The sequence below is a fragment of the Oreochromis niloticus genome, linkage group LG17 (assembly GCF_001858045.2).
Source record: "Oreochromis niloticus isolate F11D_XX linkage group LG17, O_niloticus_UMD_NMBU, whole genome shotgun sequence".
Taxonomy (NCBI): Eukaryota; Metazoa; Chordata; class Actinopteri; order Cichliformes; family Cichlidae; genus Oreochromis; species Oreochromis niloticus.
Genome location: NC_031981.2, coordinates 34349274 through 34493452, shown reverse-complemented (window position 1 = coordinate 34493452; position 144179 = coordinate 34349274). Strand labels below are relative to the sequence as shown.

The 144179-nt window shown below is 39.5% G+C and overlaps 3 protein-coding genes and 3 long non-coding RNA genes across 9 annotated transcripts in view; 4 read left to right on the top strand and 2 right to left on the bottom strand.

Moving 5' to 3' along the window:
* LOC109195000 (uncharacterized) overlaps positions 1 to 16572 on the top strand; it is a 20296-nt gene extending 3724 nt beyond the window's left edge. Inside the window, exons 2-4 of the long non-coding RNA XR_002056688.2 lie at positions 306 to 1776; positions 2520 to 2672; positions 16246 to 16572. This is a non-coding gene — a long non-coding RNA (uncharacterized LOC109195000). The remainder of the gene's footprint in view (positions 1 to 305; positions 1777 to 2519; positions 2673 to 16245) is intronic.
* Positions 16573 to 24486: 7914 nt separating this feature from the next.
* LOC102077602 (amphoterin-induced protein 2) lies at positions 24487 to 28690 on the bottom strand. The gene is made up of 2 exons (XM_005460436.4): positions 28364 to 28690; positions 24487 to 26939 (listed from the first exon to the last, which is right to left on the bottom strand). The coding sequence occupies exon 2, from the start codon at positions 26852 to 26854 to the stop codon at positions 25340 to 25342; it is 1515 nt and encodes a 504-aa protein (XP_005460493.1). The 5' UTR covers positions 26855 to 26939; positions 28364 to 28690; the 3' UTR covers positions 24487 to 25339.
* A 5961-nt stretch (positions 28691 to 34651) lies between these two features.
* On the top strand, positions 34652 to 41418 carry LOC109195076 (uncharacterized). Its single transcript, XR_002056753.2, has 3 exons — positions 34652 to 34690; positions 35578 to 35640; positions 40134 to 41418. It is a non-coding gene; the product is annotated as an uncharacterized LOC109195076 (long non-coding RNA).
* Positions 41419 to 49344: 7926 nt separating this feature from the next.
* Positions 49345 to 99537, bottom strand: LOC100700945 (anoctamin-4). Of its 3 annotated transcripts, XM_005460439.4 has the most exons (29): positions 99141 to 99536; positions 96328 to 96402; positions 84099 to 84323; positions 74403 to 74603; positions 73569 to 73717; positions 73256 to 73405; positions 72064 to 72164; positions 71281 to 71325; positions 71072 to 71203; positions 70698 to 70804; positions 69915 to 69970; positions 69626 to 69747; positions 69315 to 69449; positions 68173 to 68269; positions 67628 to 67688; positions 60403 to 60485; positions 59052 to 59192; positions 58683 to 58847; positions 58393 to 58429; positions 58137 to 58248; positions 57805 to 57862; positions 57047 to 57144; positions 55963 to 56105; positions 54816 to 54968; positions 54582 to 54729; positions 54377 to 54496; positions 53940 to 54045; positions 51848 to 52051; positions 49345 to 49940 (listed from the first exon to the last, which is right to left on the bottom strand). In XM_005460439.4, exons 1-28 carry the CDS (start codon positions 99364 to 99366, stop codon positions 51860 to 51862), a joined length of 3438 nt encoding a protein of 1145 aa, XP_005460496.2. In that variant the 5' UTR covers positions 99367 to 99536; the 3' UTR covers positions 49345 to 49940; positions 51848 to 51859. The 3 variants fall into 3 exon arrangements, with proteins under 3 accessions (XP_005460496.2, XP_025755592.1, XP_005460495.1); XM_025899807.1 differs by lacking the exon at positions 73256 to 73405 and having other exon boundaries at positions 99141 to 99537; XM_005460438.4 differs by lacking the exons at positions 84099 to 84323; positions 96328 to 96402; positions 99141 to 99536 and adding an exon at positions 81943 to 82381.
* On the top strand, positions 61809 to 67307 carry LOC100694002 (uncharacterized). The gene is made up of 4 exons (XR_002056971.2): positions 61809 to 62140; positions 65712 to 65829; positions 66386 to 66529; positions 66784 to 67307. It is a non-coding gene; the product is annotated as an uncharacterized LOC100694002 (long non-coding RNA).
* A 6799-nt stretch (positions 99538 to 106336) lies between the features above and the next one.
* LOC100701222 (NXPE family member 3) lies at positions 106337 to 132748 on the top strand. Of its 2 annotated transcripts, XR_003214569.1 has the most exons (11): positions 106337 to 106891; positions 107452 to 107625; positions 108792 to 109244; positions 110668 to 110960; positions 111236 to 111306; positions 113262 to 113468; positions 130355 to 130406; positions 130731 to 130814; positions 131199 to 131486; positions 131558 to 131739; positions 131963 to 132748. XR_003214569.1 is itself a non-coding variant. In XM_025899690.1 (7 exons), exons 2-7 carry the CDS (start codon positions 107512 to 107514, stop codon positions 114104 to 114106), a joined length of 1695 nt encoding a protein of 564 aa, XP_025755475.1. In that variant the 5' UTR covers positions 106627 to 106891; positions 107452 to 107511; the 3' UTR covers positions 114107 to 115091. The 2 variants fall into 2 exon arrangements, 1 of the variants encoding a protein (XP_025755475.1); XM_025899690.1 differs by lacking the exons at positions 130355 to 130406; positions 130731 to 130814; positions 131199 to 131486; positions 131558 to 131739; positions 131963 to 132748 and adding an exon at positions 113550 to 115091 and having other exon boundaries at positions 106627 to 106891.
* The last annotated feature ends 11431 nt before the right edge of the window (positions 132749 to 144179 follow it).

The window sequence follows — 144179 nt, the reverse complement described above, 5'->3', positions numbered from 1 at the left end:
CAAAAGACTAGAAAGAGCATCATGTCGTTTTAGTCTAAAAACGCTTAGTCTAATAATTTGTGAATTTTTAATCTATCTTGAAAGTTTGAAACTCTTCAAACGTTCTGTCCTCATCAAGCAGTTAGCATTGCCCCCTAAAATCCTTTGAGCCCTCCTGTGTGCCCCTCATGCCAGGGCGCCGATACAATACTGCAAGGCTTCGGCATAATTTCCCAATTCTTCCGCCTCTCTGCCCCATCTATTAATTTCTGAGGCTTGTTACATAAGATATTATGCAATGTGTTTGTCTGATATCTATTTTTCAGGGCTCCGCTTGCTAACAGGTCCAGGGGCACATTTTTGATGGCTGAAGCTGCTGTTTATATTCAAAAGCTCGCCCCCTGCTCCCCTTCCTGATGTGGATGTTTGGCTCCAACAAACCCAAACAGGCCAAAAACAGTTGGCTGCATCGGAGAGCCCACCGTTCACGATCCACACGTGTTTGGAGAAAACAGGGGACGTATGCAGTTTGTCAGTTATAGCGCAGCATGGGCTATCCTGTGGGTAGACTTATTTTTGTTTAGAAACTTGACAGACAAAAGAATGATTCATGAGCAATCTGGTGTGACATATTTGTAATCTGGATTAACAGTGTCTGTTTTGTCTGTCAAGATAAAGGAAAGTGAAATAATTAATTACTAATAACTTCTTGATGACACAAAGTAGGAGTATAATGGATAGATCAGCTACTTGCTGTCTATAGGCTGACAAATACAGGTGATTTTTCAGAACTTTAACACAAAAACAGAGTCAATGAGACTGAAACTATGACTGTAAAACTGAAACAATGAGCTCAAAGACGATACAAATTTAAAGGAGAGTAAATTTTTTTGTTTTTCCTCAATGACAGCATCTTCCACATGTCTCTAGTCACTCGTCTTTTCCTTTGACAACATAAAAATATTCACAAGAGCAGGTTTAAAACTGTCATATGTTCACATATTTCGCCCTGTGGTTCTGGGGTTATTTTAAGGAAATGAACTTTAGCCTCCTTTCCTAATTGGTAATACTGTGATAATGTGATACTTGTTTTATTTTTTCCCTCTCCTTTAGAGGTTGGTGCAGCTGGGAGAAAGCCTGAAAAGTAATTAGTGGACCCTGACAGGCAGAACACCTTATCCTCGTTATATACGCTGTACTCAAGTTTACCACAACTACTGATTGTAAATACTCGCCAGATTTAAAACAGAATATTTCTGATCTGGCACTGATTTGTAGTATCGAATAGCTCTCCGTTTATTTTAATTACTACATTTAAAAATGGTCATGTGCAATAATGCAAATGTTCACTATTTGTAATATAATATATGAATACAAGGAATCAAAAGGGGCCAACGGGGGACACCAAAATAGACATTAGCTATCTTTGTCCTCATGTGACTTACAAAAACAGCTTCTAGTTACCTTCACTGTTCACATGAGCAAATGCAATTGGTCCCTCAGGAGCTTTTGCCTTCCCCGAACCAATGGGAAGCCAGTATATATATTGCTCAAAGATCCTTCAGCAGAGAGGATGTTTACTAGCAGAAGTGGATCTGTCCTTCTCATTCCATTTAAATGTCGACTCTTATTATGACAGTTCAATCAGTGAAACTTTGAATATGGAAAGAACAAATGTGTGAAAGGGAAACCTTAGTGGGAGTTACCATTCAAGAGTGCTAAGGGTATAGATGTTCAGTTAGATATAACATTTCCTGTCCTTTAATAAACAACAGCCAGTGACCACGAACTACGAAGGTAAAACAGCCACTTGCTTAAAAACTTGTATTTACTTATACACAAGCAACTTTAGTATACATTTGGTTTAGTCTTTCTGATATCATTCTTTATCAGATTCATTATCTATTTTTATTCATTTATTTTGACCTGTTCTGTCTAGCCAATTTAGCAACCAGAATCATAGCCTGAATGCTTTGTTGAGCTAAACACATCTGCATTGCCACGAGGAGAGGTAGCTTTATTTGTGTTGAGTGGAGATTAGGTTCGGAGATAGTTGGGTCCATAATTTGTGGCACAGACACAATTTTCTGCAGTTCTGCCTTTGTACACCACCACAGTGGATTTTACATCAAAGAATCAAAATGCGATTGAAGTCCAGACTTTGATTCAGGGTGTATTAAACATGAGGTCCAAAGAAAGAGTGTAACAGATGTTATTACAGGGACATCATTAACAGTGGAACACAAGGACCACCACTGGTGCAGACTCTTTTGTGATCACTTTTGTGATAAAACTCGTTGGCCATTTGAAAACTCAAAATGGTGACTATTTTCGAAGATAGATGTTGAGAAAGGAAAGAAAGTTAAAGTAAACTAGGTTTGCCTTTTTGAAACCATATCATACATATTTGGTGTATGAGTGTTTTTAAAGTGCTATATAAATAAACAATGATTATGATGATGATGATGATGATATTTGTCCACAAGCTTTAAAAGTCTAAAATTAGTCAGGACGTTTTTTCTTCCTTTTCTTTCTTTCAGGATTTCTCAGAGTGCTGGCTTGAAGTTTCCCTCTAGTCTTGGTCCCCACATCCCCCTGAATTCCTCTTGTACAGTTTTAGGCATTCCAGGATCCACGTGTGAGGCATTGAGTCAAAGACCTTCTTGTAGTCAATCCAGGCGGTGCATATGTTGGTAAGTCTGGTCTTACAGTCTCGAGTGACTGCTCTGTCTACCTCTAGCTGGTGTTTAGCCCCTCTGGTGTTTCTGCCAATGCCTTTCTGGTTTCCACTCAGAATTAGCTGCTATAATGTCTGACAGGAGCTTCCATGTTGTGTTGAGGCCGATTATTGGCTGGTAGTTGGATGGGACCGCTGCCTTCTTTGGATGCTTGGGGACCAGGACAATATGACTTTTGGTTTAGCCATTTTGGGTGCGTCTTGTCCATTAGCAGCTGGTTTATTTGTACTGCCAGATGTGCATGGAGTGCAGTTTGCTGCTTCTTCTTTGCTTCATAGACATGAATCATATCAGGGTCTGGTGCTGTCCAACTATTCATGCTTGGGACTCTTTCTGGATGTCTGCCACTGTGATGGTTACTGGATTACTGTTCAGGGAGGTTTCTGTGCTCTGCTCTTAGATGCACTGGCCACTGAGCATTGTTGATATGTGTTGTGTCCCTTTCCCAACGCTCTTCTAGCATTGCTCTGTCTCAAGCCTTGGTGGGGCTGTTCCCACTGAAAGTGCACCTTGGGTGGTTCAGTGTAGAAAATCTGGTTTATTCTCTTGGCTTCTGTCTCTGGTATACCTCTTTAGGCAGCTAGCCAAGGCTGTTAGTCATTGCTTGGCAGTTTCTAAGGCCTCAGCTTGTTGTATTTCTAAGGCACCTCTTTCTTTACCACACCCTTTTGCAGTTCTGATAGTTAGTGAACTTCTCTCCGTCTAGCATGTGCGGCAAGGTTTTATTTAAGCAAGCACTTTTTTCTATACCTTTTAGTGCAATCTACAGTATTTCTGCTCTAGTCTGGCCTCTAGTCTCCTTCTCCATGGAGAGTCCTGCTCCTTGCAGGTGTTTATATTGTAGCCAAGCATCTCAAGGATCACTGTTGCTGTGGTGTATATCAGCTGGTTGGTTTCAGTGATGGTCGCAGTAGAGATTGTCTGTAATACTGTATTCACTTCTTCTAGGAGACTTTCAGAGGGTACTTCACAGAGTCTTGGTAGTCGGTCATGGCTTTAGCCCTTGTCCACTTATGTTTTCTTGTTCCAGTAGCCCACTTATTATCAAAGTATCCTGGTTCCACCTGACACCCAACGCGGACCTTCTTAATGAATTGCACAGTGAAGTTTACAGGGTTATACTCAAAACTGCAAAACTGATCCGACATTGCTTCACAGTGCACATGGATAATGACCCAAAGCATACTGCAAAAGCATCCTATGATTTTCTTAAGGTAAAGAAACAAGATATTCTTCAATGGCCAAGGCAGTCACCTGATCTCAAACCAATAGAGCATTCTTTCCAGTAATTAAATAGAAAACTAAATGGAGAGGGAGACCCACAAACATGCAGTAAAGTGTCAGCAATAAAGGCCTTCCAGATCATCTCAAGGGAGGAAACTTAGCATTTGGTGATGTCCCTGGGTTTCTAGACTTCCAAACTTCAAAGGATTTTAATCTAAATTATAAAAATATTAGCAGCAATCCTCAAATGACAATTACTTATAAAAATTAGGGACTGTATATAAAAATGGCTGCATTTCCTAAATAGTAAATACACTACTTTAGTTAAACCCCTTGACTTAAAGTTGAAAGCCAGCACTTCAGTCACATATTGATTGTATGAAATCCACTGTGGTGGTGTAGACAGGCAAAACAACAAAAACTGTGCAATTATCAGAGAAATTATGGGCGTAACTGTCAGCAGGGACTGCACAACAGGGTTTAAGGTCAGTGGAGGTAAACATGAACTTAGTGAAATAATCAAAACTTTTCTTGGCAGAAAGCTGTGTAGATCCTTTCATAATAACCTGTACTTAAGAAAAAAGGTTTTAATTTCTCAAAACACCTGGACCGAGAACACAATATTCCAGTGTCCTTCCCCGACTTGTTTTTTCTGCTGTGTCACCACTCATAATGAGAAGTCGCCCCTCATGAGAGTGTCTGCACAAACAGGGATTTGTGCGATGGAACGTCATGCGCCAGTTGTTTTTCCCAAATTGAGTTGTGCTAATTCTATACACAGAGCAGCGGCTCAGGAGGATGATGCTCCCATACAGATGATGATTAGGCGTGTGGGTGGCAGGCCAAAGACCTGTACTTTTCCATCAGACAGTTGAACAACTTGCAAAGGCCTCTGGAATTTTCTAAGCAGCCATGTCTTATCAAGAGGAATGAGTTTTTCCCCTCGTCATCCTCTCCTTGAGTTTTTGCCTGGATGGTCAGGAGAGGTTAGGAGGGGATTCAAAGAAGTCCCTGAGCGAGAATGTTATTGTTTCCGGAGCTGCAGATGACACGCTTCTTAGCGACTGAGGGAGGCTCTGCTGAGTGTGAGGCCAGTGCTTTGTTTAAATGCCTGCCACCTGCAAAATGGGGCCCGCCACCTTCCTGTCAACATGATATTTTTAGAAATGAACGTTTGGCTTTATAAACTGACCACATGTGGGGGCAAACCATTTTACTTTGCAGAGGGGAATAAAAAACGTGTCTCTGAAAACAGCATTTTTCATGATTTGCAATGATCAAATTCTAAAAATGCATCAACGTAAAGTTGGAATAATAAACATAAACCATTGTAGCTTTTAGTTTCTCTCAAGGACACATTCAGTTTACATGTTTTCTATCTGCAATGCCAAGTCTCAGCTCCACTGCGTTATACCTCTCCCCATTGAATGCTGGGAAGTCTCTCAGTGTGTGTGTATAGTGTATAGTGGGGAGTTGTCTTCCCATGCAGCGACTGTAGCGTGACGTGTGATTTGCACATTGTTTTTTCCCCCTACATAGTTTTAAGGGTGAGCACACGTGTATCAACACAGCGATAAAAGAAAACGATGCCTCGCAGGAAACGCCACACACAAGCACACACAAATCTTGACAAACAGGCTTAGACGTACAGAGAATACAGCTATGCAAACACAAAATGAAAGCGGGTATGTTAAGTAACAGTGGCAAGGCAGAACATATGTGATGTGAATACAGATTATGACCAGAACAGGTTATTCTATAAATTCATGGAGTTTGCTTCCTGGTTAGCTGCTGGAAACACTTACATGTCTAATAAAGCCTGTTTCTGCTAGGTTAACAGTTTTATGCTGTACAGAAAATTGAAGAACTGAAGCTAACTAAATGTAGTAAACACATCCTTTACAAATAAAGCAGTTAGTGGTATAACTAGAAATGAAAAAGGAAGATAGGCTTCATTTAACCAATCGTTACATAATCCCCTCACTTTTAAACTGTGGGGTTGGTCCAACTTGTGCAGCATGGAGTCCTTTGTATTGCTTAATGACTCTGAAAGAAGAATACATGCTATTATGTCATTTTAGTAATAGTTTGCCATGTTTTTTTTTTCACATAAGCACACGGCCAAGGGCTCAATTCCCCTGCACTGGCCCCTTTTCCATGGCCCTCTGTACAGTTTCAGATTGATTTTCACTTAGCTGTTTGCTTACAAATCATTCGATGGGCTAGCTCCAACCTCCCAACAAGGTCACTCGTGTCCACTGACCAGTTGGGTCTGGTTATCCCAAGATCCAGCCTGAAGCACAGGAGGGAATGGGACTTATCTCTGTGAGCTGAGAGGGCCTCAACACTGCCTGTTCTTAAATTCTGTCTAAATAACATGTTATGTCATCAAAGTTTTTGCGGTAATGTTATGTTTATACGACTAGAAACATTGTTTCTATAAATTCTTATCTTTTTAATTTTTTATTCATTTGGTGTTTTAACACTTTGATTGTATAACACAGTTTGCTTTATAAATACATTTGAGTTTATCTATATTTCTTAACATATCTTTTGTTATCCTTGGTCTAGTTTTTATATTACCTTTTTCTGCTCAAGCACTTAAAGCACTTTATACAACATGCCTCATTCACCAATTCATAGAAGCATATGCTTAAGTACCTTCTATCTAACATTCACACTCTGGTGTAAATATAGAAAAGATTCCCGCCATAGTCTGTCTGAAAAAGTTAATATCAAATAATTAAAACCTAGTTACCACTAGAATACTAGTACTTGCATCACAGAGACATAAAGACATTTATCTTGCGTTAAAACATGGCCCGACTTACTTAGGCAAGCTAATTGCAATAAAGCTAGCTAGCTAACATCCCATATATAAACGAGTAATACAAACCACTAATAAAATGGTAAACGAAACAGAAAATGTACAAACTATAGTCTTTACCTTTTTGTTAGCTTGTATAGTTTAGCCTCTTTTGCCTTTCTTTTTACTGTTTGTAAAGAACGGTTTTCAGGCTAGCTAACTTTAATTTAACAGCTGCAGCTAGCTGTTCACATTATCAGGTCTTCAAGGTACAACCAACAACTTAGAAAGATGCCTAAATTTGGGGGGATATTTTGTTTATATTTAGAGAGAAAAGGAGCAGATGAAAGTAAATTTTCACTTATATTAAACAAAACATTAACTTTTAGCATTAATGCTACAAATAATCTTTTTAATAATCTTTTTTCTTTCTTTTGGCATTTAATTTACAGTGTGACAAAGAATAACGTCCTGATTTAGAAAACAGGACTATTCAAAGATCTTATGGAATCAGAATTATATTTACACACCAGCCAGTGGATGTGATATTAATCACACTCATATGATACTGTTCCCTGCATCATAAAATCATATGCCAGTAGCTAAACCCTTTCACTTGGCAAGTTAACTGTAACAAAGCTAACTAGCTATTGTACCGAGTGACTGCAGTCACTGTTTTAAAAACACAAGTTTCACTGGGATCCATGTGATTTAGAATGAGGCAGTGCAAGAGCTCTGACTAAAATGCCAACAGTACTGATAAACCTGATAGAAATGTCCCTTTTGACATCTGTTACCACTAACACTGTTATCTGCTCATCTGTTTGTAATTTGATGAACATAAGTTATGAAAGCTTGGACAGTCAGCTCACAGGTATGTCAAGCAGATAAAGGTAGTTAGGATATGTTTAGCTAGCTGCTTACTTGAGTTATCATTAACATTTTCCTTACTACTTCACGTGTCAAGTCTTCACTACTACTAGTCTTTTTCCACTACTAACTAGTCATAATTTTGTAAATTAAGGGCCAGTGTACCTTGCGACTTAAAAGTCGACATGCGGGTGTGCATGACATAGTTGGGTTCTCAGCCAAAACCACCCCTTCCTATTTCCCAGCTCCACCCTCTCAACAAGACTAGGACAACCAAAATGGAAGACTCTCAAAAAGTAAGTCCAAAAGCTAATAGGTAGGTTATAATTTGCATATATATATATGTATATATATATATATATATATATTTATATGACCTGCTGTCACTATAGACACTATATGCATGTGTTGCTTAGTAGGCAGTAGAGAGAGGTACCTCATTTATCCACCTGAGCGCGCTGTTTCTCCACAATAATAAAACCATTTGAGTTGCTCAATGCAGATATTGTCTGCTGCAGTTAAGCAGATAGTGCCTTTAAAAAGAAAAACTTTACATTATTTAAAGCATTTGCAGAATCGCTGAAGATGTTAAATCCTTCTCCATAAAGGCAAAATTCCTTGTCAGCATATTTAAGAAAGCCGTTTCCAGCTGCTAGAATCTTTCATCTGACAGACAAAAGGATTGTTTTAAATGAGACAAAGGCCCTGTGATGAAATGTGATTTTTTTTAAGCTTTGATTGGCGGTGGACTGGAGGATCTGTTGGAGGATCAGAGCTGAGACTGTTAATCTCTGGGTATTATTTTACACAATAAAAAACAGCAAAAGCTGAAGCACATAGCTTCCCTCACAAAGAACTAAATCTGCCAAACACATAAACTAGTGCAGCAGCAGCCATGAAGATCATTTTATCCAGAGAAATGAGCAGAGCTAATGAAGGGACAAGTCATTTTTAGTTCTTCTCATCATGTTTTTGTAAACTGCTTTTGGTACACTTCATTAGCTTTAATGATAACAAGAACATTTGGTTATTTTTGCAATAATCTGGTGATGTGGATATTTTGTATTGGATCAGTAAATCACTCTTTATAAGGCACAGGATAGTCTGTGGTTCTCCGTTTGCTTATATGCTTCTGTACTTTGTATCTGATGTGTTATCCTAAATCGGAAAGTTCAGTGCCTCTAACACCTCTGAGATTTCTTTAGCAGTAATTTAACACTGGAGTGAAGATGGATTTAAAAACTTGTTTTTGCTCCTTTTTTAAATCATTGTTTATGAGCCATTCATGTCTTATGTCCCCATTTTCTTCTGGTGGGTGAGCCTTGCTTTAATGGCTTTAAAGGCACAAAACTATCTTGGTGACTTTGGGAAAAAGATCATAGTTTGAATCAAGTGCACCATTTAAAACCTTCGTTTTACAGAGCCCTTCTCATCAGAAAGCACTGAAGGCAAACTTCTCCTGCAGCTTTTTATCCATGTGCAAAAGAAAATTAACTGACGAGTTAAATAAGCCGAGGGGGTTAAAAAAAATGTTCACACATAAATGTGCAAATATTTATCGTATCTTTCTGTATTTTGAGATTACTTTCAAACCAGAAGGTGTACACCTACCTGAAGATCCAGAGGACTGACTATGGAAGACAAGAAAGCAGGTAACAGATTAGTTTAAAAAACACACACAGCAGAGAATACGTGGCCCACACTTCTGCAAGTGGGTCACATTTTTCAAAGCAGTTTATTCAGCAGGAAGACAATGACCCCAACAAGCTGAAAGGTCTAAGGCCAGTCAAGTTAGTCACTGGGCTGTGATGTAGCGCGGTTTTGTCAAGGTGTCCTTTGGCATCGGTGCGCTGATGCATCAGCCACTCCGACACTGGCCACCTCGGCATAACAGTCCCGTTTTAGAAACCTCGTCGCAGTTTTGTCAGCCAGGCAACTGCGGTTCAAAGACAGAGAGCCCCTGCAGCTGATGGAAAAAACATTTCCAAAGACGACTCTAAACACAGCAGGTCATATACTCGCAAATATTTGATGCTTCGGATGTTTTTTCGTTTATCTGTTATTCACAGCTGGTTGCCTTTGAGTTGCTGGGCATTAAAGTGACTCTTTGTAGAAAAAAGTATACAACTGTTTTTGAGATTTATAACAAAGAATGCTTCTTTTGTATAGAAGAACTGCTGAACGCTACATCTTAAATGCAAGTTAAAAAAGAAAGTTATTACATGCTTTGGCAACCCCGAGTAAATAAGGGAGCACCTGAAAGTAGCATCTCCGTATTGAACAGCCAAACATGCTTCTGGCAAACAGCAATGAAATTGGAAATGAATGTTTTGGACTTTGCTTTCACCCTGCTGTCCAGTTTCTCCCAGTACAGCTCAGTCCACAGACTGTGTGTTTCTCCAACATTTAGAGTAATGATCTTGCTGCAGAATGAACCACAGACCAACCAGCTTCTCTTCCTTTGTAAGCATCGACTCTATACAGAAGAAGGGGTTTGAAAGAAACCAACACATTAATTATTCCCCATTATTGCAGGCTGGGTTTCCAGCCTTTCATTGTTTGGACATTTGTTTTAAAACTTTTCCCATATTTCATTAAACAACTTTAACTTAACTTTAAGGTAAACTGTGATCTTCTAAAATGTTTTAGAGGTGCATAGAAAATTAATGAAGTGCCAAATAAAAGCTTAAAAACAGTCTCTGCTTTTTTGGGTGTTTTTTAAATTCCTAAAATAGCACAAATATCAAATTTCACCCCATGATATACAGTAGGTCACACAGTAAATAATAATGTGAGAGGGAGTTTTTGGTTTTAGGATCATGCGACAAATCATTTTTGATTGACCTGAAAAGGGTCAAAGGTCACATGAGAAGAAGCCAAAAGCCATGTCCAAATTCATAGGCTGCATCCTCCTGAGGACCTGGCCAACCCATGTAGACCACGAAGGCTGGAAGTGAGCGGCTGTGGAGTGGGACGGTCTAGCCTTCAGTTTTGCGTCACCAGCTGTCTTGGTGGCGTTTAATAAACTCAGCCATCTGCTCCTTGCTATGTAAAATATATCAGGACACTGGCATAAATTTTCTATCAACTCACACTTCTGTTTAATCAGTTTTCCATTTGAAGTTTGTTCAGCTGTAATCTCAGCCAAACCGATTTACTCACGAACAAATAAAACACTGCAAAAAGCCAAATAATAACATTTTTAAGTTATCTAAGTGACTTATATATCATGTATAACCTGAGTAGCGAAAGACCGTGGGGGGTTTGAAAATGATGTGCCGGGAGTTCGCTGTTCTCGCCGGCTCTAGTGAGCCTTGACCACCTGGCTAGCTATCAGGCTGGTGGGTAACAGACATCTCTGAAAACGTTGGATCACTTTTGCGTATATCTTGATAAACCGAGCAGATATTTGAAGTTTACACAGCTACGTTCTCCTCTGAAAATATCTTTATTAGTAACGCTACTTAGAGTAATATTAAAACTATTAACTATTAAAACTATTAAAACTAGGTAGCTACCGTGATTGTTGGAAACTGGAATTGGTTGGGCCGCGCTATGAATTCTGGGATATGGTGGGCCACGAATGATACACCCAACCCATCCTTCAAATCTGGGGAAAAGGAGGACGCATTTGGAGGGGTCTATGAATTTGGACAGCCTTCAATGTGTCGCTGTGATGTAATCTGCCTACAAATGCAGCCTCAGGAGGATGCACCCCCAAATACTGGCACTGCGTTGTTGTTGATCTCTGTCAGTTCGGTTTTGTTGTAATTTTAACACAAAATGACTAAATCCCATTTAAAATGTTCCTTACCACTACAGTGAAATGATTACTCCTTAGTATAAATGCTATTGGTATTACTAATACTAATAGTATTCACTGTGAGAATGTGGGCTTGGACACTCACTACAAAGCACTTTTAATGTCATGAGGGTCCTGTAAGGTGCTACATGCATTATTTAACCCACACACTACCTCACTCACAAAGAGGAGGTGGTGGTAGGCAGCTTTTGAACAGGGGAGAAATGTGTAACACCAGTGTTTTAAGTGCAAAACAGGAGAGTTTGGTGTATGAACATAGACATAACACTATAGTCACCACAGCTGAGAGCAGTAAAGTGAGTGGAAGCATGAAAACTGTCTGCATCAAGAGCTGAGTTTGAGAAAAACACGTACACGGGGAAGGAAAAAGTAGCTGCGGATGAACGGAAACATCTACCTGCAAAGAGTGTCGGTTTACAGATGGGGGCAGTTGGTTCAAAACCCCTTCCTGGTTCGCTCAACAGGCTCTCTGTTGGCACACACCTTGGCAAACAGACAACAATAGCAATAAATTAACCGTGTTATCATCGGCGATTGTTTTGTCTTTTTAAAAAAAATTAAATTGCTTGTTCTAGAGTTGCCAGTTTAGCTCACTGTGTTGAACAGGCAATCCATATGCTGCATGACTATTGCAGAGGACATTGTTCAAATCTATCCCCAAATCTTTTACTACATGGCTTCCCTCTGGTCTTCTGGTCTTTCTTCCAGTTTACGGCTTTTCTTTTCATTGTGCTATGAAAAATACAGGCTGAAAAGCTCAAAGACATGTTTAAAGACATAATGTATAAAATTTTCACCACTAGATGTCAGTTGACTGAATTCTGCTGCTTCTTTTAGTCAGCCAAGATCAGATCAGACCAGAAACATTAAATTTAGATTGCACCCCATAATGATTTGTTTCTACTACTGTTTGTGTAAAAAAGAACACTTTTGTAAACACTAACCCTTTCAGCATAATTGCATAATATCAACACCCTAAAAACAGATATGTGCCAATTCAATACCCAGCTAGCAAGGTGAGTTGTTGTGGATATCCTGAACTTGTTTGTGCCACTGTTAGCCTGAGTTAGCACGTGTTGGAAAACTTTATATGAAGTGCATATAACATTGTTGGACTCAGACACGCAATAAACTCTGATACGATGTGCGACTACAATCAAACTGCTTATCAGAGGGAAAAGTGAAAGGAGGGAAAGTCAGGACACTTTAGGACACTCAAGCCTAACATTAGCTGGCTTCGTGTTGCCAGCTAATGTTGTTGTTCTTGCTGTTAGCTGACTCTTGTGCACTGAGTTGTACAGAGAGGGGTTCCATGTTTAATCTGATCTAATCTAATCTGAGAGTAAGTTATTGCATGTTTATGCATGCTTTATTTATATTTCGTGGCTTCAGGTGAGAGGGAAGAGGATGACATTTTGTTCAGATCCCAGTCACATCTCTTTCCTTTGTGTTTCCCTTTCCCGTCTCAGATAATAAAACAAAGGTATGATGCTTCAATACCACGCATGTGTTGGGTCTCTAGCCACATACATAAAATGTGATTAGGTGGAAGAGTGATGTCCATCCTGTGTTCATGATGGTGAAGAAGTGACACACATCAAAAACATTCACAGTTTTCCCACAAAGTCTGTTTTGGCCTTTTGTAACATGCGATTAGGGTCAGAATAATGGTTAGCACCTATGATGACTGAGCGCTCACAGGGTTAGGACATAAATGTATTATAAATATCTTCCAGGCTAAATTTTTTAAACATTGGTAGTTCTTTTATTTTCATTGTATTGCTTTTATTTTAATGCATTGAAAATATTCCATTTGGTTGAGGCTTATAGTGCATTATAGTTATAATTTAATAATAATAGAGTTTCCAGCATTTACTTGGGAAACTCAAACTAATAAATATAAAAGAACACCCAGATTTCCTCTAATAGCTGAAAACAAAAGGCAACTGACTATGTATCAGATGTTTACTTCACATTCGATTAGTTTCAGCAAAGCCAATATACCTACAGTACAAAACAATATTGATAGAGAATAAAATGACACTCAGTGATTCATTTACATAACTGAAAAGCTCCTAGGAAAGGCTAGCTATGGTAGAACATTATTTCTAATTTTTAATAAAAAACAAAAGAAACATTCCTAAAAAAGGCAGCACAAAGAAACACCCTCCACTTGATTTATTTATAGACAGTGACAAAAGTGGATGCAACCACCACGATGTTGCCTTTGGTTAAAAAAAAAAAATCACCCTATTCAGAAATGTTATGAGGGGGGAAAACTGACAAACGCATCTTTAGAAGGATGCTGGAAAAAAAATTATATATGTTATAGCATATTTTATTTAGTTGTCCCCTTTAACTTGGGAGTCTAAGCAACATGTGGGTCCATCTGCTCTGGTGACCCCCTTTGGGAATAAAAAAGCAGCCGAAATACTTAGTCTGTGGGGAGTGACTCCCTTTTGGAGCCATTTTCGAGCAACTGCAGTGTTTACCCTTTCGTCATTGGTTTTGTTTTTTAGCTCCAGGGGTTGCCCCTTGGGTCTAACCTAGTGATGTCAGACATGACATCATAAATGAAAGGGGAAGCTATCCAAAACCCAAAGCAATCTTTTGCATCAGGCTGCAAATATGTTTTTTTTTCTTTTCTTTTTAAATGTGTTGTTAGTTGTCACTTTTAACCCAGGAGTCTGTGCAACATGTGGGTCCATCTGCTGTGGTGACCCTTTGGGGAATTAGAGAGCAGCTGAAAATACCTAGTCTTTGGGGATTGACTCTTTTATGGAGCCAGCCTTGAGGAGCTGCAGTTTTTAACTCCTTCATCATTGGTTTTGTTTTCCAGCTCCAGAGGGGTCTAAACCTAGTAATGTCGGACATGATGGGGGGGGGCATCTAAAATAATAGTCTAACATGGAGACACATAACAAAAGAACAAACAATGTTTAAACCTGCAACATAGTTATAACAGATACTGGGCAAGGTTACATTAGCAATGGTTAGTTAGAGTCAGTGGTATAGGGACTGAGCACAGTGACACTTTTTCCCCAACCTTGCTGTAGCTTGCATGAGATGGAAGCTCTTTATGTTGTGTTTTTGTGCATTTTTTGACCTTGCATAAGCTAAAGTGTATTCAGAGGAGGAGGAATATGGGGGGTCAGCGTGAGCTTCGTGGATTAAAATGTAAGAAACACTTGTTGATCTAAAGCTTCTGCAGGTACCGTCAACACACAGACATCTCATGGAAATGGGCTTAAGAGCAGTGTGCCCTCCACAAAATCACTGCTTCCAAATGTAGTTATATTTAGCATCAATTTTTTAGTATGACAATGCTGATGCCTTTTTGTTCCCACTGAGACTAACCAGATGGATCCTTTTTAATTTTCCAGAAACAAATCAATGGCAGTTCCATGTGTAATGTGTTGCATTTATCCTGCAAATCCCACTGAATTAGCTCACACAGCATGCAATATGCTGCATAAAATTTAGGTTTGGTTACTCTGCTTTTAAAGCTCAGTATCATACCACCCATTCGACACTTTTCTTGGCTTTGGGAAAGCTTATCCTACATATGTAGATTATCAAGTCAGTCCGCCACATTACAATTCCTCCCTATCTCACTGTGGGCTAAATACTCATCCCTTCAACGAAAGGGATGAGCTCGCATCAGTCTCTCAGCACTGAATCACACTCCCTCCTCTGTCTACCTCCTCCACTGAAAACATCCTTTCTCTCTCCAACGCTCTCAGTGTTCTGGGCTCAAGCACTTTATCACTGTAAGCTTGCAAAAACATGTTCAAGCATTTCGACTTGCACTCGTATGGAATTTCAATCTTGTTGTTGGACATTCTGGGCAGTTCTGCCTTCATGTTGCCATAATGGAAACTCATAGATACCTAAAGTGAGAATAAGAAGCTTTTATCATAATGAATAGCACGTGTGCTAATAGAATCCTATTAAATACAACAATCTTGAGAAATGATTCATGCTTACCGTAAACGTCCAGGTTGTTGAGCCTTTCATTCTGGATTCCTTTGAATCTCCTCACTGTATACATGAATCGAAAAACACACTATATAAGGCAGAAACAGACTGTGTACAATTTTAATGACCTTGAAAGTCAATATTTGGTATGACCACCTTTATGCAGGGCCAGATGGATCGTCTGCAAGGCCAGATGGATCTCTCTGATTCTCTCTCAGATCTTTTCTTCTTGTTACGAACATGGCTATCAGAATTTTTTAAAGATGCCCTGCACACCATCCTGAGCAGTACCACATTTTGTGTTGTCTTTGGCGTTTGTCATAGAAATGTGAACAGATTGTATTTTTGCAACAGATTGCTGGTAACAAATAAAGACTAAAATAGGATCTTTGCTAAAACTGGTTCATCACTTGAGTTAGGTTCTTGAATGATTCATAGGTCTGTGTCAAGTGTTTTAACAAACACAAAACATTAATCTGAAAATGGACAGATAAGACTAGATGAAAATGCAGCCAATGCCCAAAGGACCAAGCCTTGAGAGCTAGACCAGTGTAAAAATTATGAGAAAGTCTGACTCCCTGGAAACAAAATGTCATGGTCACTGTGTCTACCCGGCTGGCTCAGTGAGGCTACATGTGTTTTTGTTTTAATTCTGCTCTCGCTCTCTTTCTCTCCTGTCTCCTACCTGCCTGGGCGGAGCTTCTCGGTACCATTGTATTGACTCATGTTAGTGTAACCCTGGCTAAAGCAATCTCTTGTGTTTCTCAGTAAGTAAATAACTAGTAACTAAATCCACAGTTGTAATTATTCCATCTGTCTGTATATAGATTTCCCCAAAAACTGTTCCTGAGTTTTCCTGGATGCCTGAGCGTGAGTGTGAGCCGAGGAGTGTAACCAGTTTGCGTGGAGTGTATCGGAGTACAGGAGTGGAGCCTGTGCAGCCAAAGGATCGAGGAGCAAGTGTAGAGTTTGTTTTTTCTCCCACCTGCTCTGGATCCCTGGAGACCCGACCTTTCCCCCACTTTGTATATAGTTCACCTGCTTTGTAAATAAAGAGTGTTTTGCCTGATTTTTGAGTCTGTTTTAAAATATTTAAATGCAATTTCCTAATTCTTTGTGGAAGTAAAAAAAAAAAAAAAAATCAGACACTGGACCTGTCGCTCCAGATATCTTTTTATTTCATATAGATAACAAGATATTTGCCTTTGACAACAAAGAAATCATGTTAATCAAAGGTTACACAGGACGGTAAGTGCATGCCAAGCTGGGTAGTTTGCAGTATTTTGCTCCAGTTTTCAGTGATGGACTAAGCTGGATTGGTATTGAGTGAGGCTGGTGAGTAACAGGACTTGCAGAACATCAGCTTATATATTTTAGAGTCCAGTAACTAAGTCCACAAACAATAAACCTGAACAGAACTAGGAGCACTGGACAGCTGATAACAGCCGCTATACAAACAAATGCACTGGAAGTAGAAACTGCTGCATTCATTTTTCCCTGCTGCTCTGCTTCACTGGAACTTAGAGCAGGAAACTCTCACTTGGTACTCTAATGAGGCACAATGGTACCAAGACTCCAGGTTCAAACCCCACAGATGTCATTAATTTTTGAATGTAGACTTTTAATGACAGAATCCTTTATTACTTTTTACAGCATATCCGGCTGTTTGATTTCAGAAAGAGAGTGGACACAAAGCCGGTCTGCAGGAGGTAGGAATCACCCGGATTTTTGAAAAGACAATTCCTTGGACAGAACCGCGAGGATGTGGCAGCTCGACCACAGAGTTAAGAGGCCAATATTAATAAAATCATGTTAATTAAATAGTGGGAACAATTTGCTAAATGGCCCCATTGTCTCGATGGTGTTCACATTAATGCTCTTGTTTCAGCTACGACCCACACATCCATTAAACTCCTCTGTCGTTTGAATTATGAATGGTCAGGAAATTACTGAATTTATATTGGGCTCAGAGGAAATGAAATACCTCTGTGGTGTTGGACTATATTTGTGTGTCTTACTATTGGGTGTTTGAAGAGGCTCAGAATGTGATTTTAATCAAATTAAATGATATAAATTCCTACTACCCTACCCTTTTCTTAGTACTACTGCTACTATTTAAACATGCCTACGAATGAACAAAAACAACTAATCTCATAGACAGAACAGGATAACACTTTGCCAGAAAATGAAACACTGGCTACAAGTCACCACCAAGCAATCATAAAAAGTATCAGTCAAGAGCCAAGGGACAGGCAGTCACTTTGAGTATCATGATTCTCAGGGCAGGGTACAGTCTACCACAAATGAGATGCTAATGAGCTTGAAGATTCCAGTCATCTGCATATCAACTGGAGATCGGAAACGAGTGGGTGGACAAATGTTTTTAATGGTCTGAACACTGCTGGGTGGTCAACAAATGAAATGTACCTTAGAAACATGCCAATTAGGGATCTGGATGCACAAATGTCTGTCTGGTTAACGAGAAAAACAAAAAAACAAAAACAAAAACCTCCCTTTGAGCTCTGAAAACCAAAATGCCTTGATGGTGATTGAGCTGATGATGGCCATTTGGAGCTGATAGACTAATAATAATTCAAATAACCACTCTTTGCAACTGTGATGAGCAGGAGACTGCGCAACATGGCCAACCCTGAGGCAGGCTACAAAAGCATAACACGATCTTAACGCTCTCTCCTGTCAGCCAAGGACATGAATGTGAGGCTCGTGATGATGTTGCCCTGGTGCACAACAAGCCCTTAGCACCAATTAATCATGGTGTGGATGCCACAGTCCATCTGAATATTGTTGCTAACCACGTGCACTACTTTATGTTTGCTAAATTCTAATGGCTACTCCCAGCAAGAAAAAGTCTCCCCAGTTGGTATGGAAACTGGCAGCATGACTGCCAAATCTGCCAAATCTGCCGAAATGATGTGTTGCTGTCATGGCAGTGTGGAGCAGCGTCTAAAAGGGATTCTTCCAAAATCTTGTGGAATCCATAAACCAAGAACTGGGGCTATATTCAGAGCAAAAGGACTCATTATTAGCATGGTGTTTCTAATAAGATGTTCAGTGAGCTGTACATGATATAGATGTGTAGATGCATTTATTTATAAAAATTATAGCGCTGTATCTAGAAGAGTCAAAATCCAGTCATGCAAGATCATAACATCTTATTACAATGTTTCATTGAAGTGACCATTTATCATTTCTATCCCAACCCAAACCCCCAGTTCAACACCTGCCATTGGTATCTCATTTAAGAAATCATGAAACTGCTATAAAAGATCCTTACTTACTTTCTTACTGCATTTAAAGCTGGATGACATGAAGTGTCTTTTAAAGCAATAAAGCACAAAAGACAAAAAAAGGTTTAAAGAGGTTTTTCTGTCTTTCCTAGTAGCCACAGAAAGCGCTTGTACTGTAAGAGGATTTCTGAAAAGGCGATTTGTTGACTCACTAAGAGGTCATTGGTCATCCTTAAATCCTTCTGATGTAACACTACTTTTTATTTTTCACCCAAACTGCCTCTTTGTACTCATGACAGAGTAACAGTGAAACATGTTTCATTCACTGGAACAAGGAGAACACTTCAACTCAGTTGAGGCAAAGTTTTGTTTCAGCTAATACTGTAACTGAAGTGAGTTCCTGCTTGGACACTTAAGTTCTCATTGTCTGTAACTGAATTTATCTTTAGCAAACATTTTTCATTTCTGTGAAACCTAAAATTTTTTTATTACCCAATAATTACCCAGTATTCAAAGAAAAATAACAATGCAAAAGCCTAGCCTATACTCTAGTGCAGACACAGACACAGACACAGACACTACAGATGAGTATTTATTCCTGTAGTCGGCCATCTGGGGTGCATGTGTGGTTCATTCACTGCAATATAAATTCTCTGCAGACAAGTCCGCACGGTCACAAAAACAGACACATATATCTTTCCATTTGAATTTATCATTACTCCTACTCGAGTGGAACCTAGTGGACTCGCAGGAACACAAAATATAAATAAAATATATTCAGACTAAACTGAAATAACGCCACTTATGGATGGGTTCTATAGAAAATAGGAAAATGTGTTAGTCCAAAGCAGTGTCCCTGTCTTTGCAAAAGAATATGTTATGAACCTGAATAGATGAGTGTGTTTATTTAGACAAATATGCACCAGGTCTTGTTATCAGGATCATCTTATTGAAAAGACGAGGATGAATCTGGTAGAAAGAATTATGGCGTGTTTAAAGTCACAATTTCTAAGTTCTGCCTCAAGTCAGACTTCCAACTTGGAAAGTCAAACCAGCTGCAGTACACGTAAACATCAGTAAAATTATAAAACTTGTATTCAGTACTGCCACTGCTGTATATTTGTGACTGGCTAAATAAGCCATACACAGAGCAATGACCAGGCTCTACCCATGAATGTGCTGCAGCTGTGTCTTTATGTGCAAAAAACAAGCACTGTGCTGTACTGCTAGAGTTGCATGAATGGCTCTAGGTTGCTAAGGAGCAAAACAAATCCTGTTTTCTTTGTTATTCTGATTTTACTACTGGAACTTGATAGACTCAGAAGTGATGTCACTCCCAGCACCAATGTCTGACTTTTGGGGCAAATGGACCACTGGTACGAGGTCCTAAACTTGAGATGACTCGGCTAATGCTGGATCAGGTTTTCATACCAACTTTGCTGATTTGCTGTCTTTTTCCTCTGTCTTGCTGAATCTAGCTTTGTAAAGTATTTTTTAAGCCTGCCTGTTTTTGAATATCCATGTAATGACATTTGGACACTCAGTAAATACTACTGCAGCTGTCTAGTGATGGTTACAGGCACCCAACCACACTGAACTACATGCTGCAGGCTTCAGCAATTTGAAGCTTAGACTAACAATTAGGCAATGCACTCAGCAAAAGTCACAAATAACAATTAAACAACAGCATATTTTTAATTTTAATCACAATAAAACTGAAAAAAATAGAGAAAGTTCATATGCAGACAGCACTACACTAACTTGTGTACCTGAACAAACTTTAACCCTTTTGGCAGACTGAAAAATTTCCACATACTTATAAAAATGAAACAAACCTGGACTGTGGAATGTGGGTCACAGTAGGCTCGGGGTTGAATTGGCAAACCTCCTTCTGATGTCTGTGACAGTGATCCAAGCTGGCGTGTGCTTCTTTGCAGAGCCCAAACTCTGTTCCTGTCTGAACCAATAAGGATCAGTTCCTCAGTGAATCTGTTTAGCTGCAGGTCAGTGTAACAAGGTGGAGGCTGACCAAGTCCATTTTTTTAAAGGATGGACTGAGATCAAGTTGACAAGTGTCCAGCCTGCCAACCCAGTCACACCAGCTCTGGGTCAGTGTGTTTGGACCAGAACTCTAGTTCAGGTCCAAAATAGTTCTTCCCTTTGGGAAGTGTGTTTTGATATGGTGCTCAAATCATGGCAACATATAGTTCCTGTAGTTTTCATAACTGAAATATTACAAAAACAAAACAAAACCAACCAACCAACCAACCAACCAACCAAAACATTTTCTCTGATTCCTCTAGTCATATCTGTGTGATGGTATTTTATATAAGTGATTATCCATCTATCCATTCGCTTCAGCTTATTCTTTTTCAGGGTCATCAGGGGGCTGGAGCCTATCCCAGCTGTCTTAGGGTGAGAGGCAGGTTATAAGTAATCAATATTAAAAAACTTTTTTTGTATAAATGGTGAGAGCCCTGACACTAGCTCTTGAACGATTATTAGGCTGATTTTGCATTTCAACAGCCACATTCTAAGTTTTATAAAACTTAGTATGTGGTAGTACTACACAATACACTGGGTTTACCCAGAGTGTAAACATGCAGCTAAGTCCATAAATAGTTGTACAATGACACTTTCATTTTCTTTTCTTTTCTTTTCTTTTCTTTTCTTTTCTTTGCTTTTAGCTCTACATCCACAAAGAACATCACTACCAGAGCAAACAATTACAAAGTAACTGAAGTGCAGAATTCCAGGGTTAATTAAAGGATTTTAACATGTGCTTTATATTTGGATGCTCAAAAGTAATTGGAAAATTGACTGACAGGGAGTTGCAATGCTTATTTCATTACAAATTAAGCAGATTAAAGATTTGGAGTTGATTCCAAATGTTGAACTTGAATTTGGTAGCTGTTCACTCGAACTCTCAATCAATATATTGAGATATTGATCCAAGTGAAGGAGGCCATTATTAGGCTGAAAAATCATAATAAATCTCTTCAAGAGATAGCAAAAACATCGAAATGGCCAATCAATAATCAGGTATCTTCTTAAAAAGAAGGAATGTACTGGCCAGCTCACCAACACCAAAAGGCCTGAATGAAAGAAAGAAAAAACAACTTCATAACATCTAACCTAGTCAGGAACGTATGCAAAGATGTAGGTATATCACTGTCTATAATCAGGAGATGACTTCTTGAATGGAAACACTGAGACGTTAGAGCAAGGTGCAAACCACTGGTTACACCTAAGAACAAGATGGCCAGATTAGACTTTGCCAGAAAACATCAGTCCAAAGATTTTTTTGAGCTCTGCACTGGCTCTTGTATATAAAACCAAAAATAACCAAAGAAAAGAAAAGTAAGGAGAGTATGAAACATACCACCATCTGTTATGTTCCACCTGGTGGAGGCAGTGTTATGCCATGGGCCTGTATTGCTGTCAGTGGAGTCACTTCACTGGTGTTTATTGATGACGTGACTGCTGATAGAAGTAGCAGGAAGAATTGTGAGGTTTACATGGCTGTACTCTCTGCTCAAATTCAGGATTTGCAAATGGATAATGACGCAGAGCATACTGCAAAAGCTACACAGGAGTTTGTCAAGAAATTGGATACACTTCAGTGGTCACGTTAATCACCTGATCTCAACACAATGGAGCATGCTTTTCAGCTATTATATACAAAACGGAAGACAGAGAGACTCACAAGCAAACAGCAACTGAAGGCAGCTGCAGTAAAGGCCTGGCAGATCATCCCTTGGGAGGAAACACAACATTTGGTGATTTGGTGACTGCAAAATATTTTCATCTAAGTATTAAAATAAAGTCTTATATTTAAAACGATATTAGTTCCTCCAATTAGCTTTGAGCCTCTGTAACTAGGGGCTTGTGTATGAAAATGGCTGTTATTTCTTAATTAATAAAATGTTTTGGTAAAACTCCTTGAATTAAAGCTCAAAGTCTACACTTCAATCACATCTTCAGTGTTTCATTTAAAATCCACAGTGCTGACGTACACTCACAAGTGTAACCATTAGGTCACTGTACCAGAGTCTATATTACCCCTATGCAGCAAGTAAGTCTGCCATGTGTCAAGAATGTGTTAAACAACTCGTTTCAGTGACTTTAACTTTAAACACAAGTGACCTGTTGCCTGTTGGATCCTGAATATAAAAAATTAATTGTTTGAAAAAAAGTTTAACATATCCTGAATTGTTAGTTTTTTACCTTTTATATATATACATTTATTAAATATTCATGTTGCTATAGAATTTTTGCTAAACATAATATGGATTGCTGGACACACGATCAATAACTGCAGTAAATGTCAACCAAAAAACTACAGCTGCAAATTATAACACCAGAACAATGAGTCAAAAGACACAACAAAGCCCTGTGGATGGATCTGAGGAGACCAGCAATGCTGTCACTGTAACTCAAACTGTGTTGCTTATATGCTTTGAACTACCAAAAACTAAATCCAGCCCACATCAGATATGGAGTGAGAAATCTCAAAGACAGAGTTCTCTGAACCTTACAGGGTTAAAAAATGAGGCGAACCAAAAACTGCAGTTCCTTAAGTGGCTACTTGAGAATCAGTTCAGGCAGAGCATTTTCATTCCCGACGCGTAACACATCGACAGTTTGTCATGTCCTGAGGCGTCCCATGGGAACGCGAAAAGTAACCTTCCGCGACCCTATGACACGCGCCCGATTGTGGATGGAATGGAACAGACTGACACTCCTGGCGGTAACACATATTCCAGCCGTGTATTCCGGACCTAAACCTAACCTTAATCCTAACTCTAGCCATAACCTTATCCCTAACCTTAACCACAATCTTAATCATGTTAAATAGTGTTTTCCAAAGCGATTAATGATGAGAAAGTAAAATAAATGTACATGTGTAGATTCAGTCCAAACGGTTCTCATCGTTCCTCCTGTTTCCAAACGCGTAACATAGGAATGTGTGGGTGGCCAAAAACGTAACATACCGACGATTTGTCACATAGCGTAATATGCTATGCTTTGGGAGTGAGAACGTCTTGGTTCAGTGAGTCCGTCCCTACAGATATGTTAAAATATCAAACTTTGCCGCAGAAACAGATTAAAACCCAGTTTTTAACAGTTCTTGTCTTTATGGCTAGTTTCTGTCTTTGTTATTGTTTTAATGAACACCTAATTTAAGGCATAATTGAGAACTACACATGATACACATTGGTCCTGATCAGCATCTGTACAGTTTAACATTGGCAGTGTTTTACAAGAGAAAATTAGCATTTCATTTTAAAGTGAATTGCACATCTTCTAAATCATGCTAGCTAGCTGTTGCTAATGTTAGCACTACCCCTTTCCCCAAATTTGATTATGTTCAGTTTAAAAAGAAAAAATTTAGGATGAAATCAGTCAAAATGGCACCAACTAAAAGCTATCTCCTCAAAGTTATACTTTGTCGATATCTGTTTTACCCAATAAGATATTTATCTCATGTCTGTTTTTCAGTTTGTTTGTTTTATTGGCTTCAAAATTTCATTGCCAACCATACAAACATGTCACTAAAACCTGCTGAAAATGTTGCCATAATGCAGAGTCAGTTTGCTTTCAGTCTTCGATTGAATCGAGTCAAGTTGGAAATTATAGAATTATATGTTGGATGGGATTTTGGTTGAACCGATTTATTGCAAGTTTGTTCGGCTAATTTTGTCTCAGGATGGTGGTGAAGGACACGAGCCCTCTTGTTGGTAGAGTAGTATTCCCAGAATATTTTAATATATTCATTATTTATTGATTTTCATTCATTTAAGGAAATGTCAATATTTGGTGTCCCTATATCAATACATACACGTGACTCTGTGCCGTATTGATTTTTTTCCCCCACCCCAAAATGGCAGACCACAAATCTATGGATGACATACTTTTAGCTACATCCATCATTTATTTACAAAAGCCATGTCAATAACAACTATATATCATCATGGTGTATTTTGGAAATGTGTTCTTCTTGAAGTAAACCACCCCTGTAACAGGTCATCAAGTGTTTTTTTTCTGCAACAACAGCAACATAATGGGTTTTGTGTGTATTTTAGTCTAAGAAGAAATTTTTACAGGTTCATATAGATTTTAAAGGTGAATGGCAGACATAGTTTAATCTGCACAACATTGTTAAACAACATTAAGATAAATTCACAAGTACGACTGGCATGTTTCAAAGACAATATGCCCCACAGTACAAGACAGATGCTAAAAGAATGGTCATGATGCATTGAAAATGCATGCACAATACCCAACAGCCGCCACTGCCTCTAACAGATCATCACATCAGGTGTGAATATTTCTCTCGGCCCAATATAAAAAACCCACCCACATTTCTATCTTTGTGATCTTTGCTGTAACAATTTCCTGCGGTAACACTGAAATTTCCATATGAACTCTTAATATTAAAAAAACAGACACCACTTATTGTTGAGACATAATTGAAATTCTGCCCACAAAAGGATTGCATTTTCTGCTTTAGACCAAACACCCAAACCCCACAGTGCATAACTACTTCACAAGAATCACTGTGCAGTACTCACATCAAATGGATTTTTTCATGATGTACTGAAACAAGACAGTGGAAAAAAAAAACTTGGGTTCACGCTGTACAGAAATGTGCGAAAGGTTCTTTTTCTTGCTATGCCATGTGAGTGGCGTCTGTGAGGGGCTGTCCCACTGTCCTACTTCCATTTTTAAGAATGCCCTCGGAAGTGACATGACCCAAGTTAACTGCTGCAATTTTGGTGCAGCCAGTGTCAGAGTCTTCATTCTGAGGCTCTAAGAAAACCACCTTCTTCCCATTTGACCGCTGCTGTGTTGTCTCCACTTCTCTGGGGTCTGAACACAGGATGATGGCTCGTCCGCCGCAGCCTCTTGAGTCCCCGCCGCGGCCATCCCGACACCGACAGGGGGTGAGGTAGAGGTAGAGGAGCACCAATATGATGCTGACCACGCAAGAAGCCAGGGTGGTAAATGCAGTGTTGAAATTTTCTGCACTACTGCGATGCGCTGAACCACTGGTGGAGGTAATGCTTAAATTTCCAACTACCACTGTGACCTCCAGAGAGTGGCTGGGGTTGTAGTTATGTCCGCGGGGTATGACACACCCATATGTTCCAGAATCTTCCGTCAGCGGTTCTCGAACTTCAAGGGTGCCATTGGGAAGAACTGCGAGGCGGGCACTTAGATCGCTGTTTGAGGAATTCAGTACCGTTGTAGGGGTGACCCAAAACACCACAAGCCCCTCCTGAGCGGGCAAAGTCAACCCTGGGCATGGCACTCTTAACCACTGACCAGGCTCTACTTGGTAGATCTGTGTCTCAAGGGGCATATCTGACATTTCATGCTCCTTACAATGAACTCCTGACTCTGCTCCTTTTTTACATGGGTAGTCACCTCTGAAATCCAGTAGAGGGGGATACTGTTTCCACATCCAATACTCCAGCAAGGCAAGCAACGCACAGTCACAGACTAAAGGGTTTTCCTGCAAATAAATTCCTCTTTGGCGAGTGAGGGACAGGAGACTTTGGACAGGCACCTTAGTTAGTCTGTTATATGACAAGTCTAGAAATGTCAGATTTAGAGGTCCCTCGGGTTCTTCATAAATGACTAGGGGGAAGATTGACAGCCTGTTTATAGAGAGGTAGAGCCTCTGTAGGTTGCGGAGGTCCCTGAAGGCGCCTGGATCGATCTGAATAATCTGGTTGTCAAACAGCAGCAACTCCTTCAGTTCTTTCAACCCAGTGAAGATGGATGAGTTCAGCACTGTCAGCTGGTTGGATGAGAGGTCCAAGTGGAGGAGACGTGGTGTCACATTGAAGGCGTTCACGTCAATGCTTCTTATGAAATTTTTGCCGAGAATCAGCGTAACGAGCCGTTGCAGCGGTTGGGAAATCCAGCCCACACGCAGGGCAGTGAGTCTGTTGTGGCTAAGGTCCAACCGTGTGGCATAACCTGGTAGATCAAAGGGCACCACAGACAGATTGCATCCGCTGCAGGAAATTATATCACTGGCACAAAGGCAGGAAGGTGGGCAAGCGGCCATAGAGGGAGGGAAGCCAAGACACAGCAGGAGCAGCACTCCTGCAGCAGAGGGATTACAGCAACCCCTGACATCGGTCTTGCCTAAAAGCTCCAAGGCAATGGAATGCATCCTGGTTTTTCCTCAGGATGGACCTCAGGTTACCGTCTCATTAGGTGTACACATGTCAGGTTTATAATCCTCAGATAGTCTACAGCTTGAAGAGACAAAACAAGAAAAGTAAAAGAGAAAGACAATGAAAATTAATGCATTATACTACTTGAGAATAAAAATACACATAGTAGATGATGATGTCAGAATAAAGTTTTTTCTATTTAAAGTTTTTTCAAAAGGCACCGAGATGACAAGAGGAACACACAGTATGACTGTTTAAGGAAATGGTTAAAACAGGTAAAGGCATGACATGCATGCAACTCTAAAAATAAATTACAATCCACATTTGAATACAACAATGATTGCTGCTGGCATCACCCGTACATGACAACTGGTGGTAAAGACTGGAACAAGTGTAACCTGATATGTGCACAGCAGTAACACTCCTCCCCTATTCCCCACCAATACAAATACAGTCTGCTTACTTCACTGCTCACAAGACCACATCTTTTGTAATAATACATTTGTTTACAGGTTAGTATCACAGTGTACACATAAAGAAAACAGCTTAATATATGTATTTTTCCAATTGTTACTTTCTGCTTGGCCACTCAATTTTAACAAATGCATCAATAAATCTATGTGGACATTTTCATCCATTCAGAAAAAAGGTATCACACCAGATACTATAAACACCAAGAATGTGTCAGAATTATTATTAATTATTATGTTAATCCCATATTCCGCAAGAGTTATTGAATAATTTGGATACACAACTCTTCAAATCACCAGAAGCAGCTGTTTTCCCTGATAAATTTCTCTCATAATGGTAATTTAAAGAAATGAGCAGTAAAGCAAGAGCGGATTAATACCAGAGAGGCATGGGAGAAAAAATAAATGAAGTCAATTCAGAGAGGAGACAGTTAGCCAAGTAATCACTTAACAACTGACAGAAATTAATGTGATAATCAACAAACATTTCAATAATTTCTTATGCTGCAGTGCCAATCATTCTGTGTTTACAGCCTCTTGTGCCACCTTCTGCAAACCTAACTTCAATTTAAAAACCCAGACATGTTTAAACTCAGAAATAAACAAGTGAAGCAAATAATCCCGTTCACTCGTATTTTTGCATTTATTATTTGTTACAGAAATGTATTTAGCTGCTTTTGATAAACGTTTAAATGCAAATCCATAATCCATTCTTACAAATACATATTCTACACATGATTTTCTTCTACTTAAACAAAAACCTGACTGTTAATTACAAATTTTAAAGAAATACTACAAAAACCACATTAAATGCAGAGAAAACCTGAAAAAGATAGTTTAAAAATATAGAAACGTGTCTGTGGGTCTACATTATTGTCATAACTACTTATTCATCTACAATGCTCGCCTTAGTTAATCAGTTATTTGTCCTTCCTGCTCTTTCCCCCACACACGGCTCAGCAGAGCAATACCAACCAGCTTTTTTTCGACTTTGAAGGAACCAAAACGCAGACGCACAGCATAAACTCAGCTCACCTTTACATCCACACCGCTGCCCGTTCAAATCATCGTGCCGTTATCCAGACGCGCTCTTTGGGGGCGACCGGGTCCTGTTTCACGAATCTTGCAAAAGCAACTTGGAGCTTTTCGCTGCAAAGCGCATCGTTTTCAGCCCTCTGAACAATCCACGGAGAGGCGCCGGAGCAGAATCGTTCACCTGAAGCTCGGGTTACATGTCACCGTGGGAGGGGTCGTCCTGCGAGTAAACACGAAACACAAAGCAGCAACCAATACAGCGACGATGGGAGAGTGGATGATGCCAAGAGGAGGAGACGGGGCACCCTGGAAAAGGAAGAGAAGGAGAGGGAGAAGGTGCGGCAGAGGCAGAGAGGACAGCATCAGCACCACACACGCTGCAAATCCAGTGTTTTATAGCCTAATTGGTCAGAAAGTGAGTGCACCTTAAAAAAAGCCAATCATAACAACATAATAATAATAACAATAAAAGTAGACGAGTCTTTTAGATTTTATTGTTTCAGTGAAAAGGCGATCAGACGGTTATCAAAGTATTTCCAGGATTTTCCATTAATATGCTGTTTTCCCGTTTATCCATTTGCAATAATATTTTAAACATGGCTCAAATTACATGTGTATTGTGAAAAGAGTGACAAACGTTAGCTCAATATTTGGGTTTTTACAGAAACTGGAAAGTAATATTAGAAAGCGCCTTGAGGCGACTGTTGTTGTGATTTGGCGCTATATAAATAAAATTGAATTGAATTGAATTGAAATGTAGTAGGTACGTTTTGAAGCCCTCTTCAGGACTATTTAGGGCTGAAGAGGGCTGATCATTTCTTCTTCACCCACCTTTTTATGTGTTTATACATTGTTTTGCATTTAATCATTAGTTGTAATTAATCTCTGACTTTCTTTCACAGCATGTCTTTTGTCCTGTCTTCTTCCCCTGAACAGATGGCTGCATGAGCCTGGTTCTGCCTGAGGTTTCTTCTAGATAAAAGGGAGTTTTTCCTTTCTACTGTTGCCAACTGCTTGCTCATAGGGGGTCATCTGATTGTTGGAGGTTGTCTGTATTATTGTAGCTTTACCTTAGAATATAAATTACCTCGAGATGACTGTTGTTGTGATTTGTCACCATGTAAATACTACTCTGAATAGTTCCCTGTTGGTTAACCTCATAAGTTTTTCCATTCCCAAATGATATGTTGAACCCATCACATGTCCATTGTTTCTGTGAGCTGTTAAATGCAAGCAAGTGCCAAAACCTAAGAGAAATAATAATAGAAAAGCTGTGGACCCGCTGTACACCACCTGCCCAGCATTTAACAGCTGATACCCAGGTTTAACAATGTAGGAGACATGGCACTCAAACAATCCTGAATAGAAGGCTATGGGAGATTTCTGTAATAGCAGATATGGTGTTGTCCTGCCCCTACTCCTAAAAAGTCATGTTGTTGGGCACATGTGCACAGAAGAGGTTCACAGGACTTTTCAGTGAGTTTTAACTGACTGGTGGGAGTTATATCTCTCTATTTGTTATCACAGAAAAGGTGTCAATTTTAAAATCAAATTGTTTACCTTCTTCTGGGCTGAACTAAATCCATTTACATAATTTTTAATTCAGCTGCAAGCGATCACTAAAATTAATATGAGTTGTTCTTCCCCATTCATTTAGATTGGGGCAAAATAAAACAAATAAAAAATAAAAGAACTCAAAAGAATCTACTTCAAGAAAGACTTATGGAAATTATAGTTAAAGCAATGCTGATTCGAATTGGGAAACAATTCCCTTTATCTGGTTTTAAAGCCCAGTTTTTTGTCAACTCATCCATCCACCCTGACCTCCTCTCTTTAAAGACTTTGTGGCTCTGGAATCGCCTCACTTCCGTTTTTGCTCCCATTATTATCACAGCCAGCAGAAGATAAAACTGGATAAGACATCCCTGTTGTGCTTTCAGCTTTGGCTGCTGGACATAAACAGTGATGTTTGGTGATTTTTGTGAAATCAGTTGTTATAAAACTAGGGGTGGCACAGTTGCTTCACAGCAAGAATGCCTGGTTTCTGATCCACCAGCCAGCTGGGACATTTGTGTGTGGAGTTTACATGTTCTCCCAGTGATTGAGTGGGTTTACTCCAGGTCCTCCAGCTTCCCCCCACAGCCAAAGAAATACATGTTGGGTTAATTAATGATTCTAAACTGGCTGTATGTGAGTGTGAATGGATTGATCGTTATTTTGAATTTTGACCTGTGTAACACTATACACTGTGAGAAGTATAGCTATTGTTTATTCAGTAATCGTTAACCAATTAATCAGTGTGTTTACAGGCGTATGTTTATGTCACAGTTATACCAAAGTAAACAAGGATGGTTAAGAATATTCAAACTTATGACAAGTTTATAACAAACCACTAATAAATACTGACATATCATAACAGATTAGCACGACATGACACTTTATTTTAGTTCTCATATAATCCATTACCTATTTTGCAAGTAATGTATTCCTCTCACAACATACAGGGTGTTCATGGTAGAAGTACAGAGTAGAAATGATCTACACAATACCTGACTATTGAAGTGAGTTGTATCCATGTTTGATTGTGTTTCTACTCTACTGCACACAGACCAGGAGAGCTTTTCTTGTTGCGTTTGCTCTTTTGAGTTTTTCTTTTTATGTAAACTATCCTGCAACTGAAGTTGGATAGTAACGGTAACTTGCTGTGCAACTTTTTGTAACTTTTGACTACAGTTAGAAATAATTTGAAAGTATAGTTCAGAGAGTAAATCAGGCCCTCGAGACACATTGTTTGGCCACAACAGAAAACTTCAGTTTGCCTAACAAACAAAAGTAAAATCAGTATCTTCTAATTGTGTTATAACGCCAAAGTGTGCCTGTTTTAGACCTAAATTCTATGCTTCAGTGGTGCACAACACTCTTTCTCCATCACTCTCCTGACATGGAAAGAAATGGAAATCTGCACCACAAAATGAATTCCTCAAATAACTCCCAGGTCACATTAACCCAAGAAACCTGAGATCTCTAACAGTGAGAGTATTATTGTGTGACTGATACCCTCAAATCTTTTAAGGCTCACGCTTTGGAAAGGTTCCCCTGCGTATACAGCAATTTGGAAACTTTACTTTTTTGTTCTTGGAAGCTCAAGGATTATAACGCCTGCTGAGATTTCTGAGCCGGCCCCATGGCAGCAGAGCTGTCGTAGCATTATGCTGTTAATGGCAGCTTGCCAAGGACAATTTGGTTCATTAGCGATAACATCATTGTAATTAAACATCTGTGACCTTAAAGATGCCTGTGGCGTTTTCTCCAACGGAGCCTCTGCTTCATCACTGCTTGGTCACATTGCACTGCAAAAATGTGCGCCAGAGAAAGTGCACTGAGTTGTGGAAATATGTAAACAAGCAGCTGCAGCTCACAATAACTCCCCTAGGCTTCTTTTTTTTATTTTAAAAGAAGAGCAGCATTTTAGGATTTGCTTGTTGAGGCAGAATATTTCAGATGGCGTTAAGCTGAGCAAAGGGTTTACATAATCCCCTCTCTTTTAAAACTCAGTTTATCTGTAAAGTGTTGGAATAAAAAATGAATCCCCTGCCTTATTTATTCCCTTAATGTTGCCACATTTGGTCTGCTCCATTCTGATGGGGCTCAATTTTCTGAAATTTCTTTCTCTGCCTGTGCTGTTTACCACAGTGTGTGTGTGTGTGTTTGTGATTGTGTGTGTGTGATTCAGTTTGACACTAGCAGATGGAGTCTTTCATGCCACATAGAAATATTCTTTACTGAATCAGTTTGTCAAGGTTGTAAACTCTAAGCTTGAAGCTCTGACAGCTTTTGTGTTTTTTTCCCTCTTGAGTTCTTGTTCAATTTCTTGAATGAAGATGTAGATGTCCAGCTTAATACCTGGCAACATGAAAGAGGAAAAAGAATCAATGGAATTCTCATTTCTGAAGATGAGTCAATTCAATTAGCTGAAAGAGAAGTGAGAGTGAGGGCTCTTATAATCCCAACTTCAGTCTAATCACAATGCACTGGTAATTATGAGCTTTCCACCCGGGACTCTGTGGGAGATAAATCACTGTATGTTTCCATGGTGCTGATCATCAAAGGGGATGGCCTCTGGGGATTTTGCCAAAGTGTCCATCTTTGCTCTGCGATCACTCACGTAGGTTGTTGATATGCATGGGACGGATGGACCAACAGTTTTCTTATTCATGTCCAGATAACTTGGTGTTAAAGATGCACAGGATATGAAGCATATTCATCATTAATCTCTTTTGGTTTTTTTGTCTCATCAGAATGAGGTAGTTTGTAGTCTTAACCATTCGATCCATTTATTAAACAGTATTAAGGTGGGCCAGCAACTGCATCCTATTCCTTTTTGAGCATGTAGATTTTGTGGTGTATAGAGATAATCATGGCAGCTCGATATCTTGTACTTTGTTTTTTTCTGTTTACAATGAATTTTGTTTGTTTTTAGTTATATATAAATGTTTGAAATCAATCAATCACTCAGCCAATGCCTGCAGGTGTTTAATCTCGCCTGGCTGTTAAATATTTGTCACTGGATCCATTTTGCATCCTTGATGTAAATTAGCCTCTGATCACACGGTTAGAACCAACACCAGCTGGGTTCTGACTGCTGGCTGAAGCCAAGCTTTGAAGAGCACTGGTCTGGATGGGTTTTAGTTTAGCTAGAGTTCAACAGGCCATCTGTCCACTCAGGGCTCTAACCACTTATTACTCTCAAGGGTGATGAGAAGAACATGGCACACTTCCAGTGGGCACTCAGGATAAGTCAGTTTCTGATGTTCTGCAGGTTACAGGACGTGTCTTATAAAAGGGCTTTTAATCATTTTGGAAAATATGTAAAATGCAGAATCTATGTTTCAATCTAATCTATTAGCTAACACTGCTGAGAGGACCAGTCACTGGCTATGGTTAAAAAGGGCTAACATCACTTGGGCAGCTAAGGCAGTCAGCTAACCGTGAGAGAAAAGAAAATATTCTGTTCTTCTTCCCTCTGCTCTTCTTCCCTTTTCTGGGAGGCAGTGGGGAGGTAGAGCGAACAGCCCGATCCGGCGGGGAGGGAGGTATGGGAAGCCAGATCGGGCGGCCCCCTTCCGGCTCTGCTCTCTGCTCTGTCCTATCTTGTCCTTTTGTCTTACTTCTCTCTATCACCTTTTTTTATAGCTTTGAAGAAGTGAGGCTCCATAAATGCTAAAGAGGTAAGTATTATTTCTCAGTTGCAGTGAATAGCTAGGAGAAAATAAACTGTAGAAAACTAAACAGAAGAGTGAAGAAGAGAAATAACAATTTAACATAAACCAGTGACACACTCCGGGGCCTGATCAACCCTTGGATGAGGGTGTCTAGTGATAATGGCTGAAACACCCGATGAATCCAAGGTCCACTACTGACAATAGGGATGGGTATCGAAACCCGGTTCTTGTTGAGAACCGGTTCCCTCTGTTTCAATTCCTTGGAATTGTTTGCCATTTTTGCAAACGATTCCCTTATCGATTCCAGTCGCCCCGAATAACGTCACCACGTTGCGGAGCGTCATTTACCTGGCAGGGCGCCTAAGCGGCTCAAACACTCAAAAGTTTGGTTATACTTTACGAGAACGGATGACAACGGGGCAACTTGCAATACTTGCAAAGTAGATATTTCATTTAAGGGAGGAAACACTACGAATATGCAAAAGCATTTGCTCACAAAACACGCGATAACCTTAAATGAATGTCGTGTTTTTAATTCCGCTCCGGACTCGTGAATCTCAACCCAGCAGCAGCGGTAATGTTTGCAATTCAATTCAATTCAATTCAATTTTATTTATATAGCGCCAAATCACAACAAAAGTCGCCTCAAGGTGCTTTATATTGTACAGTAGATAGCACAATAATAAATACAGAGAAAAACCCAACAATCATATGACCCCCTATGAGCAAGCACTTTGGCGACAGTGGGAAGGAAAAACTCCCTTTTAACAGGAAGAAACCTCCGGCAGAACCAGGCTCAGGGAGGGGCGGCCATCTGCTGCGACCGGTTTGCACGTCCTCTCCCATTAATACGGCAGGTAAATAATCAGCTAACAGTGCATATTATGTTAGCGCGATCTGCCTTATTACAAAACCTACCATTACTGTGCGCTGCATTTAGGTGACCATGATGAGAGAGACAGACAGAGTCTGGCTGGCAGTTCTCGCTGCAGTCTACCGGTAGCGTCTCCTTTCAGGCCAGGATAGACGAACGTCACCGAGCAGTGACTAAGTTTGTGGTCAAAGTCTTGCACCCATTTGCCACAGCAGATGCCCCCGATTTTTGGTAAGTGAATGTGTTTAATTGTAGGCATGGACATTACTGGATATTTTTGTGTAATTGCTACAGAATAATTTATGTTATACTTTGTTATTGTTACAGAAGAATATTGATTTTATTATTTTACATTTACAATTTTCTTTCCTGGGGACCCTGTGACACCCCATTGAAGAGCCGTAGGCTGTGGATCTCTTAAGATCTCACTGTTGGGTTTGTAAGGCCATGTTACTCCTAAATTTCTATCTTGTTCAAAGAGAAGCTATAAAACAAAGTTCTAAGCGAATCGACCTTAGTGTTCTCTTTTTTAAAAAATAAGACTCGATAAGAGAATCGATAAAGAATCGAATCGTTATATAGAATCGAAAATGGAATTGGAATCGTGAAAATCTTATCAATACCCATCCCTAACTGACGATGTGTCCCCAATCTTAATATGATAGTCTAGATCAGATCTCTAATCCCCCCAAAATGGCAGATTAGCTTGGGTAAATAGATGAGGCACACAATGATGTGTGCTGCTGGTAAAGGGTCTGGGCTGTCTTTCCTCATAACAGCCATCCCTCAAGAGTCTCTCCATTTAAAGCATGGTAGTTTCAGGGACCATAACATCTAGTCCTTTTACTGAATTTACTGAATCAGGAAATATGGGAAGACTCTTGCTTAAGCAGGCAGGTTTGTTTAGCATTGCATTTAGTTTTTTGTATGACTTAAAAGCACTACCTTATCAGACCACTGTTGTAAGTCCAAGTAGGAATGCTTCAAAATGTAATTTTTCTGAAAGGATGTTTACGGGATGTTACAGAGATTGTGTTGTTATCAGTGATGTGGTTATTTATGACAGTCGTGATTTTATGAGCTGTAATCACATGACCATGTGTTTCTTGTGTCTGCAGGTATGTCGTGTAGTGAGCATCAGCCAAAATAGGGAAGCAACTTTAGCAACTCCTGAATGTAATGTAAGTTTTTACTGAGAGACCAACTTGAATACTTCGGCGCTGTTATACTGCATATTTAATATTTATATCTCCTCCATGATTAACCACCTTAGATGGTGGTGATGAAGAGTTTGTATATCTGAGTGTTAAACACTAGAAACAGTCTCTAGAAACAGTTACCTGGAGAGGGACTGGACTTTTTTCCAATTTGGAATGGTGAGTATGGTTCTATCCCACAGGCTCAGAGCCGTACCTATGAGTTTCCCCAAGTGGGCCAGATGATTGCGTCCCTGTGCATTTGGGTTGGGGACTGTGGTTTGCACACATTTTCCAGGAATCTGACTGGGATGCCTCCTAGTTACCTTGTAGGTGAGATGTTTCAGGCATGTGGAGAAATCATGGGTCTTGTAATTACAGAGGATAATGTTTTCAATACTGCTTCTTCTATTTATTATAAGCATTATAAGTACTGTGCATTGTGAAGACCAGAACCAAAGTGTAATGAAAAACGTTGTCTTATCTATGAAAGAAAAAAAGACTGTTGGGTGAGCTACATTGACTTATATCAACAGAAAGAGAGTAGAGCTGTTGTGCAACCAGTAGAGCTGACCCTACTGGTTGCACAACAGCAACTCAGCTATGAAGCCATGTAAAATCAAAAAAAGGTTGCCAACTTTCTGGAGTCAATCACAACAGATCTCCAAACTTGTGGGCTTCAGATTAGCGGGAATGGGTTTCCATGGCCAAGCAGCTCCATCCAAGCCTTACATTACCAAGTGCAATGCAGAATGTCGGATGCAGTAGTGTGAAGCACACTGCCACTGGACTCTAGAGCAGTGGAGTGTTGATTGCTGAAGTGACGAATCATGTTTCTTCATTTAGCAATCCGATGGACGAGTCTGAGTTTGGTGGTTTCCAGGAGAACGATATTTCTCTGACCGCACTGTGCCAAGTTTAAAGTCTGGTGAAGGGGGGATTGTGAAGTGGGGTTGTTTTTCAGGAGCTGGGCTTAGCCCCTTAGTTCCAGTGAACTAACTTTGTGGGAACAATTTGGGAATGGCCCCTTCCTGTTCCAACAAGACTATGCACGACTGCACAAAGCAAGATCCATAAATACATGAAGCTAATTAGGTGTGGAAGAACGAGACTGGGCTGCAGTTTCCTGACCTCAACCCAACAGAACACCTTTGGGATGAATTATTGCAGAGACTGTGAGCCAGGCCTTTTTGTCCAACATCAGTGTCTGAGCTGATAAATGCTCTTCTCCTATGCACGATCTGATATCGTCGTGTTGGTGTTGTTCCCAGATCATCATGAAAATGTTGTTCCAGGATCAACATTGCAAGTGACCAATCAGAATGTTGTGACGTCATAGTTTTGCGACTTCGGGAAAAACCGCCGTAAAACAAAAAACTGTACTTAAGCTGCGAGAAACCGCCTCTGTCCGCCGATCAACGGACCCTGACCCTAATCCTAACCCTAACCCTTTAATAAACGGTAAGCAGAATTTATATTGTCCATGCAACATTGGAATTTCATAAATGCTCGAATGGCTTGGCGCGCAAAAGAATAACGTCACAACATTCTGATTGGTCACTTGCAATGTTGACCCTGGAACAACATTTTCATGATGATCTGGGAACAACACCAACACGACGATATCAGATCATCCCTTCTCCTACACTCCTACTATCTTGTGGAAAGCCTTCCCAGAGGAGCTGAAGTGATTATGGCTGCAAAGTGTGGGTCAACATCACATTAAACCCAATAGATTAAGAATGTGATGTCGCTCAAATTCATATGCTGGTGAAGGCAGCATAGCGCATGTTCCATTAAATACTTGGACTTAACATTATAGTCAAAAGGATTTTTGTATTTCTGTACAATGTTGGAGGATCATGTTGGCTATGAGCCAGTCATTTTTTGACCTTAGTTGACTGGTATTGCACACTCCTGCTGCTGCAAGCAACTTAATAAGCAAGTGTCTCCAGGTTGGACAGAAATGTCAAATGCCTTGAAGTTTCACTGAAGCACCAGCAAGAAACACATTCCTATTTTAGAGATAAAACCAGTAAGAGTACCTCATTTGACAAAAAAGACATAACAGCACAGGACTTAATTGCAGAAATGAGGTGCAATTATTTTTTTACACTTGTTAACTGCCAAAGGATTTTCAGATGTGCAAATTTTGCATTTGAAGTAACTGTTGTGGATCGTAGCCCTCAGCTATCATTAATGGTCTCCATTTGCAGCACTCAAACTTCAAGGACTGAGTATCCAAACCTGAACTGTGGTTTTAAACACTAGGTGAGAATGAATAAACGCACAAATTAAAATTTATTCATCATGCAAAACCGCAGCTCCCGAATTTAAAAACACTGAAAAGATCAGCTTGTGTCATTTCCCTGACATAAGACATCAAATTATGCAAACAGAGGGATATAAATAGTGTCTTAATACCATGTATTAAAATTTCCCTGGCCTTCAGTGCTTCATCTTACACATCATCATCTGTTCTAGCTACTCTATGTACTGCTGTTAATGCCCCTCAGACACTGAAACCTGACTTTAGCTGCGAGAGTAGTTTAAATGAGGGACCTGTCATACTTGATTGAGTACACATACACCCTAAAAGATGATGCAAACCTCTACTATATCATATAGCAAATAGATTGTGTGCGCCAGAGAATTGGACTTTTATGTTCTGGATGTGTGTTTCCTTGGCATTTGCAAAAGGACTCTCGCACATAGAAATGCTAGGAAACGTTATCCTGTGTGTTAGGATAAAATTCAAAGGCAGACTTGAAGACAACAGGCTGGTGGATGTAAAAAGGTCACTTTAACGAAACAGGTTGAGTTGGATAGTCAACAAGCCCAGAGTCTAACAGAAAGCCCAGCTAACAACTAGGACCAGAAAGGAAAGCATAAACTCAGAGGGATTAACATGGAGACAAGAGGGATACTGGGCCCTCACATGACAGGCGGACAGCAAATGCACACTGACAACTGACAAAGGACTATGAGGGCAGGGCACACAATCACAAGGAAGGAGGCAAAGCAGCTCCCCCCACACACAGACACACATTACTACTAAAATAAAACTGGACGTGACTACAAAGCAGCTAACACAGACAAATGGGATACAAAGAGAGAAACAAGGACATGGGGAAATGGGCAAGAGAAGCAAATGGGAAGGCTAGAATTACAAGTCACAGAACAAAAAACAGCCATCAGTAATTCATGCGCATTACATGACAGTCACCAAAGTTTCCTTCAGAATTAATGACAATGGCAGTGCAACATATACATTAGCAAGAGTGGGGGTAAAGGGCGCATGGATGTCTTTTAATGCTTGCTTACAGGGGCATTAGATAACACAGTTATGTCAAATGTTTGCACCATTCTAATATAAAGAAATATAAATGTAAAATATTTGCTTACTTTAAAGTTAATGATAGCAACACATCTCAAAAAAATTGGCCACGTAACATCCCTTCTTCTATTAAGTACAATACACAAATTGGGACTGATGATTTGCTGATGATTTGCTGGACTTTTGGGAGAAGAATGTTGTCCCATTTTTTAACAGTCCAGCTGTGGTCTTCTATGTTGTATTTTTAGTTTCACTATACTCCAAATGTTTTCGGTCTGGACTTCAGGCAGGCCTGTTGAAGTTTCTAACGTGCATGAAAATAAATAGCAGCAATGAGAGCACACTCAGCATTAAAATATTTCATTAAAATGACAATGTAAATTTTACCGCTCTGTGCGTTAAAGCCAAGGAATAACAGTTTTCTGCAGCATCAATTTAATGTCTTATTTGCAACAGTGTTTCATTTTACTGGTAAAATCTTATATTATATGTAGCTTGTTTCAGTATTGTCATTATTATCTGAAAACATCCATGACTGGAGTGTGCACAGAGCCTGAAGCAGAAAGCAAGAGAAAGAGAAAGTTAATAACCACTGTCCTGATAGCCATTATCACTCTGACTGGGGTTGTAGGTTTAGTCAAGCCACCTAACAGCAAAGTAATCTAGCTGTTTGGAAAACCCTTGGCAACATACCAATCAGTTTATGTTCAGAGTGCCACATTTGAATTCTTTGGTTTATAGGATGCTTTAAGTGCTCTATACACTCTCTGCTGTATGAATACGTTTCATATAAGCAAGCTAATATTTATTCATATGTTAATAAAACCACTAAATGTCGCTCAACTGTGAAGTTACAGCAATGCAAACTGTGCATTGTCACTGGAAATCACACACACTGAAAATGTGACACAGAAAATGTATAACACAAGTAAATGATTCTCATCCCTCATGAATATGAAACAATAAATGTGAGTAAAATACAAATGAAACATAGAAAATCAAAGGCTTATATATTCAAATAATTAATCATTAAGAGAAATATGGCCGATATAAACTGAATATTTACTAATCAAGTAAATTTTTTTTCCATTAAAATGTAAACAGTTCATTTTACTGATACATTTTAATGTTTTTTTAATAGATCTTGCACATGTAGCGCTGTCAATTGTGCTGCTGTGAAGAAGGTAAGCAGCACCAAGTTCCTGGGTGTGCACATCTCAGAAGATCTCTCCTGGTCAAAACACACAGCATCGCTGGTCAGTAAAGCCCAACAGCGACTCTACTTCCTCCACAAACTGAGGAGAGCACGAGCCTCAACCCCCACTATGAGCACTGTTGAGAGTATCCACACCAGCTGCATCACTATGTGGTATGTCTCCTGCCATAGTTACAACGGGTAGTAAGAGCAGCGGACAGGATCGTAGGTACCTCTCTTTCCTCTCTCCAGGACATCTACAGGTGACTGCACTCATCCATCCAAAAGCTTCTTCAGTTTGCTGAGGAAGGAGACTGAAGAGCCTCCAGGCCAGAACCAGCAGGCTGAGACAGCTTCGTCCACCAGGCTGTCAGGATGCTGAATTCACTCCCTGCTCTCACACACACACAAACTCCAGACCTGCATTCACTTCTTCCCTCTGAACCCCCCAAACATACAAAACTCTGAACCGCCTCCATTGCCTTTTCACTGACTGCCCCACCCCACTCGCACACGAACTTGCACACAATCACTATGATTGTGTTGGACACTGCTGTTTATATAAGATTGTATAGTATTGTATTGTGTTGTACAGAAGACTCCCATTTTATTTTTATCTTTATATTGTTTTAGTGTACACTGAGGGCCATGGGAGCATTGCAGTTTCAGATTCCTGTGTATGACTGTACATATGGTCTTTGACAATAAAGCTAACTTTGACTTTGACTTTGATGTCTCTGATTTGAGCAGGTGGTGTTCAACTGAATCTCCCCAGAAAATCAAATGATGTACAAATGCTTCCTTTTATGTCAGCACGCACAAAGTCTGAAGCAAAGCCTCCAAAACTGTTTTATATATTTTTATGCAGATGACACAATTTTATATGCTCTTCCTTTGATTTGGATATTGCAAATCTAGAACCTACTTTTTTTACACAGTTTTTCTTAATTTGATTGTGTGGAATACTTCATTTTATTATATAGCTGTCTATCTTGAGAAAGAGATCTCAAAACCAGTGACAATACCTGTTTAAATAAAGTATTTAATAAGAATTCGTTTTTGTATCTGATGCCATTGAAACCTACTGTATGGTTTGTATTTTATTCTACAGAAAGTGATCTCTGCCACCTCCATAAAGCTAAAGAATTTGGGTGGTAGCTGCTGTTCTTTTGCTGTTGTTGTCTGCTTAAATGTCTGTGATATTACGTCTGTATGTGCAATATGAGGTTTCAACTCGGCTCACATATTCTCCTGGGCTAGCAGATTGCCCTTCAAAAGGCCATTACTGGTTGTAAGACAGCCAGTTTGAGGTGCAGCATGCAATGAGACAGTGAGAGACTGTAGAGACTCAATCGAGGGGCCACTGATACAGCAGCTGAAGCTGACCCAGACTCTGTGGGAAGAAGGCAAAAAGAGAGTCTTATCTACAAAGTAATTTCCTCTGTGAGAAAAACATTGGCTGCTTTGCCCTTAAAATTGTCTGACCAAATATTTCAGTCTGGATGTAGGGTCGGTGTCTGGAGAAGATGTGATCTGCTAAGGCATGTTATTAATCCTCATTATCTGTCCAGTGGTGCACACTGCAGATGTGCGAGTGTCTCTATTACTAAAGATTATCACAGCCAAATGGCTTCGCAAGAGTGAAGTAATATACCTTTATTAGTCCCCTTGTGGGATTAATAAAGGTATAAAGGTAAATCAGATGTTCTCAGTTTGAAGGACTTTTAAAGGTTTTTTTTAAAAAATGAACTAAATTTTTTTAGTATCAGAAACTTCTCTGGGATGCTTCCTAGGTCTGTATACTATAAGTTCTGCTGTACTTGTACTTGCTGTAGTTTACTCAGTCTCTATCACTATTTGCCCATCTCTTCAGTTCTGGCAGCCAACCAATCACAATATAAAGAGACAGACCTGGGCTTAATCATTATATTTATATGTAAAAGTGTCTCATTTCACCTTTAAGACAGTGATGAAAGCCAAAGTTAAAGCATTTTGTGTCACAGTCCTTCTCTCCTCTTGTCACGTTCTCTCCCTCCAAGTCATGTGTATGTACGTGTGTGTGTTCTGGTTTTGGTGCAAAAGCAGAACTTCCCTCCTGCTTCCAAACAGGTCTCCATGTCCTCCAATGCAGACCTGCTTTCAGTCTCCCTTTCTTCCACTCTTGGTGTCTATTTCTCTCTCCCATCAGTTTGCATCCCAGGCAGGTGCACCTGTTTACCATTCAACGGTACTATTTCAGTCTGGCTTTCACCAGAACATTACTCATGTGTTGCTTTTGCAGTTTTCAGTTCTACTTTTTGATGGAGTTGCCTGCTTGTCTCCACCTCCTCTTCACATGTGCTGTGCCTGCTGGATGTTCTTACCTGACTCTGTCTCTCATGTGTTTTCTGGAAAAGAAACCCTGTCTTGGAAATCTGGAGTGTGGGAGCTGACCCTTTTTTGAAAAAGGAAGACGGAAAGCGGAGAAATAACAGGAAAGACTCTTCTAACAATCACAGACATGACTTACTGACCTGAGATCCTGCTTTTGACCTTTAGTGAACTCCTGTTATTGTGAAATAATCTAAAGTTTTTTCATTAAACCTCTCAGTTGAGTCATATGTTTGAGTTCTTTTAATGAACTGTGACAATAGCTCTAGAGCTGTATTGTCATGTTTTAGATAATGATTGCTGCGTTCAATGTTTTTTCCCTTTCAGTCGCATATCTTCATTTTCAACGGAGCTCTTGATTTTATTACTACTATGATGTTATTTTCCATCCAGATAATTTCAACACCTGCTGAGTCACCAACAGCTTCTCACACCAGTGATGTGCTCTTACAATATTGTTGAAAAGGGTAGTCCTGTTTTTCTCTTTCCTTTACATGGCAGTGAAAGAGTAAGAGCGCTTTAATGCTCGTTCTCCTGAAAATGATCCAGTGCTTGTTGAATTGTTTCTAACAGGCACATTGGTAGGGCCATTTCACATTTGTCCCATTCCTACAGTCATGTGATAGTTTTCACAGCACTCTGTTGTGGCCTGGGAAGCTCACTGACTCAGTATCTTATAGAACCACCTTTAGCAGCAATAACTTGAGGAATGTCAGCCTACTGTTTTTTATGACTTTCAGTTAATTAAGGGTGATGTACAGTTTTGTTAAGATCTGGCTAAAGAATTCCAATCAGGTTTAAGGTCTGGACTTTGACTTTGATAGCAACACTTTCATTCTTTTCTTTTTCTGCTCATTCTTTAGTGAATTTTCTGTTTTATTTGGAATGTTGTCTGTTGCGTGAGCCAGTTTCAGCCAAACTTTAGCTGTCACACCAAACTCGCCTGACTCTATGAGTCTCCCTTATGAACTCCCACCCTCCTCGTTTTTTTCAGAAATGCCCTCTCAGCTCCCTAATCACTAGTACACCTAAAGGGCCCTGGGCTAACCCCAGAGACAACAATCCAAAAAGCCAGGAAGCATTCAGGCGTCTCAGTCAGGTGAGAAAACAAGCTGAGAAAACAAACTGAGAAAACAAGGGTGTCTTCAGTTTACATCAGCATTTCACTTTGTCAGTTTTGAACTGCAGTTAATGTCAGTGGGCATGTACAGTTCACTTTTGATAGCTTTCATTTTTCAAGAGCTGCTTTGTCTTCCCTGTAACGACCTTTCTACTGATCGCCTTATATTAACTCCTTCACTGCTAACAATTTTTGTGAAGCCTTCAAAGCCATCCTCTCTTCACCCATGTCAAGCCCTTTTGTGTAATATTTGACTCTGGTTTTAAGTTCAACAAGTAAATTGACTCAGTGGTTAAAAACAGTTTTCCTATTCAATTCAATTCAATTTTATTTATATAGTGCCAAATCACAACAACAGTCACCTCAAAGTGCTTTATGTTGTAAGGTAGACACTACAACAATACATACAGAGAAAAACCCAACAATCATATGACCCCCTATGAGCAAGCACTTTGGTGACAGTGGGAAGGAAAAACTCCCTTTTAACAAGAAGAAACCTCCAGCAGAACCAGGCTCAGGGAGGGGCGGGGCCATCTGTTGAGGTGAGAGAAGGAAGGCAGGTTAAAAATGCTGTGGAAGAGAGACAGAGATTAATAACAAGTATAATTTAATGCAGAGAGGTCTATCAACACATAGTGAGTGAGAAAGGTGACTGAAGAAGAAATACTCAATGCATCATCTCTGCTTCATATCAAAAATTAAGCATTTGCTTTCTGTGAGAGATTGTAAAACTGTCATTCATGCTCTAATGTCCTCCTGCTTGAACTACTGAACTTCACTTTACAACAGACTCAGTCAATTTTCTATTTCATGAAATGCTGCTGTTAGTTGAAACTGATTCATTCATGCTGATTTTGCACAGTTATCAGCATGGCCAAAATCAAAAGTAAGATCACTGAGTAAAATCCCTCGGACATGTGCTCGTGTTTTCAAAGAGAAATAAAAGCTCAACTTTCAATGATATGTAGCAATAGTAGACTCCAAGAATATGAGAATGTGAGTTTGTGTGTGTGTGTGTGTGTGTCTGTGCTAGTCCTAAGTGTGGATGTGTATAAGAATAGTGGAGGAGAAACAGCGTGAAGAATAGTAGATGGAGGAAAATAGAGATGGACATGTCAACTGTGTCGCTGTGGCAACCACACCACGAAGCAGCAGGAGTGAGGAGTGTTCAGTTACCTTTTCTTTTTTTTGGTTTCCTGGTATTTGCTGTGATGATCTGGGATGTCACTTCAGGGACTTGCTGTCTAAGGCTTGAGTGTGTGCAAACAGTCTGCCAGGCAGCTTCCAAGAGGTGCTCGTTAACTGTGTACAGAGTAAGCAGCTGGAGCCTTGACATTTAAAGAAGGCGGGTTTCTGGCACACGGTGAGATTTGTCTACATTATGAGGGGGAGAAAACATGTGCTGCCAGCCACCTGGCCTTCTGCTTAAGCCACTGATCAATGCAAATATTACACATGAGAAAGAATTTGTAAAGGAATCTGTACCTGAACCCACGATGAAGCTGTGAGCTTTATTTGCTATGTGCATTTGATTTCATCACGCAAGTTTCATAATAAGAAGAATAAGAAATATGTTATTTATCTCATATTTCAGAAATTATTTTGTAACAACAACAAGAACAATAAGCTGTATAAATGAACTTTTATAAAGTTTTATAAAAGATTAAAAAATGTATTAATAATAATAATGTATTATATATTTTATATAATAATTTATCATTATTAATTCATTAATGAGGTGTTCTCACCTGTAAATGGTCCACAGGGTGGCCAGGACGATCCATGAGGGATAACAGTTCAGGGACCACTTCTCTACCAAGAATCAAAAATATCAAATGCAGTCTTTAGTCTTTAGTGCTGCTCCCCCTGGCAGACCACAGCAAAGCACACTGTACTCACCAGCACTACTGATAGAAAATCTCCATCACTGCAGACACTGAAGCATCTCAGTTTACTTAAGAAACAGAACCCAGACATGGACCGTGTAGCCCTCCTCCTTTTCCTTCTGAAGTCGATTTCTTCCAGACCACAACACAAAATCCTCTACTAGTGTCCTGCACTCCTCCTCCTGCCCATCACTCACTAATTCAACCAGGTGAACAGGAATGGAGACAGCACAGTTCCCCGAGGAGCTCCTGTACCTCGCCAGCCTGTCTGTCTGGTAGTCAATGATCCATGGGATGGTGGGCATGTTCCTTGACATTTCCTGTTGCTTCTCTCTCAGCAGCAGCAGCTGAATTGTATTAAATGCACTTGAGAAATCAAAGAAGGCCATCCTCAACATGCAGCTGTTCCTGCGGGATCTCTGCAGATAATCAAATGATTGCATCATCCACCCCTACATTTAATCTGTGTGCAAACTACTGAGAGCCAAGAGATGTTTTCACTGGTGGTCTTACGTGGGTAAAGACTAGTCTCTCCAGCACCTTCATCACATGTGATGTGAAGGCAACTGCCTGATACTGATGGTGTCAACTTCAATACAGGATCCAGGCAAGATGTTTTCCACCACACAGCAATGGCTTCGTGCTGACTCGGGTTGTAAATGTGACGACTTAGGATCACAGACTCCTGGTCCTCAGAACCTTAGGGTAGATCCCATTCTTTGCCCTGGTGTAGCAGCTGCCTCCTAACCTAACCTAACTTGTCCAGTTATCAGATGTGTGTGTGTGTGTGAGACGTAGCAATGTTTCAGCAGGCTGCCCACCGGTTGTGGTTATACACCACAGTGCTTAAATAGAACAGGGACCTGACTATCCATTATAACAAATGACTGTCTTTTCCTCTTCCTCTAAATTTGTATGTAAATCACTGTGCAAGTCCGCCAAATTACAGCCAGCAGTAAAATAAAATTGTCCACAAAAGTTTAGGTGCTGATGCAGCTACTCACAGAAGCTGGAGATGGGGCATGATGCCACAATAATGAATGCATTAATTTTAAAGTCTGGCTTTCCTAATTGTTGATTTACTTTAATGCTAGGGGGAATACAACTCCAACCATTTAATATCTGAAGTCAGCTCACTGTGAGATGCTTAAACAAAGTTTGCAATGTTCTGTAATTTTTTTTTTTTTATCAGCCAAGCTACCTTGACTAATAATACAGCCCAGTGACTCTTGTTAAAGCAGCTATGAGGACACGAAGACCTTCATGTTACCAACAATTAAATTCATCACACACAACAATCACAATGTTGACTAGCATTTATGTTTCTGTCTGCTTGGTTTATGTAAGTACAATACTTTTTGGAGATAAGGTCCAGGAGCCACCGCCAGCCCCCTTCAAGGCCTTCGCCGATTGTTTAAGCCATTCACCTCTATCTACTAAAACGCTGTCCAACCTAAAATGAGGACGTAGGCCCAGTGAGTGAACTCTCCTTTTATCTTTGTTTTGGTCTCCTCCACTGCCTTTGCGGAGAAACATCTGGCTGTTTTGCCACAAAAAGCTCCTCTCCGGGGGTTTATTGGCTGAAAACAGCAAAACAGCAGCCTTCTGCATTTAAAAATGGCACTTAAATGAGCAAGAGTGAATGGAACTGTAGGGTTTCAACCAACTTTCTGTGGTTTCACTAAACAATAAGCAATACCTTTCTTGTCAGAGTTAGTATTTGATCCATTTGAGATCCAGAGAATACTGAGCTTTAAAACAACATAACCTGAAAACCACAGAGATTCTTTTAAATGTTGTCAGTGAGAGGAGAAAATGCTGAGGTTAGCGCTTTCTGCCCTGCGATGCATTCTAATTTCCACATATGCCTCGTTACTTGTTCACTGCATGTGTACCTTTAACTATAGTGATTTCACAGAGTGCCGAGCTGCCAAAATACAGGATATGAGAAAATGTCAGATGTTATCCTCTGACAGCCTTATGTAACTCCTGAGCGTGTGTCAGGGGTAATCCTCTTACAGGGGAGAAAAGTCCCCTTAATAGGAAACAAAACAGTTTGCCTCCTCTGTCCCCTGCTTTTAATAATCAAATTGCAGCTTGCGCAAAGGCCACCACACCAAAGTAATCCATGCTGGAGGACAATCCTCTGCTCTTTAATCTATGATTATTTGCATGTACAAAATGACCAGAGAGTGACAGACCTTTGATAAACAGATGTGTTTGGGCATAAAAAAGCATCTTAGTGATGATAGCAATGATTCCTTCATTTTTGTGTATGATCTACAAAAGAGTGCAAACCTAGAGGCTGTCGTGGAATTTATTCATTAATTTGCCTTGAGGTATGGCTCTGTCTTCATCGGGGTATTATTAATATTGGAAGAGGTTGGTCAGTTAACAAAATGTGAACTGCAAATTAAGGCTCTGACTCCCTCTGTTGGTGTGCGATGATAAATGCTGGTGTTACCCAGGATTAGAGTATTTCAAATGCACAACAATTCACAGCTCTGAACTCAATACCTGGTCGTGTCATGAAAGCTTTGAGCAGTGAAAGTGATGTTAAAAAACAACAATACAACCCTATATAACAGAGTTCAGTACAGATAAAGTTTTTCTTCTTAATACAAGAAAAATGAATAAAAAGCAAGACTCTGTGTTAAATTTACTTGTATCTGGCACTATTTTAACGGTATCTGGTTCAGATGGCAAACTTTGGAAAAGTCAGTGACAGTTTTGTAAAGAGTAACAAATCAAAAAAGTTACAGTCATTGTTTTTAATTTTAGCAAAACATGTTAGAATGATTATTTTCTTCTTTCCCCGGTTACCAAGACTGAGGAGAACTATTCAATAAAACCAAAAATTACTGATTGTGTACTGTTAGTAGAAAAGTACTGGTTTTTACACTTGCCTGGAAAGGGAAATGTTACTTCATTTCTAGCCGGGGACAATAATCCCCTTTGGTGATGCATCAGGAAGTGTGAAACTCTGCCAAATCAAACATGTGGAGGTACCTGCGGTGGTGACCCCGTGTGGCAGGGGAGCAGCCAAAAGTAGCTCTCAGTGATGACTTCGACCTCAGTGTGTTAGTGCGGCCCAGTGGTGAGCGCTTTTCCACACGGCAAGAGAGCCCTGGCTCAAAATCAGGGCTGTGGACCTCATGTTGTTTATCTTGGCTCAGAGCACTCTTGAAAAGAGATTCTTAATTTCAAGAGTTCTACTTCCTGTTAAAAGAAAAAAGTAACTTAAAGTCTGATATCTTCCTCTAAAATGCGGTGTAATAATAAAAGTACTCTATGAAGTAACAGAAAATAGTTACTTTACCATGTTCACTTTTATTTTAACCGTTTCATTGGGAAATATATTTTAAGAAAATAATGAACCAATTATAGAGGAAGTATGAGAGTAAATACTCATTAATAAAGTTATTATCCATTTGATTATTGCTGACTGTTTTTATCCCATTTGTTCGTATTGGTTTGCACCTCTAAAGAAAGTTGACATTTTTGCCTCTGTGGTTTTACTCTGGAATTAATTAACTCGAAATATATGTGAGTCTGTGTCCTTGTGGTAGGAACTCAATTAAATAAATACATCTTTTTCACTTTTTAGTGAGTGTTGACTCACCTGCAATGAAAAAAAAATGTAAAAACATGAAGAAAATAATTGGATGCAGTGAAAGAATTTACCAAAACATTTTCGTTTTTGTTTGCAGTGTTAATGACTATAATGTTTAAACGAACAAACATCTATTGACTCAAGATATTCAAGAAAGGGAACATCAAATGTCTTTACAATAAATAATATTTATTACTGCAGTTATCAATCTAAATTCAAGTGGAAAGCATTTCCAATATAGGCAAACTGTGGACAGTGCCATAGCCTTGATAGAATAGGTCTTTACGTTACTTTATTTTTCTTGCACTACACTATAGCAGAGCAGATAGCCTGACATTCATTTAAATACATTTATTTACAATAAAGCAAAATGTGAACTCCCTTAGCAAGAAGAAATGTAAACAGGGTTTGTTATCTAGTAAGCTCAGGAGAGTAGGTCCTCTCATCTAAAACAGAAAATGTGGAAAAGTTTCATCTTGCTTAAAATCTACATTCAGGATCTGAAGATGTACCCTGCTGAGAGTCCAAACTGGAGGGGGAAAAGTAGCAAATCCCACTGCCAAATGTTCCAGAGCACTTCTCTTAGTTTTGCAGCCATGGGCTCCAAAGTCACTGTGTGACGGTGGGCTAGATGCAGTTCAGAAACTGTCCAACAGGAGGGGCTGGTCTGACATAGCAGGAGGAAGGGATGAGAGTCCAGTACATGCAGGAAACCCGGCACTCTCCCTCTGCTGTGCTGTGAAAACCAAAGACCTGCTGACTACCTGGAAATAAGAGACACTCGTGTAAAGCTTACAAACACAGAGAAACATGACAAACAAACAGCTTTATTTACATTTTTTGGGATTGCAGTTTGAATACATTTTGCTGACATTGTACTGAATATACACGGCATTCCTCCACTGTGGCAGAAAACTGCTTTTAATGTCATCTTTTGAGCAATACCCTGAACAGCAGTTTAGTAACTTCACTCTGTAATAAATTCATATGTCCTGGGTTTTAGTCCAGTAACAGGAAATGCTTATTAAAACTACTAGAGGTAAAAGTGACTATAACATTTATTAAACACAAAAACCTTTATTTCCTGGTCATAGATATTACATGAGCTTTTGAATTTCTGTGGATAGACTGGGTAGAGAGAAAAAACATAAACCAGGCTTTCAATCAGTTCACATTTTTAGTCAGGACTAAACATTAGCACAATTTGCTTGCTTGCTAGAGTACATACAATACTGTAACAGCTGTTCTGGTGGACTGAAATTCATAGTCCCCATATGCAGATGTTAGTTGTGAGCAAATGGCAACTACCAGAGCTGAAAACGGAAGCTAATGCATTAGTGCCAAATACTGCATTTCCTCAAGACTGTCTCCAAAGACTCTCTTGGTAAAACTTCATAGCAGAAACAGGGATGTTTACACCCTTATTCAAAAAAGGCTTTTGGTCTCTATAGCTGATTCACACCAGTAAGTATTAAAAACTCAGACTTTTTAAACTTTTAAAACTTAGCAGTAAAAATCTTTAAAAGGTAGTAAAGCAGTAAATGCCACTACAAACGAGTGTAACCTCTCTATGTTACTTGGGAGACACTCATGCCTGCATATGGCGCCCATACACTTTATGGTATTCTAGTTTTAGGCACACCGCTGTCTGTCCAAATACGCCTAATACTGGCTAAAAGAACAGCAGTGGCCAAATTGATAAATTTAAACCATCAACATGAGTCTTCACCAGTGTACTGGTGTAACGCATGACAAAGTAAGCAAGTAACGTGATTAATCACATTATATTTGTCAGTAATACTGTAATGTAATATGTTAATATGGTACTAAATTCAGTAATTACATTGCAGTTATAATTATCTGTTTACTTCTGTTACGAAGGTTCTTCAGCGGCAGAAATAAGCAAAAACACATCAAACGCTTTTTTTGTCTTCTTGTGCACTTGCACTATAATCAGATGAATTCGGGTAAAGTGGTGAATCGGTACTATGTGCATCACTTTTATTTCACAAAAGGATGAGAACGTGACGGTAAAGTGGAACTACTACTGCATGCAGGAAAGAAATAGCCACATTTTACTGATAGCGCAACTTTATTTTTTGCATGTGTCTGCACAGACAGCATGCTAACGCAAAGCTAGCCAAAACCCAGAGTGATTTTCTAGCTGAGTATATGCCGACCCCAACCCAGCAACCAAACACTGATCTTTAATAGGCCTGATCTTCACTTAGATATCTGATGAGCAGTCAGGCTTGAAGCCTCTGTTTCCACCTGTTCATGCCACTAAAGCAGAATCACTGCAGCAGCCCCTTTGAGGTTTCTTTGCTTTGTGTTCATATGCAACTACTAAAAGAAAGATTGTAGGCCTGTCCTCATTAGGATAGGGATTTGGGCTGATGTGTGGGACTGTAGCCTCAGGTTTGTTAAATAGTAATTACATGACACTGTGTTTCAGGTCATTTTACAGAGTAACTGGACCCCAACGCATTCACAAACAAATGGATGACATCATGGTAGCCATTTTTTGATATACAGTCCATTTTGAACTAGATTTTTAATGTAATTTAGTTACTGGTATAGTGTACTTACCCCCCTCCTCCTCCTCACTAAAGGGAGTTTAATAAACAGTACAAGTGTTTCATGGACATGAAGAAAATCTCTCTGCATGTACCTGTTGGTGTGTTCAGGGCCATTCTTTATGGTGGACCCTGTCTTTCTTCTTCTTCTCGTTTTTCTCCTTTTGCAGTCTCTCCAGCTCAGCCTCATACATCATCTCCTGGATCAGGTATTTCTCCCTGCGCATTCTGTCTCGCAGGTCCTTGGGAAGGTCGGGGATCAGGTACGCGATCAGAGTCTTGATGGCAAAGACCATATGCTACAAAAACACAAAACTTTATCAGAAATCCCAGACCTATACCTCCACTATGCTAAGCACTTTGACGTGATAAGATGCGGTAATGCTTTTCTTCTTTTACGGGAGGTTTGATTGTTATGTCCTAACAGAAAAGACTGGCTCTTTATCAGTTAAATGCTTCACAAACCAAAGCATAACAAATGATTTGAAAGATGGTAAAAATTTTGGAGTGACACATTTATTTGAGCCTCTTCTCTGATAAATACACTGTACCCGAGCAGCTCTAATCTGGATTTATGAAATGCTTTTTTTACACCTCCTAAATCTGGATTAGTTGCAATGTTACTTAGAGCGTGTGAGCTAAAATAGAAGAGTGCACTCATCCAGCTGCTGAAAGCTGGAATAGGTCGATCAGAATGCCAAACACAGGAAGCAGAACATGTTTTTTTTAAATTGCATGACTCTATTTTGGTCACAGCAACGTTAGAACGTGACTGGGCTTCTGTGGCTGCACTTTTTATGCACTTCTTCAAATCTTTAGTCTCTAAACGATTTGAGTTGATGGGTCATGGTTAAAAATATTCACTAGACCCATGTCTCTATTAGGCTTTATTAGATTAGAGAAAAATATTGAGAAAAACATTGAGAAAAACACAGTTCTATGAAAATGCATTTAACCCCTTCATAATTTCTTACTTTTTTGCATATTTGTAACACTTGCATGTTTCAGATCATTAAACACTTTTATTATTATTCAAAAGTAACCCCAGTAAATACAAACTGCAATTTTAAATTATTATTAAGGGGAAAACAATCCATCTAAACGTGACTGGTTGTGCCGCCCTTGGTAGCAAGAATTGCAATCCAGTGTGACAATTGGCAATGAGTCTTTCACTTCACTGTGGAGAAATTTTTTCTTTGCAAAACTGTTTTAATTTAGCAACACTGGAGGGATTTCAGACATGAACGGATCAAAGATTTAAGTTCAGACTTGGAATAGTCACTCCAAAACCTGAAGTTTTGTTATTTTTAGCCATTCAGAGGTGGACCATCACACTGTTACCACCATGTCTGCCTGCTTGAATGATGTTGTGTAGTTTTATGGCAGATGTAAGATAGTTTTTAGCAATTGTGAAACGAGCCTTTATGTTCTTTATGGTCAGCAGTGGCTTTCTCCTTCAACTCTCCCATGGTGCCATTGTTGCCCAGTGTCTTTCATATTTTTGAGCTATGACCTTTAACCTTTAGGGACAATTTACACCTGCAGTTCTTTTGTAACCTCCTTGATGAGTTGCTGATGCACTCTTAGAGAAATTTTGGAAGGGTGGACTTTCCTGTGAATGCTCCAAGTTTTCTCCATTTGTAAATAATGACCTCACTCAGCCTTAGAAATGCCTTTGTAACCCCTCCACCCTGGTGTCAATGACTTTGTTTCTTATCTGTTCTCTCAGATCTTCTTGAGTTTCTTTAGATCGTGTCATGATGTTCTTCTTTTTGAGATCTTTTAGACCTCTTCAGCTTCTCAGACAGGTTCTATTTAAGTGATTTCTTGATTCAACAGGTCTTCCTGCGTGTGGCTCGTACTCTAAAACTCAGTTATCCAAAAAATTTGGTTTACAACAACTAATTCACCTAGACTAAGGTCGAGGTAAGATTTAATAGCTTTTTGATCAATTAAATCAATATTTAAAAAATGAATTTTCCATTTACTCTTTTTATCTTTCTATAAAATTAGAATTAGTTTGAAGGGGGAAGGAAGGGAGTCAAGTACTTTTTCACAGCACTGTTGGTGGGTCCTGATAAATAAGAGAGAAAGGTGAAAACCTGCCGACAAAATAATAAGAAGGAATCTAATTCCAAAGGCAGCCTGCAGCCTGCTGTCATTTGTCAGTGACTACAAAAGACTGACCTCAAAAACAATGATGAAGGCCAGCCGGGCTGCCAGGACGTGCCAGAACTGCAGAGTGTAAGAGTAAGGCTCGGCAGAATCTGGAGGCTCCCTGTAGTCACGATACCTAAAAGGGGAGGGGGAAAAAGACAAAGGTCAAAGTTCATCCTACAGAAACATTGATGACTCATTTACTCATATTCGTGAGCAGGAAAATTGGGATGCTGGCAGCAACTGGCACGTTTCCAAAATGATGTTCTGTAACTTTAGTCCAATGTGGATCCCAGTAAGATCACTCAGTTAATAGAATCATGAATACAGTAGTGGATTATCTTATGGTTGATCCTGTGCTTTTAGCTGAAGCCTTTTTAAAATAAACAAACTTCTGTTTGCACACATTGTTTCTGTTTTCTACATACAGCTGCCTCAAAATAACAGCTTTTCACTTCTCACACCACCTGCAGTACTTCACGGCTTCTCCAAACAGCTCCGAGCCATTCGTCCTGGGGTGCGACCTCCTCTCAAAATCTGACACCCGGAAAACTGAGAGACTGGCGTTGACATAACCCATCATGCACCTGCGGCACATATGGGAAATGATTTTACCAACTGCAGCATTCAGCAACACAGAATTAAAGCAAAAACTGTAAAATCATCCCTCACCCCTCCCCTGCTCGGCCCTGACCAGCACAGGGACCATACTTGTAGGCGTAAACAAGGCGAGGGATGAAGTCCGAGGTAACGGCGATCACAAAGGCGTTGGTGATGACGGACAAGATGCCGATGCCCTCCAAAATGCCATACCAGATCCCTGCCAATAAAGAATGATTTCAAAGACACCCCACAAACAGGAAAGTGTTTCTGTAATAAAGGAACGTACTGCATTTTACTCTTTACCTATGTCTTTGGCTTGTGATGGCAGAGGGCGTCGCCACTGTGTGACAAACTTGTAAGCGTCTAAACGGATCTCGATGATGTTGTTGATCAGTGCCAAGAGAGGGGCCAGAGGGAAAGCTGCCACGAAGATGGTGGTAAAGCCAAACTGTAAAACTGAAACAAACAGCGGAAGACTTCAGAGGCCTGCACTACAGCCGGCCACAGCAGATGGCTGCTGTTTGAGGTTTCTTCCTGTTAAAGGAGAGGTTTTCCTTCCCACTGTTGCCAAGTGCTTGCACATACAGATATCTACTCATGCACAAATATGAAGGAATGATACTGTTGACCCTAACCTTTATTTATCGAGTTGAAAACCAGTGTTGTGAGAAGGTTTTGGCTGATTGTGGTTATTAGGTTTAATGAAGCCAGACTGTATAAAGGTATACAGTCTGGGGCAAGGGCAGGGATAGCTCAGTAGGAAGAGTGGTCGCCCCATGATCGGAAGGTCGGGGGTTCGAATCCACTGAACGGCTACCCTGAGGTACCCCTGAGCAAGGTACCGTCCCTACTCACTGCTCCCCGGGCGCCTGCTTAGTGGCTGCCCACTGCTTCACTGAGTGAATGGGTCAAATGCAGAGAAAAACCAGTAGCTACCTTGAACTCGGTTTTTCTTACATGCCTGACGTCCAACATCTCCTTTAGATGTTCATCGTGTTTTCAAACTGTTGTTTTTAGACTGGAATGCAAGAATTTAGAGTCATGTTACTGGCCGCTACATGAATGTAAGGCAGTAGTTTCTGTCCTGTTCAGCTCTTTATGACTTGAAGCAAGTGTATAGTGGATTTATTTGAGTGGTTTCAAATCTGGGAATGGGTGAACTTAAAAACTGTAGGATGAAAATCCAAAACAATGATCAAAAACATCAAATGCACCTTAAAGCTCCTTAAAGCACGTGGAAAGGCTTCTAGCTCTAATTCAATATAGTGCAGTGTCAGAATTACATAACATGGATTGAAGCTTCTGGGACACAAGATAAAAAAAATTATTTAGATAAATTCTGAAGATTAAACTGTAGAGTGCATTTTAGGATAACCTTAAAATACAAAACCGATATCAAAGGTTACCAGCAAAGCTTATTTCATTCATTTTGTGCTTGCATCCAACATACTCATCTCCAGGTATTCATCAAACAGTCCGTAGGCATTCATTGGCTGCAGGTTAAAATCCCTCTCCCACTGTGGGAAGCCGGCTTTTGCATTTTGGCCGTGTTCTCTCCTCAGCCTCCGCCGCGTCCACCAGTTCTGCATCAGTCTGAAGAAATAAAAACAACTGGGCATGATCTTCTTGTGTAACTACAGTAAGTCCAGGTGCTCCGGAACACGAGAGACTGCTGTTTTCAAGTGAATTTAAAAGCTCTCCAGATCTGTAAACACAGTAAATGTAACCATATGGTAACTGGAGCTGCACACAAACACACTTGAGTAACATGGGAATGCCATTAGCTAGGTACATGACCATAAGTAAGTACTGGCCAAATGCTTGATTTAAAAATAAATAAATGAATTAATTTATAAAAAGCGTAAAAGAGAAAAACACTTTATCAGGGAAAGATCGAAGTGTGGGCAAAAAAACTAAAACAAAAAAACAAACAACTACAAACAAAATGGGAGTGAGACCAGTTTTGCAGTAGATGATGAATCACAAGGTTAGAAAAGCAGGATATCTATTATGAGATAGTTTTGCCAACAATAAAGCTGCGATTTTGAGTTCCAGTCCCGTTTTGAGAGTCCTGCATTTTTGGTCCTTTTTCTTGCCTGCCTGCCTGCCACACAGCCAACCATGACAGACACTGCCGTTTCTTGACCAACATAGACTGTATATAAAAGATGAATGTATCCACTGTGACGTACCCAGCTGTGAACAACAGTTCTGAAATTGAATGTTTGACAGTTTTGCCATAACTGTGTTTTGTTTGTTTGTTCGTTTGTTTTTCTTCAAATTTTCAGATTACTAAGAGTTAGAGAGTCATCAGCTAATGCTAGCACTGGCTAGCAAAATGCATTTGCAATTCAGCATTAAATAAAATGGGATAGAATTATATATTATTGTATGTTACTCCATATGCATACACGTAAGAGGTCACCATAGTAACTAGCGCCATATATTTTAAATTTTACACCAGATGCTGCTTTTTGTCTAAACACATAACAGGTTTATATTATTTTAAGGTTACAGTGGCAAACGGAACTCACGGGTAGCCGAGCTCCATAAAGTTGTTCCACGTCTGTTTTAGCACCATGATGATTCCCATCTGCATACAGAGGTCAATGAGACAGCCACTAGGATGGCACTGAGGAGACAAGAAAGAGATAGCATGAAATCAAACTTTAGTTTTTGCCAACATGGTGTTTTAAAGTGTAAACAAAACAGTTTCATTTTCAAGAAGGAATCCAGGATAGCTAGAACTAATCACTGATACAGGCATGAGTCTTCCAGGTTTTGTAAGCATCACTTGCTGGAAAACACCCACTGCAGCAATGCAAATGCAGTTTATTTCGGAAAAGCTATAGTCACAACCTGTAATTATTTTTCATACACTTATGATTATGATTTATGCCTGCAACCTTTAGCAGCTTTTTAAATGTGCAGTCAAGGCAGTAATGTCTTTCAGGACAGTAATGGTTCTGCATGGGAATAAAAGGCTGACTGAGGCTACACTTGTACTGTACATGTCACATTATAGAGACTTTTTCCATTCTGCTGCTGAGGGAAAACAATTGGGAAAACATTAGCTCAGCACCTAAAAGCGTTGGCTCAGGCCTTTTGTCCCCTTAGACCACTCCACTGTATTATTTCCCTGCATGTTCCCAGAAGTACCACTTACTAATGATGGGGGTTAAATGCCTGGTGGTTAGCCATACAGTAATAGCTTAATGCCCAATTTAGAAACATGTCAATCCATAATGCCTTGCGATTATTCCCCACTGGGAAAAGGAAAGTCATTACTCACTTCTTCCAGTTTCCAGCGATTTATGAGACGCAGATATGCACCAGGTCGGCCTGTGAATCTGTCAACCAAGGGTCGAAAAAAACAACAGGAGTAAGGAGAGTAAAAAGGCACACAATTAGAGCTACATGTTTAGCGTCACTATAAGCTACATTAAGCCCACTTGACTTTAATATCACAGTAAAATATACAGCCACCTTGCTAAACAAGGCAACTAGCCAGTGTAAGAATAAGCTAATAGGAACTCAGCTACGTATATTTGTGTGAAACTGGTTACATGATTCAACTATTACTGCTTGTGTCCTGTATTTGTGAATTGCCTGTGACTTACTGACCTTCCCAAGAAGAAGGCGATGTAGAAAGTTGAACTGTTAAGATTGACAAACTGAAAAAGGAACATCTTGAAAGTAAAGCTGTTCTCCCACTCGGACTCTGTCCTTGGTTGCTCTGTGGTTAAACAGAAAGAAGGAGTTCATTTTAGGAATATTGTAACATTATGCGTACAAAAAGAAATGCAGAGTAGTGGGCAGCATTTAGGCCTTGAGATTATTATAAGATTATCTTATTTTAAGTTGTGTGTCACCAGCTTACCTAAGTTGGTAAGAAGCAGAGCAACTTTTTCATAAAGCTGTAAAAAAGGTGAAATTAAATGTATTTGTCAGGGCTTTACATTTAAATTCGATTACAGTAAATTTATTGTCTAAAAATTGTGTTAAAAGCATTAGAAAAAAACAAAATAATGCCCAATCTTCTATGTATCTGTGTAACTATTCATACAATGCATGTATTAGCCGTTACATTTAGAACACTATTTAATGTATTAACTATTTCGTCATTGCTCTACTTCTGCACAGTGCAGTCGACAAACAGCAGAAACTTACCACGTTAAGGAGCATGATGATGCAAAAGTTGATGCAGACTGCCGTGCCCGTGGTCGCCACCTGAGAGTTGTTCCTGATGAGAGCCCAGCCGAAGGCAGCGAAGGTACTGACAGTGATAACTCGGTAAATGACGATGCCGAACACGGCGGCAATCACCACCAATATCTGTGACGTGACAGTGACAAGAAAAAGAGAACATTTCAACTGTAAATACTTATGTATGTATATATGATAACTGAATACTTTAGTCTATAAACTGAGAGGTCTAGTATTAGATGGAACAATGGAAATTGTAATTGCAGACAAAAAGCAGTTGGCACATTTAGTAACACATCTTTTACTTAATGCTCACTTGCTCCAGAAACTCACCATAAAGAATATTCCAGATGTGGAAACGATGAGGCGACTGTATTTATCAGAGAAGGCCTGGTAAGGCTCAGGTTTTCCAGATATAGGGTTCATCCTCTCCTTCTTTGAGTATTTGGCCTCAAACTGCGGGCGTATTTCTTCCTGAAAGATAACAGACTACACATATGAGCATAAACTGTAGTAAGAAAGAACACGTTTAGCTACTAGTTAGCAGCCATTTCTGCTGAGAAGTTTTTCACATGATTGGATAGTTGAGGGTGCAAGTCACAGGCAGTTCACAGATAAAGTAACTATAGCATTGAGGTACGTATTAACACAATCTTCACAGAAGTGGAAAGCGTAAGGTCACTCCTTGTGATGCAACAGCTCAGACTTGGACTTCAGTTAGCGGGATAAATGGCATGACATGTCAATGCAATTAGAAAAAGACTGAACAACTATAACGTTTTTGAAAGGGATACCACAGAGAAAGCTTCTTCTCTCAAAAAAGAACATGGATAGGATTGTGTGAAAAACAAACCCAGGGTGTCAGCACAAATATTTAATACAAACTGTAAAGCACAGATATGGGTATCATGGGATGTACCACCAACAGATAGAGGGAGTCTCTGATGTTAAGAAATCCTACCAGTGGCTAGAAAAGGCCACAGAGGTTCTGATCATGGCAGCACAAGAACCGGCCTTAAGCACCAGATCTATTTGGGCAAGAGTCTACCACAGCCAACAGGACTCAAACTGCAGGCTGTGTCCAAAGGTGCCTGACACATGGTATCAGGATATAATATCCAAGCTGGGACAGTGTAGAGGCACAACCAAGTGGCTGCAAACCACCCTTATGTCCTCGAGCTTTGACCAAAAGCCTGTCTTCTCATGTTACGTACAAAGCAGATTGAAATTCTGAATCACATTTACATCAAAAGAAGAGCAGCTTTTCAAAGACCGCATTCACTATCTATTATGTGATTGACAGATGATGGTTGGAGGTTGATACACAAGACAGGAGAGAACATAAAAACCCACAGAAATTACATTATGACAGCTGTGTGGGTCTTTAGTTTGTTTGAGCTTTCATTGTAGAGCTGCAGATTTTCAGTGACTCATAAAATGAACTGAGACAGACTTGACGTAGGCTCTCAGTACAACATCTCCACCTTTTTAAGTATATGCTTTGAGATTGACATGGACTGAAAAGGGTGTGAGTAGGCCAACATTTCTCCAGGGAAGAAGTGCTTGTTCAAGAAAAAAAGAAATAACTAGAAATAGAATTGACTATCTTTTCCCTCCTAATTTCTTTTCATACTATTTATTTATGTTAAAGGGAGCAGATAAGCCACAGCTACAGGTACTTTACCTCCTCTTCTTCCCAGTCAATGAGGTCCCAGTCATATGCGAGGACAGCTCTCCGTCTCTTCCAGAACTCCAGGAAGACCGTTGCTGGAAGACATGAACGAAAAAGTTTGCATTGTGTCACTCCTAAACAGTCCCCAGGATGGGATTACATGGCTCCTACCAAGCACTAATCAACTTTCTATTAAATTTCTTCTGTTAGATGCTTCTTCTGTCATTATGTCTACAATATTGATGATCCCGTCAAGTTTTTGGAGATAACATGCTTCAAATTTAGACGTACAAGACTTAATAATGAAGAAATGGTCACAATCTTTAAATATTGGCCTGATATTAATCAACAAGTCAGATACTTGTACTAAAAAGCAAAGTGCATTGGTCAGAAAGCTAAGTCGAGCTTAAAGTAAGAGTTTTCTGTTAAACACGTGTTTACAAAGCAAGTTCAATACTGAGGGCATTTTTCCTGTATCTGGATTCACTAACCCTAAACCTGATGATCAGAAAAACCTTAGACCCTCCTACCATCCGTGCTTAGAAGACCAACGGATCTTTCAGGATTGGTAATGTTATTTTCCAGAGAACTGGTGGTGATTTCATATCTGCACATATTATTCCAATAATATGCTCCATATGTGTTATTGTCTGGACCCCAGTTTCTTGTATGCATACACATACTTGGCCAGTAAAGCGCCACTTTCAAGACACAGACATGGCTCGATAACCCATGAGTGTAGTACACCCCTCAGATTCATCTTGTAGTTTTGGACTGCAACAACTTCGCTTGCTTAAAGCATGCTAGCAAGAATTGTGTCAGGTTTCTGACCCAGCGTTTTCAGTTTATTCTGTATTTTTGAGTTTCTTATGGAAGGTTTGTGATTATAAGTTCTTGTGTTAGTCTTTTTTAGGATCTAGTGGAGTTTTAGTTTAGTCATTACTATCATCTGTCTCCTTGGTTTTTGTGTCTTGTTTCTTGTCTAGTCTGTCATGTCATTGTCAAGCTTGTGTTGTCATGTCTCTCCATGTTTAAAAAACCATGGAATATTGAACAAAAAAAATCTGCGAAACAACAAGGCTGCGAAGGGTGAAGCGTGTTATAGCGAGGGACCACTGTATATATGTAATTTGACCAACTGTTTATATAAAATAGGCACAAAAGATGGAACATTTCAGCTTTTACTTGTTTAAATTTTAAAACATCACTAAATAAAAATAACTTGCATCACTCTCTGGGTGAGAGAATAGTGTTTTGGCACTTATTTTCTACACCACAGATTTTTATATTGTGCACTATTAAGTTAATCCTAACTGCAGAGTGGTAAATAGTGAGAGGTTGATATGATGCCTGTGTTATCCAACTGTGTTGAAGATGTCACGTGTCAAAGTGCTTTCTGATTCCAGTGTTTACAATGCACGACAACTCAGAAACAGTGCTGAGCCATGGAAGTTAGATCCTGCCGAACAAAGTCCTCCGGATAGCTTACTTATTGCAGACGCTGCTCAGATCAGAGGCCTTCATCCTCAGTGTTTCAAACAAGCTCTTCATTTATTTTCTCTGTCATGCCCACATGCTGTCTGAAGCTGCATTAGAGAAAGGTATTTTCAGAGCGAACACTCAGCTGTATGAGGAAACAGCAGGGGAGAGAACTTCTGAGGAACCTTAATGAGGGGATTTCAGTGGATTCTGTGCTGCAGTTGAACCCAAAAATTAATTCGGACAAGCGGCGAGAAGCAGTGGATGTAAGGTCGGTAAATTACTGCACTTTCTTTTAGACTTTTCTTTAAATAAAAATAGAAAACTGGGAATGTTTTTGCCATATTTGCAGACTTCAAACAGTGCTCTGACATGCCAGTGCAGCTGTGAAAACAGCTTTAGTATTCTACACTGGTTGCTAAACTTGGCAGGTGTTTCTATATGTGTAGTCCAATGTCTAATAAATGCAACTATGTGTATTCAGGAATTATCAATTATTATACAGGAATAAAAAAACTGTTATGTGGAGTTTAACTTTGTACTATTTAGAGTTCAGTTGGGCGCTTATTTGTTAATTACGTAAGAGCTGGTTAACTTTGTTAGTTGATAAGATAAGGAACTAGGATTGCAGATTTCATTGTAGAGTAAAAATGTTATAGCTCCCTATCAAGATCCCAGTGCCCTGTGCAACACTATATTATTAACAGTTTAAGTTTCAGTAAGTTGTTTACAGAGGTTGTCTGCAGAACTCTATTAAACTTAAAACTCTTTAGTAGCAAGGAATGCCCTCTATCTATCTATCCATCCATACTAAGTGGGTGACTGTTATTATATACTCTACTGAAAAGTGAATTATTTAAAGTGCAGCAGTTTTTTCGAGGCTGCACAATCAAAGCTGCCTCTTTCTTCCTGCAGCACAGATTAAATATGCAAATTAAAGCACCCAAAAGATAATCAGCAGTGATCTCCAAAAGTTGATTCTGTTCATCTGGACTTAGCATTTTCAGTGGGAGAAACGTTTCGTCACTCATCCAAGTGACTTCTTCAGTCTCAGCTGACTGCAGGTTTCCCCAATCTTATAAACAGTACATTTGCATAATGACTGAAACCAGCCCACATCACAGCAGTGATGTTTAGCACCTTGCTGTCAAGAATGTCTCTGCCTGAACTGTACTATATAATCTTCAGCAACACTTTAACATTTTAAAGTAAGTCTTTAAACCTCATTTTTAATCGCTGTGTTGGACCATCACATTATTACTTCTCAGTTCAGCAGCATTAGAAAGTGCACCTAAGATCATCCTCAGAATCTTAAACAGATAAAAACATGCCACATGCAAATGTAATTTGAGGTGTTTACTGTCATCAGGCATTTTGTTTTCCCAGAGAGGAGCTTTTGATTTACAGGCATATTTTGTAGACAGCACAGCCCCACCAGGGGTGGGCGGCTCAGTCTAAATATCCATAGTATTGATACCAATGTTGGTATTGTTATCGTCTCGATACTAGCGAGACAGGATCAATGGTTTAGTTTGATTTTCTCCTCTAGGTTCATTACTTTGCTCAAACATTAATGAAAATGTCTGAATACAACGATCCTTTTGTGTTGACACTCAAGTCAAGTCGTTACATTCCAGGTCACCAAAAGTCCCAGTTTTAAAACGTGTAAAAACTGTGAAAGCTGCGTTTGGTTTTATTAAGTAACACAACAAAACACACTAATAGTAGAATTAAAATTTAAAGACATTTAGGTGTATTCCGATGAAGTATATTGATAATAGATACTTATAACAAATTGCTCTCCCCTAAATAAGCTGCTGTTATCCCAAAAAGTTCATTCAGTTTATCTGAACGTAGCGTTTTCAGAGGGGGAAACGTTTGATGTGTCAGGAATATCGGAACAGTTGAGACAAATTTTCTCGGTGCTGCGCTGCGACAAAAATTGGTCAACCGCAAGGATCGGGTCTCCCGACACAAACAATGTAATGTAGTGTACGCTGTTAAGTGCCAAGAGAATTGCTGTGATTTATACGTGGGGGAAACCAAACAATGGCTACGTTGTTTTCTCTCTCTGCTTTGGCCTCCCGTCCACACTGAGATGGCATTTTCACTCAAGGAAAACGCAGCGTTTTGAAAACGGTCTTGAAAACGCATACATTTGAAAACGGAGACTTTCGAAAACGATGACGCATTTTAGTCATGTGATGCAGTCATGTGAGCAAGTAAACTAAGATAGCGGAGGGCACTGTACAGCAGTTGTTTTGTTTGCGCTCAATTTTGACAGCCCTATTAAAGATTAATATCAGTCTGTACATGCACCAGATAGCTCTTCTTCAAATTCTTTAATTCTCACTCGGTTTTGCAACTTTGTACTTTTGTGTTACTCGTAGCAACAACTCCACCTCATTGTTAGTCCATTTAAAAAACTCTGTGCTTTTCCTCGACATTTTGCTGCATCGTTTCAAAGAGCCGAAAAGTAAATAAGCGGCAGACAGAAATGAGGCAGGTCGAATCGTCTTGCGTTTCACCCATGCGCAGTACTGGAACGTAAGCGTTTTCGGCTGTTTCAATGTGGACAACTCTGTGAAAACGACTGAAAACAATAGTGTGGACGCGGAGCGTTTTCAGAGGAAAACGTAGTTTTCAAATTTATCCGGGCTAAGCGGATGGCACAACACAGAAGAGCTAACTCATCAAGCCAGGACTCTACAATCTACTCACACCTACAGACCAGTGGACACTCTTTCAATCCTGGACAGGGAGGACTGCTGGTTTGATGCGGGGGAGTCAAGGAGGCCATTTACATGAAAAGGGTATCTAGGAGGGGCCTAAGGGTACATCTGTCGCCATCTTACTTTCCTGTGATTGCAGTCATTCCCCAACTCTCTGTGAATGGTACTCATGGCCACTGATCAATGGTCTTTGATCAGTGGTTGTTGATCAATGGTCATGACAATTTGCACATTAATGATCAAGGAACCGACCTCACAGCCCATTGTTCATTCAGTGGTGCTAGTTTCAGTCATTGTGCAAATGTACTGTTTATAAGGTTCTGCTGAGATTGAAGAAGTCACTTGGATGAGTGATGAAATGTTTCTCTAACTGGAAACGCTAAACGTCTGTGATAATGGTCCTGTATTTACGTGATAATGGATCAGTACCAAATGTCAGACACGACATCATCAGCACTATAAAAATCAGGAAATGGTTGGTCGATAGACAACAAGTTTGTTTCTACATAAAGGTGAGCATAAAAAAACACAATTGAAATCTTCAACATATTGCTAATAAGTCACTCTCACCCTGGTAATATACCAGGAAGGATGTGGCACTGAAGTTGTAGTTTACTTTGCATAAGAACTCCATGTGCTCAGTTTATTTTTTAACATTATGCAGAGTAGACAATAGCCATATATACAAATGACATATATGAAAACAGGAAAAAGAAACGGGACCTCATGTGGCACTCTTTCTGTCTATGGATCAAGTGGGATATCCATACTAAGAAAATCAAAGGAATCCTTTTTGATCACATCATGGCTTCCCAAGCAAGTTGTAGATTGCGTTCTAATGAATTTGAAAAGTTGAAAAGCCAGCGATTAGTTGAAAGGACATGGCAGCTTGCTGTAACGCTGGTCTGAGCTTTTACAAGCTGTAGAGTATTTGTTTGTTTCTGGCAAATTGAACTGAATGGATTCCTTTATTTAGCTATACACAGCTCACAAACACAAGTATCTCATCCACTGGAGCTTTTAATTTAACCTCTTTTCAATGAAAAGCTGAAAATGAAATTCCAAGCCCAGCTGATCAAACTCCAAATGCCTGTCCTTTTGCCTTCACAGCAAACCTCCTGGAGCAATAAGATCTGCCTGATGGGGCTCCTCCAGAACCAGAACCAGTCTCTGGTCTTGTCTCAACCAGAGGTCATCCACTTGGAGTCCACAGCACAACAATCAGCTGGTACTATAATATTTCCAATACACAGGGATTCTGATTCTGTACCTGAAATCCTTTAAAATCCTTAAATTTAGAAAAACTGTCTTGATTTTAAGTCAGGTTCAATTTATGATCCAACTGCAACTCACCACAACACCACCGTGTTAAAAAAAGGGATTTACACCGATCAGTATATTGGTTGAATATAGAAATTATGATTGCAATGAGAGGTCAAATGCACTGCAGCTTAAGAAAACAAATAGAAAAAAGAGATTTTGTTTGTACTGTTTTATTCAACCGTGCATTTGTACTCTTAGGCCACCATAGAAAACTAACAAAGTATCAATGATTTAGTGCCTCTTTGAACACTAAATGTAGGCATTATCTTTTAATTTATCCAATAATTAGTTCATGTTGAATGAAGCTACACCTCATTTTTCTGTACATTGTATTTATGAAAGTAATCAATGGTAATTCATAGTAATTATAAAGAAACAAAGGTCCAAGTTTTATTCCTGTTCTGTCAGTCTGATTTATTAAAACCTTTTTGTACCTCTTTCTTCCGTTTTACCCTCAACAGTAAACAACATTGTCATCGTGCTGTGTGTGTTGATCTTCATCCTCCAGCTGTGTTTAGCTCTGTTCTTCATGCTGAGATGTTGTAGGTATGACAACAGAATACGAGAGGCTCTCAAACAGCCGGCCGCTGTTAAAAAAATCCTTGGTGAGCATCTGTTGCTACTCTACTTTTTTGTTCTTCTTTTACATAGAAATTCGAATTAAACACAATTCAACAACATTTCTGATTATATACGGGAAGATCAATGTGCAGGAACACAAGTAAAGGAGTGTGGTTATTTTTAGACATCGAAATTTTTTGATATGTATCATTTTGAATTTAATCTTTTAGAAATTTGACTTTTGGGTAATTTTTCTCTTTTGTATGCATTTTTTCTGCTCCACCTTTCTGTGACTAAGGCATTTATAAAGAGTCCAGGGATCAACTTTATGATGCTGCTGGTTCTTCATCACCTGCCATGTCAGCAGTGGAGGAAAGTTATGAGGAGCCCACAGCTTCTTTGCGTGCACCGCACATATACTGGGACCTTGTTCAGTAGTCACGTGTCTAACAGTTCAACCAGGCTCTAAACAGTGTTAATGAAACTGTAAATGTCCGTTTAATCTATTAAATATGTAAAGTATGGAAATGTTTTGTTTTTAGAGTATTAAAGGAATACAAGCAACTGATGTTACTGTGTAATGTGAAAATCTTTGATATTGGAACAAAGATTCATTTTTGCTTCACCTCAGCTCTGTGTTGAGATGTTTTAGTGTCTTCAGCTATTGGCTGCTGATTCACTCATTTTCAGTCCAGTCCTTATACCTGATGATTTTTAGGGGAATTATCTTTTTTGTTCATTTCTGTATATTGATTTTCAGTTAATTTGATCATGTAAACAATATACAGAGAGTCATTTAGGGAAAAATAAAAAACAAATAAAGCAGAAATAATCTCCAGTATCTGTCCACCTAATTTGATCCTCTTTACATATCAAACAGGAGTGGGAACAAGTGCACGTTTATTTAATACTGAGGCTGAATGGAGCAAAAGACAGCCAACCTGAATATAGTTCAAGAAGCCTAATTTTCATGTTCCCTGCAAAATACAAATAAATGAGGGGTGGCTCAAGACTTTTGCACAGTAATCTCTATCTTTTAGAAAACATCAGAAGAGGTTATCAGTGCAGCAGCACAACACTGTACGAACATCGTAGTTATGTGTTTCCCTGCTGCATTTTTCCAAAGTTCAACGTCAACTTACCCCAAACAGCCATGAACACAGCAAAGAAAACAGTCGCTCCGTTGTCGAATAGATGGGTGACCTTAAAACAAAGACAAAATCAGACATTTTTATGTCAAAAAGCAAATTTAGGAAAAATCTACACACCTGAGTCAATGACAGATGCATATTACAGTGTTCTACTATACAATATATCATAAATAAAATGACTGATGCTTGATTAGCAGATTTAAAATGTCAAAGATTTTAGTGCAGGTTTATGTGCAGTTAGTATGTTCCTAAGAATACTTGTGCATGATGAAAATGTCATTTTCATCACAGTGTTTCCAAGTAGGATGAGTTGACTGAAGGGTGACAAACTGAGGACACTGCACATTCATGCATACATTACTAGCTTGTGAATAAAACATAGGGCTACCCCAAAAGCGTATCCTCATTAATCTCTTTTTGATGATGCTTCAGATAAACAAATATTTCAGTAACACATTTTTATTAAAATAACACTGAGATTGGCAACAAACACAAGTATCAGCTGCTGGGAACATTTCGTCTCCCTGTTTGTGTACCTTGGCGTAGATGCAGCTGTCTGACAGTCTCAGGTATGGGCAGTACTGGTCACAGATGGGGCACATGATGATGTCGTTGGCCTGGCAGATTTCTTTGCTGAAGGACAAAAAACAACATTTAGACCAAAGCATTCAAGTAGGACTAATATTACAACATCCAGCAAGAGCCAAAGTCACAGAAAAACCCGACTAACGCAACTCTGAGTTCTCTTAAAAAATGCAAGTGCAAAACATTGTATGTGTGTGCGGTCTCTGTTCAGGTAAATGAAGTTATGTTCTTAAGAAAAGTCATTACAGAGAACATTTGCTTCTATGTGGGATTTTTCAGCCAGAGAAGCCTGCGCACGTTTGATTTCCTTTGTTTCAGTTAAGCAGCATCCAGTATAGTCACTTACAGGGGACAATTTCACACTCTGTTGCCTCATCTCAAATTGCAAATTGCAGTTAGCTCCATAATCTGCTGGACAAACACACATTTTTTGTAGTTTTGCCTCCGTATTAACACAGCAGTGGATTTTAAATCAAACAGCCAAGATATGATTGAAGTTTTTGTAAACAGAAATATATATATAGTTTCAACAAAGAGGCTCAAAATTCTTTTTAGAACTGAGAGACACAGCAAATACCTTAGGAGCAGTGTTGGTCAAGTTACTTGAAAATAGTAATTAGTTACTAATTACTGATTACTTCTCCAAGAAAGAAATCCTGTTACTTTACCGATGACTTATTTTCAGAAGTTATTAGTTACTTATTACTTATTTACATGATACACAACCTGAATATGTAATAAAGCAACAGACCTTTCAGCCTGATTCTATTTTTTCTGCATAATCTATCATATAAAACTGAATGAAATGAAAAAGTCTCTTTTTAAAAGTTGCTAGTTTTAATCTTTTAACTTTATGCATCAAGCAAAGGTTAAATTATATGCAACAGTCTGTGACTGAAGTAGAAACATTTTTAACACATTAAGGACATAAATGTACACACGCAAAAATAACTTAACCTTTAATCTGCTCCCCACACGTGGATTCGTGGAAAGATGCAGCAGTTTGAAGAAAATAATGCATCTTCTTCTGTAGACGCTCAGAATACATAGCAGGACACACATTTTTATCACTACAGAGAGGAGGTATCTTTACCTGACCTGGCAGTGCTCCAGAGTGAAAAGCCCGTACAGAAATACCAGCAGGCCTACTAGAGCTGCAGGAAACAGCATCCCTGTGTACCAGCCAAGCCAGGCGAAGTACAGTCCGATCTTCTCTCCAAAATACCTCCTGGAACAACAGCCGAGCGCAAGAAGAAAAAACATGTTTGTTCCCTCAGAATGGCCTCGAAACTACACCTATATGTGGTAAAAGCTACACTACGCATCATGATGTCTTACCGACCTGATGATGATGATGTTTTCATTTCAATATGGTTTCAGATCTAACTGTGTGCATGTAGTTACCTAATGAGATCCAGCGGCTGGTACTTGTACCAAACCCCCCACCAAGCCCAGCACTCGTACAGGAGGTGCCGATGGTTTTCTGCTCCGTGCGTTCTGATGGAGTTTTTGCTGTGGTAGCTCCCCTGTTAAAGCATGCATACATATGTGTATGATCTGTGTGTGTACTGGTATAATATTACTGCAAAGGAATCACCACTGGCCTCATGTAGCACATGTGAGAGCAAACGATGATTACTTCAAAACAGGTGGTGGAAATGAATGAGTGAAAGGTTTCTAGGAGCCAAATTACCTCATGAAGGGGGAAAGCTGCCTCGTATGAATTATTGCTCAAAAGACGATTAAGCCCTGTAAAAAATGAATAAATAAATAAAAGAAAGAAAGAGAAAGAGAATCATTAAACGAGTAAAGTCAGGTGGAGCCATACTGTTACAGTGTAACCTCTTCAAATTTAGAATTTACCGTGTGAATGCATAATCAGATCAAGCCTTGCACGAGAAGACGGTTTTTCATGCAAACACATTCATGAAAAACCTCATGAAAACTGAGTCAAAATTTTGCAGCTGGGTTTTTTTTACAGATATCAGCTGAAATTCTGGTCCCTGCAGAAACGCTGTTTGAGCTGAAGAGGATTTTTTTCGTTGTTGTTGTTGTTGTAATACCACAACTAACCACTGGGATAAAATCAGGAGCAATGACTGTAAGTCTGCTATAAAAGGATTTCGAGAATTCATCTGGAGTTTTAGAGACAGCATAAGCTGCAATTTTTTATGGGCCTTAGATTAATATGCATCAGATAGGACTGTTTGTTGTTTGCTTTTTTATGTAAAGGCATTGATAAACAGGAAATAGTAATATTAAACTTCAGTAAAATCACATTTAGAGTCTACTTACACTTAAGCTTAAAGTGGAACAAAGAATGGAAACCAAATGGATTTCTTAGTCTTGTATGTTTTTAGTGTCAAATATACAGTGCTTATATACAATAATATTCTGGTGCATTTTGTGCATTGAGTAGTAATATGTATTTTTTATTAATTTTTTGGTAATTTTCATTAATTCTGTAGAAACTTACCCATCTTAGTTTTCCCCTCCTCATATTTGACCCGCTGGAGGATGTGGTGGACGATGCGACTTCTGGTGGCGTTGTTGAAAAATGTATCTTTGTTGTGGATGATGAAACTGGAGTGAAACAAACTGGTTAGAACAAGTCTGTCTGCTCTGACTGATAGGTTGTTTGTGTATGCGTGCACATACGTAGGTGCAAAAGTGTGTTTTACACACAAATTTGCACCAATTTGCATATAAGAGGCAGCAAACTGAATTTTGAGAGGCTAAAGTACAAAAGAGGGAATGGAAAATGGGAAAATGCACCAGCTGGCGGTGTAAGATTAAGTTCAAAAAGTCTCTCGGGGTGGAGCTTTAAAAGAGCATTCCTCAACAACTCACTGATGGATCCTCGATCGACTGAAGGGGGCGGTAAAGCTCTCGTTCTCCTCCAGGTCGGGCAGCCTGTCGTTGTCGAACTTCATGGGCTTGCGGGGAAGCCAGCCACGGAATTTGTTGATGCGCTTCTCCATCCTGCAAAAGAAGTTTCTGTTGAAGCTGCAGCAGTGGAGGTTTGCTTAGTCCACTTACACGTTGCCATGGACACTCACCTGCTCATAAACTTGTGCCGTCGGTGCATGTAGAAGATTTTCCTCCTGGAAAACGGAATGTTGATGAGAAGAGAAGAAGAAATTCAGGGAGGATGCTATCATTTGATAATTAATTCATTAAATAAATAAATAAATAAAATGAATGTTTTTTACAACCTTACAACCAATTTGGGCTTCCATCTATTCAACTGTGCAATAAATGCCACAGAGCATAAAATTACTGTGTGCACTGGGGTTTTAAGATGTTTTTATAGAAATAAGCTACAACTTTCAGCTAATGGATCTCATTAAGTGTTATGTGTTGTTTTTATTGGTAATTTTATATTACAGTGTTGAAACAGTAGGGAATCATCATGACAGAGAATGGAACAGGGCAGCCAACATAAAGAGCTCTGAATGCTCTTCAAGAAAGGTTGAAGAATAAAGGTGGCCATACCAAATACAGACTTTCAAGCTGGTTTTTTTGCTTTTTATACTGTATTTTCATGTATGTTTGAATGTATGTTTGAATAGTAAATATTAAATATTATATTTATATTGTGCACAGTCACCTCAAGGTGCTTTATATTGTAGGGTAAAGACCCTAAATGAGGGAGCACTTGGTGAAAGTGTGAAGGAATAACTCAATTTTAACAGGAAGAAACCCCTGGCAGAATCAGGCTCAGTCATCTGTTGGGGTTACATTTACACTACATGCAAATATTTTCTGTTTGTGTATAAGAAAATTCGACAGGGCAGCTTTAATTTTTTTTCACATTAGCATCGTTAGAATTTCTCTCCCACCTGAAAGGCATGCGAATGTTCATGAGCTCTGCATAGCGACAGAGAACATCCCACGGTGCATGAAGCTTCAGGAAGATCACATCACTGTTTGTTAACGAGGCCTGTAATGAAGTCAAACATACACATAAATAGAACTATACTATTTTATAATATGTATATATATATAAAGCAGAATTTATTTCTTAAAGGGAAGAGCTACAAAATATCTCACTGCAGGCTGTTGAGCATCTGCTCTTTTCCTCACCTGTTTGTACTTCCTGACTGTGTAGGAGTCTGTCTACGGGTACATGAATCAGAAGCTAACTGCATAGACCTAAAAATAACTAAATGACTCCATGCAAGAAATACACACAAGTGGGCTGAAGGTTGAAGGAGACAACAACCGTTGCCTTGCGCTGCGCGCTCTAGATAATGACGACCTTGGCGCTACAGCATCAGCAAACAGAGCTGAGGTTAACACACAGCATCACAACATCCACCTTCTCCCTTCTATCAAGTGACACTTTTGCTCAGTGAGAAGCAGCGGCAGAGAAAATTGCTATCAGCGCATTTGATTTTGCTCTACGAGTGTTGAACGTCTCGACAGCCCCCAGCTGTCAGACCCGGCACAAAGACTTTGAGCATTTTAAAATTCAGCACTTCGGCCATTTAGATTACATGCATAATAGCGCTGTGCATTAAATAACTTCCTCACATAAAATGGTATCGCTGTTGAGCGAGGCTCACAATGAATGCAGCTGCAGGTTGGCTGAAGAAATCGCAGCAAAGCCAGTTCTCAGTCAGCACCGGAAACTATCAAGCTTCTCCTTTACTTTGGAGTCATCGCTTTTTAAGGAACTGCACTACTTTTGCTTTGCTAATGTCCTGTGATTATAAGAATTGCTCTTGAGCAATAAATATATGGCCCAAGAGCGAATTGAGTGCTACACTGCTGACCTCCAAAACAAAATTAAAAATACAGTATATCATAAATGATTTATAATCCAAAGTTTGCCTCATTCATTGACTGAGTCTATTGTTTTGATTTTGCAAACCACAAGATTTAGAGGAATTCAGGTCACATTGCTTTTATTACTGCTGTCAAAAAAAGAGAAAAGGAAAAGTTCTAAGAAACTGTTTTACTTGCAAAGTGCAAAATGCTAGAAAGGATCAGCGAATGGTTAGTGAACACTGTGCAAGCCAGCTATTTTACCTCCTTTTCCATGTGCAGGCCCTCTGCACGGATGTTCCGTTCAAATACTTCCCTTTTCTCTGACTGTGAACTGGCTTTCCTGTAGACCAGGATGTAATCGATGCGGCTCTTTCCATCACTGAAGCAAAGGCTACTGGACTTACTCCTCCCCTGAGGACACGCAGATAAAGAGAGTCAGCAAAGAATAGCAACTGGCCATTTAGAGGAAACGTTATCTCTGCTGTTTTGACTCAGTTATCGTCTATTATTTACGATGGATGGATGAATAAGCAAACATTTGGCTGTCGGTGATTTGTTTATTTTCACTGCTGACCTCTGGGAGACCTGCACTCGACTTTGTGTTGTCATCAAGGATGCTGCTGTGGGTGCCCTGGTTCTGCAGGGTGGAGTCGTCGTCTCTGGACGGGCTGCTGATGCCACCTGACCGTTCTCGTTCAAGAAGCACGTTAACATCCTTCACAGCTGGAGAGTAAATGGAAAATAGAATAGAACCCAAGTTGACAAGCTCTTAATCCAGTAAAAATGCCGACACTTCAGCTGTTCTTATTCAATAACTGAGCAATCATAAGACAGCGTAAGAAAACCTTTTCATCCCTTATTATTTTTAGCTATAAAAATCCAAAACAATGAGCTAAAAAGCTCAATAACATGAACACGATCGTAGTGTTTTCTCTGGGATAGAACCAACTCTGCTTTAAATTCTACTTTTAAGAACTATAGAAACCACAAGTGACATCTTCAGATACAACAGGAGCTGATTATTCAAGAGCTTGTATGAGAGGAAAGGGACTTAAATTAAATTCCAATTCAAATGGCTTTTGATTCTTTCACAATGCTCTGTACTGTATCTAACTCCTTTAATTAATTTGTGCTGTCACAAAAAGCAAGTATGTTGGCTTCAGCAGAGAGGGCTATCGTATTTTACTATTTTTATATCAGGTATAGGGGAAAGACTCTAAATACGGTAATTGAAAATGCCAACAACCTGCACCCAAGTCTGAAAAAGTTTCTCTGAACAGTGATGGCCTTTTATTAGCTGATGTAGAGGTTTTTATTAGAAAGACCACAATGCTGTCAGCTAAACTTGCTGGGAGAAAATAAGCTGAGTGAAGTCGACATAAATGTAGTTGCTGCTGGTGGTGCTCACCCAGCGGAGGTACATCATCTTGAGTGCTGGAATCTGGGGCTGTGGCCAAAGATTCCTCCATGATGTCTTCTTCCCCGCAGGAGGGGAAGGCGAGAGGTCTGTCTGCTGCCCGGTAGCCAGAGGCCAAGGGCTGCAGCTGGACTCTATGTCGGCGGAGGCTCTGGTGCTGGAGCTCAGACCCATGTAGAGATAAACTTGCACCTGTAAGGATACACAGCATGTTACTGTAGTTTTTTTGCTTCCTTTTAAGAGATAGCAATTAATCTTTTAGTGCTTATTGTTATCTTTTTCCATTTACTTGCTCTTGCTTAAGACACAACAGAAAGTCTAGTAATAAACTTGCCAGCAACTGGTCGAGTATTGACCGTGTCATCTGGACTGGACTATTGTGATAGTGGACATGAGAAGACTTTCTGTCAGAACGTCCCCCAGGTAAAGCTTTTCCACTAACTACATGGTAGTGGCCATCCATACAAGAAGAATACATCAAGACCAAAGACCCGAAGCTAAATGTGAGTCATCCCAAGGAATAACTCAACAAAAATAATCAGGGTCAGGCAGGCAAAACTTGCAAACTTGCAATTACTCTGCACACACACACACACACACACACACACACACACACACATACACACACAAAAGTCACAAGGGCCCCTCCAGCCAGCATCATCTGACAGCAGCAACCACAGCCTTGCAAAACCACAATTAAAGTTACACTAGAAATGGCAGAGACCATTTTGACTTCACTAACAATGCCCAAGTTGACTGGTTATAAAATGTTAACTATTAGCTCCTAAGCTAACATGTCAACTGCCGGTGTCCCAACTGTGACTTCTGCCTGTGCACACTTGACTCGATCACATCATGGCCAGTAGAGCTTGACACACACAAGGCTGCTCTCACAAGCTAAGTTAACTAATGTTGAACTTCAAACAAATGAAATATTTCTAAGTATATTTCACTCGCAGTTAAGGCTAGACTACTTGACTCAAACTCAACTTAATGTATTTATAAAGCACATTTTAAACACATTGTTAACAACCAGCACTGACCAAAACCCTGTTCAAAAGGCAAAATGGATTTAAAAAAAAACAAACAAACTAACAAAAAGCAAAAAGCACAAAAGGGAATAGATACGAAATGACTTAAATACATTTTAGTAGGTGCTAAACACATGAAGCTGAAAAAGTGAGTGAAGACACACTGAGCAAGTCCGATTCAAATGCCAGTGAGTAAAAATGAGTTTTAAGTCCAGTCCAGGCTGGATGGAGCAGATTTGACTGGGAGGGGAATGCTGTTCCACAGTTTGGAGAATACCACTGAGTTTCAATTTAAAGTGGAAAGCAGTCAGAAGCATCTGATCAGCTAACTGGATTAAGAGACAAAGAGTTTTTGTTAGATATTACCTTTTCTATTCTTTTACTGTAGATGTAGAGCAGATTAATTTCACTCACATGTGCCAGAAAGTTTTCCAAGTGGTCACTCTGGGTATTGCAAAAACAACAACAACAACCTCCCTCTGCAAATAAAATAAATAAAACTTTGTTGTAAAAGAAATATTTTTAAAACTACAGCTTCACCGGCAATCAAGACTGTCTTTTCTAAATCTTTAATCCATGGAGGTTTTGACACCTACAAAGGTAGCTAGAGTTTAGTGTAGAGTGGATAGGAGCAGTCCTTAGGAGGAAACACTACAGCAGTCGTGCTGTAGATAATAAATAGTGTAAGCCAATGGGTAGAATGCAATAAATGCTGAAGACGTAGACAGCGATTCCCACTATGCAAACACTTTCCTTGAGTTTTTGCTTAAGTATAACAGCAAAATTTAAAAGGAAGACAAAAAAAGCAGGAATGGATGTAGAGCAACAGATAATATGGCAGAGGAAGCTGTGTGAAAATTAGAGGGAAAAAAAGAAAAAGCACAGCTCTATAACTTCTATCTCCTTAGCAAAGATTAACCTTGAAAGACCCTCCAAGGATAGACACTCTCTGCATGGGAACACATATGCTAATTGGAGCTATTGGTCAACTAGACTGTGCCCGTCTGGGAGGGAGAAATTATTCCAAGCTTAGCATAAAACGAACAATCTAAATAGATCTGTGTCTCTTACTTTCAGTCCTCTGGAGAGTGGGAAGACTTCGAGAGAGTGGGTTGGCTGTCTTGAAGGTTTGCACGCTGAATTTACGTTTGTGACAGCAAAGGTGACTCAGCTAAATTTTTCTGCTGAGCTGTGGTAAGAGGGACAGAGATATAGAGGTTGGGGAGGTGTCCCGGCTTTTAATCAGCAGTTGATGCTTTGGAACATTGGACTCCATGGATGCAGCTAATGGAAAGATGATGAATCTGATATTAGTGAAAAACAGGGCGACCAACTCAACCTGCAACCTTCAGAGAGGGCACACTGAGAAAACACTTTATTTATTCAAAGAAGATGAATAAAGTTTAATATCAAGATTTGAGATGAAAAGTTCTTCTATGGAAGCTCATTTCTGCCAGTAAGTGAAAAAAGATAAAATGAATCACAAACTTTAAAGAGTATCTGAATACTTACAACCTTTTACGCTTCATTTAAATTGAAAAAATTAAATAAAGTCCTAATTTTACTATTCTTTTCCTATGATGTCATACTTATGTTGTACTGTGCCTGGGTGTCTTTGGAGGAGTCGGCCTCAACCACACATAATCTGTATTCAGGAGGGGATACATAAAAATTAAGTGAAACAGTCACAACATATGGATTGTGCTTTGCTCACAACAAAATTGAAAGTTTGTTCAATACCTGAATGTATTCCAGTTTTGTATCAGTTTAAATCGGTGTACTTTTTTACTGTGTTACATGCATAGTTTAAAAAAAACAATGATTTTTTTAAAATGGAAAAATTATGATTATTATTGTTTTGTTACTGGTGGAAATTGGCTTCCATAGTTCTGACACGAGAAGCTTTTTTAGCATGTTATTTTCAACTCTTAAACCCAGGCAGTATGCGATGACCTCATACACTTCCCGACCCCGTTTCCTCAGCACCCTCAGCACCCTCAGCACTCCAACGCTGCTCTCATTAATGGAAAGGAGAATTGCTTACTATAAATATTGGCTCTCGGAGGACTGAGACACCAGATATTAGCCTACATCACGCCGCCTTGCCAGGCAGTGGCCAATCAAACAATGTATTCATCAAACTTTAACAACCTTATGGTACTTCTGTAACCCAAGCCACAACTGGGTTCACATGGTACTAAAGCTTTGGGTGTACACACATCTTTTTTTCTTGGACTCAATAAAGACACACTTCAGCAGTGGCACTGTAGATTATTTCCTTTTTCATTTTGAACATCCAGTAAAAAAGCATCTTAAAAATGTTCAATTACCAGAGGAAGAATTTGTTATTTGTATTTTAAGATTTTATATAACATGCCATTACATGCAGCCTAGTCCTGTAGGTTGTTGCTTTATTATTTATTCTATTCTCACTAGTTTTGTATGCATGATGCAGTTTTTTTGTTTTAGAAAAAAATATTTTTAAATGCTATGTTGTGTCAAGTTTTCTCATTACCTGTGCCACATGTGCTCACTTACTTGCTGTATACAAGTAAGTACTGTACACTATAAACTATATTCATACTCTTAATGTAGTTTTTATACTCATCAACTCGTAATAGTTGTATCAGGAAAATCACTGGGGTTGGATGTGGCAGAAAACCATACACATACCACATGTATGCTATTGTTCTTTGTTGTGGTTTAACCTGTCAAGGACAAAAATGTAATTTCTGCATCAAGCCTTGCAGTCATATTGTTTCTGAGTGACAGTGTGGTGGTTACCATTATTGCCTCACAGCAAGAAGGTCCTGAGTTCAAATCCACCAACTGTGTGAAGATTGCATGTTCTCCCTGTGGGTTCACTCTGGGTACTCTGCCTTCCTCCCACATAACAAACATGCGCTTAGTGGGGTTAGGTTAATTGATGTTTCTAAATTGCCTGAGCTGTGTTAGCCCTGTCCAGCTTATACCTTGCCCTATAACACGTGGGATAGACTCCAGTCACCCTTCGCCCCCCCGTGACCCTGATAAGGACAAGTGGATGGAGTGACAGCTATGTACATTCTGTTATTCAAAAAAGCAAAGCCTAGACAGGTTTTATGTTAACCAGACTCTAGACTTTGTTGAACACTCCAAGAAATAACTCTTTAAATGAACTTTAAAATAATCACGGAAAGGTATTTCCACATTAATAAATGGCTTTCTCTTAGCATTAACTACTTTTGCTGGACTACTCTAATTTGGAAAGGTTGGATCAATTGAATTTAATTAAATTGGACTCAACTCCAGTATATAAGTTGATTCACCATTAATTAATTAAGTTGGTCCAACTAAAGTACATTAAGTTGGAATAACAGAATTGCATAATGCTAAAATAAAGCAATTTAAGCAATTTAAAAAAATTCTTTCCATGATTTTTTTTAATGTTCATTCAAAGAGTTTTTTTGTATAGAGATGAGGCAAGAAGCTCAGACATCTGAACTGGAGACCCTGAATCTTCTGGAGAAATTTTATATCTTCTATAGCCTGGAAATACCTTAATGTCCACCAAGCAGAACTGAAATGTAATAATCTCTATTTGTCTGATACTCAGCTTTTGTGCAGCACCTCACTTCATCCTTTGCTTGAACCATGCTGCTTTAGCTCCACTGCCTTTAAGGCCTCCTTCACTTCAAGCCAGCTTTCTTCCAATTGGTTGTCGTAGCAAACAAAAGGTTTAAGCATCAGGTTGGAGGGGCTTTGGTGCTCACCGCTAGAGCTGAAGCTAAAGTTTGGTTCATTTCAGGTTACTTGTACATACAGTGACCTGATTATATGAAACTTTAGCCATGTTTAGTATGAACAGCCATCATTGTAACAAAACCAGTAGTTTCACACTAATGCAGACATTTTCCCAAACTGATTGCTACTTTCCAACCACACAAGCTTGAACTAAAAATAGCTGATCACAGTTATGTTAAAGTTACCTTGCTGTGACTTTTTCACTGCAATATGCTGATGGCCATTAGATGCTTCATAATGACATAATGACAGTTCGAACAAAAGCTGAAAAAAAGACGCCAGCAGTGGAATGGTGCAAAAAATTAAGTGGGAAATTGTCTGCCTCTGAAGAAAATTCATAAAACTGTGTAAACTGATGTAATACTGGAGCTTCATGTGGTCACTCAAACAGGTCTTTATTGATTTTGAAGATGCAAAAGCGACACATAACTCTGGATAGCCTGTTCGAATAACTTCAAACAACCTCAGTTTGATTATGTATTTTATTATCTGCATTTTTATTGTGGTGAGCTTCCTCTGTTAACATAATATTCCATTGTGTCAGTTTGTGCAGCCCGAGTACTTTTTTCATTTACAGGATGTCATATCAATAATTTAAACTTGTCTGCTAAATAGTTTGGAGTCAAGATCTCCAGTATTTGAAGCAAGTAAGTCATCAAAATTAATGTGAGGAGAAGTAGGCCATGCTTGTTATTTCAGTGTCAGATATGGTACATATTTAATCAACATGTCTTGAGCTGCTCCTCTCATTTCGAGTCACTGCTCCTGCCTTGTCAGTCAAGAAAGGTGATTGAAAATCTCATGCACATTGTTTTGTGTGGCTGTCAGTGTGACTATTAAATAACTTTTGTCGTTCAGAAGCAGAAAATATTTGAAGTTTTCTGAATTAAAAAAATTGCTTTAAAGTGACATCAGTCTTTACAGTTTTTAGATCCACTGCTGCTTCCATAATTAACCCATGATTTAGCCTTCATAGATGGCATAGGTTAGATGGCAAGTCTTTGGTGCAGTTTCACTGGTTTCTCAGTCACATTGACAGCTGCCGAATGTTCAGTCGTACTTAAAGAAGCACAGTTTTACTAGTAATTTCTGGATTTGCTTTGCTAACCAAACTAGCACTAGCTGATTAGCTTCGCCCTTCCGTTGAAATATCATCATGTCTTGATTCCAAATGCCATTGGCTTCAAAATAGTAGCCTAATAATAGCCCCATGACTATGAATATCATACAATGTATAAACTAGAGCTAAAAGCATAACTAATCTATAAAGTAAAGGTTATTGACATTTACAGATTGTGGCTAATGAGCTGTTCTTATTTTGATCTTGAATGTAGCTAGCTTGACAGTCTCCAGGAACAACCTGTATGAAGTTGAAATGGTGTGGGTGCTTTATGGTCACATCTGTGGACACACCACGAGATTTTAGCGTCCATGTTTTTGTGTCATTGTGTTTAGAGATTTTTTTATTTTTGCTATTTTTATGAACTGCTTTTATTCTGTCTTCTAAGATGCGTTTGTATTGTTGTTTTAGTTTTCTATTATATTTTTGTTGTCATTATTCCAAGTTTTTTTTATTATTGATTTTCTTGGACAGCGCTTTGTGACTTCACGATAAGCACGTTAAAAATAAAGCTTTCTTACTGACTTGGTTGCTAACTGCTTGTTCCCTGCCAAATACTGTTAAATTAAATTTGCTAGTATGCTTGCAACATTGTCCTGTTACATGACCCAATTTGGCCAAACTATAGCTGTAAGACGAGTCTAACCCTAAGCCTATAGAAGTTACAAAGGTGTGTTTTTTTCAAAAGACGGTAAAGATTCCTGGGAAAACGTTAGTTTCCACCTGACTCTATAATGACCGAGTACACAAAATTAAACCTTTTTGTTTGTTTATTTTAAATTGCCATTATCACTCAGTCAAATTTATAAAAAAATACCAAAGCCCACTGCCCTCCAATTACACCTGTTCTGGCGAATCTCCAACATATTATGTCTTCAGTGTAAATATTAAAAAAAGCATAACATTAGTATTACATAAGAATATTTAAAGATTTTTCTCCAGTGAAAAAGGATTTCTTCTTCTCTTCTAGTTGCTTAAAACACTCAACATGGAGATGACAGCTCACGCTGAGAGGAGAAGAAAAGTGTATGTGTGTGTTTGAATGTGGGGGGGGTTAATGGGAAATGGGAGGGGGCGATGTGTGTGTTGTCAAGGGGGATTAGGTGTCAGTCACCAGTTAGGAGGTATTGTTTGTTCTAGCTGGATGCGCGAATCATACCCGGGGGCACATTTTCTCCCTGGCAGCCAAGGGATGGAAATTTTTGCACCTGCCGAGCTGCTACTGGTGCCCAGTCACCACAGTCGCAGCAAACGCACACTCATACACGGACACTGCTCACAGAGACATGACTAGTTTCTGTGCATTACAGCTGATGCATCACAGAGAAAGAGCTGGTGGAGTGTGTGGGAAAAAAACATGTAGAATTACAATCAAGAGAAAGGGGATAGTGAGGAGCTGGAAAAAAGAGTGTGTGTGTGCATATGAAGGTCAAATGCTTACACTGTTCAGGGAACTGCGGGTGAAAGATGAAGCAGCGTAAGGGTGGGGGGAAGGACACGGTAACAAATGAGTGAGAGCACTGCAGAAAAAAAGAAGAGAATCATCCATTCTGGAGATCAAGCTGCCTTTGCTTCAAGACAACTTGATGACACTCACCATGTGAAGGTGGGCAGAGGCAGAGAGGCAGCTTCGCTCCTCAGAAGGCAGGAGGAGGAGGGGGGGAGAGGCTTCACAGCTGAGCCGCAGCAAATGCCAAAACAGCCCGATGACTCCTCTACATACACACACTGACATATGCACACACCACCCTCCACCTCCAGCCCCTCGCTGAGGGTGACAAACAAGTGCGATGTCCCGCGAGGGCAACCAGCATCCCCACTTTTTTTTTTTTACTCCTTATTCCTCATATCCCTGCATCAGTCGGTCCAGAATCACTGTAACATTCAAACACATGTGGATCGGATCTGTCATAGTGAAAGATGCTCAAATCTTGCAGCAGGAAAGCTGCAAAAGCTGTCACAGATCCTCACTGAAGGAAAAAAACACAAGCATGAGCAGGATGTTTACAGTGTCAGAGGGAGAGAAAGCGAGAGAGAGAGAGAAAGGAGAGCTACTCATCGGCATTCTTAATCGGGCTTCTCTGGCAGCCAATCGGGGGTCAAGCTGCTCTGACAGTGGCCAATCAGAAAAAAGGGCCGGCTATGTCAGTGTTGCTGCAGCCCAAAACAATGACAGTTGGCACTGATGACAGTGTCAGCATGGCCCTCTGATGGAGACTCAAGGGCATACATGGTCACATACAAATTCATGCACGCACACATAGACACACACACCTGGGAATAAATATATTCATTAATCTAGCTAATCTATTAACAGAGAGTTTTGCATTATTTCAGGTTTATAATGTCATAATAAAAACCCTATAAGAAAGACTGCTTTCAATATAAAGATCTGCAGTTCGTTAAGCGAAATAAGTAAGTGGAGCAGAAACAGCTGTGCGGGGAGGTGGGGGTAAATCTGGGTGAAGGACAGCCATATTGAAAAGGTGACATTGCTGAAGAAGTGATAGTGTTCTACACCACGTCACAGAGGTGTAGCAGATGTGCTGCCAAAGCTCTTCTGCAGAGATGTACAGACATAAGAACAGACGATTGGAAAACCTGCAGCCTGGTAAAGAGAGGTGAACACAGAGGTCGAGGGGCCAGAACACTCTGACCAATATTTAGGAATGAAGTCCCCGATAAAAACATTATCTCAGCCTCATCTTCTCTGGTCTAAAACTGTAGAGGTCAGAAGGAAAAATACTGGTGCTCGCCAGACTCCTAGTAGATACACATATGGTATCAATTTCAAAATCCTATGTTGCCTTGCTCTCAAGTTATCGCATTTCAAGATTTTCAGAAAACTTGTGCTCTGACCTTGAGGTCGAGGTCACTGAGATTTGAATTAGTCCAAGTTTTTAAGTAGTTGCATCTATGGTATCAGTTTGAAACTCCTACGTTCCCGAGTTATTGCGTTAAAGAGGCTATTTCCTCAAACAAAAGGCTCAAGAGTGACCTGATATCGGATAGAACTGTCCTTTTGTTATACTGTGACTCTGACTGGAGCTAGCCAAAGACAAAAGAGGGCAGAAGAGTAAATCATGTCCATATGTGTGTTGACTCAGCATTGATTACACTGAATGGGAAAACCTGATAGTGTTGAAATAAAATGAAACCCGCACTTACGGATGACAGGATAAAACTTTAAAACTGCCATTAGCTGAGAATTCACAAACACCGGAGGGTGCCTGGTCTAAAGCCAAGCTTGAGCATTGAGGTGCTCCCATAACATTTGAATCATTTGTTGACAAAGGGCAGTTTATTCAATCCAGGGCCTGAGAGCACAGCAGATGAATGTCAACAGGAAACAGAAATGCATGGTGGAGGAAACTTGGAGGTTGAGACCACGTTTCTCCTTATTTAGCTTCAGATGTGTTCAGAGTTTCCTTAGTGCTAAAAAGTACAGACACCGTGCAGTCTATCTGCTCATAGATTAATTCTGCAGTATGACAATCAGCCCATATGTACAACCAAAGACATTAAGAACTACCTTCAGCTAAAAGAGTAAACAGTTGCTGTGTGGCCCACAGAGTGCCAGTTTCAGTGTTATGGAGATTGCATAGAGGGTGAATCATGACTCCTGATATCAACGCAGTGACAGGATTTTACCATCTGACCTGTTGTGATCAGTGTTTTACTAACTGAAATGTAGATTTGGTGTAAAAAAGTTCTCATAATTTAAAACATGTACTGTCACAGCTCTCAGCATACTTGTGCTGCTGTCACACAGGGTCTCCTGGCTGGCACTGCACGTGGGGAGCGGGGTGATGGACAGCGACGCCGGGCAGGACACTGGCTCAAGATGCTCACTGATGGGCGGGACAGCAGAGGCCTCGGAGTGAACGCAGTCTGGACTTGGGAGATTCTGGCTGCTCTCTGGAAAAGGACTCTTCCAGTGTGAGAACTCGATGGCCACTTGACCCCCGAGATCAAACCCTGTTGAGTGACAACAATCGAGGCAGATAATGAGATTCTAAACAAGAAGGGAAGAGGACACTGAAAACTTTAACATTCATCTTATGGGAGCATTGCTACATGTACAATTTGGGACTGTGTATGCTGAACATAACAGCAAACAGATGTTGCAATGTTGCCCCCTAGTGGTGGAAACTGTCAACTTCAATAAAACATTGAATTTTCATTGTTGCCAGGTATGTCCTCAGCAGCAACCACAAAAAAGATGATTGACTCAGTGCATGAGATCATAGTTCAGCAATGTAATTATGATAACATTCATGACAATGTAATGCAGCCACACAGATAAATGGACATAAAAGCATATAATTAAATGATAGATTATTAAGCATAATTTTGCAATTTCCTCCAATAGCTAAAAGTTGAAAAACAACAAGTTAATACACAGGAATACTTCAAACACTGGACCAAAGGGCAGTATGATAACCTCTGCCTTATTTTCAAGATGAAAATATAAATGATGAGAAGGGCCACGGAGAACCTTAAATATTAGGTCTCTCTCCTCCAAGTCTCTGTTAGTACATGACTTAATAATTGATCAACAAATCGATTTACTCTGCCTTACAGAAACCTGGTTGCAGCCGGATGAGTATGTTAGTTTAAATGAATCAACACCCCCGAGTCATTCTAACTACCAGAAATCTCGAAGCACAGGCCGAGGGGGCGGTGTGGCAGCAATTTTTCACACCAGCCTATTAATTAACGAAAGACCAAGACAGACTTTTAATTCATTTGAAAGCCTGATGCTTAACCTTGTCCACCCCAGCTGTAAAACTCAGAAACCAGTCTTACTTGTTATCATCTATCGTCCACCTGGGCCTTACACAGAGTTTCTCTCTGATTTCTCAGACTTTTTATCTGATTTAGTGCTCAGCTCAGATAAAATAATTATTGTGGGTGATTTTAACATCCATGTAGATGCTAAAAATGACAGCCTCAACATGGCATTTAATCTGTTATTAGACTCAATTGGCTTCTCTCAAAATGTAAAAGAACCCACCCACCACTTTAATCACACTCTAGATCTTGTTTTAACATATGGCATAGAAACTGAACATTTAACAGTGTTTCCTGAAAACCCTCTGCTGTCTGATCATTTCCTGATAACATTTACATTTACAATAATTGATTACACAGCAGTGGAGAGTAGACTTTATCAAAGTAGATGTCTTTCTGAAAGTGCTGTAACTAAGTTTAAGAATATAATCCACCCACTGTTATCATCTTCAATGCCCTGTACCAACATAGAGCAGAGCAGCTATCTGAACGCTACTCCAACAGAGGTCGATTATCTTGTTAATAATTTTACCTCCTCACTACGTACGACTCTGGATACTGTAGCTCCTGTGAAAACTAAGGCCTCAAATCCAAAGTCCCTGACTCCGTGGTATAATTCTCAAACACGTAGCCTAAAGCAGATAACTCGTAAGCTGGAGAGGAAATGGCGTGTCACAAATTTAGAGGATCATCATTTAGCCTGGAGAAATAGTTTGCTGCTTTATAAGAAAGCCCTCCGCAAAGCCAGAACATCTTACTATTCGTCACTGATTGAAGAAAATAAGAACAACCCCAGGTTTCTCTTCAGCACTGTAGCCAGGCTGACAAAAAGTCAGAGGTCTACTGAGCCAACCATCCCTTTAACGTTAACTAGTAATGACTTCATGAACTTCTTCACAAATAAAATTTTTATCATTAGAGAAAAAATTACCAATAATCATCCCACAGATGTAATATCATCTACAGCTACTCTTAGTACCATCAATGTTAAGTTAGACTCTTTTTCTCCAATTGATCTTTCTGAGTTAACTTCAATAATTACTTCCTCCAAACCATCAACGTGTCTTTTAGACCCCATTCCTACAAAACTGCTCAAAGAAGTCCTGCCATTAATTAATGCTTCAATCTTAAATATGATCAACCTATCTCTAATAATCGGCTATGTACCACAGGCCTTCAAGGTGGCTGTAGTTAAACCTTTACTCAAAAAGCCATCTCTAGACCCAGCTGTCTTAGCTAATTATAGGCCAATCTCCAACCTTCCTTTCATATCAAAAATCCTTGAAAGAGTAGTTGTCAAACAGCTAACTGATCATCTGCAGAGGAATGGCTTATTTGAAGCGTTTCAGTCAGGTTTCAGAGCTCAGCACAGCACAGAAACAGCTTTAGTGAAGGTTACAAATGATCTTCTTATGGCCTCTGACAGTGGACTCATCTCTGTGCTTGTCCTGCTAGACCTCAGTGCTGCATTCGATACTGTTGACCATAATATCCTATTAGAGCGATTAGAACATGCTGTAGGTATTACAGGTACTGCACTGCAGTGGTTTGTATCATATCTATCTAATAGACTCCAATTTGTACATGTAAATGGAGAGTCCTCTTCAGACACTAAGGTCAATTATGGTGTTCCACAGGGTTCAGTGCTAGGACCAATTCTATTTACATTATACATGCTTCCCCTAGGCAACATCATTAGAAGACATAGCATAAATTTTCACTGCTATGCAGATGACACGCAGCTCTATCTATCCATGAAGCCAGGTAACACACACCAATTAGTTAAACTGCAGGAATGTCTTAAAGACATAAAGACCTGGATGGCCGCTAACTTTCTGCTTCTTAATTCAGATAAAACTGAGGTTATTGTACTCAGCCCTGAAAATCTTAGAAATATGGTATCTAACCAGATTCTTACTCTGGATGGCATTACCTTGGCCTCCAGTAACACTGTGAGAAACCTTGGAGTCATTTTTGACCAGGACATGTCCTTCAATGCACATATTAAACAAATATGTAAGACTGCTTTCTTCCATTTGCGCATCATCTCTAAAATTAGAAATATCCTGTCTCAGAGTGATGCTGAAAAACTAGTTCATGCATTTATTACTTCCAGGCTGGACTACTGTAATTCACTATTACCAGGATGTCCTAAAAACTCGCTGAAAAGCCTTCAGCTAATCCAAAATGCTGCAGCAAGAGTACTGACAGGGACTAGAAAGAGAGAGCATATTTCTCCTGTTTTGGCTTCCCTTCATTGGCTTCCTGTTAAATCCAGAATTGAATTCAAAATCCTGCTCCTCACATACAAGGTCTTAAATAATCAGGCCCCATCTTATCTTAATGACCTTGTAGTACCATATCACCCTATTAGAGCACTTCGCTCTTGCACTGCAGGCCTACTTGTTGTTCCTAGAGTATTTAAAAGTAGAATGGGAGGCAGAGCCTTCAGTTTTCAGGCCCCTCTTCTGTGGAACCAACTTCCAGTTTGGATTCGGGAGACAGACACTATCTCTACTTTCAAGATTAGGCTTAAAACTTTCCTTTTTGCTAAAGCATATAGTTAGGGCTGGACCAGGTGACCCTGAATCCTCCCTTAGTTATGCTGCAATAGACGTAGGCTGCCGGGGATTCCCATGATGCATTGAGTTTTTCCCTTCCAGTCACCTTTCTCACTCACTATGTGCTAATAGACCTCTCTGCATCGAATCATATCTGTTATTAATCTCTGTCTCTCTTCCACAGCATGTCTTTCATCCTGTTTTCCTTCTTTCACCCCAACCGGTCGCAGCAGATGGCCGCCCCTCCCTGAGCCTGGTTCTGCCGGAGGTTTCTTCCTGTTAAAAGGGAGTTTTTCCTTCCCACTGTCGCCAAAGTGCTTGCTCATAGGGGGTCATATGATTGTTGGGTTTTTCTCTGTATTTATTATTGTGCTATCTACTGTACAATATAAAGCGCCTTGAGGCGACTTTTGTTGTGATTTGGCGCTATATAAATAAAATTGAATTGAATTGAACCTCCACATCCTTCTGTCAGTTTTTGCTGCTCTCCAGAGTTCCCGAGGACCAGCCCTCTGCTGAACCAGCTCGGCACGCTTCCGGCCTTCGATTTCTCCTCACCAGGCTTCCCTCCCCATTTCAGCTCAGCTCTGACAAGTGACTGAACTGAGTGTTTTATGCAACTGGATGGTCCAGACATAGCCCCCCCCCCCGCAAGAAGAACGGGTTTCAAACCTTTATTGTCTATAATTCTTCAGTAGGGCATTATAGATGCAGCAGATCTGATTGTAGAGTATAGCTATACTATAAGCTGCTGCTGACCCCATTATTGAATTATCAAGTGCAGTTTGGAGGGCTACAGGGACCATGCTGACCTTCAGAATGCTGCAGTCAATTGAAATGCTTTATGCTTGTCTTCCAGGTCATGGTGCCCTACTTTACCTTTCAATTAGGACCACAATGTACATTTGTGTACCTGCTGTTAGAACACCGGCTCTATGTTGGCTTAAACTTTGGAATCAGAGACCCAACAGATCCAGATGCAGTAGATGAGCTCTGTTGTAATTAATCTGTGTTCTTTTCAATTTACTATTTAATTCTGTTCCATTTATTAATACTTTTTGATTACTTTGTTTTGTATTTTTTATTTACCTTGACTTTATTCTATGCCTTATTCTAAAGAAATCTCTGATATAATGCCAATGTATGTTTTTTACTCTACACCAAATAACAGATGTGTGCTATTTTGTGCTATTTTTCAAGACAAGTCTCGTTAAGGAAGGACACATGATAAAACTATTTCTCTACACTTCACAAACCTTCAATTTTTTTAATTTCATTTTTAAAACAAATTATTAATTAAATCATAATATTATCTTTTCAATAGCAGCACCACTACCTGTAATGGGTTTCTGCATTTTGAATCTAAACTGATATGTTGCATTTGTTTACATGAGTGGACTGGTTCTGCAGGAGGTTTCTTCCTATTAAAAGGGAGTTTTTCCTTCCCATATGGAAAAGTTAAAATTAAATCTTCTAAAGTTTGTATCTGTCTTGTGTGAAACTTGTATGAAAAGCATACAAGAGTGAAAACAGACATAAGATCCCTTGAAAAATTATATAAATGAAACTTGTATGTTTTAGATACTTACTAAAACAATATATGAAAGTAATGAGAAAGTGGCTACTTTCATGAGTAAATCATATAAGCCTTATATGATTCACTACATGAAGTAGGCCACATCTTTTATAAGTTTTTACTATTTCTTTTCCATATGGGTTCCCACTGTTGCCAAAGTGCTTGTTCATAGAGGGTCATATGATTGTTGGGTTTTCTCTGTAGGGTCCAACTTACAATATAAAGTGCCTTGAGGTGAGTGTTGTTGTGATTTGGCGCTATATAAATAAAATTGAATTGAATTGAATAGATAAGACATATAGTATCAAATATATAGAGCAGTAAAGTGTGTTTTTAATGCTTTGTATATTTAATATTTCTGGTATCTTGCACTGGCAGGTGGGATAAGGGAACACCTCCACCCATGCCACCTCCTGGTTTCCTGTAAAACACAAAGCCCAGCAGATTTCAGATGTACATCAGCAATGAACAAACGCAGCCCCAATCAATAGCAGAAAAGTGGAACGCCTCACAGTCTCCGGGCCCTCTGGCTCGCTCCTTGCAATGCACATTCAGCTGGAGGATAAACTGCGATGAAGAGTGACGGGATAAATCTAAGCCATACTTTATATTTCATCTCCTGTTTTACACCCTCCAGTTTTCAGAGAGAATGAAAGGAGGGATTTCACAAATGAAGTGTAAGAGTGTTAGGCTGGGCATCCCCCAAAATGATGTGCTCAAGTCAGCACTTTCAACAACTGCGAGTAGGACTTTATTCACCCCGGGGGAGAAAACTGTAAGGTGCAATACCTCTGGAAAGACAAACCTAACTCCTGTCTTTGGTGGGTGAAAATTTGACATAGATATTAATTAGGATGTACAGCAAATACTGGAACACATTTATAATATAGTGATCATTTATAGTTAATTTTGTAGGTGTGGATTAATAATTTTGTAAAAAGACAGCCTGTAATAATGATGAAAACTTGATTTTTATCAACTCTATTACAGCACAGACGCCTTGTTAAAATACACTGTGTGCGTTAACTCATTAACAAACATTACTGCAGTGTAACAGACCTGCCCTCACGCAACAGGGATTTGTTATCACAGATCTTATTTCAGTGTATGATTTGAAATAAGGATCAGTCAAGATATGAAACAATGTGTCATGTGCAGCTCATATTACTGAAGGTGATAAAAATAGCAGGGATGGATGGATAAATTACACTGCAGTCTCTGAGACGTATCCATTACTGATGTACAGTGTGAGGTGGACACAAGCACATGCACACTGCAGGGCAGTGAGAATGACCCTAAGACAAAGGGAGGCTATTTTATAGATGTTATTTGGGCTTATATCTATGTATACTATATCTGTTGTTTCTTTTAACCTCTTAAGCCCCAAGCCTACCTGATCTCCTGCTGTTTGCCCCCGTATCAGGGGGCGTTGGGGCTTAAGAGCATGTTTGCTCTAATTTTCTAAGATATTCCAGAGCAGCTCGTCTATGGCCACAAACGGAAAGAGTACTTCAGCAGTTTATATATGCATAGTTTTGTTTTAAACTTTAGAAGTGGATTAGCCTTTAAGATGGGCGTTTAATGTAAATTTATATTTACTTCACCAACTACTACTAGTATAATTTTGCCGATTTACAATTTTTAAAAAATCTTATAGCTTATACCGTTTGTCTAGTTGATGCCTTCAAGCCTTAAAAAGGAATCTATTGATTTATGTGGGGATGTATGGCCCCATTAATGCCTTTTAGAATTTGTTTACAGGCACACAGTGTTCTTTGAAGTTTTTGTATCCTGTACCTGCTTACATCCCCGCTGAATGATTTGTGTGGTCAATGTACAGTGGTTCATAACCTGTAAGTGGCTCCTGGATTTTAAACTGTATTAACAAGTGCTTTGAGCCACCAATGCCATCATCTCATAAAAGTCACCCACAACGACGGGAAGGGTGGAGTGGGTGCTGTAATCTACACCTGGCATGTATCTGAACGACCTCCAAAACTCATGTTGCCCGGGCATAGTGTGTTCTAAGCATTATCTATGTCGCAGTCATCAGAAAAAAGTGCCCCCGTGGCTCTCTGAGGAGAGAGAGCCCTAGATACACCCCCCTCACTTCCTGATGCCCTCAGAGGTAAGAAAACAAATGCAGGTGCATTTATCTGGGCCACATGCTGCACAATGCATTAACACGTTTGAGCTGGGAGTTTACAGGAAACTACTGGTCCTTTCGTTTGAACAGTGAATGTGCATGTGTCTGAAACGGCAGCAACACAGCCTAAGAAGTGCTGCACAATTGAAGTTATACATTATATTAAATACTGTATGAATGGTTTTTATCATTTTAGGGACAAAACTAAGTAAAAGGTGGGAAACACAGTTGTAGCTTTGCAAATCTATTACAGTATTATTCTTGATAACAATAGCTGTCTTTTTCCGTCAGAGTGAAAATCTTCCTACAGTGATAAAGTATGCATACATTCAATTCAGGGTCAAACAGAATGAGTGAAAATGTTCATTATTTGCTTTTTACACCATTTTAAGGTAACAACCTTAAGGAAGTTAAATAAAATAAACATAAAAAAAGAAAATTTTTTTTTTTTTTGCAACCTGCAAAAGACTGGTGATCTGTTGGGAGCATTAAATGTCTTCATATGTTGAAGCATTAATAGTTCCTTGCATTGGAACTGCTGGGCCACGCCCAACTCCTGAAAAACAGCCCCACACCATAACCCCCTCCACCAAACTTGACACTTGGAGACACAATGGTGTCAGACAAGTACCGTTGACAACCGCCAAACCCAGACTCGTCCATCAAATTGCCAGATGGATAAGCATCATTCATCACTCCAGAGAGCACGTCTCCACTGCTCTAGAGTTCAACCGGACGCTTTGCATTGCGCTTGTTTGCAGCTGTTCAGCCATGGCAACCCATTCAATGAAGCTCTATAGTCCTATATGCTCTATATGTTCCTGAGCTAATCTGAAGGCCACATAAAGTTCTGACTCTGCAGAAAGTCGATGACCTGAGACTTTTGGCAATACAGTGGTCCCTCGCTATAACCAGGTTCACCTTTCGCAGCATCACTGTTTCGTGGATATTTTTGTGTGCAATTTTGCATGATTTCTGTTTTCTTTTCTTTTTCTTTTTTTTTTTTTTTACAGCGCATTGTGTTCTGTGTCCTGATTGGCTGTAGACCATTGTCAGTCAATCTCATGCCGTGTCTCCTGTACAATACAGAATGCGTCCAGCTTGTCAAATTTACATAAATCTTTGATCGCTAGCAGTGTGACTCTGAAGTGCTGTACTGTATGTTTGTAAGTTCTCTCCCCAACAAACACAACAATGTCGACAAAACGTTTTCCACCGTCAAAGGCACCTGCGGTAGCAACCAAAAGGCAGAAGATGCTAACCATCACTCAAAAAGTAGGACTTCTCGACATGCTAAAGGAAGGTTGAAGTTACCGGATTTTTCGGATTATAAGGCGCATTAAGTGAAACAAAACAGACAAGTCAAACTTTACTCGACTCCTTCTTCCTGCTTCCTTTGTGTATCCCAACCCTGTTTTTTTACCCAAACCTAAATTGTTTATCTAGAACAAACCATAACACCCTTTCTTCTCTTTATTCACGTTCTAGCTCACTTGATCACCATCGCTCCCTGTCCCTACGACTGCACTGTCTCTGTTGATCTTGCTTTCTCTGACAATAAACATCTTCACTGGTCAAGACACTGGACTTCATTGGTGGTATAAAAACATACCTGTCCCTCCTCATCAATACATCCATTTATTTCTGTTTTATTTTTCGTTCTGTTGTTCTTCATCTGACTTCTTGTAGGTTGCTGGGTTTTTAAAATGCCGCTTTATGTGGTTCTCTTCTCAGATTTTATTCAGTGCCAGCAAAGACTTTTTCGGGGCCACTTACTGTATATGCTTTATACCAGCTTAATTCTTGCAACGTGTCGAGTGAAAAGTGTTCTTAGCTGTGTCACACTGCTTAGTTGAAGTCAGGGTGAAAAGCGATCAGTTAAAGAGAGGGCTGAGATGGGATGAATTGCAGAGCTGGGGATCTTTCCTCAAAGTACTGAACTTGAATTTTGTGATGACCTGATATTTTTACAAAACACCATGAATCCTCCCTGACGGCAAAATCTAAAACTTTAAACAGAATAAAAAGGATAACTTGTGTTTTTGGTTCAGGCACTGTGTAGAGCCAACCTCAGTGCAGTGGTGCTCTAAAATTTCCAGCATGACGCATTTAATGTTTTATTTCATCCTTTACTGAATCCCTACCTCAGGGTGAATATTAGCTCTGTCTATCAGCTGCACTATCCCAGTACATTCCTACAACAATAAAGGAGGGTGGAATCGATGCGAGATTATAATCGATTAGAACTTTTAAGAACCTACGGTGATGCTGACTTGTATTTTCCTCTCAAACAAAGGCCGGGGCTTTAAAATCACAGGCAGCACAGTAAATCTTTTTGATGTCAGAGTGTGGGACGAGACTATAGATCTTTCTTTTGTAAAACCAACAGAGTGAGTCTCAACGGTCCAAAGCTCCCCCTCAGCAGTTCATTAGTTAGTTTTTTTTTTTTAAATTTAGCTTCTAGAGAAGAGAGGAACACCTGCATGCAGCAGCAGCAAAGTCTGAATCCCCTTGCTGTCAACAACCTATACAGTAGCTTACAGGCTAACCACACACTGTGTTAATATTCATTGAAAAAATGTCAAAAGCCAAGGCCTGAATATTCCAAATGGCAGGCAGTTGCAGTTTTGTGACAGACAGGAAAGTTATGTTGAACAGCTTTGTCACCAATGTACAATTTTCCATCAAGAACCTTGGACGTACAAACAAACTTCCACGTCAGCGGAAATCTTTAATTTCCTTACTGCTTAGAAAATCCAAAGTTAAATTTCCCCTAACCCCTCTGCTGTCAGAACTCTAACAATCCACACGGGACTAAACTGCACTGATACATAATACAAATAAAATATAACACCCATTATATTGCTAAAACATTTAAAGTAAATATGCACATTCTGTTTGTCACTTCCTTTTTTATTTATGATGATAAAAAAAATTTCCCCATGCCAATTTTGCCTTTTAAAAAAAATTATTATCAACATTGTTCTAGTGTGAGATGCAGAGAAGATGGCAGTATTTGCATGATAGACCTTGATAGTTCTATACCTGTGTTTAATGCAGCGCCACCTGAGGACATAAAAGATCACAGCATTCAGTGTTCATCCCTTTTGCACAGCACTTTCAGGAACTTTTTAGGGTTCGATGGTATAGATTATGAAACAGACGATGAATTTTATGCTTAAAAACACTGAATTTGTTCCATGATCTGTAGACAGCTCTTGTTTTTTGCAGATAAGTGAAACTCTGCCTGTCTAAGATGCTCTTTTCTTTTTTTACCCAAGCGTGCTATTGATCTGTTGGCAATTCACCTAATTAGTACCAAAATGTTCCTGCAGCTTTTTCTTTTTAGGGTTTACTTTTCCAGCCTTTTGTTGCCACAACTTTTAAGAGACATGTTGCTGTCATCACATTCAGAATGAGATCATAATTTTCATGAAAAAGTAAAATGTCTCAGTTTAAACATTTGATATGTTTTTTAAGTTCTGTAAATAAAATATGGGTTTATGGGATTTGGAAATAAATCTTTGCATTCTTTTATATTTACTTTTTTGGAATTCAGGTTGTATGAATCTATTCAGTCAGAGCCCCTTTAGTCCAAACTGCTTGACCTCGATATAAACATTTGTGTTTGATTAAGGAGAGTGTTGTGTTGGCCTTTCCCCAGTTGATGTTTTGCACAGTTTGGAAATGACCTGCACTTTAGTGTAAAGCCACTGCTTAAATTGCTCTGTGAATGGGTTTTGCCCTGTGGTGGAGTGCTTACACTTTTCTGAAAATGTTAGGTATAAACATAAAACTGTCCACGTGGACTTGTTACACCTGACCTGCTGGATTCCCCCCCCCCCCGGCCAGGTGTATGTTACAAGTTGGAGCTAAAAAATGTCCCATATCCACGTATGTTTTGTATTCTCAGCGTGGGATGGTACTCTAAATGTACCCAAAGGACTGTTTGGGCTGGTAAATAGCTGTGAAATAAATATCAGTTCTACCTTTTATCACACCTTCTTCCTGTATTTACTTTTGTTGTCCAACCCCAGACACATCTGGCCAATGAGTACACTGGATATTCTCACATGTTTGTAGTGACCCATTTTGGTTCACTTGGATTTTTCTGTGTGTGCAAACAAATCAAACCATGGGGAAAAGTTATGAGTTTACAAACTCATCAACGGATTCGGACATGGTCAAATGAACTATAGGTGTGAAAACGCCCTTTAATAAAAACAGCTCAAACTGTCTTGAGCTGGCTGTGTGGAAGCAGGAAGTTGGACCCAAGTGCAGGACTCCAGAGACAAGGGCAAACTTAAAAAACAGCTTTATTGCTCGACCTCACTAAAATTAAATACAAATCTCTGGCAAGCATAAGCCACGAACTTGGAACTAGAAAAAAAGAATTAAAGACTGGGGCAGAAACACAGAGCACAACACTAGAGAGGAATAGATCATGGGAAAAACAGGAAAGAAAACAGAGGAGACTCAGACAATAAGAAGGAATCTGGGTAGAGATATAGATGAAAGGAAGAGTAAACATGGAGACACAATTGAGAAAGAAAACTGAGAAACCACAGGTAAAGGGCACAGAGGGACTGCACAGACACGGGGACATGAAAGTTGAGACAGAATGTAAACAAACATGGAGACAAGACTGACTACATGCAGGGGATGCCAGAGAAAGGGAACCAAAGAACTAGAAATATTCATAACTAAACTAGGAGGCACTGGGAAATACAAGACACAGAAGAAAACAAAGTAGAACTAGAATAAAATCGCAGAATAAACCTGGAAATAAATCAAAAACCCGCTACTCAAAAACCAAACAATGTTGAATTAAGATTTAAAAGACCAAATCACCACACTGGGTCAAAGACCCGGAACCATGACACAACTCAAAAGCAGTGCACTCACCGATGGTGATCTGACTGACACAACTGTAGAAGGTTCCTGAGGAGACATTGTAGCTGCTGCTGCTGGGTTCGCGATCTGTGAATGGAGACGACATCATGTATAAGGTGAAGGCATATATTCAGTGTATCTAAGATGGGGGGTTTTGTTAGCACAAGTGACCATCAGTACCATGGAGTCCCAGAGTACCATGTATCTTGCAGTTTCAAATGTGCCCACTAAGCTTTTGAGCTTCCCCTGTTCCGTGGGGCTTGGGAAAATCCATGACCCAGCAGCGTTACAGGAATCAAACCCTTAATCCTGCAATGTTAGTGCCCTGATCCACATTGAGCTACATAAGGGGAGGAAACTCTTGACCTTGGCAGAGGTAGGGGAATAAAATGCATGAGTCTGGCAGCTTTATTGCCTTTGTCTACCAATTTATATAGAGGGAATAAAAGCTTTCACTGTGGTAGAACTCTGTGGATTACAGGAAGAAAACCTCTCCAAGAGCCTGATAACGTTTAAGAAATGATGCCTCGAATACTGCAAGCGATTTTCACCTTCACTGCAGGGCAGACTGGACAACACAATGAGAAAATAATTAAATTCATACAAAACTGAATGGAGTAAGATTTAACTGTCGAGCATTTTGCAGTACTTTTTGCAGTCTTTGTGACGCTGAACAAAAAGATTAATGATTAACAACTTTTACATTAATTTAACTTTCTTTTCTTTTTGAACTGCAACTGCTATAATAGTACAAGTTTTACCCATGTGGCACATGTGAAACAATATTAGGATTCAATTAAAGCTACATATATAATGGAAAGCCTGTTAAATGCTATATAGTGATGCACTAAATGTGAAAGCTTCTATTGATACCCATAATAATAATCAAGAGTTTAAGATTTATTTGATTCTCTTTTTCATTCATCCTCTTATTCCAAGGAAAAAAAAACATTTTCAGTATGGAAAAAATAACAGAATTGTTTTTAAGTCCTTTAGCTATTCATTACATTAATCAACTAAATAGAAAGCATCACCACCACCAGAGCTACTTACTCTGCTAAATACTATTTTATTTGACAATATACAATATAAGTAAACAAGGTAGAATAAAATTATTGGCTAAGTTATGTATCTATTTACAAAAGGTTGGAGTGCTATATAACAATAAGATAAGATATGATAAAATGAAAATGACTTTATTGATCCCAAATGTTGTGAAATGACTGCATTACAGCATACAAAACATGTAAAACGACAAGTTTAGTACGATAAATAAATGTATCAGTTGCCTCAAAAAGGTAACAAAACAATAGACTAAAAAGGTCATTCAGTTAAACAGAAAATACAAAAGCACTGAGTACATCAAGTGTTGATTCAAACTGGACCCAAACAGCAACAACAATGACAAATTCCCAGAGGGCAGCTAACTAGCCAACAGCTAGCTGTTCAGTTTTACCACAGAAATGTTCTTTTGAAGTAAGTTTTCCTACTGTTTTGTTCTCACAGCCAATTTACATCATGGCAAAATGAATACCATGAGTTTAATGTATATGTTCTGTTTGACTGAGCGTCATGTGACCAGTAACATGATCTAAGACATGGCTTCAGTGTGCATTATCATTAGACGAAAAGCAGGTGTACACTTAATGTTACAGTTTTGGTTATGTAATAAAAAGGCAAACCTAACCCAACAACTCCTGCAGGTTGTAGATGTGCTCATATTTTCTATTTTTTAGCATTCTCTTCATACCATCACTGACAATAAGTAACTACAGTGTAACTGTCAGAACTGTTATAAGACAGAGACAATTTGCACTCACATAATCAGTCATTTAAATCTATGGGAGAACTCTGCAATAACAAAACTGGTGATAGTAGAAAAAGTGAAGCGACCTTATCTGCGCCTTATTTTGATTGGCACAGTTTGAAAAACTTCATTTTGAGGGGCTTTGTTAACCGAGGCTCCAATTAATAAGATAAACCTGACAGTGGAAACTGAAGGCCTGATGTGGAACACCAATTTTCCTCTGGGAGACAGAGGTTAAGTCATTAATCTGCCTCAGCAGAGCAGAAGACTTTCTCTGGCACTGCAGTCACCTCCTGAAAGATACTACCCAACACTTTTGCCTGGGACTGATAAATGAACACCTGAACTGCTGTTTCTCATTTAAGCACTAAGACAACTTTAAAAAAACAAACTCTAATTTCCTTTATTTTCCTATCTAACACCTACAGATGCATCAAAAAAGAGCAAATGCAGCACAATGTAGACATTTATCACCGACTGGGAATATTTTTAAGCACTCACATTCCCGTCCCGGTGTAGAGATAAAGCTGCAGGTATCATTTATTTCCAAAGCTATGGGCTTTGGAGTGAGCACACCGCTGAACAAACCATATCAGCCTCTGAGCAGCTTCCAGCCACATCATTAATTTAACATCAGATGAATGAATTACACCACGGCAAAATGTTCACTGAAAAAATAGCACCCGTACTCTGATGCAGTGTCTTTTGTACAACATGCAATTATATTTAAAATAAAAAAGTGTAGTATGTGGTAGTGCAGATCTCGGTGTCTCCTCTGTGAGAATTTGTGAGGTGTTCCACTACTTCTGTGTGTGTGCCTTGGGTCGTCCCATGGACTCACTTTGAGCACAGTGGATCACCACACCCACATTTCAGCCTGAAATCGGAGTAATTGACGATATGAACAACAACAGCAGTGTTATTAATTATTATTATTAACAGTGTTATTAAGGCGTGCAGCTGACAGCATGCGTCGCGCTCTCTTTCTAACCTCGTGTGCTGCATTGCTTGCCTTTACCTGCGGATCCGGATGAGAGGCGCGTCGCGATAGCGCGGCGAGGACTGCGCGGACTCCCCGGACAAACCCGCATCACCTCATCTTGACATTGCAAACAGATGACCTGGTTGTCCTGGTTGTCTTCCACCTTGCTGCAGCCCATGTGCTCACCCCCGGCGTGGATCTTCATGCCTGTGTTGATCTTACGGACCAGTCGCATGTCGGCTCCAGCCTCATGATCCAGCATCCTCCTCACCGGCGACGATCGCACTTATTACGCATGGGTTCGGCATGAGGAGGCATCAACTTATCCTGTATTGCAAACATCATTAACCCCACCTACTCTAACCTGTCCTCCGCACTCACCTCGGCTCCATCGTGTCAGCCTCTTTCGGCTCGTGTAAGCGGTTAGTGTTGCAGTCTTTACGCACGACTGCAGGCGTGGCTGTTTCACGTGGTTAATGAGGTCGCAGTGTTAAGTTCTTAAGGGTTATAACAGTGATACTAAAATAAATATTTAATAAAATTACATATATTTAGTACCAAAGACACTCTATAAGTCCCACAATCGATCATGGGATCAATTTAGCTTTCCCCCTGTAACCCACTGTCAGTATCTTGGACTTCAAATCAAAGCAGAGACTGACACAGGAACAAAACTTTTAAAGGTTCAGCCAGTTTCCATTAGCACGGGGTGCTTGGGTTTTTTATAGAGAGACAATTTGAGCTGTGACTGGTCGATCAATCGGAGGAGGACACTGAGGATAATGTTTTGCTGGAATGACCACATAGCAGCTCAGCATGCAGAAATAAAACTAAATAAAAAGATGAGTAATGCATGACTTTCGGTTAATCAACACACATATCACGTGCTAATTTCAGATCTGAACCCAGAGGATGAGGCCTTGTTATATACCACAGCCCTAAAGTTTTTCCTTCCCACTGTCGCCAAAGTGCTTGCCCATAGGGGTTCATATGACTTTTGGGTTTTCCTCTGTATGTATTATTGTAGGGTCTACCTTACAATATAAAGCGCCTTGTTGTTGACTGTTGTTGTGATTTGGCGCTGTATAAATAAAATTGAATTGAATTGAATTGAATTGGTGGGCCATGGTTTCGTGTTTCAATAACGGCAATAAAGTTAATAAAAAGGTCACGCTTCATCAGGATTGAGAACTGACTGACTTTGATAGCGGCCAACATGTGATGGCAAAACTAGTTCAAATAAGGAAAAGCACGGAGTTGTAACACTGGCCAAAGGATGGGGAGAAGAAGCTGCAGCCTGTTAGGAAGCTATACACACATTCCTAAAAATGTTATCATATCAATACATCAACATCAAAATTTCAGAAAAGTTGAGAGAGTATGTCAAATGTAAATAAAGGCTAAATGCAATTTTTTTTTTTGAAATTTCTTAATTTTAAATTCATTTTTAATCGATCCACCTCATGTGGTTTTCTGCACTTCATACTTTTTTGGCTGTATGCTCATTTTTAAATGAACTGACTGTATGGTTCATAAATTCATTTCAGTTATGTCTCTTTTTAAAATAACTCAAATGCTTTATTATTTGGGCTAATTTCAATAAGAAAGTTACAGAGTATGTCTATATGAAACATGTATATGCTTACTGCACTCGATATATTTTAACCATATATAGTACATATTAAAGAATGTGTATAGAAATGGCTTTGATTTTACCACTCCATCTGATTTCCATGATACCCTAAAAAAGTTTCATCAGATCTGCCCCTGCTCTGGACTAAAAAGGAGACCAACCATCCAGCTCAGGTTAAAAGCCTGCATCTCTGGTAGTATGGGAGTGCATTAGTGCCAATGGAAGTGGCGGCTTGCACATCTGAAAAGGCACCATCACTGCTGAAAGGTACACACATGTTTTAGCAACCTCCTCTTCAAGGAAAGCCTTGCATATTTCAGCAACACAATGCTAAACTGCATACTGCAGCATGTCATCATAGTAGAAGAATCTGCAGTGCAAACCTTTCATTAAAAGAAGAGGGGATGCTGCATAGTGGTAATTCAAACTGGATGTCAAAGCTAAAATCAGTACAAAACGTGTAATCATAATGGCATTTAAATATAATAAACAAAAAATGGATTCTGGCATATAATGATGAGCCTTTGAGGGAGAAAACACTTCACTTGAGGAAGTCCCTTTGGCTCAAGGGAAACAGCCCAGATCTGTCGGATAATAACTTAACTACTGCAGAGATCCTTTATGCTGTTCCACATTCACAAGCAGTGTGGCCCAGACTCAGCTGAGCAAGGTCCAATCTGCTGCTCTGTAATAAAGCAGCATGTCAGCTTTGGTGTGTTTAGCCTTAAATCATCTCAAGTTTTATATCTAACCTTGTCATCATGTCTAACAGCAATGATTCAAGAGAGTTTTTTTGGGGGTAGTACATGTGATTTCTCTGTGTGTGTATGTGTGTGTGTGTGTGTGCCTGGGCATGTGTGTGTGTGTGTGTGTTTGTGTGTACGAGAGAAAGGAAGATAGATAGATACAGACAGACACATAGAGAGTTTAAGAAAACACACTAACCAGCAAATAGCTATAGCAACAAAGAGTGTTTAAAATCTTTTGTCCATCCCCAGTTGTACCTGTATTCTGTACAACCCAACAGCTTACAGATGAAAGTAATACAAACTTACGATAGATTTAGTTTGAATTAGATCGGAAAAGTGTGTAATGTAATAATTCTTCTTTTTTGGGGCATTTAGCTCTGTTTCCATATTTGGAGGAGCAAATGCTCATCTTTTCTTCTGAATGCCTCTTTTTTCTTATATCCATTATGTTATTGGCCTACAGATGAGGATTAGGGCCACTGGAAAAAAAAAGTGGAGATATCTTTTTTTTTCTTTTTCAGAATTAAAAAAACAAACAAAAAAACACAGTTTCTTTTCAATGGCCCTAATCATCTTCCATACTGACCTGATTGCATTTAACCTAATTAACAGCGCTGGTTTTTAGTACCATCTATTTTTCCAGTCTTTTTGTTTCTTCCATTATAACATTATTGTGATGTGTTGCTGCCATCAAATTAAAATAGCCTAATATTTTTCATGACATAGTAAAGTTTCAGTTCTAAAATTTCATGTTTCCAGTGTATAATTGTGTATTTGGGTTTGTGAGATCCTCAGATCGTTGCATTCTGCTTTTTTAAAAAAAAATATTTTACACAATGTTCAAACCTGCAGTCAGTGCAAGCACTGTGAACACTATCTGCTGTTTGAACAACCTTAAATTCCATCCATCCATCTATTTTTTAAAATCCAAACATTCAAATTTAACAGTTGCAATTTTTAAAAACAGCAACAAAAAAAAGAAAAAAAACCTAATTGATATTTAATGTTGGCTGACAATTACATCAATAGTGTCTAAAATTTTAAAATAAACTATGCAATTTAAACTGTGATGTCAGCATTGACTCATGGCCCAACAAATGGATCAGTAAGGTGGACTGGCTGAACAACAGTCACATGAACTAGATCCAAACAGGCAGCTATCATAAAAATGCAGCTGGTTAAATTAGGGTAGAAAAGTTTTACCATCAGCAGAGAGACATGTGCCCTGAGACTGAAAGCAGATATGTGCTCATTTTAAGGGTGCCAGACAGTGGAGTCAAAATCTATTCAAATATTGACATTATGTTAGAAAAGGTCCAAACTCTTGTTGGGGCTTCAGTTAATAGCTGATCTATTTCAGAGAATTTCTTAGTGGACAGAATTTCTGTTATACCTACTCAAAGACTTGTTGTTTGTATATGTCACTTAATTAATTTTTTCTTTTTTCTTTTTACTCAACCAAAAAAAACAAAACAACCAGAGATGAGGACTAATCGGATACCGTAAGGGTCAAACCTCTGCCCTTTGTAGGCACACCTGTACTTGCCTGTCATTCGATAATATGATGAAGGATAACCAAACTATTATTTTTTTTCCCACGTGTCTATAGACAAAGTGTCTGGCTCTTTTTGCACCACACAACTCACAAATGTACGTTCACTCTCATAATGAGGGGTTTATGGACTGACTCCATATCCTTCTCTCTGTAATCACTGACAGAATATTCTTGAGTCTGATCACATTCTGCACTGACATTTTCAGCAGCATGACGATGAGCTGCTCTTGTACTTTTTCTTTTTTGCTGATGTTGCAATTTCCAATGTGGTTACTGGGATCTTGAATCTGTATGACAGCACTTTAGCCCCTGTTTCTAATGAAACACCAGTCAGCTGGCCTTGCTCAGTTGTAATACATGCCACTTTGCATGAAAAGATCGTGCAATGACGTGCACCTGTGTTAAAACACCAGGCTTGTTCGTTCTCCAGTCAGCAGTCCCTGCAGAGACCACTAGGTGGCACAGCTTGTCAGTTCAGCACTACCATCAGGCAGTGGTTTGAACACCTTAAAGCAGAACTACCTTTAAATCTTTCTAACACTAATTAGATTTTTATTCACACACTGCAGCTTAGCCTTTTCCCTCTGCAATACTTTTTGATCTCAACAAGTTTGACAGGCAAAGTCTGAAACAAGCTGGACCTTTACAGCTCTGGACTATGCAAACAATATCTTTGTGATGTACTACACTGAGCTTTCCCTACTGAGGTCTTTATTCACCTGCTGCAGAGGATCCACAGGGTGGTGGTGCAGCTGCTATCCAGGGCTCCAGGCGCACTGGTAGTCATTCGGACTGTAAACCACAAAGCTTTGATGTCTGTCTGGTGGACTCCTGGCAGATGTGCTTGGCCCACAGCATCCGCCCACCACCACCCACTATTAATTACAGGATTAATGAAAACCTTTCCTACATATTCAATTAAAACCATGACTAGATGTGTTTTTCAGAAGACCAATGTGTGCACACCAACACACACATTTTTACCAGAAACATTTGAGTGAGGAGAAAGAATCAAAGTAGGACTGAACACAACTACAGTGCTGTGAAAAAGTATGAATTCTTTCAGATTTTTTTTTTTGTCTATTTGTCACATTTGTAATAAAATTACAAAGTGTAAGGTTAGTATAAACATCATACTTCAGTAAATTTAACAGGGTGGGCCAAGAAAAAGACTACCAGGGACTCAGGGGAAGATTTGCTCCAGGGGCGATTTTAGCCCATTTTTGGGGGTGCTTCAGCACCCCCAAAATGAATCAAAGCACCCCCAAAGATTTCTTACTTTTTTTTGACAATATTTGCTGTTTGTGTGACACACTACTAAAAATATAAAAAGCACACAGTACTTGGTTGAGACGGAACATTTTAACAACAAAAGTATAGATAACCCCTCCCCCCTCCCAAAATGGTTTGTTCCAGCTCGCCCCCACTCTGGCTCTAGGGTCATTGCTGCCAGAGCGATGGTAGCTGAGACGCAGCGGAGCGGAGGTGGAGTGCCTGGATTAAAACAGGACATATTAGCAGCATTTAACCTTCAGTTACTCTTTATGTAGTTAGATAGGAGTCATGTTTCTTTTATCTGAAAAACCTTACACCAGGTAACTTGCAGTGTTGAAAACGTGTTTTCCAATGATGTTTGCTACCCTACAATCCGTCCTGCTCTGTAGTAAATTCAGCGACATTTGACCGTCCTGTTGCTCCCACTGAAATGTATACAGCCTATTTAAAATCTAAAACTTAAAATTGTCCGTAGCCTGCTGTTGTTACCACTGTCCTGTTTGAAATGGATACTAACTAGCTAACTGACTGAATGCCCATTAACCTTATAACTCCTGGTGTGTGTGTGTGTGTGTGTGTGTGTGTGTGTGTGTATACAGAGAGACAGCCAGGTTCATAATGGATATGAGGAAGTTTTTTCAAAAACAGGAGCCACATTCAGGTAAACTTGTAAGATTAAATGATCCGTCAATAAAGGATAATGTTGGATCAGTGTTTCAATATTTATATCTTTTATTAGATGTACATGTGGTTTGGTTATTTGTATTTTGGTTGAAAGTACACTGAGAGAGGACTTTTCGTTAGTGATCTTAATAAATTTTTTTTTCATATTAATGTAATTTTTTTCATCTAATTGAATACAATCTATTTGTGTATGATTGTCAGTCCAAAGAGGGAGAGAGGAAAGAGGGGAACGTGAGGAGAAAGAACAAGGTCAGGAAGAACCAGGTAAGAAAACAGACAGGGAACAGTGACAGGCACAACAGAAACTGTTAAACTGACAAAGAGAAAAAACCTGATTTTACTCATACAGTCTGGAAGTTTTGTCCTCCCTATATTAAAGCTGCTATACAGAATCTGCAAAACAAACTGGGTTGAAACTTTTTTTACCCTCTTTAACAGTATTCCAACATTATCATTGATTGGGGAGATTAAAATTAATGATATATTTTTATGTGGTTCAGCCACAACTCTACTAAAACCTCAGCCAGTAATAGGTAGGCCAACTTTTGGACCGTCCAGTTGTCTGTATGACTGCCGCATACAGACTTATGCGGCAGAGAAACACTTATCAGTGTTTCTCAAACTTTTTACAGTGTGTACCACCTGAGAAAAATGTCAAGCTCTCCCAAGTACCACTATGAAAGCATGAAACTCATAAATCTTACAACACAAAATTAGTATTATTAAATTAGTTAAATTAGTATCTGCAGTAAAGATTTTTTCATACATTGTATACATTCTACCACAGGCAAAGTTGCCTCCATTTTTATAGTTTTTTATTAATATTTTGTAATAATTTATTCTGTTTTGGGAGTATTTTTATGTATCTGTATTATATTATACATACACATTAAAAGTGAATCTCTGTCCAAAACATGCACTCAGTTTACTTCTTACTCACTATGAGCATCATTTAAATAACCTTTATCAGATTTGATGGTTTTGTTACAGACTTCTCAAAAAAGTGTTTTGCTTTTCTTTCACAAATGTGGGGATTCAATTGTGTTAAAATGTACAAAACGGTGATGTCATGTTTTGTGACGAGGACCCAGGCAGAGAGAGACTTGATGAATTTAAGAATCTTATGATTTAATAAAGAAATTTGCAGACTTGCACAGAGAGGGTAAAATTATGATGACTGATAGCGGAGATGAAGACAACAGACGATGAGGACAGGGAGGAACAGGGGTTTAAATGCACCAAAGAGACAGTCAGAGGGAACTCGGGACAACTGGAGACATTTAAGGATGCAGGGACTGACAGAGACAGGGAAGAAGTCTCATCGTGACGAGTAAAGTTTATCTTGCCTGGCTGGGCAGCTCTCTGGGTGCTCAGCACCCCCAAAGCTCTGATCCTAGAATCGCCCCTGATTTGCTCCCCTTAATAATACATGAGTTCACTACAAAACAACAAAATTAGTGTTTGTTTAACTTCTGGCATCCTAGATAGAATACAATAGCAAAACTGGAGAATAAATCCTAATATATAGACATTTAAACATATTATTTGATGATATATCCACTTCATTTAGTCTTTATTAATTAGACTATGTTATGTGCTTACTCATATTAATAGTATGGCTCTAATATTTGGATAGAATGGATTTTGCTTTCTTGAATATTATTTGATTGTCTTATGGAATTCCTCTGATCACTCTGGTATCCTACACTTTTTTTGGGTGATTTCCTTTTGTCCCCCTTGCACTGATTTGCAGTGGACAGAGTACCGTCGCTCTTGGATAATAATTAACTTTTGGTATGTATTTGATTCATTGTGTCACAACTGAGCAAACAGCAAATCAATGCAATCAGCTTCACCGCTGGTTCTCACCAAAAGAATCTCCTCCGTCGAGGTAAGATGTCCTATAGACTTGAGAAGTAAATGTCAAAATGAGATTATTTGAGCATTACAATACATTATCAATGTACTTGTGTGCTTTGTAAGGGATTTTGTGCCATTTTAGACTGGGTGCCATTTTTCTACAGACAAATATTGCTGTTTTCACTTCTGCTTGTGTCTTACGCATAAACGCTTAAACTGTAGACGTCTACATCTTTGACACACGTCTGAACCGAGGACATTTATTAGGAAGCATTTATTTCTACGATCTCTACCAGACTTTCCTTTTCCACTTATTTGATAAATCCAAAAATGTTTCTGTCTTTACAACTCTTTACACATTAACTACTACTTACATCAAGACCTTTGTACTCCTCAGCATCATATCCTGATGAGTCAATAAAAAAATAATAACAATAATGTCAGTTTAATAGAATATATTGGTTTCAGTAATTAAACAGTTTGTAACTGAGAGAGGATTTGCAACTGCAATTTGTTGTTTGTTTGTTTTTTACATATACTTTGAATATACTTTGTTATTGTTTTTGTTTTAATTTCATTCATAAAATCTAGTGTCTGGTGAACTGGTCATAGTGCAACACTGCAGCCAGAAATGTGGACTGTTTACCAATCATGAAACTCCAAGTTTGTAAACGACAGGCCTTTACTAGACTCCCAAAATGTGTCTGGATTTTCCTGTTCTTCATTCTTTTTATCCTGGTGTTATTTATCATGAACACCCTGGAGGTAAGAACTTGTGTTTTTCTAATTAGTGAATACAGTTTTTGTGTTGAAAAAAGGTTAAATGAATAATGTAGTTTTGATGTGTCAGATGTCCAAGAGCCAGATGCAATTCTCAGGTCATACAGTGCTTTCACATGACTTTTATCTGCTTTATAGTTTTTAGATTAAATAGGTAAATGTGACAATGAGCGAGCCGATGACCACAGCGTTGTAGTTTTTAAACATCCTTTATTTTCCAGTTTTAAAGTAGCACACACCAGTCTCTTGGCAACATCCTTAACAGGGGAGACATGATTAGATGATGAGGTCAGGTGTGTGAATCAGCCTCCATCTTTCACCACACCCTGAAAACCCACTGCTCCACCCCTTCCCTGCAGCGGAGGCACAAACTACTCCCAAAAATGGTCACGTTTTTGGATGTAGCCCTTTGACAATCATCTTGTTGGTGGTGCAAAAATACTAAGTATACTAATATTTAATCTGCAACACAAGATAACTTTTTTTGCTTTTTAAACTTAATTTTTATTTACTTCTATTTAATTTGTTTTTTAGTCCTTTAGTTGTTGTTAGGCAGAATGTGTCACCCTGACCTGGCAACCCTGTTGTAAGCTAGTAACTAATGTAGCCTTGTATGTGAGTTTTATGGTAAAATCAACTCATTGGAGAGTGCTGATTGGTCCCTCCAAATTTAAATCAATTATGTATCTCACATTATAAAGATCGGTATTATAAGATTCACATCCTGGTGAAAAAAGGCAAAATTTCTGCCAGTAACCACATTTTGCATTTGTCACAACTGCATTTAGTTTGTCTTATCATAGAGAGTGTAATCTGTCTGTATTTTACTTAGCTTAGTTAAATTGGTAATGCATATATTTTAAGGATTTCTATTTATTTATTTATGTACAAAGAATAGTTTTGGTGTCTTATCACATCAGAAGAATTTTTAACAGTTTTGAATTGTTTTTAGTATTTACCTCTTTTTAAAATTTATCATGGCAACTAAGCAGCTTCAAAATCCATAACTTTTGCTTTGTATGAAATGTTTTTGTTTCCAACTCTCAGAGCCCTATTCAGATTTCATTTTCTTAAACTGGGTAATGGAACATGTTGATTCTTAGGTGTCCTGAATTGTATTACATGTCTTCATTCAATGATTAATTTTGCAGTTTCAGAATGAAATGAAGACCATCAGCATATTCTCAAGGCCTGCCGCTGTTACCCTATCTACTGACATGCATTATGACTTCTGCAAGTTAAAACCACTGTCCCCTACGGAGGCTCAAGAAGAACACCTCCTGCTAGAGTCTATTACTTGGCCTGAAACGCCACATTTACCATTTCCTCTTTCCCTGGAAAAGACCAGTGATCCGGCCCAAAGCACCTTCACCATTCTTCCAAAGAGGGGAGGGGGCCAGTGGCGCATAGGAGATAAGCTGGAGGTTTTGATTAACATGAAGGACTTTCAGGGCCGTCCAAAAAAGTTTGGAGGAGATGTTTTACTTGCCCGGCTGCACAGCCCAACTATCGGTGCAGGTGTTGCAGGAAAAGTGGTGGATCATCTCAATGGCTCCTACACAGCTATATTCTTTTTACTCTGGAAAGGAAGTGCACAGGTCCAGGTGATTAAGAAAATTTATCATTTTACATGTGGTTGAAGGCATTGTAAGCCTAAACGTCAACATCCCTTCTTTCTGTTTTTCAATCACTGGAATGTTTAGAAAAAAAACATCTTCCCATTTCTCTAGACAAAGACTTAATAGTAAAGTAATGTTTCAAGCTGATGTAAAATGTTAGCTTCCTGTTGGCGTTGGCATAAAGAAACCTACTTCGCAACTTTGCACATAAACTCTGTTACCCCTACTTTTAGCTATTGATATTAGGACAAATGCTAAGACCAAACAGTCACTTTATTCTTATGCAATACTGAGCAGCAATCTGGGGGTGAAAAAAGAAACTAATGAGGAGGTGTGTTCCCCAAAAGGAACTGAGACTGACTTCCAAAGTTCTCATAGATTGTGATGTTTATAATGCTTATTTTTGTGTTAATGGCAACTGTAATGGAGGGGGAATGTGGTTTCGGGTTATACTTCAAGATAGTGTTCAGTTTCTGCAGTAGGAGAAATATTAGCACTAAAGTTAGCATGTTTGTAGTTAGCCCATGTAATGAAGTATGGTGCTCCTTGCTAACTACCAAGGTATGATCATGACCTCAATGGCCAAAACCTGAAGCTTTAAAAACAAATTATTTCATCTAGAGTCACTAGCTTTGGTTTGGGCTGGATGACAAAATATGCTTTAACAGAAACAAGAATTCTTTATCTGTTACAAAACAAATTATTTTGCTGCTCGCCCAACAGACCTTTGCTGCACATATTTAATGATCATAGCTTACTTAGGAAATAGAACCAACTCATCGTTTCCACTGAACCATAGCTGTTAGACAATTCTATTAAATTGCTAAGAAATTTAGGCACCAGTTTAGGCAACCATGTGTTCCAATGCTAAATGCAACAGATGGGTTAAATTCCAACCCAAGGCCATTTGCTGTGTATCTCCACCCACTGTAAATAGCCCATACTAAATAGTTAGTCTTTAATGCTACTTGAACCAGGGGAATGGAATGCTGACCCTGACAAAAGTTAAAGTTTTCTTTCCGTTTCCTTTTGCCAGCATATAATCTGAATGAATTACTTACCACCCACCAGAAATGCTAATTCCCCAAAAGTCGATTCCGTTCATCTGGACGTAGCGTTTTCAGTGGGAGAAACGTTTCGGCATTCACCCAAGTGACTTCTTGAGTTTCATGGAGATGCCCTTTTTATAAGGTTGGGGAAACCTGCAGTCAGCGAGACTGAAGAAGTCACTTGGGTGAGTGACGAAACGTTTCTCCCACTGAAAACGTCCAGATGAACTGAATCAACTTTCTGGGATTTTCTTACCGGGATGATTGAGCATGAATCAAGATGCTGTATTCAAAGGTTGTAGTAATTATACATATTTCTCTGAAATCTGGTTGCAAAACTCTGAGTCTGTTTTCTACAGGTGACACTGGTTCACCCCAGTGAGGCAGTCATGGAGCTGCGCAGGCTGAACAGAGAACACCCTGACAGGATTTTCTTTAAGAGCGTCTTCCAGTCAGGCTCACTCACTGAAACTACAACCTGTAACATATGTTTGCGTCCAACCCAGAAGCCTCTGTGCAACTACACTGACCTCCATACAGGCGAACCCTGGTTCTGCTACAAGCCTGATAATCTGAGTTGTGATGCCAGAATGAATTACTTCAATGGAGGATATCAACAAAACATCACAACCATGGAGAAGCTTTTTCAGAGGTGAGGATTTCTTTTATGTCCTTAGTGTAAAAGTATAAACGTCAATTTTTTTCTTTGTTTTACTCTCCACAGCAAAAAGAGGGAACTATCTTTTTCTCCAGTTGGAAAATGCTTCACTGTTGTGTGTTAGCCAGTTTCCCTGTCAACTGTTTAATGTTTAATATGATTTAATCTGTTTTTGCTGCCTGCCATCTGTAATAAATTTCTAGTTTAAAAAACTTTGACATTCTTTCACATTTTTCTTAAGAACTTTTATTGTGTGTGCTTTGCCTCAGTGGTGTCAACCTGAAAGTCTCCATTGGAGCTTCAGGACCTGCAGGTGTCACCATTTTTCCAAAAATGAAAGGTAAAGCCCGATGTTAACACCTATATTAAATAAACATTTGTAGAACATTTGATAGTTCGTGGATGTTGAATTAACTACCAACAGTGTAATTATTCCTCTGTATGGATAGTTCATTTCATCCACATGTTATGAACTGTTCTTATTTCCATAATAAAGAGGTTTATTATAAGAATGTGAGGTATGATCAGAAAGTTCTGGGAACTGACCTCAACTGATTTATATTAGGCTAGTCCGTCTCCTTGAGTGTTGTTTTTTTGTGCATCTTAAGCCCATTTTCAACAATATAGTTAGTTATAGATTGCTCCCTGGATGTCCCATTCTGTTCCCTTGCACTTATTTCCCTTGCACTATTTTGGGTCAGATGTGTCCGTGTAGTTAAAAAAATTTCCTGTGTTTTAGATGCCCTCCATTCTAGGACATGTTACTGTGCCGTCAAAGCCCACATTTTAGGTTGTGTCTGCCGAATGTTCTCCCTCAGGCGCTGGAGGAGATTATTGTACAACTCCTGGTTGACCTCCCACCTTTTTGGGGAAAATTGTGGAAATTGTGATACTGAAAAGTATTGGGTCACTGCTGGATCTTAACAGGGAGACTGGGAGTCTGTCTCCAAAATACAAACTGGGAGTTGATTCCACAAAGGTGGCTCCTGAAAGCTTTTTTCCTTCCTTTTTGCTAAAGCATATAGCACTGGGTGAGGTGACGCTGAACCCTTCCTTAGTTACTCTACAATAGGTCTAGGCTGCTGGGGACTTCCTATTATGCACTGAGTATTTCTTTTTGACTCACCTGCATTTAATCATTAGTTATTATTAATCTCTGACTCTCTTCCACAGCATGTATTTTAGACTGTCTTCATGCTCTCACCCCCATCTGGTCACTGGAGATGTCTGCCCCTCCCTGAGCCTGGTTTTGCTGGACGTTTCTTCCTGTTAAAAGGGAGTTTTTCCTTCCCACTGTCAGCAAGTGCTCGCTCATATTGGGCCATCTGATCGTTGGGGTTTTCTCTGTATTATTGTAGGGTCTTTATGTTACAATACAAAGTGGCTTGAGGCAATTGTTGTTATAATTTGTTCTACCCTAGGAACCACAAGTAAACTAGCAGTCTGAGAGTGAAGTGCTCTATTGTGGTGATATGGTATTATGAGGTTTTTAAGATAAGAGAAGACCTGATAATTCCAGACCGTGTATGTGAGGAGAAGGGCTTTAAATTTGATTAAGGTTGTAAATGGAGCCGATGAAGAGAAGTCAATATGGGAGAAATATGTTCTCTTTTTTTAGTTTCTGTCAGTACTCTCACTGCAGCATTTTGGATCAACTGAAGGCTTTTGTGGGGTTTTTAGGCTATCCTAATATTAATGAATTGCAGTAGTCCAGTCTAGAATTCATAAATGCATTAACTAATTCTTCCATATCAGTCTGAGACAGGATTTCTCATTTTAGAGATACTGCGCTAATGCAAGAAAGCAGTTATGCATATTTGTTTAACATGTGCATTGAATGACATGACTCCAAGATTCCTTACAGTGTCACTGGAGGTCAAAATATTGCCATCCAGAATAAGTACCTGGTTTGACGCCATGTTTCCAAGATTGCACATGAAAGTGATGGGACTTCCAGGAAGTGATCTAATAAAACAGCAGTAGTCATAGTGGTGCATAAATGCATGACAAGATGATCTTCAACAGTGGATGGTGAACATTTAAATTAGGTAATCACCAGCGTACTGCATTTATATTTTTTGGACTAAAAAAAGTCATAAACAAACTGAATGTACTTCAACTTGAGTGAGGTTAGAAAACTACAGCATTCAGCTGTCTTGTAAAATTAAAATGATAATTAATACTAGATTTGATTCACCCATACAGGTAAAGGAATAAAGGAAAGACTTTGTTTGGGTCTTTTCTTGTTAATAACTCAAAAATAGTCATATAGCGTGTCTGTTGACTTGTTCTCAGGACAGTTAGAGGAGAAGAGCGGCAGTGAGGAGTCTGGACCCTCAGGCTATTACTACCAAGATGTTTGGCGAGGACTAGGTGGCACAAAAATTCGTCAGTTCAACACTTCCTCAGCCATCACTCAGTGCCTGAAAGGCAAGGTGGTTCATATGTATGGAGACTCCACCATTAGGCAGTGGTTCGAACACCTTACGGCTACACTACCAGGTAACTACCCCACAACCCTTTCAGGCACCCCTCTGATTTTCTTTAGACACCTTATCACACGCATTAATGTAATACTTTCAGATCTCAAGGAGTTTGACCTGAATAGTGAGAAACAAGCTGGACCTTTCATTGCCCTGAACTATACAAACAACATCATGGTGAAGTACCGCTGCCACGGTCCTCCTCTCCGGAGCACTACTGTCCCAGCCATTGAGTTGCATTATATTGCCAACGAGATAGACAACATGGTTGGAGGCAGCAAAACCGTTGTAGTACTTGGAATCTGGGCACACTTTGCCACTTTTCCCTTGGAGTTCTACATCCGGCGGATGTTGTCCATCCGCAGGGCAGTGGTGCGGCTGCTGTCCAGGGCTCCAGACACACTGGTGGTTATTCGGACCGGAAACCCCAAATCTTTAACATGTTTCCTTCACTCATCTACTAACAGTGACTGGTACACGCTGCAGCAACTCAAAGTGCTCAAGGCCATATTCAAAGGACTGAATGTCCATCTGGTGAATGCCTGGGAGATGGTCATTGCCCACCACCTGCCCCAAGAACTCCACCCACAACCTCCCATTATTAAGAACATGATTAATGTTCTCTTGTCGTACATATGCCCTGAAAAGGATGGCTAGATGTGGGGTTTTTTCAGCAGTCTATGCACACACATTTATTTACAATCTATTTGAACTAAACTAACTACAGTAAACAGTAAAAGTAACTATTATAAATGTTCAGAGTAGCTCCAGAGAAAGCTTGTAACCATCTTAATCAGCCTTATTGGTTCCACTTTCTGCATACAGTACATTTAATCCATTTTTTTGTTTTTAATCACAGTCCCTATTTGATTTGTTAAATAATGTAGTTTCCCACTGCATCACCTAACAAATCAAACTGATTTGTGCTTTAAACATGGTCAGCATAAACGCAGGAAGTTAAAGGGACAAAAACAAAGGTTAGCACAAAATTTCACTCCCAGCGTGAAATGCCTTTCAGGTTTAAGGGCAGTTATGTTTTGGGACATGTTTACATGCATCTGGGTCATTCTGTCTGTAAACATGGCGGCTCAAAAAGTTTTGAATGAATTCTGATAAAACTGTGTAGGAGTGTAGGATTGGGATTGTGTTAACAATCCATTAGAATTTAGTTTATACATATTTAAGGTGAACTCAAGATGTGTTATATCTTCATAAAAAGAGAATGAGCTGCCTAGTTAGCAGTGATGGGAATAACGGCGTTACTAACGTTACTTTTTACAGTAACAAATAATCTAACCAAATACTATTTCTATCGTTACAACGCCGTTACCGTTACTAACAAGAAAATGCAGTGCGGTCACGTTACTATTTTTCAACAAACAGACAGTTAAAGCTGTCTTCAGCTTACCGCACCTTATATCAAGCCAATCACATGACCACTTCAAGATGACAAAGCATCAAGGTGATATATACCAGTTTTTAAATTGTGTTGATAGGCCACGTAAAACCAGAGTCATGATAACAATATATACATGGTGTTTCTTCCTAAATAGTTTCGTCACATTTACTGTCTAAGGACGGCGCTAGCAAGCACTCTCTGCTTATGAACAAAAAAACAAAACAAAAAACAGTAGTGTTGTGGATAGTTTGGTGTTGTGTGTCAGAACAATGAGGCGACTTCTGTCTCCAGGTAGAAAACAGGAGGGGTGATACACCTCCTGCTGTCAGACCTGCAGGTATCAGGCTTGTGATGTTCTACTTTATAGTGGACAGAAATTATTTTTTGGGAGTGGCACAAATAATTTGTGTGGCATCTTATTGAATGCAGAATGCACCTGATTGTTCTGTAAATAGTTTGAAATGGTTATTAAAAAAAGGGTATACGGTAAATGGCTGCAAATAACTTTGTTTGCAAAACTTGTGCATATGATTTTAAAATTGACAATTTATATTTGCATTTAAAGTTATGAAATATGATTCAATAAACATGTTTGTGATTGTTACAGTAAAAAATATAACTTTTTCTACTCGGATTTAATGTTTTTTGTCTGATTTTAGATCAATTAGTTAATACAGTACGTCAAAATGAAGACATAACTGTAAATTCAGAAACGTGAGGTTGTGCTGAAAAGAATGATACCAAACAAGGCAAAGTAAATAGTTTTTAAAGGTGAAATGTAGAGAGAAAATCAAAAGTAGTCATAAATGGCCAATTATACCCTGGACCCCAGAGGGTTAAACGTTTTTGTTAAGTAATGCAATAGTTAATTTTAAAGTAATTAATTACTTTTAGAATCTTGTAAGTTAGTTACTAACTCAGTTACTTTTTTGAAGAAGTAACTAGTAACTATAATAATTACTTTTTCAAAGTAACTTGCCCAACACTGCTTCTCACTGATGTATTGTTTTATAACCATCTTATAACTGCCACATTTTCAGAACAACAGGTTTACATTATCTGATGCTGAGCAGCCTAATGCTTGTTGATTGTATCAATCATTCATTGCACCACAAAAGGTCAGGTTATTATGTTAGACGTATAAAAAGGAAATGGAAGGAATCCTTTATTAATATCTATCTATCTATCTATCTATCTATCTATCGATATAGATAGATAGATATATATATGCCCCCTGTCACCGTTGTACGTCCTGAAATTTGATTGATTTTCCTGTTTTGGATCTGCGCTGTGCTCCAGCGAACACTTTGCAGGCTTCATTTGCATCATTCAGAGCAGAACCAGTCAAACGGCATCTTAATTAGAAAGGTCAATTTTCAGTTGTCGAGCTTCATCCACACTCTCTCACAAGCGTATGTACTGGCTAGTTTGCCATTACATAACAATTCAAATTTCCCATAGATGACCAGCAACGTGATGGGACAAGCAGAAGTTGCAGAGAGAAATAGGCTTTCATTGCTTCTATGATATATTTCTCATCTCTTGAGATTAAACTGTAATTGTCTGTTAATATGAACCAGGCCATCCATGCTAGGCAGCTCTCCTGTGAGCTGCCCAGCTTTGCATAATACTGTATCCTATACACTCTTTACTCTTCCTCTCACTCTCATTGTCTTTGCTCTCCCTCCCTCGGCCAATCACATGTCCTGTCGCACTTCTGCTGTTCATCCAGGGAATTGCACAATGACCCTAATTATCCACTTGTACTTCCAAGCCAACCGTAACATCACTGCCATAACTTTATGCTTAGGCAGACATTTTCAAAGGCTTTTTAAGGTAGAGAGAATTTAGTTTGTACTTAGGTACAGTAAACAGGAGTAAAGCTATGAGATGTGGGAAGTTATTATGAGATGCTAGCAGAGTCCTGACATACAGCGTGTTGGTATTGGCCTGTGTATCTACTTAAAGGAAGACAAAATTAAATACCAGCTGCAATGCTAAAGTTTAGGTAAGGGATGCTTCATCAAGCAAAGCAGATTAAAATCTCTTAAGCTGTGATGACTTCTTTGCTTCAATTAGACTTTTCACACCATGACTCTGTATCTTCTCATTACACACTCAAAACAGCAGAGATATCTCATTCGCAACAAACAAACAAAAAAACAAAAAAGAAAGAATCAAGCTCACATTCTCCACATTAAATATTTATCGTCTGGAAATGATATCCAGCAGGACCAAGGCACCTGAAATGATCAAGAGCACCTGGCTGCAGCCACTGGGGAGCGCCATATTGCGACCTCCACACTAACCGGAAACACGTAAATTCAGTTAAATTGACTTTGACAACGAAAACTAAATTGTGTTTTTGTTACTAGTAATGCTGCTGATAAATAAATTTGGTTTTAAGTTGTTTTTTTAACACTCTGGGTTTATTTAAAAAAAAACAAAACATCACCATCCCTTCAGCTTGTTCGTGGCCAAAAGTGCCAATAAAGGATTATGTTGGATCAGTGTTTCAATATTTATATCTTTTATTAGATGTTCATGTTGTTTGGTTATTTGCCTTTTGGTTGAAAGTACACTGAGAGAGGACTTTTTGTTGGTGATCTTAATAGTATTTTTTTCATATTAATGTAATTTTTTCATCTAATTAAATACAATCTATTTGTGTATGATTGTCAGTCCAAAGAGGGAGAGAGGAAAGAGGGGAACATGAGGAGAAAGGCCAGGAAGAACCAGGTAAGAAAACAGACAGGGAATAGTGACAGGCAAAACAGAAACTGTTAAACTGACAAAGAGAAAAAAACCTGATTTTACTCATACAATCTGGAAGTTACGTTCTCCCTGTATTAAAGCTGCTATACAGAATCTGCAAAACAAACTGGGTTGAAACATTTTTGACCCTCTTTAACAACATTCCAACATAACATTATCATTGATTATATTCTAAAAATGTTTTAAGCTGGCTTGTTTCAAAGATTCGGTACTGCAGCTTTAAATGTTTTCCAAAAGCACACATACACTTATCAGTGTTTCTCAAACTTTTTACAGTGTGTACCATTGGGAAAATGTCAAGCTCTCCCAAGTACCACTATGAATGTATGAAACTCATAAATCTTACAACACAAAATTAGTATTATTAAATTAGTCAAATTAGTATCTGCAGTAAAGATTTTTTCATACATTGTATACCTTCTACCACAGGCAAAGTTGCCTCCATTTTTATATTTTTTAATTAATATTTTGTAATAATTTATTTGTAATTACTTATTCTGTTTTGGGAGTATTTGTTTTTTATGTATCTGTATTATATTATACATACTCATTAAAAGTGAATCTCTGTCCAAAAAATGCAGTCAGTTTACTTTTTACTCACTATGAGCATCATTCATTATTCTCCCCCAGTAATTAAGGTTAGGATATGTATTTTTTTATTCCAATCCATTCTTCTTTTGCAGCATTTAAATAACCTTTATCAGATTTTATGGTTTTGTTACAGCCTTTTAAAAAAGTGTTTTGCTTTTCTTTCACAAATGTAGGGATTAAATTGTGTTAAAATGTACAAAACAGTGATGTCATGTTTTGTGACGAGGTCTCTCTGTGCCTGCAGGCACAGAGAGACCTGATGAATTTAAGAATCTTAAGATTTAATAAAGAAATTTACAGACTTGCACAGAGACGGTAAAATTATGATGACTGATAACAGAGACGAAGACAACACACAGCGAGGACTGGGAGAAACAGGGGTTTAAATGCACCAAGGAGACAGTCATAGAGAACTTGGGACAACTGGAGACATTTAAGTATGCAGGGACTGACAGAGACAGGGAAGAAGTCTCATCGTGATGTGTAAAGTTTATTTTGCCTGGCTGGGCAGCTCACTGGGTGCTCAGCACCCCCAAAGCTCTGATCCTAGAATCGCCCCTGCTGTAGACCATTGGCAATCAATCTAGTGCCTCCTGCACAGCAGCGGTCCCCAACACCCAGGCTGGTTTGGTACCGGGCCGCGAGAGTTGTATTGTATAAGGCTTGTATTCCAACATCTGAGAGATCTGGAAGCTGTTAGGCTTACTTACAGCAGTAGCACTTTCTGCACCTGCATAAACTCCAGGATACATTTACTAACAGTGTTTGTTGCTGTATGTGCTGCAGCTTTGAATTTTTTTTTAGAGTTGATATTTTGGCTATGGTGTCTTGTTATGAAATGTACAAGAGTAAAAGTGTTTTTAGCAGGTGCTTCAAAGCTAAGTTTGACTGGGAAACTCAAAGTTCAATAGTCTGTATCAACCAAGGGCGTAGATGTGGCATGGACGGAAGGGACATGTCCCCACAAATATCCAGCGATTATTGATTTGTCCCCACCAATAATTTGATCTCTTAGACTAAAGAAAAACAAACCCGATAGAAAGAAAAAAAAAGATCTATCAACGTTTCATTCACCCAGCGGTGCAGAAAGAGTTAAATTACGTTCTCTACTGGAGTCCTACCTCATGTGACAAATATGGCCAATGTGATTGGCTGTGCCTTTCAGGGAGCTCTGTTTAGTTTTAGCAGCGGCAAGCCTGCGCTGCGAGGACCTGCAAGGAGGAGAGGAGGATGGTAGCAAAAAGGAAGAACCTGGATATAAGAAAGTATTTTTCAAAGAAACCTGTAAGTCACTTAAAGTCAAGCTCACTCATAAAATGTTTCCGTCATAAAAATGGTACAGGCTATGCTAGGCTTTAGCCCACATCAGTCTAAAATTGAATGTAACCATGAATAACGAGTTTCGGAAACTAACTGCACAACAGGCAGCACTATTAGTTATCTGCAGTTCAAAAAAGCGCCCCTCCGACAGCCAAACCCATCTGTTCTCTGATTGGATAGTTAAATTTGTGATTGACATGACATTGGCCAATCAGACGAAAGGAAGAAAAATAGGGTCAAAATTCGTACTTGTAACTTGAAACCTGAGTGCAGAGTTTCACAGGTATTTTTTGGCTAAGTCCACACACAAATCTTTTTTACACACACACAAATTCTTTTTACACATACAAATCCTGATTTACAAGTACAAAATATTTATGACCACAATTTGAGCCCATAGAAAAGGAACGCGATTCGTCCCGTACTTCAGCTAGAATGAAAAAAAGACACAAAGGAGTTATTCTGTTTTTGCTGCACAACTGCCTGTTCTTCTCTCATTCTCTCCCCCTCCCTCTCCTGTTTCTACTTCAATCATGAAACTGATCAATGATCAGCTGATTGGCTTTTCTGCCACAAGTCCCGTCTCTCTTGTTTGTTTATCGCCCACTTTGCACCAGAAAGAGGAAACCAGCAGATGTTGCGCAAAACAACAGCAGCACGTTCAAGCTTGATAAGCTGTTGTTAGAATTTATTTAATATTAATTTCTAGTATCAGCTGATGTTTGCTGGAGAAACAAACATCTCCCATTTTGACCTCGGGACTTCCAGGTTATACTCGGCACAGATGTTCCTGTACACTATGCCGGCCACTTCGTTATGGCGTTCCATGTATGCCTTGCCTGCTAGCATCTTGCACCCTGCTGTTATGTGCTGGATTGTCTCTGGGGCATCTTTACACAGCCTGCACCTGGGGTCTTGCCTGGTGTGATAGACCCCAGCCTCTATGGATCTTGTACTCAGAGCTTGTTCTTGTGCTGCCATGATTAGTGCCTCTGTGCTGTCTTTCAGTCCAGCTTTGTCCAGCCACTGGTAGGATTTCTGGATATCAGCCACCTCCTCTATCTGCCGGTGGTACATACCATGCAGGGGCGTGTCCTTCCATGATGGTTCCTCGCCTTCCTCCTCTTTCTTGGGTTTCTGCTGCCTGAGGTATTCACTGAGCACGCTGTCAGTTGGGGCCATCTTCGTGATGTATTCGTGGATGTTTCTTGTCTCATCCTGGACTGTGGTGCTGACACTCACCAGTCCCCGGCCCCCTTCCTTCCGCTTAGCGTACAGCCTCAGGGTGCTGGACTTGGGGTGAAACCCTCCATGCATGGTCAGGAGCTTTCTTGTCTTGATGTCAGTGGCTTCTATCTCCTCCTTTGGCCAGCCTATTACCCCAGCAGGGTACCTGATCACGGGCAGGGCGTAGGTGTTGATGGCCCGGATCTTGTTCTTACCGTTCAGCTGACTCCTCAGGACTTGCCTGACCCTCTGCAGGTATTTGGTGGTTGCAGCCTTTCTAGCGGCCTCTTCATGGTTCCCATTCGCCTGCGGGATCCCCAGGTACTTGTAACTGTCCTCTATGTCTGCAATGTTGCCTTCTGGTAGTTCAATCCCCTCAGTTCTGACTACCTTCCCTCTTTTTGTTACCATCCGACTACACTTCTCCAGTCCGAACGACATTCCAATGTCATTGCTGTATAGCCTGGTGATGTGTATCAGTGAATCGATGTCTCATTCACTCTTGGCATACAGCTTGATGTCATCCATTTACAGGAGGTGGCTGACAACTGCTCCGTTCCGTAGTCGGTATCCGTAGCCAGTCTTGTTAATGATCTCACTGAGGGGGTTCAGGCCTATGCAGAACAGCAGTGGGGACAGAGCATCTCCTTGTAGATCCCGCATTTGATGGTGACTTGTTCTATGGGCTTGGAGTTGGCCTCTAGTGTTGTACGCCACATTCCCATTGAGTTCCTGATGAAGGCTCTTAGGGTCCTGTTGATCTTGTACAATTCTAGGCATTCCAGTATCCAGCTGTGGGGCATTGAGCCATAGGCCTTCTTGTAATCAATCCAGGCTGTGCACAGGTTGGTCAGTCTGGTCTTGCAGTCTCGGCTGACTGTTCTGTCTACCAGTAGCTGGTGTTTTGCGCCTCTGGTATTCTTGCCAATCCCTTTCTGTGCCCCGCTCATGTATTGACCCATGTGCCTGTTCATCTTAGCCGATATGATGCCTGACAGGAGCTTCCATGTAGTACTGAGGCAGGTAATTGGTCGGTAGTTGGATGGGACCAGTCCCTTCTTCGGGTCCTTGGGGACCAGGACCATCCGACCTTCGGTTAGCCATTCCGGGTGTCTCTCGTTAACTAGCAGCTGGTTCATTTGTGCTGCCAGACGCTCGTGGAGTGCAGTCAGCTTCTTCAGCCAGTAGGCGTGAACCATGTCGGGCCCTGGTGCTGTCCAACTCTTCATACTAGAGGCCCTTGCTTGGATGTCTGCCACTGTGATGGTTACTGGACCCTGTTCAGGGAGGTTGCTATGGTCTGCCCTCAGATCCACTAGCCACTGAGCATTGCCGTTATGGGTTGCGTCCTTCTCCCATATGCTCTTCCAGTATTGCTCCGTCTCCAGCCTTGGTGGTGCTGTTCTCTTATTGTTCCCTTGCCACTGAGAGTACACCTTTGCTGGTTCTGTGGAGAACAGCTGGTTTATTCTCCTGCCTTCTATCTCTCTGGTGTACCTCCTCAAGCGGCTGGCCAAGGCTGTGAGTCTTTCCAAGAGGATTACTGTGTTGAAGATTTTAACCAAAGTATTTCATACGTTGCCACAGATGTTAGTGTTTCAGAAGATGAGGAGGATGATGAAGTTATCGTTAGGGTACCACCCGTTACTTCACCCCTCTCTGACACAGTGGTATGTAAATCTCAAGGATTCATTAATTTGAGATGCTAGTGCTCTCAGTTCCGGTATAATGCATTCAATGTCTGAATATAAGACTAATATCATTCTATCGTTCTATATATAGTGGTAAGAATCTGAGCAGCCATAATCAACAAGTTTGGTGTTTGATGATTTTATCTGACAGCTTTGGTCAAGTCCAGAAAGCAGTACACCAGAGCCTATACATCGGTAAGTTGGCTACCTTCTAGCACAGGGGTGGGCAATCTCAGTCCACGAGGGCCGGTGTCCCTGCAGGTTTTAGATGTGTCCTCAAACCAACACAGCCTATTTAAATGGCTAAATTAGCTCCTCAACATGTCCTGAATTTCTCCAGAGGCCTGGTAACGAACTAATCATGTGATTCAGGTGTGTTGACCCAAGGTGAGATCTAAAACCTGCAGGGACACCGGCCCTCGTGGACTGAGATTGCCCACCCCTGTTCTAGCACATTGATTTGGCCTCTGTGGCAGGTATATAAACATCTAATGTTTTTAACACTTTAATGTTAGCATTTGATGGCCACAAAAGCATGTTATGTTTTATAACATTTTCTTTTTAATCATTGGATCTATATTTTATAGGTCACCTTCAATATCCCAAACATCTGATGTGCAAGTATATAATACTCTTTTGTATAACAATGTTGCATATTTAATTGTTAAGTTTTATTTGCATGCCATTACATCTGCAGTTGTTATGGTATTGTGTTGTGTTTGTTTATGCTGAAGGTTCAGTGTGGTACCGTCAAGAGATGTATTCTAAAGCACTTCTTCAGTTGAGAATCAGAGAGGAGAAACACAGTTTTACTTGTATACAAGGGCAGCACAGAGCACCTGCAGTGAGAGTGAGGGCTCTGTGACACGCGCTCTGAGACTGCCCTGGTCTTTATTTATACATCAGTGGGTGTTTGTTCCTTACATTGGAATGTGGATGTTTAGGTGTCTGTGTGTGTGTGTGTGACCCCATAAACGACTTCCCTAAACCTGCTGGTCTGGAAAATCCAACAGTTCACTACACAATCGATTATACACCTCTAAGCATATATGGAAACTTATATCATTAAAACATTATACTGACTACTAAGTACAATTTTCCATTGACATTCCCTCCTGTTGTCAGTATAACTTTTAAGTGAGATATCAGTATGTAACATCTTGTTGTACATTTTCTGTCACATCGTCATTAATCACACAAAGTCTTCATGTTCCAACAGGTCCGAGTCATTATCATCATTCGTCACGGCTACGTATGCAGCAACAGTGGAAAATATTATGCGGTTAATCATGAGTTTTAGACATGGCAGGATACATGTTACAAAAACACAAAATAAAAGTAAAAATATTCCAACTCCAATAAGTAGTCTTTTTAGCACCTGTAGCCAGGAGCCAGTGTAAAGCCAAGAAAACCAGTTACTTGTATCACTTACATAGTCCTGATTTTGGGCCTTCTGGATCTCTCTCAAAGCATTCAGGGTGTCAGTCATGTTTGATGAGTGTACATTGTCTAGTATGTAAGTATGTGTGTGTGTGAATGCCAGAGTCTCCACAGACTACTAAGGATCAAACTTCTATCTATCTACAACTAATTATAAAACTCTGAGCATATATGAGTAGATATCTGTAAACATAAATGACAATTAACAATACAAATCTAACATTCTCCCCTTTCGGCAGTTATGCTAGAAAAGTCTCTAGTTATGAATACCTCATGTCTGACAGTGTTAATGCAACCATTTTTATACTCAGCATATGTAAACGTACACAGTTTGACAAATGTATTAGCAGTTATCCAATTTCTCATTGATCTCATTCAATGGTAAACTGCATCCTACAAGCAAACAAATGAATTGTTAATGATCAAAGTAAAAAATTAACATTTTCAAGATCACTCCAGCTTGGTGGTGCTCCTCCAGAAGACATGTAAATCACGTCTCTCTGCAGAGTGGTTTAAGTTCTACAGGGCGTCATACATGTCTCTTCCAGTTGTTTCTATCACTGTCCATAGGACCAGAGTTCAAATGTATGTAGAATAGACATTCAAACATACCAGTTGCTTTTGTTGTTTATCAACATGGGTCTCAGCTATCGTGAAAGCTGCAGACCTCGTCAGCCGTTTTATGGCCTCTGTCCTGTGGGGGACATTTGACTCCTCCACTGTCCATCCTCTGCAGGAAAATCCTCTGTGGAAAGGGTGCTGGATCCAGTTATCTTACTGCTGTTATCATCCCAGCAGTCTTTAGAGTGTCATCATGTGCATAGTACAGTGACACAGCATTAGGTGATGTTCATAGGAAACTGCTGTCATCACAACCATAGCTTCTGGTTCCTGTGCTTCTCACAGAATCATGATGTCATCTTTGGACTCCTCTTGCGCTGTCGATGTAGCTTGGCACGCTCCCCTCATCCTTCAGGTGCCCATCTGTCGTCCACAATCTCCTCTGTTGGCCTCTGGAAATCCCCCTTGGCACAGCTCTCATTCCCACGCAGCTTCATGGTCCTTGCTGTGGCTCCAAAGTCTGATCTCATGATGGGCCCCAAACAGCTTGACCTTTGACCTCAACCACTGCCTGGGCTGTCAGCTATGCCTGGAATGGTTCTTGCTTCTCACTGGGCCTCTGAAGATTTCTCAGGAGATTCCTTTCAGCAACACTCTGACTGCTGCACCTGTATTTCCTTGCTAGGAGGAAAACCCTCTATTTGGAAAGCATGTAAACCATCATCACACCACATTCTTTAGTTCAGTCAGCTTCATTTATAGGCCATCAAAGCCTCATCTAAACATGGATGCACCACTTTGCATAGGTTTAATACCCGTAAATGAACTATTAATCACACAAATCACTGCAAAAATAAAAAAAAACATAGTTTCATGTAATTCATGTATTTCTGGACCCCTCCTCTTGACGCATGGACACTCCCATGAGTCAACTCATCAAAACCTAGATTCCTGTCTTCAAGAAAAAGGTTAGCTAGATCAAGTCCCAGGCAACATCAGGGTGTCTCCTCCTCTGGAGCAGCACCACCCCGGACCTATAACCCTGCAATTAAAGATGTTAGTGTGTTTTGCATAATAAGTTTGCTTAAAACCTGGCTCCGCCTGGAGCCTGCATACACACCATCATGGCCTGCAAAACAAGCTCTGGAAGTAAACATTGGAATAGTTTTGTTTCCCTCTCTTTGATGAGTTCTCAGCCAGCTCCCGATCTGATAATGTGTAGCTTGCTCATCAGCTCAGAAGAGACCGCAACGCAACCTCACACTGTAGTGGCGTGCTTTGCCCCACAGTGGCAAAGACTTGTACAATCATATTCAATTCAGCTTCTCCATCATGTAGTTTTCAGCTGTTTCATACAGGGTTCAGCATATTAGTTGTCATAGGTGTAAGATAAGATAAGATAAGATGGCCTTTATTAGTCCCACAGGTGGGAAATTTGTTTTGTTACAGCAAAAGTGCAAAGTTATGTAGCAGAAATTAGAAAACACTGGAATGCAATAAAATACAATAAAATAAAATAAAATACTATATACAATAGAATAAAATAGAATAGAATAATATATACAATAGAATAAAATAGAAATACAAATACTATATACAACTGAGTAGGAAAATACAAAAACACAACTTCGTCAGAAGAAGAATTGCACGTATAGCAGTCTTATTGCACATGTGTGGGTTTGTGTGTTTGATCAGCTGCAAAAGTCTTTATTGTAGAGTCTGACAGCAGTGGGGAGGAAAGACCTGCGAAATCTCTCCGTCCCACACCGTGGGTGCCGCAGTCTCCCACTGAAGGAGCTGCTCAGTGCTGTCACAGTCTCATGCATGGGGTGGGAGATGTTGTCCAACAGGGATGACAGCTTAGCCACCATTCTCCTGTCACTCACCACCTCCACTGGGTCCAGAGGGCATCCTAGAACAGAGCTGGCCCTTCGGATCAGCCTGTTCAGTCTCTTCCTGTCCCCAGCAGAGATGCTGCCCCCCCAGCAGACCACACCATAAAAGATGGCTGAGGCCACCACAGAGTCATAGAAGGTCTTCAGGAGTGGGCCCTCCACTCCAAACGACCTGAGTCTCCGAAGCAGGTACAGCCTGCTCTGCCCTTTCCTGTAGAGGGCGTCTGAGTTATGAGTCCAGTCCAGTTTGTTGTTCAGATGAACACCAAGGTACCTGTAGCTGTCTACAGCCTCGATGTCCATACCTTGGATGTTCAGTGGTTGCAGTGGAGGATGCTTGTGCCTGCGGAAGTCTACCACCAGCTCCTTGGTTTTACTGGCGTTGATCTGGAGGTAGTTCAGCTGGCACCAGTCCACAAAGTCTTGAGTCAGTCCTCTGTACTCCTTGTCGTCCCCATCAGTGATGAGGCCGACTATTGCAGAGTCATCAGAGAACTTCTGCAGGAAGCACTGGGTGGAGTTGTGGGAGAAGTCTGCAGTGTAGATGGTGAAGAGGAACGGAGCCAGAACCGTTCCCTGTGGGGCCCCCGTACTGCAGACGACCCTGTCCGACACACAGCCCTGAGTCCTCACATACTGTGGTCGGTCGGTGAGGTAGTCCAAAATCCAGGTAGTGAGGTGATGGTCCACTCCAGAGTTCTCCAGCTTGTCCTTCAGAACCGAGGGAAGAATGGTGTTGAAGGCACTGGAGAAATCAAAGAACATGATTCTCACAGTGCTCCCAGCGGTCTCCAGGTGAGCAAGGGAACGATGTAGGAGGTGAATGATGGCATCATCCGCTCCAATGCCAGGCTGGTAGGCAAACTGAAGTGGGTCCAGTGATGAGCTCACAAGGCGCCGAAGCTGAGCCAGGACCAGCCGCTCCAGGGTCTTCATCAGGTGGGACGTCAGAGCCACCGGCCTGTAGCTGTTGAGGTCCTTGGGGCGTGAAGTCTTTGGCACTGGAACAACACAGGAAGTTTTCCAGAGCTGTGGGACTCTTCCCAGCCTCAGGCTCAGGTTGAAGAGGTGCTCCATCACACCACACAGTTGGTCCGCGCAGGACCTGACGACCCTCGAGCTGATGCCATCTGGACCCGCTGCCTTCTTGGCTTTAATCCTCCTCAGTTCCCTCCGAACCTGGGTGGTTGAGAGAGACAGGCTGGAGCCTTGTGTTGAGTGTGTATTGGATGCTGTTGTTGGGGGTGGGGAGGAGTGAGCAGGGTGAATAGAGGAGGTGTGAAGTGTCTGAGGTGTCAGAGGTGGAACAGCAGCAGTGGGGGTGGGTGAGTCTGCAGCCGATGTTGGAGACTGCCTCATGGCTGAATCAAATCTGTTGAAGAAATGATTCAGTTCATTTGCCCACCTCACATCCCTCCCAGGCAGAGAGTTCTGATGTTTGTGGCCTGAGATGGTTCTGAGGCCTCTCCAGACTTCACCAACATTGTTTTGCTGAAGCTGGTTCTCCATCTTCTGCCTGTAGCTGTCCTTCCCATTCCTTATCAGTCCCCTAAGCTCTCTCTGCACCCTTTTCAACTCCTCTTTGTCTCTGGATTTGAAGGCCCTCCTCTTCTGCTTGAGGACAGCTTTAATTTCTGAAGTAATCCAGGGTTTGTTGTTGGAGAAACACCGTACAGTCCTGGTAGGTACGGTGTTATCCACACAGAAATTAATATAGTCAGTAATGCATGTAGTAAGGCTGTCGATGTCCTCTCCGTGGTCGTCACAGATCACCTCCCACACAGTCGACTCAAAACAATCCTTAAGAGCCTCCTCGCTCTCCTCCGACCATCTCTGCACTGTGCGGGTGGCTGGTGGCTCCCTGCGCACTAAGGGCTCATACACAGGGACAAGGTGCACCAGGTTGTGATCAGATCTGCCTAGGGGAGGGAGAGGTGATGAACTGTATGCCTCTTCAGCATTGGCATACAGTAAGTCCAGTGTTTTATTGTCTCTGGTTGGGCAGGTCACATACTGGGTGAAGGTGGGCAGTGTGGAGTCCAGTGAGGCATGATTGAAGTCCCCTGATATTATGAGAAGGGCTCTCGGAGATTGTGTTTGCAGTCTGCTGACCACAGAGTGGAGAGAGTCACAGGCTGCATCCGCGTTGGCCGAGGGGGGGACATACGCTGTTATCGCGATAACATGCGAGAATTCCCGGGGCAGGTAGTATGGACGCATGCTAACGGCTAACAGCTCAATGTCTCTGCTGCAGAGTTGTTCTTTTACAGTGATGTGCCCAGGGTTACACCATCTGTCATTCACAAACACTGCCAGTCCCCCTCCTTTCCTCTTACCGCTCTCTCTCGTCCTGTCCGCTCGCAGCATCTGGAATCCCGGTAGTGTCACGCTCGTGTCCGGAGTTAGCGGTGTTAGCCACGACTCCGTTAGCATCATGATGCTACATTGCCGGTACTCCCTCTGTGACCAGGTTAGCGACCTGTGCTCTATATCTTAGGATGACAGTCTTTAAAACAGGTCAAGTGCCTCTATGCACTTCATTAGTTTAAATATTTACCTAATTTACTTTATCTCATATGTCATTGTATTGAATTTGAGCAACCCTAAGCTTAATTTAGATTACTGTTAACAACTGGTTAAATTAATGGTCTGGAGCACAGGCTGTTGTTGGGCAATCTAAAGAATCTGCGGTTCTTTGCTTGTTGTGGATTTCTCCACCTATTTGCACTGATTTTACCTGCTCCGGTTTGTTGTTTTTCTAACCATTCCTCATCAGGTGTTAATTTTACTCGTTTATTCCCCATTTTCAAAGATTTTGCTGGGTCGTCACTGGCACGCTTGACTTCAGAGTGGTTCACTGATACGGCCTTCGACTTCCACCCTAAAGGTGAAGCGGTATCAGTTTTATGAGGCAAAGCTCAACCGTTCTCCTTTGTCACCAGTACGTGAGCCTCAAGCAAAAATAAAAATAAAATAAAAATAAAATAAAATAAAAATGGAAGTAGTTCAGCAGCGTATTGTGCTGTAAAATCAACTTACTTCCAGACACTCACACAGACATTTGTGCGCTTTTACAATTTGTTACGAAGTAATTACGGCTACCTCTAAAACCTAAGTCTAATTCGGTTCGTTACGGCGAATCCTAACCTATTTTAATTTGTTACGAAGTAATTACGGCTACCTCTAACCTATTTTACGTGTCTCTTTAAACCTTTGCGGCTGTTTTATATATCAAAGTAGTGTTTCTCACCCTCAGACGTCTTACTGGTGGTTTGGATCATCAGACTGAATCCCACCGCCGTGGACCAGACTATAAACACCGGTCCAGACCCAAATTCTAAAAGGGCTGTGCACAGATTTCGGTGCTGGCTTCCCACGGCGTCAGGACTCAGTCCGCCAGATCCTAGCGCAGAGTCACAGATAACAGTTCTGATGTTTCTGATCCGGCTCGGAGGACCAAAACAAATGTCAAGAGATGTATTCTAAAGCACTTCTTCAGTTGAGAATCAGAGAGGAGAAACACAGTTTTACTTGTATACAAGGGCAGCACAGAGCACCTGCAGTGAGAGTGAGGGCTCTCTGACACGCACTCTGAGACTGCCCTGGTCTTTATTTATACATCAGTGGGTGTTTGTTCCTTACATTGGAATGTGGATGTTTAGGTGTCTGTGTGTGTGTGTGTGACCCCATAAACGACTTCCCTAAACCTGCTGGTCTGGAAAATCCAACAGTTCATCTATATGTAAAAAAGGCACTTAGACTAAAACTGACATAGCTACGTTTATCCTACTGTAAAACAATAAAAGAAGGTACAACCTTTCCCATGCTCCTAGGATGTGGGGGGGTGAATGGCAGAACACTCTGGAATGCACATAAAAGTCCTTGTAGCCTTCTACAGATCACACATCCTATCACTACACAATCAATTATACACCTCTAAGCATATATGGAAACTTATATCATTAAAAGATTATACTGACTACTAAATACAATTTTCCATTGACAGGTACAGAATCTCAAATGGCATCCACATCAGGAGAACATACTACAAGTTACAAGTTAGTCTTAAGTTATAAAATTACATGATTTCCCCTAGGGATCAGTGAAGTATTATGATTCTGATTGTGATTCTAAAATTTAAAAAATATAAAATGATATATCTTGAAAATAATTATAAAGTAATAAGCTCAGTGAAACCGTTTTTTGTTGTTGTTGTTGTTGTTGTTGTTGTTTTTTAATTATAGAGGCTCTCTATCTAATCCATAACTTGAGCAAATTCAGTCATGGTGAAGTACTTCAGGCCCAACCCAGCCAAATGTAGAGCCAGAATTACTATTACATAAAATGTATTTTAATCTTCTGTTTTTATTCTTCTTTCACAGTGTGTATACCAATATCTATGCACCTGTCGTTATTGACAGCAGTTCTTCAGATACTGAGGGAGAGGAGTTGCAAAAAGAAAACTGGTAATTTTCATATCTTGAATAAGTACAATAAACCCATAGTGTGTGACTTGCAGTTAACCTATTTATCAAATATTTGTTTACTAAAAATAGTGCTGGATACTGCTGCTATTTTTGATCCTAACCTTTTACAGGAGCAAACATAGCTTAACTGTTCCTGTGAAGTTATTCTGCTGATGATTGTATTCAGAAAAAAAAGATTCTTAAAATTATTTGGTTGCTGATGATTGTTCTTCAGATTACTATTTTGCTTTTTAAAGCAAATTAACAGAAAAAGGCCAATTGATAAAGCAAGAAAAATTACTTAAAAGATATTAAACAAAAAAAAAATACATCAAGTGTAAATAGTGTAAATATTTAGTTGCTTATCACTGACTCATTCTACAGTGATGAACTTGATGGATTGACAGCTGCAGATGTCATCTCAAATCTGGCTCTGAAGATCAACAAAACCTCCTGTAGCAGATTCAACATTAACCAAGCCAATGTCTGGGATGGTGCCTACTGAGGCTTCAGAAGGTCTTCATATAGTCCCAACTCTGGCATGATGGTGAAATTCTCTGATGACGTGGGGCTGGCTGAAGAGGCAATAGACACATTGGATGGAAGCCATAAGAACGAGAAGAGTATTCGAAGGAAAGGACTATGCCAAATATCTCACATTTCATAGTAAAGGTATCTATTTTTTTCACATTTTTTTCCATGGTCAAAATTACTTTATTATAATGTAATGTCTTTATCTTTAGCTGCAGATGAAAATGAATATTTCTACATTGGAAGAATGATTGCAGTTTTCATTGTCCATGGTGGTCCAGGGCCATGTTGTTTATCTCCAAACTTCTTTATGTACCTTGTTGGAAAAGACAAGACATTCGAGGCACCAATTGATGATATACCAGATGAAGAAATCAAGAAGGCTCTACTAGAGGTAAATTTGTGATGTTATGATTATGACAAACACCAATAAATGCAAAAATCTACATTTAATTTTAGTTATCCACTTAACATAATCTTGGTAACTAACTGATGCCTGAAATGGTTACTGATTGTGTAATCCAAGACCGTGTTAAATTGCACATTAATAGACAGCATGCGAAGGATGTCACTTGTGCATGTGTATGTGTGTGTGTAATATATATTTTTCTCTTTAGATAAAGAATGCAACATCTCTAAGTGAGCTCCGAGTAATCTCAGAAAAACACTCAAGCATGCTCCAGACAGCAGGATGCTGGCGCCCTGGGTGTGAACACTCCCCAGAGAAATTGGTGCCTATGCCATCCCCATCCCCATGACGTCGGGGCAGCATGAGTACGAGCAATTTTCTTTTTTTCGATGCCTGTGATACCGCCCCGGGCAACCGCCCGTGTCAAAAACCGCTACTGTATAATTGTATGTGAAATTTGAACCAGGTGTACCATTGTATTTCACACACACGGCATGCACACCAGTCTCACTAGGGACAAAATAAATGCAGCAGGTGTTATTCTCTCCCTCCATCGTGTCAGCCTTGTTAACCTGTCCAGAGGGTCTGGTCACCTGAGCGGTCCCCTCTGCTATGCTGATCTCTGAGGATACAGAGATGTAGAGATACAAACATCAAGTATAAAGATCATCTAGCGTCAGCTGCATAAGAGAACAGTTCCACTAGAAGGCTGGTAACCTCCCCCCTTTGACCCTTGAGCACAGATGTATAGTTACATAACAGTTCCTGCTTATCTCACCTGGGATCTTGAGGCTGAGATCACACTGGCTGTCAACCTTTGCAACTGATGCTGCTGTCCTCTTTCTGGTAACGCTCGCCTTCATTCTGCCCTCCCCTGTTACTTTCACTGTGAAATCACTTCCTGTGTATGCACATGAGCAAATTCAATTCTTATTAAAAAAACCAAAAACATGTCCCTTCTCTGTTTCTCTCTCTTTTAATCACACATGCAGAAGATATGCCCATTGTTTAGTTGTGCGTGGCACAAATGTCTTTCTTATCACAACATCTAATTTTTATGATTTCAGTATAATGATTACACGCCCAGCAAGTTCTCTAGAAGAAGAATTGCCTATATATTTTTAGTAGATTATGCAACAGCACAATCAGTAATAATTTCAGTGCATATGCAGGCAATTTTCCTGTTGCTAAGCTCAATGCATTACAGACAGTTAAAGTGAGGATATTGATGGTGTAGACATTGATTCTTGTCATGTTAAGTTATATTTCACACATTCTGGCACAGGAAAGATGTTCTGACTGTCTTTGTTTGAAATGTTTGTCTTTTCTTCTGTATAATGGAAATAAATGGCATCTGAAAAGCTGAGGACCAGTGTGCAGAGTGTGTCGATGGGTGTTCCTGTGCTGTGAACCAAGTTTGTTTAAAACAAAAATTAAAAAAAAGAAAAACCCAAGAAAACAAATGATCTGGAAGAGAGAGAGAGACAGAAAGTGTTTGCTGAGCTCCTTATTTACCTTCAGTTAAACAATTAAGCACAGTGACAAATATTACTCTAAATAAGCCACTCCCCTAATCTAAATAGTCACAATAACCTGTAAGTGGATATAGAGGACTAAGGGCCATCACACATATTTATTCAGAATAAAAGTTGTTTGTGTTTCTGTTTTGGGAAATGTCAAAATTAATATGCACAACAGCATCTACACATTAAAGATCATCAAAAAGACAAAGTAACACATGCTTGACTTTGACTTCAGTTTGTGTGTGTAGGAGGGAAATACAATCAGAATTTTTATGTTACTGTTAAGCTAGCTCACTGTTTGAAGAAGTGGTCATATGGCACAATCCAGCAGCCTGTGTTCCAGTCTGACCCTGGCCCTTGGCTACATGTCACCTCCACTTCCTTTACTGCTGCACTGTCCAATAAAGGCAAAAGTACCCACCCTCACAAAAAGTTAAAGAAGGAAAAACACCCATGTTATGCAAGCTTTTATAAAGTGTCTTGATGCGTTCTCAGTCATCCAGGTAAGTAAATCAGAGACTGAACAAGTCATTTGGATCAGAAACTTTTCTCATTGAAAACATTATGTCCAGATAAACAGAATCAACATTTAGACTTTTATAAAGTGCATATTGAGGGATGGTCATTCAAGATACTTAGCTGCCTGTCAAGTGAATAAAAAACTAGAACTGTGTGAATATACATAAACATGTTCACTGAAGTCTAGTGTATGTTAATATGTGGCTTCATAATTGCTAGCTGTCTTTTGTTCCTGCTTATACATACTGGTAAAATGTTTAGGATGAGATGGAGACAAAGGTTTTAAACATTTTAATCAGCACACTCCTGCAAACTAAAACATATGAAGGTCTAAATATTTATCCCAGGGTCCACAAATCAGCAGTTTGGGAATAAAAAGTGCTTAAACTACTTTAATCCTCCTTTGCTGCAGTGCAGAAGGACCAAGACTGATGGGAGCGATGAGGGTTTGTAGTTAAATTCCTGCTGTTACAGGACCAGAGAGTGGTCCTGTCTAGTAAACATCACTGGGATTTTGGAATTCTGGTTGCTATGACATTGCTGCATAACAGCACCATATCTGCAGGAGAGCAGGTCTGATCACACTTCTGAGGACACCTTTGAAGAGGTAAGACCAATCTACTGTTTTTGCTGATCTTTTTCTTTTCAGATTTCCTGTACAGTGTTAGGAAATGGCTAAAATTATTTCCCCAGCAATGTTTTTCCAAGTAAACCACTTTTTTATTTAGCTACACTGGAAAAAAAGTTATGATGGTATGTCAGTTTTTTTGCTGTAATCAGACTCTTTAAATGTATTTTCATTTTGTACTGAATAATTTTCATTTGTAATTCCTTTTAGTAAAATGATGTGTCAATAATTCAGTGAAAGAGTTAAGACTTTATTTTGTAGTAACAAAATGCTAGTATTTTGAATAAACTAGTTGATGTTGCCAAACAGATTTGCATTTTTCAAAATGCATTTTTCAAAATGCATTTTCTGAATGTAATATGAAACATTTAGAAAGTTATAATATGTGATACATAACTGTGTTTAATAATAGTTTTGGTAACAAACTCTGATTTGACTCCGTGATTTAATCTTGGATAAAACTACTACTGTGTTATGTTGTCACACCAAATATACCTTCTCCTCAAATCCAGTAAGTTTAAAGGGCTAGAATAAGTCTGAAAATATTAACAGTAGTTACAGCTTGAAGACGTTTCCTGATTTATCTTACATCTATAATGATTTCGATTTCAACTCAAGGCAGAAACAGGGAAGGAGCTGGTTCCATTATGTCAGCGGAAACCAGAGGAGAGGACACAGGATGGGGCAGAGCAAAGGGTGTATCAACCAAGGTACCAGAACGCAGAAGGCAAAACCTGTGAGTACGAAAACACATTACACACTCCTGTCAAAAGGATAATCTACATTAAAATAAACTTTTCAGGTATGACATTAGCATAAGACTGAAAACTACTCTGCTGATAAACAGAATCTTTAACCCTTGTATGGTGTTCGGGTCTGTGAGACCCATGCCATTTAGACGCCGTTGCCCCTTTAGGCAGTATATACCATCAAAACCTGCAAAATATGGTATAAAGATATTTACACTTGATTATAACTGATTTTATTTTTTTTATAACATTTTATAAAAAAAAAAACGAGAAGCACATTAATTCATAAATGTGATCGAACAAAGGTAAAGGGAAAGAATTAACCATGTTTGCTGTTCACATGGCTCGTAATTGGGATAAAGTAAACATCTGTTGAGTAATTTAACATAAAATTGTTTGATAGTGTTAATTGGAAAGCCAAAACTCTAGCGGGTGCACCAGACCCATGAACACTGGCTGAGTAACAAAAATACGAACACCATACAAGGGTTAAAATTACTTCAGTTTTATTGGATGGCACGGCTGAGTATGCCACAGGTTTGGAGTATATACATATACATTTATTGGATTTAATTCAAACACTAATGTGGCAAAATTAATGTTATTTAACCAGCATTTCATTATGAAAACCTATTGGATAACTCTTATTGTATGAAACAAAAAATATTCCAGGTATCAAGCTGGGATGATCCAGACACATTTATTGTAGAAATGAAAATTATTCAAAGAGTGAAACTGTTAAGAAAGTGAAGGTTTTGTGCAGCTGGGTGTTGCAGCCCTTTTAGAGGAAAATGTAAACTTGGTTTAATGAGGTTAAAAACAAAAGCTGGGATGATCCAGACACATTTATTGTTTCTTTAATCACCACAATAGTTTCAGTTTGTGCTAAAATCTCTTTTAAAAAGCTGTTTTGAGTGATAAGTTAGGCTTTTAATGCTTTAAGCTTGCATTAGATAAGACAATGTACCACTGAACACAGGAGGGATTATTGCTGAAAATGGCTCTCTGAACACCTATGTAGATATTCTATTAAAAACCATTCATGATTTGTGATCAGTGTTAATATTAAGCATTTATATGATTATTTTGATCAATTGCTGTGATTCAACCTGAAACCAAATTTGAGTCTATTCAGAAAACAAGACATTTCTAATTCACCTCAGACTTTTGAGTTGTAGTCTACATTGTAATTATAGTGTATGGTTATTGATTAGCGCAGATGATATGAGACTATCAGGAGAGACTGTTAAAAAGTTATGAGCTGTCTTGATGCAGAGAAAGTGGAGTTTGTCATCCTTGAGCTGCTGCCAAGATAGGCAGCAGGTAGGATTGAATGATGCTCTGCCTCTGTGCTCAAGTTCAGACATAGGCTTTAAGCAACCATGAGCCACTGATAAGCGTGATAGATTAATAAGCATGTATAAAGTGGACTTGTTAAACAGCTCTGATAGGAGAAAGTCGTAGAGCACGCAACAAAGTGGACTTGTTAGGGCCACTTTACCATCAGCCTTGCTAAAGTTTAACTTCATTTGTATTTAAAGACAGACTTTAAAGCAAATTCTTATTTGAAACTGGTGATAAAATCCAGGTCAGATACAGTTACATACAAGCATACAGTACACACTACTGCTCAAAGGTTGGAGGTCAGTTAGAAAAGTCCCTGATTGTAATAGAAAATTGGCTTGAATGTAATATCACATGAAGGTTATCAGTAATGTTTTCACAGCTTTAATCAAATCATTCATCATCCATAAGTTGTGATGGAAAAATGTCTGCAAGTGTGTAGGAGCCCATTTTTAGAGACAGTCACTCCTGTGTTATAATGTTAATTGAGGTTTCTCAGGTCAGATGACCAATAGATGATAACAAAATATACTCTTACTAATTGTTAGAGTTGAAAAGTAATTTGTTAAGCAAAATTAAATGAGGTTAGGCTGGAGATTGAAACATTAACATGAAAGAAAATTAATTTCTTCTAAAAATCTATTGGAGAATTCTGATTGTAGGAAATGAAAATTATTCAAAGAGTGAAACTTAAAAAAGTGAAGGTTTTGTGCAGCTGGGTGTTGCAGCCCTTTTAGAGGAAAATGTAAACTTGGTTTAATGAGGTTAAAAACAAAAGCTGGGATGATCCAGACACATTTATTGTTTCTTTAATCACCACAATAGTTTCAGTTTGTGCTAAAATCTCTTTTAAAAAGCTGTTTTGAGTGAGAAGTTAGGCTTTTAATGCTTTAAGCTTGCATTAGATAAGACAATGTACCACTGAACACAGGAGGGATTATTGCTGAAAATGGCTCTCTGAACACCTATGTAGATATTCTATTAAAAACCATTCATGATTTGTGATCAGTGTTAATATTAAGCATTTATATGATTATTTTGACAATTGCTGTGATTCAACCTGAAACCAAATTTGAGTCTATTCAGAAAACAAGACATTTCTAATTCACCTCAGACTTTTGAGTTGTAGTCTACATTGTAATTATAGTGTATGGTTATTGATTAGCGCAGATGATATGAGACTATCAGGAGAGACTGTTAAAAAGTTATGAGCTGTCTTGATGCAGAGAAAGTGGAGTTTGTCATCCTTGAGCTGCTGCCAAGATAGGCAGCAGGTAGGATTGAATGATGCTCTGCCTCTGTGCTCAAGTTCAGACATAGGCTTTAAGCAACCATGAGCCACTGATAAGCGTGATAGATTAATAAGCATGTATAAAGTGGACTTGTTAAACAGCTCTGATAGGAGAAAGTCGTAGAGCACGCAACAAAGTGGACTTGTTAGGGCCACTTTACCATCAGCCTTGCTAAAGTTGAACTTCATTTGTATTTAAAGACAGACTTTAAAGCAAATTCTTATTTGAAACTGGTGATAAAATCCAGGTCAGATACAGTTACATACAAGCATACAGTACACACTACTGCTCAAAGGTTGGAGGTCAGTTAGAAAAGTCCCTGATTGTAATAGAAAATTGGCTTGAATGTAATATCACATGAAGGTTATCAGTAATGTTTTCACAGCTTTAATCAAATCATTCATCATCCATAAGTTGTGATGGAAAAATGTCTGCAAGTGTGTAGGAGCCCATTTTTAGAGACAATCACTCCTGTGTTATAATGTTAATTGAGGTTTCTCAGGTCAGATGACCAATAGATGATAACAAAATATACTCTTACTAATTGTTAGAGTTGAAAAGTACTTTGCTAGGCAAAATTAAATGAGGTTAGGCTGGAGATTGAAACGTTAACATGAAAGAAAATTAATTTCTTCTAAAAATCTATTGGAGAATTCTGATTGTAGGAAATGAAAATTATTCAAAGAGTGAAACTGTTAAAAAAAGTGAAGGTTTTGTGCAGCTGGGTGTTGCAGCCCTTTTAGAGGAAAATGTAAACTTGGTTTAATGAGGTTAAAAACAAAAGCTGGGATGATCCAGACACATTTATTGTTTCTTTAATCACCACAATAGTTTCAGTTTGTGCTAAAATCTCTTTTAAAAAGCTTTTTGAGTGATAAGTTAGGCTTTTAATGCTTTAAGCTTGCATTAGATAAGACAATGTACCACTGAACACAGGAGGGATTATTGCTGAAAATGGCTCTCTGAACACCTATGTAGATATTCTATTAAAAACCATTCATGATTTGTGATCAGTGTTAATATTAAGCATTTATATGATTATTTTGATCAATTGCTGTGATTCAACCTGAAACCAAATTTGAGTCTATTCAGAAAACAAGACATTTCTAATTCACCTCAGACTTTTGAGTTGTAGTCTACATTGTAATTATAGTGTATGGTTATTGATTAGCGCAGATGATATGAGACTATCAGGAGAGACTGTTAAAAAGTTATGAGCTGTCTTGATGCAGAGAAAGTGGAGTTTGTCATCCTTGAGCTGCTGCCAAGATAGGCAGCAGGTAGGATTGAATGATGCTCTGCCTCTGTGCTCAAGTTCAGACATAGGCTTTAAGCAACCATGAGCCACTGATAAGCGTGATAGATTAATAAGCATGTATAAAGTGGACTTGTTAAACAGCTCTGATAGGAGAAAGTCGTAGAGCACGCAACAAAGTGGACTTGTTAGGGCCACTTTACCATCAGCCTTGCTAAAGTTTAACTTCATTTGTATTTAAAGACAGACTTTAAAGCAAATTCTTATTTGAAACTGGTGATAAAATCCAGGTCAGATACAGTTACATACAAGCATACAGTACACACTACTGCTCAAAGGTTGGAGGTCAGTTAGAAAAGTCCCTGATTGTAATAGAAAATTGGCTTGAATGTAATATCACATGAAGGTTATCAGTAATGTTTTCACAGCTTTAATCAAATCATTCATCATCCATAAGTTGTGATGGAAAAATGTCTGCAAGTGTGTAGGAGCCCATTTTTAGAGACAGTCACTCCTGTGTTATAATGTTAATTGAGGTTTCTCAGGTCAGATGACCAATAGATGATAACAAAATATACTCTTACTAATTGTTAGAGTTGAAAAGTAATTTGTTAAGCAAAATTAAATGAGGTTAGGCTGGAGATTGAAACATTAACATGAAAGAAAATTAATTTCTTCTAAAAATCTATTGGAGAATTCTGATTGTAGGAAATGAAAATTATTCAAAGAGTGAAACTTAAAAAAGTGAAGGTTTTGTGCAGCTGGGTGTTGCAGCCCTTTTAGAGGAAAATGTAAACTTGGTTTAATGAGGTTAAAAACAAAAGCTGGGATGATCCAGACACATTTATTGTTTCTTTAATCACCACAATAGTTTCAGTTTGTGCTAAAATCTCTTTTAAAAAGCTGTTTTGAGTGAGAAGTTAGGCTTTTAATGCTTTAAGCTTGCATTAGATAAGACAATGTACCACTGAACACAGGAGGGATTATTGCTGAAAATGGCTCTCTGAACACCTATGTAGATATTCTATTAAAAACCATTCATGATTTGTGATCAGTGTTAATATTAAGCATTTATATGATTATTTTGATCAATTGCTGTGATTCAACCTGAAACCAAATTTGAGTCTATTCAGAAAACAAGACATTTCTAATTCACCTCAGACTTTTGAGCTGTAGTCTACATTGTAATTATAGTGTATGGTTATTGATTAGCGCAGATGATATGAGACTATCAGGAGAGACTGTTAAAAAGTTATGAGCTGTCTTGATGCAGAGAAAGTGGAGTTTGTCATCCTTGAGCTGCTGCCAAGATAGGCAGCAGGTAGGATTGAATGATGCTCTGCCTCTGTGCTCAAGTTCAGACATAGGCTTTAAGCAACCATGAGCCACTGATAAGCGTGATAGATTAATAAGCATGTATAAAGTGGACTTGTTAAACAGCTCTGATAGGAGAAAGTCGTAGAGCACGCAACAAAGTGGACTTGTTAGGGCCACTTTACCATCAGCCTTGCTAAAGTTTAACTTCATTTGTATTTAAAGACAGACTTTAAAGCAAATTCTTATTTGAAACTGGTGATAAAATCCAGGTCAGATACAGTTACATACAAGCATACAGTACACACTACTGCTCAAAGGTTGGAGGTCAGTTAGAAAAGTCCCTGATTGTAATAGAAAATTGGCTTGAATGTAATATCACATGAAGGTTATCAGTAATGTTTTCACAGCTTTAATCAAATCATTCATCATCCATAAGTTGTGATGGAAAATGTCTGCAAGTGTGTAGGAGCCCATTTTTAGAGACAGTCACTCCTGTGTTATAATGTTAATTGAGGTTTCTCAGGTCAGATGACCAATAGATGATAACAAAATATACTCTTACTAATTGTTAGAGTTGAAAAGTAATTTGCTAAGCAAAATTAAATGAGGTTAGGCTGGAGATTGAAACGTTAACATGAAAGAAAATTAATTTCTTCTAAAAATCTATTGGAGAATTCTGATTGTAGGAAATGAAAATTATTCAAACAGTGAAACTTAAAAAAGTGAAGGTTTTGTGCAGCTGGTTGTGGCAGCCCTTTTAGAGGAAAATGTAAACTTGGTTTAATGAGGTTAAAAACAAAAGCTGGGATGATCCAGACACATTTATTGTTTCTTTAATCACCACAATAGTTTCAGTTTGTGCTAAAATCTCTTTTAAAAAGCTGTTTTGAGTGATAAGTTAGGCTTTTAATGCTTTAAGCTTGCATTAGATAAGACAATGTACCACTGAACACAGGAGGGATTATTGCTGAAAATGGCTCTCTGAACACCTATGTAGATATTCTATTAAAAACCATTCATGATTTGTGATCAGTGTTAATATTAAGCATTTATATGATTATTTTGATCAATTGCTGTGATTCAACCTGAAACCAAATTTGAGTCTATTCAGAAAACAAGACATTTCTAATTCACCTCAGACTTTTGAGTTGTAGTCTACATTGTAATTATAGTGTATGGTTATTGATTAGCGCAGATGATATGAGACTATCAGGAGAGACTGTTAAAAAGTTATGAGCTGTCTTGATGCAGAGAAAGTGGAGTTTGTCATCCTTGAGCTGCTGCCAAGATAGGCAGCAGGTAGGATTGAATGATGCTCTGCCTCTGTGCTCAAGTTCAGACATAGGCTTTAAGCAACCATGAGCCACTGATAAGCGTGATAGATTAATAAGCATGTATAAAGTGGACTTGTTAAACAGCTCTGATAGGAGAAAGTCGTAGAGCACGCAACAAAGTGGACTTGTTAGGGCCACTTTACCATCAGCCTTGCTAAAGTTTAACTTCATTTGTATTTAAAGACAGACTTTAAAGCAAATTCTTATTTGAAACTGGTGATAAAATCCAGGTCAGATACAGTTACATACAAGCATACAGTACACACTACTGCTCAAAGGTTGGAGGTCAGTTAGAAAAGTCCCTGATTGTAATAGAAAATTGGCTTGAATGTAATATCACATGAAGGTTATCAGTAATGTTTTCACAGCTTTAATCAAATCATTCATCATCCATAAGTTGTGATGGAAAAATGTCTGCAAGTGTGTAGGAGCCCATTTTTAGAGACAATCACTCCTGTGTTATAATGTTAATTGAGGTTTCTCAGGTCAGATGACCAATAGATGATAAGAAATATACTCTTACTAATTGTTAGAGTTGAAAAGTAATTTGCTAGGCAAAATTAAATGAGGTTAGGCTGGAGATTGAAACGTTAACATAAAAGTTTCAGTTGGTGATGCATGTAAGTTTTACACAGTAGAAATTTGTACTTATCGTTGATATTGTTTTTTTTCTGATTTTAGTGTTTATTTGTGAGTATATTTTTTATTCGGATGATTTTACTCTGTTTGTATCACATATTTTTAGTGTGTAATTTTACATTCTTTTAATCCACTGTGGCTTGGGACAAATTAGCTGATAGTGATCACCATGCTGAGGCATGGGTGTGTCCAGAGGTGTCCTTTTAGCTGTTTAAAGGACTTATTAAAAGGACGCAAGCTGAGAACTGGAAGGAGATAGGCTCCAGATTGGAAGAGAAACGCATGAAGGCCAGGTGGAATAGGGAGCCGCTGCGTGATCGTGGGGGTGCGACGCGTCGTCTGGAGACCGGTCAGCATGATGTGGTGACCCAGTCCCGACAGTAGGAACGGCAACAGTAGGAGACAACCCGTGTGATCGACATCAGGGCAGATGTATACCACTGCCTGCATTTGTGAGTAGTGTCTCACTGTTGTTCACTGGGTGCAGCCGTGTTGGGAGAGGGTCGCCATGGCTATAAGCCAGGGCAGCTGCCGGGATGAGGGTTCTGGCTCCTATTTGTTTTTACTTACAGGTGATGACATGAGGGCAGCCGCTGTGGCATCAAGCGACGGACTCCAATGCAGAATGCGAACTGTGCTGGGATGTGATGGGCCCAGTGGACGGACAAGAGTGGGACAGGAGCCTACTCGTCTGCCTGGCACGAGACTGGCGTGGACCCCGCTCAGCAAGAGGAATTTCTGTCCAGCTCAAGAACACACAAGGAATATTCGTCCTGGGTTGTGGGACTGGGTGGAATTTTTGTGCATGAAGAGAATTGTATTTTTACCAGTTTTAGAATAATCTTATCTAGTCTCAGTGGGAATTTTAGCATATTGAGAATATTTCATTGTATACTTTTTTTCTTAGTATCTGGTTTGTTCTATTCCTGCTGTCCACCTCGTGGAATAAACAGTTTCTGATCAGACAATCACTTCTGTGTTATAATGTTAACTGAAGTCTATCAGCTCAGATGACCAATTGATGATAAGAGATATACTCTTAGCAATTATTAGAGTTTAAAAGTACTTTGCTAATCAAAGTACTAAATCAGGTTAGGTTGAGGCTTAATCCTTCACTTTAAATGGTTCAGATGGTCTCTAAATGGATGAATGAAACAATACTTTCTTTTCAAAAACAATATTTTAGTCAGGGCTAGCGGAAGGTTTCATATATATCATGAACATCTTTCCTCTTTGTCTTCCTATAGTTTAGTTTCATTTTCTTACCCCACCCCCAACCGGTGGAGGAAGATGGCCGCCCCTCCCTGAGCCTGGTTCTGCCGAAAATGGAGATTTTCCTTCCCTCTGTTGCCAAGTGCTTGCTCATAGGGGATCATTTAATTGTTGGGGCTTTCTCTGTATTATTGCACAACCTTTATCTTACCATATATTGTAAGTTTATATGTTGTGAATTGGCTCGATTTAAATCAAATTGAACTGCATTCAATTGTAACTAAATATAACTTGTAATCAAATCTATTCAAATGTAAAGTCCTCACTCAATTTGGACAACTAGCACCGAAAAATACACTGACATCCTCTGTTTCCCAATTTGCAGATCAGAGGTTGCTGTTTTATTCATGACTCAGTACTTGAATGGTTTTATCCCGTTTATAAATAAACATTTAAAAATGAAATTGCTTCATTGTATGATTAATTCTAAATCCTAAATACATACACATGTATACAATAATTCTAGTTGCCATAGTCTGTGGAGATCCTATGCTCCGTTTTCTCATACTTTTCTTCACTGTTTACCTCATTCTGCCCAATAAAATGTACATTT

Coding starts and splice junctions, on each gene's coding strand:
- LOC102077602 (XM_005460436.4), bottom strand. CDS start 26,854: ATGCATTCCATTGCCTTGGAGCTTTTAGGCAAGACCGATGTCAGGGGT.
- LOC100700945 (XM_005460439.4), bottom strand. CDS start 99,366: ATGCTGGATCATGAGGCTGGAGCCGACATGCGACTGGTCCGTAAGATC. Junction 58,249..58,392: donor TCTGCTTCTTACCAACTTAG/GTAAGCTGGTGA, acceptor GTTTAACCACAG/AGCAACCAAGGACAGAGTCC. Junction 54,730..54,815: donor ATCACAAGCCAAAGACATAG/GTAAAGAGTAAA, acceptor CTTTATTGGCAG/GGATCTGGTATGGCATTTTG.
- LOC100701222 (XM_025899690.1), top strand. CDS start 107,512: ATGAAACTCCAAGTTTGTAAACGACAGGCCTTTACTAGACTCCCAAAA. Junction 110,961..111,235: donor ATGGAGAAGCTTTTTCAGAG/GTGAGGATTTCT, acceptor GCTTTGCCTCAG/TGGTGTCAACCTGAAAGTCT. Junction 111,307..113,261: donor CATTTTTCCAAAAATGAAAG/GTAAAGCCCGAT, acceptor ACTTGTTCTCAG/GACAGTTAGAGGAGAAGAGC.